This window comes from Mustela erminea, chromosome 9 (genome assembly GCF_009829155.1).
Source record: "Mustela erminea isolate mMusErm1 chromosome 9, mMusErm1.Pri, whole genome shotgun sequence".
In the NCBI taxonomy this organism is placed as follows: Eukaryota; Metazoa; Chordata; class Mammalia; order Carnivora; family Mustelidae; genus Mustela; species Mustela erminea.
In genome coordinates, this window is record NC_045622.1 from 38,189,554 (window position 1) to 38,313,595 (window position 124,042).

General features: G+C 39.3%; 1 protein-coding gene and 2 long non-coding RNA genes across 7 annotated transcripts; 2 read left to right on the plus strand and 1 right to left on the minus strand.

The window, feature by feature from the left end:
* Positions 1-8,941: 8,941 nt before the first annotated feature.
* DEUP1 (deuterosome assembly protein 1) lies at positions 8,942-90,065 on the minus strand. Of its 5 annotated transcripts, none has more exons than XM_032358768.1 (16): positions 89,932-90,065; positions 87,869-87,939; positions 70,009-70,180; positions 68,546-68,641; positions 61,122-61,256; positions 57,159-57,272; positions 54,918-55,160; positions 47,070-47,215; positions 43,764-43,869; positions 39,075-39,272; positions 37,011-37,097; positions 35,290-35,310; positions 28,673-28,696; positions 25,353-25,549; positions 18,477-18,591; positions 8,942-9,261 (listed from the first exon to the last, which is right to left on the minus strand). In XM_032358768.1, exons 2-16 carry the CDS (start codon positions 87,913-87,915, stop codon positions 9,085-9,087), a joined length of 1,878 nt encoding a protein of 625 aa, XP_032214659.1. In that variant the 5' UTR covers positions 87,916-87,939; positions 89,932-90,065; the 3' UTR covers positions 8,942-9,084. The 5 variants fall into 5 exon arrangements, with proteins under 5 accessions (XP_032214659.1, XP_032214658.1, XP_032214660.1 ...); XM_032358767.1 differs by lacking the exon at positions 89,932-90,065 and adding an exon at positions 89,104-89,237; XM_032358769.1 differs by lacking the exons at positions 35,290-35,310; positions 89,932-90,065 and adding an exon at positions 89,104-89,237.
* On the plus strand, positions 50,397-61,128 carry LOC116599088. The gene is made up of 3 exons (XR_004289238.1): positions 50,397-50,554; positions 52,791-52,931; positions 61,014-61,128. It is a non-coding gene; the product is annotated as an uncharacterized LOC116599088 (long non-coding RNA).
* Positions 89,326-91,408, plus strand: LOC116599087. The gene is made up of 3 exons (XR_004289237.1): positions 89,326-89,476; positions 90,589-90,739; positions 91,281-91,408. It is a non-coding gene; the product is annotated as an uncharacterized LOC116599087 (long non-coding RNA).
* Positions 91,409-124,042: the final 32,634 nt, after the last annotated feature.

The following is a 124,042-nucleotide window of genomic DNA, read 5'->3' on the forward strand; positions in this document are numbered from 1 at the left end:
GTACTTTTGTAGCCCTGCCCTTTCTTCCTCTTTCAAGATCCCAGTGAGACAATTGTTAGGTCCTTTGTTATAGTTTTACGTATTTCTGAGATTTTTTTTCTGTTGATTTTTTTCCATTCTATTTTCTTTCTGTTGTTCAAATTGGGTGATTCCCATTGTTTGTTGATTCTTTCCTCTGTCTCCTCCATTCTACTTTAAGGCCCATCTGCTGTGTTTTTATTTGATACTGTATTTCTCAGTTCTAAGACCTCCATTTGGTTTTACTTCCTATCTTCCATTTCTTTGCTGAAATTTCCTATATATTCATTTTTCTAAGCATGTTTCTAGTTGCTTCCTGAGTCATTTTATGATGGCTACTTTAAATCTTTGCCAGATCAGTCTAACATCTATGCATTCTTGCTGTTGTCCTCTACTGATTGTCTTTTCTCAAGTTGAGGTCTTTCTGATTCTTGATACAAGTGAGTTTTGATTGAAACTTAAATATTGGGGCACTACATTGTGAGAATCTGGATTTTATTTAAATGCTATGTTTTGGTAGGCCTGTTCTCACAACTTTGGAGCAGGGAATTGGGGTGTAGCCTCATTACTGCCAGATGGTAGTGAAAAGTCGAGGTGTTGACTCTGTTAATACAAAGGGAGAGGGCTTCCTCATCACTGCTGAGAAGGGTGGGAATTGTGGCTCCCCAGTAGTCTTTTGCTGATACTACTCTGGTTGGATGGGGCAAGGGAGCCTCACTACTGCCTCTTACATGGAGTCCAGTGACACTGTTGGGAGAGAGTGACCTCATCATCACTGAGCCATGGTAAGTATCCTGAATTTCCATGTCCTCCACTGATTATCACTTTACTGGAGAGGACTAGGGTTGCCTTGTTACTGCTTCATGGGGGCTCCCTATATAGTTTCCACTGAAACTGCTGAGGGGGAATGCCTCATCACCTCCTGACGGGGATGCGAGTTCTGCCACCCAACTTCTCCTTTACTCTGGTAGGGAGTTTGGGATAAGGCTGGAAATCTGGGCTCTCTGTCTACATTTGTTTGTGGGGGTGAGAGTGGGGCTACAGTTCTTTCTGGGGTGTTTGGCTGAATTGGAGTGATTGTTTATTTTATTTTATTTTATTTATTTATTTGAGAGAGATTGAGATTACAAGCAACGGGAGCAGTGGTGGGAAAGGGAGAAGCAGATTCCCTGCAGAGCAGGGAGCCTGATGCAGGGCCTCAATCCCAGCTGGGATCGTGACCTGAGCCGAACGAAGGTAGTTGCTTAACCGACTGAGTCAGCCAGGTGCCCCAAAGTGATTATTGTGTAAAAGTTTTCTGCCCTGCTAGGCTGCCCCTTTTCTTTTATTTAGAGAGAGCAGGCTTTGCTGGAGATTTTTTGTTTGTGTCCCTTGCCATTTCAAGATTGTTAGCTTTCTCAGCTCTAAGTTTGGGATATACGAGTGTATTAGTTTGCTAAGGGTCATATAGCAAAGTACTATAAACTGGTTGGCTTTAACAACAGACTCAAAATTTTGGGTACCTTATCCAGGTAGCATAATATCTTCAATGAAATAAATTCATATTTTCCAAAATGACTTTATTATGTTGGGCCATTAAATCCTCTATTTTTTTATTTTATTTTATTTTATTTATTTGACAGAGAGAGATCACAAGTAGGCAGAGAGACAGGCAGAGAGGCAGGCAGAGAGAGAGAGAGAGGAGGAAGCAGGCTCCCCGCTGAGCAGAGAGCCCGATGCGGAACTCGATCCCAGGACCCTGAGATCATGACCTGAGCCGAAGGCAGCGGCTTAACCCACTGAGCCACCCAGGCGCCCCAAATCCTCTATTTTCTTAAGTACTCATATTTTTAATATTAAAAATAGTGACATAACTACGTGTATATTTCCCAAGCTCTGAGATGTTCCTGACTCATGTTTGTTTTTTAAACCACCGTGTTGAGATAAGATTGACATACAAAGTGCTGTACATATTTAATGCCTATAATTTGATGAATTAGAAGATAAGTGTATGTCCATGAAACCACCATCACAACCTATATCATAAGCATATTTGTTTCCAAAAATTTTCTCCTATCTCATTTTTGTTATTTTCAGAGCTTCATGTGTGTGTATATGTATGCATGTGTGTGTATACGGCATACATGTACTTATATACACACACATACACACACACATATATGTAGCAAACTTTGTATGTAGCAAACTTTGAAACCAAAGAGCTGTTTTAGCTTGGTTAGTCACAATTTTATCCATCAAAATCATTTGGGAATTACCCATCAAATAATTTATCTCAGCCAAGAGATATGTTTGGATTGGAAATAGTTTCAGCTCAAACAGTACTGACTTTTGGGAAATTTTCCCCAAGCTGGTGAAAATGAAGAATTTCAAAGCTTGTAATATTCTTGTTTTTAGAACTAAAAAAAAACCCGAAAGAGATCATACCAAATGGGGAGAATGTTAACTCCATTCTTTTATAGTTTATCATTTTAAAGTATAAAATTCTCTGATGAAGACAGATCTATTGTGCATACCTCAAGTACAATATAGCGTAGTCTTAGTATTGGCCCTTTGGCCTCATCTTCTATAATAATTTTTTAGGCAGTTCACCGTATCTTTTAGGTAGTTCACCATAGAAGACCTATTTTTTAAAAGATTTATTTATTTATTTGAGAGAGAGAGAGAGAGAGAGGAAGCACGAGTCAGGGGGAGGGGTAAAGGGAAGGAGAGAATCCTCAAGCAGATTCTCCACCAACTGCGGAGCCCGAGGTGGGGCTCAATCTCAGGACCCGGAGACCATGACCTGAGCCAAAATCAAGAGTTGTCTGCTTAACCAACTGAGCCAGGCATCCCCATTACAAAAGACATATTGATGAAATAAATGAAAACTTATTTTCATTTGTGTGAAACACACAGAGTTTGAGTTGAAACTCTGTGTGTTTCATGCAGAGCCAGTAAGTTTTATCTCTGATAGGTTCTTCCATATCAATTCTATGTGAGTGAAGGGTCTTGTGACACAGCAGAGATCTTAGTGATCAGTTATCGACTGTCAGTGTCAAAATAAGTATGGTTTCCTCTAACCACTTAGGTCCTGGGGAATTTTATTTCCCCCCTCCTTGGCAGGCAAGGGAGGAAGAGATTCGGTTTAAATTGTCAATTTTATAGCATCTATCCTAGGGTGCCTCCCCAAGAGAGTTTCCCTATGAGTTTCATCCTGGGACTCCTAGGACAGCAATTCTCTTATGAAGATGGTAATTCTCACCACGTTGAGATTCAGTACAGATCAATTTGGAGAGAATTGTCATTTTAACCCCTATCAAAATCCCAGCAGTCCTGTTTTTGCAACATCAGGAACCTGACAAACTAGTCCTAAAACTTATGTGGAAATACAAAGGGCCCCAAAACAATAAAAACAAACTTGTAGGGGCACCTGCGTGGCTCCATCGGTTAAGCGTCTACCTTCAGCTCAGGTCATGATCTCAGGTCTCATGTCGGGCTCCCTGCTCAATGGGGAGCCTGTTTCTCCCTCTTCCTCTGCCCCCACTGCTCATGCTTTCTCTCTTTCTATCCCCCCCCCCCACGAATAAATAAATAATATCTTAAAAAAAAAGAATCCTGTGAGTTGGAGGATTTACACTTTTCAATATCAAAACTTAGTACAAAGCCACAAGAATTAAGACTATGTAGTACAGGCCTAAGGATAGACAATGGGTAGATTCCAAGGTAGACCAATGGAACAGAATTAAGAGTCCAGAGTATATATATTCTGTGTGTGTGTGTGTGTGTGTGTATTTATATTTATATTTACAGTTAACTAAGTTTTCAACAAAAGTACCAAGACAATTTGATGGGGGAAAGAATTTTTTCAACAAATGATTCCGGGACAATGGCAGCCATATTTGAAAAGCTGAATCTGGACTCCTACACCACACAATACAAAAACACTAACTCAAAATAGATCACAAACGTGATGTAAAACTTAAAATTATAAAACTTTCAGAAGAAAATATTTGTGATCTTGGGTTGGGCGAATATTTCTCAGATACAATGCCAAAAGCACAATCCATACAAGAAAAAAAATGAATTGTACTACGTCAAAATAAAAAACTTATGCACTTCAAAAGACACCATTAGGAAAATGAAAAGTAAGCCACAGACTCAGAGAAAATCTATGCAAATCTGATATCTCATAAAGGACTTAAATCCGAACTATATGAAGAATTCTTATCATTCAGTGAGAAGAGAAATAATTATAAGATGGACAAAAGATTTGAATAGACATGTCACGAAAAAATATGGTTAATAAGCCCACAAAAAGATGCTCAATGTGATTAGTCATTAGGGAAATGTAAATCAAAACTAGAATGCGCTTCACACACACTGAAACGACTATAATCAAAGAGAGAGGAACAAGTATGGGAGGGGATATGGAGACTTGGAAGGCATCTACATTGCTAGCAGAAATGTAAAATGGTACAGCTACTTATGAAAACAGTTTGACAGTTTCTCTTAGAAGTTAAAAATGAATATACCATGTGACTCAGAAATTCTCCTCCCAGCAATTGGCTCAATGGAAATGAAAACATATCCACACACAGACTGGTAGGTAGATGCTCATAACAGCTTTATTTAGAATAGCCCCAGACTGGAAACAATAAATGTCCATCAACGGGTGAAATGGATAAACAAAATATGGTTTATTTGTACAACCAAATAGCAGACAGCAAAACAAAAACAAAAACAAAAACAAAAAACTGATGCATGCTAAAATACAAACCACCAAAAATTACTAAATGAGAGAAGGCAGATGCAAACATCGACATATTATATGAATCCATTTGTAGGAAATGTTCAGGTAAATGTCAGAGACAGCAGGTCGGTGGCTGCCTGGGGTTGCGCATGAGGAGAGGGGGTGACCGCAGATGGGCACAGAGATCTTTTTGGGGTGAGGGAAATGATCTCAAATTTGGTTGTGGTAGTCATTGCCCAACTTTGTAGATTTAGTGAAGTATCATTGAATTATACCCTTGGAAGTGAGTGAAATTTATGGCACATAAATTATTTCTTAATAAAACTGTTAGTGATGAAATAGGTTTACCTTATATTATAGTGCCTAGCACATGGCCTTGCATAAATGATGGCTTGTTCTTTGAGGATATATTTTGTTTTCTGAGCTCAGACCTGTTGCCTTAGAGGACAAGGAGGGCAATAAGGACTAATAGCATTTCCCGAGTACTCTCTGTGTTCCAGACTCTTAACTGTTTTCTGTGTATTACCTCTTTCAACCCTCAACCATTTTTGGACACAGTATTATGACTAATCACAGATAAGGAAATGGAACCTTTCTGGAGGTCAAGGGGCCAAGGTATGGGGAGTCATTTGCCTCCAACAGATCTAAGCTATCCTAACCATCAAGAACCTTTAAGACCTAAGAATTTCTAGTCTGGTCATGGGGCTAGCTAACAGCTCTGGGCACCTCCTCCACTCTACATGTGGCCCTGCTGAAGACTTCCCTGTTTGAAACCTCGTGATTCTGGATTACCTGGCAGTGCTGCTCTGTGATGAGATTGTTGGCCGCCATGACACTAATGGCCCACCTGACTCTGACTCATGTTTATCCTTGTTATAGGACTAACTCCTCTTGACCCATGTTGGAGGATGGTGATGAGTGGCAGGTTCTGAACGCTGCCAGGGTGACTTCTGTGACTTGTGCCGATATTCTGACCTCACCTCTGCCCTGAGAGTTCCCTGGAGGTCACGAAAACCTTCCCTCAGGATTTGCCCTCAGCCAGGACTCAGTAGGCCCATAGTCCATTCACCGTCATCCCTGGGCCACGGGGCAACCTCATTAGAGGAGGGAAGAACCTTCTATCAGTTTAAATATTTTATCCTTTAGAGTTTAGCTCCTGGTAACACTCTAGGCTACAGAGTTGAAAGTGTCGGGCACAGTTTTAGTTGCTAACGGGGCTTTAAGTCCTTGGGCCCAAATCCCTCATACACTTTCTACCATATTGCTCAAGTCCTAGGATTCTCGGGGTTTCATTTGCTCCGACCATGAAGCACCGTGGCTAATGTTCTGTATCAGAGTCCTACTAGACATAGTTGAAACATAAAAATGTGTACTCAGACAGACAGTCCTGTGTGAGCTCAAGGAAGAGTGAAGGTCCCCCTCACACCCATCAGCTTTCAGACAAACTTATAGTCTGTGCACTCTTGTGCAGCTGACAATTTCATACGTCTTGTGTTTTGTCATTTCCATAAACTGCCTCAAATTTGCTCTACTCGTTTTCTTTGCTGAAGGTATCGCCCTCCCCCACTGCCATATTTGGATTCAATCGTCCCATCGATCACTACTTACCAAACACCTCCCATGACCAGGACCTGTGCTAGGAGAACAGGGGAGACAGGGGAGCCTAAGAGGACTCTTCTCTTCTAGGATCTTTTGGGCCCATTGGAGAGACAGGAGGCACATAGATGGAGAGAAAATTGATATTAGTGCAGATAGTGGAATGGGGAAGAGATAACCCCATACCACTGTTGAAATTCTGATTCTAGATTGCTTGGGCCAGGGTAACCGTGGGTGAGGCCTAGCAGGGACCTGGACAAACCCCCTGCCATGGAGGCCCCTCTAATGAAACAGCCTCTAGGATGCTTGGCTCTGGTGGCTCTCCCAGAGTGGGAGGAGACAGACAGACCCTGGCTGGGGCTGCCTCTCGGGAGGCTGGTAAGTGGGTGACTCCAAGCTCCACGAAGCCAGAGCAGCTGTCAACAGACAATCCAGACTTGTCTTGACTGACATTGAGGGTTACCTCTGATTATCCAGCAGCCCACCTTCCCTCCCCCAAATTTGCTGAATTCCCAGGCCGGTTAATATGCTCCTGAGTAACTGAGAAGTTAAAGTATATATTGAAGCCATTATGAGGCAAAAGTTAACTCAGGTCTCACTTCTTCCGTGAGCCAAATTCCAGTGTTAGATGGCCTCCGGGGTCTTTCCCCGGTTTTCTTTCCTTCTCCTCCTTCTGTCATGTTATAGCTAAATCATGGGCTAACATGGCTTTTGGAGAAGGGAGGAGGCTATAACTGGTATCCTTCGGTCCCTGGAGGGTGGGAGTGGCCAAGGAGGAGCCCGTGAGTGCCGGTGGGGGGGTGGGGGGGGTGGCCTTGCTCCTTCCCTTCTCTCAGCAGGCAAACAGAGCTGGCTTGCTTTTTATCTTGATTATATCTATGCTAGGCTTTAGCATTTGATTCCTTTTGAACAATGAATCCCGCTGTTAAGCAAAAAAATACTGAAAACTACTGTTTTAAGAAAGCCGGTATTAAGTGCAATGCTGAACTAGTGATTTAAAAGAAGTTTGCTTAGGGACTTGAAATAATAATCCAGAGGAGCAAATTCCCTATTAGTCCTGGATGTGCTCCAAGTTCATGCTCTCTTGACTCTGCGAAGTTCTATGAACACTGTAGCTAGATCTTTATTTCAGCACACAGTTTTTAATCATGTCTCCAGCCTGAGAAGAATGAAGTGGCATTCAGATTTAGGGGATTGTAAAGATACATGTATTTAAGCTTTTGCATTGTTTGCATTTGCATTACGGATACAAAGCTTTTAGAATTGTTTCTGGAATGCCCTTTTCCTAACACATACTTTTTTTCTTCCCATCTTCTAAAGATAATACTGAAAAATATTTTGCATCCAGGCTAGAAATTATTAAAAAGTTTTAAAGCGCCATAACTTCTGTTATTTTTCTCATATAGACTTTTTTGTGTACACTGAAGACTTTGTACCCCTCAGATGTTTTGTCATGAAACAGGGCTTCTGTGGGTAAGCCTTGCTCACCATCTGCTTGCTTACAAAAGGTGATAGCTGGGAAGTAGGAAGAGCTGGAGCCAATAATTAAAAGCCAGGCGTCTCTGACTCCCTTGATTACCCTGATTCTAGAAGTTTCTTAACAGCTGGATTCCCAGAAACAAGGATTCTAGCCTTGCTGACTTCACAGGCTTGTTTTGAGTTGGAATGGATATTGCTGTGTGAAGGCTTTCTTCAAATATCAAGAGCTGTACACTGTCCCATCTCCTAAAGGGAACGGGGCTCTGCATTTCTCGCATGACAATGATACTTAATCTAGACATCTTGACTTCATCTTTCAGTATGTTGAGATTTAGTCTTTTCGAAGAGAAAAAGAAAACCGTAAAAGCTGTAGGACTTACCTTGAGTGACTATAGAGGGATTTTTCATAATCTTTATATAAATGTCATTTTTAAAGAAAGAATGGATTGTCATGCTTACATGCTTGTAACTTGAATTTTATTGTCCACTACCATGCTATTACTGTTGTATACAGATTTGGCATTTATGTTTTCAGTCCACAGAATTTCGTATTCCTTTATTATATTAACAACAGAGGTATTACAGAGAAGAATGTCACAACAGTAATGTTTTATATCTTCTTGATCTTGTTCATGTCCATGAAGTAGTTAACATTAACAGGAAAGCTTTAATCTCTGGCTGGCACATATATGTTAAGTGTGTAAACAGCTTGTTCCATGTCTCACTGTGTTAAAACAGAGACATTACAAGGACGAACACGAAACCAGTAAAGCTGTACTGTTTTTTTTTCCTAAAAGAAATTTTAGGATGTTGACATAGCTCAAAATAATGTCTTTTCGTTCTTAAAAATCCTCGAGTTTCCAGACCTAGAACAAGTGAGTTGTGCTCGATGCATTGGTATTTGGAAGGCGGCATTCCCTTTCCCTCATTTTGTGTTACAGACGAAATGCATTTTCAGTATACACGATTCAAGTGGGGGAAAGCCCCATATTGAATTCCACAATATTCCTTAGACTGGGAAACAAATCTCTTTTGGAGTAGTCAACGTTTATTTTCTCATTACTCTGCAGCCAAACAATTTACTACGTAAATGTAGAAATACAAACAGCTTTGTCGAACAAAATATTTTCTAGCTGCCTAACAGAAATGATTTCTTAAGAAAACAGAACAAAATTTCTCAGTTTCATTATTCAGCTTTGTAAATATTTTGCCAGAGCTTTTTTTTCTTGGGGTGAGGGAAGCAAATAAAGGAGTTTAAAAGCTCATACGTGTCTATTTTGTTTTAGCTTGCTGTATTTATTAAGAGTAAATTCTGTATGTCTTTGCAGTTCATCAATATGCGTATTTAGAAGTTTCTCAAATTCTTTTGCTCGTTTCTCTTCCTCCAGAAGGAAGTGCTGTGCAGCCAGAGAGGCTGGGAAGACTATATCTGGGGGAGACTAAAGACAGAAAGAAATGTTAGATGAGGAAACACAAAGCCTTCTAAACCTTCCTGTTTCCAGATGCGCTTCATCCCTGGCACGGTCGAAGGGCAACTCTCAGGGAGATAATCCACGCTAAACTCTCCCTGCTTTTGTAATCCAGGGACTGCTCGGGAAATCCTGACGGAACGAAAACATCACAGCACCATTATATTCCAAAGCTCTAGAAACGAATATTACTGTGTCCAACTGCAAAAGCAGGGACAACACGGAACTTGCCTGAAACATACTTGACCAATTTGTCAAACCGAGGTTACTCACCTGAAAATAGGCAACTCCAAAAAGCTAAAATGAAGATTATAGTAGACTTGGGCAAGGAAAGCTTAATAGGAAAAAAAAAAAAAAAAAATAAGGACTGGAGGAAAAAGGGAGCTAACTGCTGTCTGGAGTTGGCCAGGTGGGGAGGGCCGGCAGCATGGTGCATGTTGCCGTACGAGAAGCTTCCTCGTGGGGAAGGCCCTAGTGCTGGAACGCAGCTCATTTGTCTGATTAGAGCTGACAAAGCCTCAGTCGTGAGCGCCCAGTTACACACTTTGTGGTAATACGGGAGTGTTCATTTGATTCTTTGTGACCTGTGAAGTCCTAATTTATACCAAATGACTTAGCAGATCCCACACTAGAGGAGTCTCTGATAGAAAAAAAATTGCCTTGTGTAGCCTCTGGTGAGTTTAGTAGGCAAGTTGCATTGAAGGCCCTTAAGATTCCGCAACAAGGCCAGAGAACTTTATACTATTTGTAAAACAGTTCCTGTAATGCTGCTGAGCCCTGGTTGAGGTAGAGCATCTAAGAAGTGGGTAGGATGACTGGATCAAGCTCTGTCCTTAGCCACTCAGTGGAAATTACAGATGGGTCCAATGGTGCGATCTGCCTTTCGCCAAGGTTAAGTTAGCTAGCTGTTGCTATTGAGTATCTCATCTGCTTGCAACAAAGACCAAAGCTGAGGAATTCCTAACAGGGCAGCATCTCTCAAGGACACCAACAAGCCTCTTGGCAATCAGTTCACACAGGGTCCCTTACACCTTGGAAAGGGCAATGTTTCATCCTTACCAGCACTGACATGTATTCTATGGGTTTGCCTTTCCTGCCCAAAGGGCCTTGGCCTTGACCACTACCTGAGAGCTCACAGACAGACCGATTTACTGATGTGGGATCCTGATTAATACTAAAGGAACCTAATTTGCAGCAGAGGAGTATGTCAGTGGGGCATGACGTTGGCATTCATTGGGCTTCCTGCATACAACCCCCTCTAGAGGATGCTAGCCTGATAGACTTCTTGAAGGCAGGGCTGGGGCATCAGCTGGGAAATTATACCCTGTGAGGATGGGGTACCCTTCTCCGGGATATGGTGTAGACAGTCAACCAATGGCTATTACACACTACTGTGTTTCCAACAGGTAGGACACAGGAATCTGGGAACAGAAGGGAAGATGGAGGAATGGCTCCACTCTCTGTCATTTCTGTTGACCCACTTGGAGAATTTGGACCTTCTGTCTTTGTATCTTGAGTATCGAGGTGGTTGGTCTCAGAGAGGAAAATGCCTCCAACAAGAGACCTATAAGACTCTCACTAAACTTAAAGCACTAGCCGCCACCTAGCCACCTTGGGCACCTCATTCCAACAAGATCAGAGGCTCAGAAAAGAGGTACTACCCCAGCAGAGGTACCTGGCCCTAATCACCACAGAGACTACTGCTACATGGGGCACCTGCGCGCTCAGTCCATTAAGTGTCTGCCTTCGGCTCAGGTCATAATCCCGGGGTCCTGGGATTGAGCCCCACATTGGGCTCCCTGCTCAGCGGGGAGTCTGCTTCTCCCTCTCCCTCTGCTGCTTCCCCTGCTTGTGGGTATGTGCTCTCTCTCTCTCTCTTTTTGTCAAATAAATAATGAAAATCTTAAATAAAAAAGACTATTGCTACATAACAGAGGTTGTAAGGAACATGTCTGATATTCAAATGAGCCACTGAGATTTCTTTTAATACCCTCGTGCCTACTTTTAACTGTAAGTAGCCACATCCTGGCAAGGGCATGGGCGTCTAGAATGGGTGAAGAGATGATGACTAGCAGTCAAGTCCTTGAGACCAGTTGCAGCATCAAGGCCTGTATTTTGTTGCACTAACCCTCCTCTTGAGCTTTCCCAGAAATTACGGCCAGCCAGAAGCTTGGAGAAGCTAGGCCGGAATGGAATGAACAACAGGAAGAGAATATGATCTGAGCAGTTCAAGAGGCAGATGGTAGCAGAAGCTGTTGGTGCCCTATGAGGATTCCCTTCAATGGGCTAGTACATCCATTCCCCAGCTGCTGTGGGTGTTGGTTCTCTGGAAACCTACCCTCAGCTGGGCTGGAGCCTCCTGCCTCATCCAAGAAGTTGCAGTAGCTCCTTCAGCCCATTCCCTCTCCTCCCAGAGGCAAGGACTGATGGACACAAGGCCCGGAACGCCTGACTTCCTATCACCAAGGGAACCTACTCTGTCATGCCATTCATGCTCCAAGCTCCTGGTGAGACCAGGCCAAGCTAACTTCTTGCTGAGACCTCACCCTTGTTTAGCTTTTCTCCCCTCCCTTAGACTGCTTCCCTGACTCTCCTTCTGTCGAGAATACTACCTTCAGTAAATCACTTTCATAAGAATCTCCATCTCAGATTCTAGGAAACCTGATCTCAGATGGATGACTTCCTAACTTCTGGCTTGAATGATGAGTGGGTGACATCAATGCCATTTACTGAGAAAAAATAAAACAGTAAAAGGGGCCCATTAGGGTTAAGGTCTTACTTATTTTCAATTCCCCAGGTTCTAGCACAGATTTGGGCACAGAGTATATTTTAAACAAAATTTTTAATTAATATATGAATGGAGTAAGTGCATTTGATTTTGAATAATGCTGAGTTAGAGGTGACTTGGGACTCAGACAGATTGTCATATAGAAGATGCAATAGGTCATCAGTCCAGATCTCAAAAGATAGGTCTGGATCAGAGATATTTCAAAGTTATAGATAATTAAAGCCCTGAGTCTGATTGAAATCATCCAAGACATGCAAATAAAAAAAGCAGTTCAAAAATGGGATCTTGGAGAGAACTTCATTTCAGGCCCCCATCCCATGTTCATGTTCTCGACCTTGTCAGCAATGATAACCGCATTATGTATTAACGGAGATTTTCAGCAACCCGTCTGCTATCCTTCCAGCTTAGTCTAGTATCCCCACTTTCTCACGTCACTCATCCCCTTCTAACTCTGCTTATATCCCAGATCCATCCTTACAACCATTCAGAAACTTGTCCCCCATCCTCCCCGCCCCCTACCCGTATCCTGTCTCTGTCCTAGGGACTGGGTAAAACCCAGGCCTAAATAAACAGCCTGATCCATGCCTGCATCTGAGGGGCAGGTCGATGGGCGGGTGGGGGTTATATCACTGCAGGGACTGATTCCACTTGGAAGTCCATGACCGCAAATGTCAGATGGTTAGTTAACACCGCCTGACTGTCCTACTGCCCTTCCCTGGGATATTCACTTTCTCACTCATTACCTGGTGCCTCCTTCTCAGGAGGGAGCTCCCTCATCTCTCCACGCCCTTTTGCACCTCTCGCCATATTTTAGGCCATACTCAGTTTCAGAGACTCTTACTTCTAGCTCTACTGTGGATTCTATTCCTTCGTATCTTGTCGATGGCTGTTTCTGCAAATAAGCCTTGTTGCTCATGGGTCCCACCTCCTTTGCCATCAGTTTTTCCTCCTCTCCTTCAAGGTTCCCATTGAACCACTAAGTGTTAGGGTCTGAGGCTTTGTCTTGGGACAGTTTCCCCATTTATACCCTGCAAAGTATTCTCATCCAGCCCTACAGATTTCAATGCCAGCCACATGCTGACTACTCCCATACTTTGTTTCCAGCTCTGATCTCTTGCTGGAATACCAGAGTCCCGTCTCCCAACACCTATCTGATATCCTCATCGCATGACTAATAAACATACTGAATGCAGGGCCCTGTCTAGAAATCATGGCCTTATCCTCTCACCCCGCTCCTCCCCCTTGTCTTTCATGTCTGCACGTGGCACTAGCATCCACCCGGTGCTCAGGATGCCATCCTAGGAGTCCTCTCAGAGTCCTCTCTTTCCCTCACCTCCCAGAGCCAACCCCCTGTCAGTCTGGTGTGTTCTCCACCCCATTTCCCAGATCCCAGATGTTTCTCTCTCTCCGCTGTAGCCAAGCCAGCACCATCATCTCTTGCCTTGACTACTGAAATAGCCTGAAAATTGTTCCCCCCATTCCTACATCTGCCCCTCTATAATTTATTATTTATTTGGCAATCAAAAGGGTCTTCTTAAAAGATATTTTAAAAACAAAACTCAAAGTCCTTCCCTTGGCCTATAGTCTCTACAGATCTTTTCTTCTGAACACTTCTCTGTCCCCATTTCATTCCATCCTCTCTCTCCTCCTAGGTCCAGACTAGCATCCACCTGCTCCTTGACTGGTTCTCAAACTTAACAAACTTGATCGTGCCTTACAGATCTGCAGCAGGGACTCCCTCTGCCTGCAGACCTCCTCCTCCAGATCTTTGGATCATTTGTTGTTGTTGTTGTTAATTTAGGTCTCAACTTAATTTAGGTCCCCTCAGTGTCCCCTCTGCATTTTCCAGGTCATGTAACTGAAAGTAATCTTTCACACTCCTGTTACTTCCTGTCACATCACTGGCTTCTCTTTTTGTCATACAATTTATCACTATTGGATTTTTTTTATATTCCTTGGTTTCCAGTCATTAATTGTCCCCACCCTTTTTTGAGGTAAAATGCACATCAAATAAAACCATTTTAAAATGAATCACTCAGTGGCCTTTACAATTTACACTCACAATGTTATGGAACAACCATCTCTTTCTGGTTCCAAAATAGTTTCATCCTCCTGACAGGAAACTCAACCCATTAAGCCACTGATCCCCATTCCCCACGCCCCTTGCTGCCCTTGGTAACCACCAATCTGCATCCTGTTTCTATGATTCACCTATTCTCAGCCCTTCATATAGGTGGAATCATAAAATATATGATCTTTTGGGGCCTATTGCTCTTGCTTAGCCTTGTGTTTTGGGGGTTCATCCAACACATTGTAGTATGTATCACTACTTCACTCCCTTTTATGGCTGAATAGTATTCCACTGTGTCTGGGACACTATTTGTTAATCCATTCATCCATTTTTTGGTGGGGGTGGGGTGGGGCATTCCTCTCTTTTGCCAGACTGTAGACCTGTCTGTCTCATCAAAGATGTGTTTAGAACAGAACCTGCCATACACTTGATGCTTATAATATATGTGTATTTTATGCCTGAATGATGAATATTAATATTTAAGGGAGATGTATAGGAGGCAGAAGCTTGGAAGTAGACTGGGAAAAAGGAATTCGAAAGACAGCAGGGAAATCAGTGAAGAATAGGGTCACAGAAGCCAGAGGACATGAGAGTTTCAAGAAAAAAAGATGAAGATGAGTTCTTAAAGGCATATTTAATTAGCAGCTAGAAGGTTCCTGATGGTCTTGGAAGGAACAGAATTGACATAGAAGTTAAAATGCAGAAGTGTGTGGGGGGGGGAGGAACCACTGGACCCAGAAGAGTGGACTGGGCTGTGTCTTTCAGGGAACATCACAGATTAAGTTCCCCATGCCCAGACTTAAAACAGTAGAGAATTTTCTTTCCTGGTGACTGTGGAGCTAGGAATTTCCTCAAAGGATTAACACGGAATTTTAGAGACAGAAGAAAGCCTAGGGCTTATTAAGTTAATAAAACAGATGATCTCATATGCTTTCTATGTGCCTACTAGTGCCACACACTATTTTAGGTGCAGGGGTTACAATGGTAAACAAAGAAAAAATCCCTACTTTCATGGAGCTTAAATTCTAAAGGAGGGAGGCAAACATACAAGCAGATGTAAAATGTCTTATGGTGAAGTGCTATGAACAAACAAAAACCAGGACAAGGGGTCAGGGAATAAAGAGGGAGGTGCTCTGGTTGGGTGGTTGCCCAGGCCCCTCGGATGAGGTGATAGTTGAGAAGAAACGAACGTTCCTACAATGCTAACAACTGCTGACATTAGAACATTTAGCAATTCATCATGTTTGCTTTCCCTGGGGTAATGCTTACTTTGGAGTCCTTAAAGATCCAAATTTTGTTGATACAGAATTTGCTAAATCCCCTTAGTGGTTCCCGTAGCTTAAATCAGGAAATTTATTTCAGTTACTTTGTCGATATGAGATTTTATTCTGTTCAAATAATTCTGGCATTTCAAGGCTTCAAGGGTTAATGGTTTTAAGTCTTCTCTTTCCACCAGAGCTTAAATCTTACTTCCAAAAGAAGGGGATAGATTCCAGAAAAGCAGAAAAATACTCATGGGATAGCCATCCAGTTTAAACATTTTCTGTTGTAGCCAATGTTTATAATTTGTATCCAATATGAGTATACCATGGAGAGGTGCTGAAAAATTACATAATATATTTTGAATACAAGTGAATGCAATTGGTAAGAGTAATACTAGTTACTTTCTGAGGTAAATACTTACTTTAAGAAACCCTGTGAATATTATGTTCAAGAAATTAAATAATAAGGCAGAAAATTTCAGCACAGAACTAGAAAATGTAAAAAAAGAATCAAACGAAAATTCAAGACTTGAAAAATAAAAGACTGAAATCAACCTACTGGAGACCATTTTCTTGAGACAGGGAGAGGTGGCTCTTTTATGTATAGAAACCAATGCAGAAAGTCAAGGAAAATGAAGAAACATAAGAATATGAAATTAAGAACATTTCCCCCTGTTTTATGAGGTCAGCATAATGCTGACAAGGACAGCAAAGGAATATTACAGGCTAATTTCTCTAGTGAACACAAAGCAAAAATTCTAAGCCAATATGAACAGACCAAATACAGTAATCAAGTGGAGTTTTTTATTCCAAAAATTCAAAGTTGGGTTAACAAGAAAAGATATACTAGCCAAGCAGAGGAGAAAAATTATATAGTTTATTTTATTTTTTTTTTCGGTCATTTCAAAAGCAGTAGTAAAAGCATTTGATAAAATTCCATATTAATTCGTGAACAAAGTTCACAATCTAGGAATAAAAGGGAATTTCCATAATCTTTTCAAAGGAATCTATAAAATACCTATAGAAATATCATACATAATGGTGGACTACTGAAAGCTTTCTCTTTTCAACTGCGAATGAGAGAAGGATACTGTCTGTACCACTGCTCCTACTCAACATTTACTGGAGGAGGCCTTAGTATAATAAAGCAAGAAAAAGAGAAAAAAGGTATAAAGATATGAAAGTAGAAAACAAACTGTCATTAGTTTGATTCTGGATACAGAAAATTCAATAGCATCTACAGGAATGGAAAACATGTGCAAATTCAATTGAATATTTTCATGGGAAAAGGGTTTGATAATACTACCTTGCACCATATGCAAAAATTGATTTCTGGTGTAAATGTAAATATGAAAGGTAAAGAGCCAAAGGTTCTAGAAGAAAATATTTTTATAACTTTGGGACAAGCCAAGCTTTAAATAGGATACCAAAAATGTTAACCACAGAAGTTTGAGTGTATTAAAATTAGAAACTTCTGGTTACCAAAAGATGTTATTAAGCGAAGAAACAAGAGTAGGAGAAGATATCTAAAATTTATATAACCAACAAAGGGCTTATATCCAGAATATAGAAGGAACTCCTACAAATCAATGAGAATAAAGGTGGTCCAACAGGAAGTTGGGAAAGGAAATTGAACAGACATTTTACAAAGGAGAATATAAAAATGGCCGGTAAATATATGAAAAGGAGCTCAGCTTCATTATTCACCAGATATATAACTAAAACCACAATAGGAAGTTACCACACACTGACCAGGAAAACTAAAATTAAAAAGACTAATAATACCAAGTGTTGGAAAGAATATATAACAGGAACACTCGTATACTACTTATTGGGGTATTAACTGGCTCAAACAATTAGGAAAACAGTTTTGCATTCCCTCCTAAAACTGACCTTACGAATATCCCCTGACCTAGCAATTTCACTCTTGGGAATATGCCCAATGGAAATGTGTACACATGTGTGCCAAAAACACATATGAGAATGTGTTTAGCGGTATTATTTGTAATATTCTCAAGCAGGATATAACTCAAATGCATGCCAACAGCAAAATGGATAAATCGTAGTCTTCTCCCATGTAGCATTTATGTACAATGGACTACTATAGCGAAACAAAAATAGATCAACTACAGCCATAGAAAACAATGTGGATGATGGACCTCAGAAGTAATGTTGAGTAAAAGAAGCCAGACATAAAGAACACATATAGTATGATACCATTTACATAAAATTTACAAATGGCCACAACTAATTTGTGACATTGAGAGTCAGGGTGGTGGTTACCTTAGCAGCAAATGGAAGGGGTGACTGGAAGGGAATGCGAGAGGTGCTTCCCGAGTGTCACCAACGTTCTGTTTGTTACTTGCATGCTAATTACACGGATGTTCCCTCTGTGATAACTCATCAAGCTGAACGATTCTGATTGTGAGTATTTCTGTATGTATGTCAGAGTCAATAAAAAGATTTTTTTTTTTTTTAAACAGGCATAAAAGGACTCTTGGGTGGCTCAAACGGTTAAGTGTGTGCCTCTGGGTCAGGTCATGATCCCAGGGTCCTGGGATCGAGTCCCACATCGGCTCCCACCTCAGCAGAGTCTGTTTCTCCCTCTTCCTCTACCTCTCCCCCTGCTTGTGCTCTCTTTCTCTCTCTCTCAAATGAATAAATAAAATATCTAAAAAAGAAAAAAATTTAAAAAGAAAAAAAATAAAACAGACATAAAAGATCATTTGTTGCTCTTTAAAATAGGCAGATCATTGAGGGCTCATGCAGTGTCAAAGGATGAGTCCTAAGCATTTGAATTTTTAAAAATTTGAATTTTTAAAATTTTAAAATTTTCACCAGTAATTCTGGCCTGCACTAGAGGGTAATAGCCAGAGACAGAAACACTTCATGGAGCATTATGGATCTCTTTTCCTTCTAAGGAAAGGCATGGCCAGATGACGCGCAGACCCACCTCGGAGTCCAATCCAGAGCAACTTTTTTTTTTTTTTTAAATGTGTACATCAGTATATACGTATCAGTGTAAGAGTAATCACTCCCTAAAGGAAAAAAATAAGCCACTCACCAGTGGGAACACTTCGTCGTCACTAACCAGGGGACTTGTCATTTCTTTGGTTTGAAATGGCAAAGGCGGCAGAGGAGGTGTCACACTTCTGTTCGGCTCACGATCTTGGCTAAGTCTAGAAGAGAAGGATGGTCCTCGTTTACTGCTACACCAAGGACACTGCTTATTCTCGCGGCTAAGGTAGTTTCTCTGATGTCTAAAGGTGGTGGCTGGGCGGGGGGAAGCACAAAAACTTTGGGCTTCTTATCTCGGTATCTCTTTGAAAATCATCTTCCTGATGAGTCATTTCTAATGATTAATAGTGAACCGGAAACTTGGTAATTGTTAAAAATATTCTTCTATTCTTATTGCCTGGATTGCATCCGTTTCTGTGTTTTACTTTTGGGTCTCTTTGCCATTTAATTCAATAACATGATACCCAATTTGGGAAGAATCTCAGAACAGCTCACACTGCTGCCCTTGATGATTCTAAATAATCCTCTTTTTGTATTCTCTATTTCACTTAACCTTGCTGGCTTTCTTAACAGAATTATGCTGCTTTTTTTTTAATGCTAAACTAAGTCCTTGTACAATAATTCTAATTTCTACAGGGCTTAATAATTTGCAACATTTTGCTGTGCCTGGGTGGCTCAGTCAGTTAGGTGCCTTCAGCTCAGGTCAGGATCCGGGGGTCCTGGGATCGAGTCCTGAGCTGGGCTCTCTGCCCAGCAAGAAGTCTGCTTCTCCCTCTGCCCTCCCTCCTGCTCATGCATTTTCTCTATTTCTCTCAATAAAATCATAAAAAAACATTTTTTCAATTTGTATCATCTCCTAAATTCTTCCACACTTAGTAGTTTTATGACCTTGACCTTGAGCAGGAAATTATGTCTTTCTGTGACTTTAATTTTTTCTTTGATAAAAAGTGGGTTGTTGGGAGAAATGAACTTCACAATTGGGATGAAAGGTACAGTACAGAATTGGTTGTTTGTACTAAAATAGAAGGTAGAAGGTAGAAGACTGAATAAAAAACCAGTGAGATTTTAAATTTTGGTATGCTGACTAAACAAAGGAAGAACAAAGCAAAAAACCGAACCAATTTCCCATAAAATTTTACATAAAGAGGTCCTAACAGTACAAGCTACTTGGGACCAAATAAATGTCTTTCTGAACATTAATTCATGAAATTGGGGTTGAAATTCAATCAAAATCATCAAAGCCCACGAGAACATAAGAATCCCTTCAACTTAAGATTATTTATTCATTTTTACTGATTATTCAAATTCTCCACAGGTATTGATTTACCATTTTCAAAGCCTTCATATTTTAATTTCCTGCAGTTGCAAAAAATTCACATTTCTGTTCTCTGTTCTTATCCAAAGACTATCTGTCTATACAGGCTTGTTTCCTATCATGTAAACATTCTCAAAGTGGTGCATACAAGTAACAATAAAAGTTAAGTGAGACATCTGTAAATTAGGACATAAAAACAAACACAACATGTTTTCCATTTTTACTGATCTTGAAATATATCCTTTTTAAAATCCATTCTTCCAAACCATAATTACCATGGAAACAGAACAGCAAATTAAACTGAAATAACGTGGTTTATGATGTGCATGTTAAGATGAAACAGCCCACAATTCGGATAGAATTATAACAATTGTAGGGTACATCTGCACAGAGTCTGCAGTGGAACCTTTTAACTGAGTGAGGGTAACATCTACACGTCAAAGCACAGTGGGAAAAGTAAGATAATTATAGAAGGGACTCAAGAAATATATATCTCTTCATAATCTCAATTATACAAAGATTTCAGGGAAAGTATTTGTCCTAAATATTCTATAGAAGTATCTCAATGACCCCTTTTGCTTTGGATGTATCGATACAGTTTTACAGTGTTAATTCCTGAAACTTACAGGTGAACATGCGTTTTACTGTAAGATCCATAAAATATAGAGATTGAAAGGAAAGTCTACATTATGGAGTAAAATCCTTTTGTTTTAAGTCGTCTTTATATCTGAAAAGTTCTTCTAAAATCAGCTATTCAAATACTTCATAAAACCGTCTTGCAAAAATGTTCAGTCTATCAGTTTAAAAGCTATCTTAAAAGTTATTTCTGAAGGCTTTTATTTCCTTCTCACAAGCTGGTCTTTTCAGTTTGCTTTTCCACAGGCCCTTGTCCCAGGCCTCTGCCTGCTTAGGCCAGAAGGGCAGGACCCAGTTGTTGGTGGGAGCAGAGCTCTGCCTCTGAGGCCATGGTGTCAGCTGTCCATAGTTTTCAGAGTTGTCCGACTGGACATCTGTTCCTGGTCCTCTGTTAGTTTTCCCTGGGCTACAGGATAATATTCTTAGCATGAACAGGTTCCCTTCACAAGTGCTAATTTGCCTGCTTCCAACCTTGCCTTCTAGCACTCCACGTGATGCTCCCGGTTCCACGAACTACTCATTATTTCCTGGCCCGCAACTGTTCAGCCTGCTATGTTTTGCTCCTTATTCAGTAACGCCTTGGTACAAAATTTTCTCAACTTACTTTTTTGGCTTCTGGATGACTATTCCTCCCTTGACAAGGGATTCTGTGAGAGTGGTTATGACAAACCCACCAACTTTGGTTTTCTTAATATTAGAATCTTTTTATTTCTTAACTAGATTTGAAGCAATTTTAATGATTAATATTTATGATCACTAAACTCTCTCCAGTGCATGATGTAACCTTTAAAACTTTACATTAACTTTTAAGTATGTATTGTATATAGAGATGAAGCCCCTTTTATTACAAAATTGACGTGTCATTAAAATTGGTCATGTTAATCACTCTGGATACGGCTATTCTAAATTAGCTTGTAAATTACCCTTAAACTTCAAAACTCTAACTTTTAAAAACTTTAAAAATATTCAATACCTCCTCACCAAATTAAATTATATCTTATTCATAATTTTTTAAAGTGCTGAATAACTTTCTTATCAGAAAGCAAATCTTTTGGAATATCCTAAAATGCTTTGCATTTTAAGTGGATGAGCATGAAGAACTTCTTATTCTAATAGGAATGAAAAAAAATTGAGTTACTTCTGAGTGGATAAAGGATTATTTAAAAATGTATTATGTGAAATACATCAATCAGAGAAAGAAAATTACCATATGATTTCGCTCATATGTGGAATTTTTTTTTTTTTTAAAGATTTTATTTATTTTATTTGACAGACAGAGATTACAAGTAGGCAGAGAGGCAGGCAGAGAGAGAGGAGGAAGCAGGCTCCCTGCCGAGCAGAGAGCCCGATGCGGGACTCGATCCCAGGACCCTGAGATCATGACCTGAGCCGAAGGCAGTGGCTTAACCCACTGAGCCACCCAGGCGCCCCCATATGTGGAATTTTTAAAAAAAGATTTTATTTATTTAGTTGACAGAGAGAGATCACAAGTAGGGACAGAGGCGGGCAGAGAGAGAGGGGGAAGCAAGCTCCCCACTGAGCAGAGAGCCTGATGCGGGGCTCGATCCCAGGACTTTGAGATCATGACCTGAGCTGAAGGCAGAGGCTTAACCCACTGAGCCACCCAGGCGCCCCACTCATGTGTGGAATTTAAGGAACAAAACAGAGGATCACAGGGAAATGGAAGGAAAAATAAAATAAGATGAAATCAGTGAGGAAGACAAACCATAGGAAACAGAACTGAGGGTTGCCGGAGGGGTGGGGGGCTGGAGTAACTGGGTGATGGGCATTGAAGAGGGCATGTGATGTGAGCACTGGGTGCTGTAGGCAACTGATGAATCCCTGAACTCTGCTTCTGAAACTAATAATACACTACATGTTAATTAATCCAATTTAAATAAAATAAAAAAATTAAAAAATGTATTATGCTAATCTTCCTCAGCTAAAAGGAAGCAGCAGCTAAAAATCAGACTTAAAAATTTTGTGGGGGACGTCTGGGTGACTCAATCGGTTAAGCATCTCCCTTTGGCTCAGGTCATCATCGCAGGGTCCTGGGATGGAGTCCTGCATCAGGCTCCTGCTCAGTGGGGAGTCTGCTGTTCCCTCTGCCTGCCGCTCCCCTTGCTTGTGCTCTCTCTCTCTGACAAATAAATCAATAAAGTCTTTAAAAATTTTTTTTGTGGAATACTTTCTTCATATACCTGTACCTAAAAGATTTCTCCTTTCTAAAATAGTTTAATGAGACCTCACCGCATTAGCCATTGCTATGTAAATATGACTCAGTATTTTCTGATGATTTTTATGTCTCATGAGTACATAGAGCTTTTGCTATTTGGCTTCACTGAGCTGTGCTGTGAGGGAAAGAAGGAACATTTCATTTTTCACTTGCTAAAATTAATAGACATGTACTTTACAGCTCTCTACTGCGGAGCCCGCTGTCCTTGCAACTCAACAACACTTTCCCCATAGTGGGTTCTACATGGTAATAATTTATTCAGAACATTTGAAATGCTGTTTCTTTTAAAAATCAGGTCACTGGAGAACACTGAAATCAGACAAGGCATTAAAACTAATTTAATGAAACTTTCAACAGATGAGACTGGCAGGACACAAGGGTCTGCAGCAGAAATAGTAGGTCCAAACTGCTTATTAAGATAATCTCCTGCTGAGCACTTTACCTCGTGTTGCTTTCTGTGTCCCCTACTGTCTTATTTTTGTTAGGCACTTCTAACACATTCTGTGCCGTCCAACAAAGCAGAAAGGGGGCAATCCAAACAATAAAATTACTTTTTTTTTTAAAGATTTTATTTATTTATTTGACAGAGAGAGATCACAAGTAGGCAGAGAGGCAGGCAGAGAGAGAGAGAGAGAGAGGGAAGCAGGCTCCCTGCTGAGCAGAGAGCCCGATGTGGGACTCGATCCCAGGACCCTGAGATCATGACCTGAGCCGAAGGCAGCGGCTTAACCCACTGAGCCACCCAGGTGCCCCAAAATTACTTCTTTAAAAATAACAAAAGACAAAGTAACTGTCTTTTAAATAACAACTCCTGGTACTGTCATCTAAGGCTTTCAGAGTTATTCCCAACAAGCAAGAACAGGAAACAGTGTTCTGCCCCTAATGGGGGCTCTATCCAGTCCAGTTCTGGCTAAGATCCACAGGAAGACCCTTTATCATATCTTTAGGGGTTTGCTTTTCTCTTGCCAAGGGGGAAAAATAAACAACGTATACATGGGTTTGTGATTTGACCCACGGAGAAAACTGCATAGTAGGATTAATTCCATATTAGAAAATATACTTCTGTGCCACAATCAAAATGAGACCCCTTTTGGACAGATTTTCAATTCTACTGGCCAGCACATGGGCACACCAGAGAACTGGCCCACAGCCATGTCTCAGTGGCCTGTTCCATTTATCTGCACCCCCTCCCCAGATCCCCAACCTCTGCCCTGGCCAGCATCCTGCCATCAATTTTTTTTTTTTTTTTTTTTTTTGGGTAGCAGCCAGTCTGTCCTCATTTCCTTCCTGAACTACTTGAAGAAAGGCTATTAATTTAGCACTTTCGAAAGGTGGCCATTTCTTGCATCTGATTAGGACCTATCCTCTAACTTGTACAGGGATGAGGTGATACCAGTAGGAGAGACATACACAACATCCACAAGAATGTTGAACAGACATATTTTTTGGTATGTCCCGTGAATTTATGCATTTATCTACCTGTAGAACTGGGCATGCTTTGTTACAAGGATGAGTCTGGATTCACCCCTCCTCCACCCCACCTATCTCTGAGGAAATGTCAGATTCAGCCATTTGACCATCAACACCAACTTTTTAGGCACTGTGTGTTGTTGAAGAAGTATTCATATTATTCTAAAGGCTAACTATTTTGTTAGTAATAATAATATCAATAAGAATGGCTAACATTTATGGAAATACTTGTTTTACATGGAACTATGTGTTCTTCTCCAATTCTCGCAAAGAAACTTATAATTATTATCCCTATTTATTGATTGGAAATTGAGGATAACAAAGTTTCCATAAATTTCCCAAGGTTGTAAATATTATGTTATATGAAAACAGTATGTGAGGTCTTCCTGCTAAGTACTATGAGTTCTTGAGCTCAAGTTGTATTGAAGTTGGGTCCTATCAATTCACCATTTTGTGGCACCACAAAATGCTAATAAATCTGGTATTAAATGAGTTTGGGGAGTGTTGCATACTACACCCCTTCTTGACCCTCACAATGTACACTAGCATGTTAATAACTCAGAGCTGTCCTGTGAGAAAAGAAGCTTGTTTATTTTGCGGAGAATTTTCCAAGTCTGGAGAAAGACAAAAAGGTCTCCAGAGACAGATTTGATTCCATAAATATTTTATTAAAGTTGAATAAATTAGTCTGATTTTATAGTTGACATATTTACTTAAATTCTGAACTAAGGCACTTTAAAAGGGATCCTGTGGCTAGCAGATATTAATTCCCCATATGCTTCTCTTCACTCAGGGGAAACCTCCTACCCATTGTCCAATTCTTTCCCTAGGAAGCAATCACTGGTTTGTTGCTACTGTTGGAGTGTCGGAATAAAGTGTATATTTTGAAGTGAGTCAGAAGTGACATAGTCCTATATTTCTACTTTGTTTGAACAATATATGTAACATATGAAAATCTAGTTTTTCTTTTGACATTAAAAATAAGATATCTGTTTGTATATTTTATTGCTGCTTCAGTATCTAAGAAGGGTCTGAAGAGACAAAAATTCACTGTAACACTACCCATTTCCCTGTTAGATTTTGAAAGCTATCAACAGCACAGAATTTCACATAAAACAACAGATCTATACTATGCAGTACCATTGCAAAATAAAATTTTTAACAACTGAAGAGCAAGTTTACAAAATTCTATTTTGAATTGTTTCAAAATTCATTTCTATTAAATGTGCATACATTTGTGTCCTTATATAAGAGAGCTATCATACCTATCTTCATGTTTTTCCATTTTTACTTGGTTTTGATAGGTGTACTGTCCCATTTCCTCATAGGTATTTTGGTTAGCCCATGCTGATTTGCCATTGACACGAAGTTTTGCAAGATCATTTCGGAGCCTTTCATTCTCGTGTTCCAGTTTGTTAATAGATGTATGCCTTGAATGTTCCCTGTTAGTGAAGTCCATAGTCTAAAGAATTAAAAAAAAATCACTGAAAAAGCTGTTCCTTATAAGTGATGCATATATTCTGTGCGTTTAAACACGTCTGTTGGAAGGGGTCTTCCATTGGAGTCCAAAGATACGGATCTACTCCTCTGTACTTCCTAAGGCCCTTCCCCCTCACCTCCTCACAACACAGGTACTCAGTGACGGCTGCCATTGAACACATGCCCAGGAAAGCAATGCATACTCTAGTGTCCATGTACGCATTAGCATTCTCTGTATCTAGAACAGATTAGCTGGATTTAAGAGTTTTCATGTCTATGGGGTATGCCTTCTGGTGTTAATAATGGAACAAGAATAAATATACATTTCAATTTTGAAAGACTTTTTCTGATGACAAGAACACATGTCATTAGAGAAAAATCACATATTGCTTCCCCACTCTTGGGTGATGCAACAAATTATATACAAAATCCATATAGACTAGAATCTGCTTCTGGACCATTTTAAAGCAAAGATCTAACAGCTGAGATGGTCCCAGTACCCTAGTTTTGAGGAGTGCAGCTTCATGATAGAGTTCTACTATCTGGTATAAGCACACCCCCAATTTTTAATGGGTCTTAAGAAGAGAATGAGACACATGTTTAAATCACAAGATGAGAGGTATAGAGCAAGAACAAAGATTTCCAATGTTTTTTGAATTAAATGCCGTAAGAAGTTCCTTAGGGAGAGTCTAAACTTTTCTTCTCGCAAGTTTTAAAAAACAGGATATATTCTCCCAAGAAAACTCATAAAAATGCTTTAAATGAGTCTACATAATATTTTCTAGTCCTGTGATTTAGGTATCTGTGAGTCGTGTAGTTGCTGATTCAACAATACTTCTAATGTTGTCAGAGGGCAATATTTAAGCACAAAAAGTGTAACATAGATAAAGTATCATTTTTGAAGCTCCGAACTCCTATGGTTAAAAGCCCATAAGACCATAGATGAAAATGGCTTAGAACTTTATTTTGAAGTTTCTAAATGTGAAGGCTTTGACATGGCAGACATGTCACGGGCTAGGTACTCCATAAAATCATTACAATTTCTTGGATGGAACCATGTGTTTTAAATTATTCATATACTACCGTATTAGTATCAGGATTGACAAGGAAGGGTAGAAATGTATACATATTAGGTATGAAAAATATTTAGCCATTTGTTGTATTTTTTCTTCAAAGGACAAGCCTGCTTACTATATTTTCTTTTTACTGCCTGATGTGTTACAGAAACTCATGAATTGTTAGAATGAAAGAAAATTCTCTGGAAGAGCAAATTCCCCTAAAATAATAGGGTTGTGTGTTTATACAGCTATTGACCAAGATGTCCTTTGGAAAGGAGGATCTTTGACGTATTTCTCTGCTTGGGAGGCCCATGCCCTTAAGTATACCTCTTCACATTTGCTCATTTGAGATACACCAATGCAGATAAAACAGTAATTTGTACTATGCTTTATAAGAGAAGGGATTTTTTATTCTAAAATGAGAGCAGATTTGTAATACATACAAAGGATGTGGTCTTATAAAATTTGCCCTTCATAAGGAAAATATTCATTTGAGCAGATATAGTCAAGAAAGGTCATGGAAAAGATTCAAAATTTCATTCTTAAAAAAATCTATTCATCAAAATATATAATTCTTGATGGTCTGCTTCTCAGTTATAACTTTAAGTTTTTTCTACAAACTTAGATTTCATCTGTGATTCCTTTTGGCCTAGTGTTGGTTTAAAGTAATTAAGAATGATAGTAATAATTTTTTAAAGGACTTGGTAATTTTCTAAATACACCATAATTAAATAAGTATTATGACATGACCTGAAAAAATTACACAGGTGATGTATTTACATGATATATATTTAAAAGCATATTCTCTTTTCCTTGACAACAACATTTTGGGGATCCCTCATTTCATGTTTCTTTTAAATTCTTTTCTAGTAATTTCAGGAAATAATCCTCCACTAGATGGTTATCATGTGAAAACAGACACTGATTAAATTCTACCTCTGTGATTCTGATGTTTTATTTTATAGGCCTGTTATTCTAAATTTTTACCCCCATATTCTAGAGGTTTTAACCTATTTCATTCTTTTTTTTTTTTTTAAAGATTTTATTTATTTATTTGACAAAGAGAGATCACAAGTAGGCAGAGAGGCAGGCAGAGAGAGAGAGGAGGAAGCAGTCTCCCCGCCGAGCAGAGAACCCAATATGGGACTCGATCCCAGGACCCTGAGATCATGACCTGAGCCGAAGGCAGCGGCTTAACCCACTGAGCCACCCAGGCGCCCCATAACCTATTGCATTCTTGAAATGGCAAAACCTCTTAATGTGTACGCGCTTTGACATGCTAGCACGAGGCCAGGTGAGTTACTGAAGTGTCTGAATAATAATATTTTATATGTACACTTTTTCTTTTTAAGTTCATGTATATTCAACAAAACTAGGCTAACAAAATATTTCTACAGAAGGACCAGCTTTAATCATGTTTTATGGTTAGTATATTAATTTTTAATATGTAAATGGATGGATTAGATACTTATGAGGATACTAATTTTTTAGGCTAATTTTATTTAGCAAACTTTATGGATAGTGAAGGACAAATCAGTTACAAATTACCATAAATTCCAAGTTCTGATAAAATCTGATTTTATGATACCTGTCTTAAATGAAGGAAAATTTACTAAATATACTTCTGGGTCTACAGAAATATGGAATCACAAAAAACTAGAATGATAAACTTGATTTTTCATTAACTACCCAGCAGGAGAATAAAGGTCAACGCCTCACACTTTTTTCTATGTAACTGTTCTTGCACAAATGCAAGGAAAAGATCTTTGCCAGAGCTACTTCTGCTCTATTTTAAGTATCTCATGAGACCTGAGGAGAACTGACATACCAGGTAGTTAGTCCCGTCAGTGGACTCTGCAGATGAGAAAAAGAGCTGTCATAGCCCCACGCATGCAGCAGGTAATAACTGAGAACAGGACTGACTCTTACCCCTACTGCAGGGGGAAGGCCTTTTTTAAACTTTCTTTTCCTAAGTGTGAATAAGCAGGGTGCTTCACAGTTAGTCAAGCAGATAATTGCAAAGTTCTAGTGATTTTGGAGGGACCTACCTTAATATCAGTAATTTCACTTGTCTAGAAAGGAAAAACAAACAATTACTGTTTGAATACTATCCAAATACCACATATTTTAGAAAACCTAAAAATAAGGATGTAAATATTTTGTTTCTTATTGCCTGAGGTAAAATTTCAGTGCCCATTCTTTAATTCCATGCTTATTTATCCATTCCAGTTATTTCAGAAAGAATTAACTATCTCATTATGGGATTTTAACACATAACAGGAGTTTTCTGTAATGTGAAACCTTTCAACTAATGATTGCTGGGTAAGTGACATAATAGATTGCAAACTCTTAAAGAACAAAGAATTATGTTTATTTTATTTTATTTTTTTATAATTCAATAGACACTCCAGATCTTTCTCTTTGGGGAGTGGCTTGACTATTTCAATTATCAAAGTCAATTTCAAATCTTCATATCCAAAAAAAGAGAGAGCAATTATAAAGTCATCTTTCTGTGTAAATTACAATCCTACATAAAGTGTATGTGATTAAGTACTATTTTAATAAGGCATCACACTGAGGGCAATTCATCAGTGGCATTCCATTTTATGATAGTCATTTAAATAATCTTTAAACAAATATGTACCATGTATACATATGTGCAGTATATATATGTGCTAAGTGCTACAGAGGTGACCAAGTATGAAAAGTGACCTTGTCTTCATGGAAAATACAATAAAACTGAGTAGATGAAATTAACATGCATTTAAAAAGTGACTCATATAAAGTATAATTACATATTAAATTATGTTGCACCGTGTATGAACTCAAATGTTTTCTGAATAAATGAATGGCAAGAACTATTGGACTAATATCATGTAGGAGGTGGGATAAAACAAGGCTCTGGCAATCTCTTTAATGATGTGAGCAAAAATTTCCATGCAAACTTATTCGTTGCCTCTTACACTACTGGTGAGAGCCACAAATTCACAAGTATTCATCGAGCCCTACCCTATACCAAACCCTATATGAGGAAGTATAAAATATAGTCCACTTCTTCCCTCAAGGAGTCTATGACTGATGGGACAAGACACACATACACCACACAATTAAAATATAAAAGGAGACAATTCAAAACTTGATGTTAAATTGTTATAACTGCTAAATAAAGTCCAAGAAAGAAGAAGTAATTGGAGTCTAGAGTAATTAAGATGATTTCATGGAGGAGATACAATTTAATCTAGGTCCGAAGGGACTGACAGGATTTAGTAAAGTAGAACTACATCTTTGCTTTGGTAAAGTAAAGGAAAGCATTCAGGTGGAGGGTATATAATGGATTCATTCATTCATTCTCTCACTCATTCACTCATTGCTTTGTTCATTCACTCTAACGAAATATTTTCTCGTTGCCTCCTGCATTCAGGCACTGAACTAGGTGCTTGGGTACAACAGTGAATGAACTAGGACCATAACTGCCCTCAATGAGCCTACTGGTAAGGAGATGGCAGCTGACAAGAAATAGGCAATTTTACCATTGTGCTATGATAGATGTTAAGTAAAAGATGTTATGATACTTTCAAAGATGGACACTTAACAGAGCAAAGGAAAATCAAAGAAGATTTTGTATAACATGTAAAATTTTGTTGAGTCACCTGACACATTAATAGGGCATGGCTATGTGAAGTAGGAAAAGGGAATTCTTCGCTAGAAGGAAAGCATGTGTAAAGGTCTGGAAGCAAGAAAGAGCATGAGAAAGGACCATCACATAAGCAGATGAGGCTAAGACAGGCCTAGCTCTAGCAGAGGATTTGTGTAGGTCACTAAATGAGAACAAAGTGGGAGAGCCAGATTAAGGAAGCCACAGAATATGAAGAGTTCTGACTTCCTACTGGGAACTGAGCACATGTTCTTGAAAGGGAAGGTTATGTTAGAAAAGCACATCCGGTATGAGGAATGGAGAGCTTGGAAGTCATTGGGTGATGCAGAGGAAGTAACTTGGAGTGGTTGCTGGATCTATACTGTAAGAGAAAGCATATCACCAGAGGAGCAAGAGCCGACAGCAACACCTGTGGAATGAGAAGGGGTAGGAACAGTAGGGTGAAGAGCCAGTGAACAAAATGGAAGAAAGAGAGAAAATCACAGAATATAATAACAATTAGTATCATGCATTTGGAGTTATTCAAACCAACTTACCACCTATGTGGTAAGTGCTCGATCCCAGGACCCTGAGATCATGACCTGAGAAGAAGGCAGAGGCTTTAACCCACCGAGCCACCCAGGTGCCTCCCAAGAACAAATATTATTCTAAACAGTAGCACTCTAAAACAATTTCATGTGAAATCAGAAAAACTTAAAGAAAAAGTTAAAGATTTCACTCCTTTTTCTATGAAATGAGATCGTCATACTTTCAGCATATACTTGTTATAAGGCTACAGGCACTGATATGGGTAAAGCATCCCGCAAATTATAAGGCATGTATGTGACAAGCACCCAACGAATGAGTAGCAGCTCCTTGTTATCACACAGTTCTCCCAGGTTCCCTGACTCTTTCTCATTTCTGCCCTTTGCACATTCTGTTCTCTCACCAGGACTTTTTCCCACCAATCCATCTGACTGACTGCTCCCCAGATGCCCTTTAGTGCTCCCAAAACAGGGTTAGGTAATCCCTGTCAGGGTCCCTGAATTCTGAGCTTTCCCATCACTCTCTAGTTCAATTATCCAGATAACTGTCTATATCTGGTAATATATGGTTTCCTACTAATATTAAGTTTCATGAATTCAAGGATCTTTTCTGACTTATTCACAATACTCCCATACCACCAGATACAGACTAGGCATTTAATAAATATTTACAGAAAGAAAGAAAGAATGAATGAATGAATGAATGAACGACATTCTGTGGTGATTGAGGCATATGATAGATAGAGAACAAAATAGAGGGACCAGAAATAAACCCACATGGTATGGTCAAGTAATCTTTAGTAAAAGCACTAAGAACACACAGTGGGGAAAGTATAGTCTCTTCAATAAATGTTGGGAAGACTAGATATTCACAAGCAAAAGAATGATACTGACCTCTATATTCTATCACTCACAAAAAAAATTAACTTGAAATGGAATGAAGATATAAATATCAGACTTGAAGTTAAAACTAGAAGAAAGCAGAGGGGCAAAAGATACCTGATGTTGGTTCTGGCAATGATTTGTTGTATATGACACCAAAAACACAGGCAACAAAAGCAAAGAGACAAGTGGGACTACTTCAAACTAAAAAACTTCTTGCACAACAAGGAAACAATCAAGAGAGTGAAAAGGCAACCTATGGGACAGGAGAAAATATTTTTTTTTAGAAATTATTTTGAAAGTATTGAGAATATTGTCACATAGAATCCAGGAATATGTCAAAATTGTTAGAATAGGATTGTTTGGGGTTGAAGGGTTGAATTTTGTCCCTCCACACACACACAAAAAAAAAAAAAAAAAAAAAGCATGTTGAAGTCCTAATTCCTAGTACCTCAGGATGTGGCCTTATTTGGGAAAAGGATCTTTACATAGCAATTAAGTGAAAGCGAGGTCACTAGGGTGGGCCCTAATGTAATATGACAGGTAGTCTACAAAAAGGGAAAATTTGGACAGAGATGGACACGCATGGAGGGAAGATGATATGGAGAAACAGACAAAGGCTGTGTGAAGGGAAATACAAGGAAGATGCCTTGTGAGGACAGAGGACAGAATGGTGTATCTATAAGCCAAGGATTGCCAAAGCTCACTGGAAAATCACTAGAAGCTATCGAGAAGTGAGGAAGAACCATCCTCTACAGGTTTTAGAAGGAGTGTGGCCCTGTTAGCACCTTGATTTGGGGCTTCTATTTCCAGGACTGTATGACAAGAAGTTTCTATTGTTCTAAGTTATCTGATTTGTGGTACTTTGTTATGGTAGCCCTAGCAAATGAACACAATGACCAAGGTTTATTCTAAAAATTCAAAGATGGTCATATCAGGAAATCAGTCAGTCTATTATATACAACAACAAACCAACAGACAAAATCCAGATGATGTCATAAATGCTGAAAAGGTGTTTGGTAAAAGCCAGGAGCAAATTTTAAAAACTCTGAGTAAAACTAGGAATAAAAAGAGTTAAGACCATAACCTAAGAACAAATATTATTCTTTTTTTTAATTATTATTTTATTTGACAGACAGAGATCACAAGTAGGCAGAGGGGTAGGTGGGGGGGTAGGCTCCCTGCTGAGCAGAGAGTCCGATGCGGGACTCGATCCCAGGACCCAGGACCTGAGCAGAAGGCAGAGGCTTTAACCCACCAAGCCACCCAGGTGCCTTCCAAGAACAAATATTATTCTCAACAGTAGCATTCTAAAACAATTTCATGTGAAATCAGAAATTAGTTTGTCAGCAATCACTATCATTATTTCATATTCTCTTGGTTTTAGCAAATGCAGTATGACAAAAAAATAACTGATATGAACAGTAAAGAAAAAGAGTTGAAATTACTATTTTTGTTAAAATGATTGTATATCTCAAAAAAACCCTAGAAAACTTCCCACTAGAATTAAAAGACAATTTGACTTTTTTGCTACATTAGCAATAAGTTCTTAAAGGAAAAAAGAAAAATATTCCACTTAGAAGAGTGGCAAGAATTATATAACACCTGAGCATAAATTTTAAAAGGAAGGCAAAGAACCTATACAAAGAAAATTGTAAGCTCTTATTGAAGAGCATAAACTGAGATATGAAGAAATGGAAACCCATGTCATATTCTTGAATGAGAAAACTTACTGTCATATAAATGTCAATTCTTTTTTTTAAGATTTTATTTATTTGTCAGAGAGAGAGAGAGACAGACAGACAGACAGTGAGCACAAGCAGGGGAAGCAGTAGGCAAAGGGAGAAGCAGGCTTCCCACTGAGTAAGGAGCCTGATGCAGGACCCTGGGATCATGAACTGAGCCAAAGGCAACCACTTAACTGAATGAGCCACCCAGGTGTCCCAAAAGTGTTAATTCTTTCAAAGTTATATGTATATTTATTTTTATTCCAAATAAAACCCAACAGGAAATTATCTAGAGAAACTGGATAAATTGAACTTAACTTTCCTATAAAAATTTAAATTGGGTTCTTGTTTTATATCATATGCAAAATTATAATCCATATGAATTAAAGACTTAGATGAAAAATGTAAAAGTCATTGAAGATACTCTAAAAAACAGTGTATACTGTCTAGAAGTTGGAAAAACCTTGTTATTCCAGGATGGATATGCAGAAGGTATAAACAAAAAGATACATGTGTCTGACGGATAAAAGTTTTTTTTTTAAAGATTTTATTTATTTATTTGACAGAGAGAGAGGAGAGAGAGAGCGCAAGCAGGGCGAATGGCAGGCAGAGGCAAAGGGAGAGACAGGTACCCCACTGAGCAGGTAGCCTGACATGAGGCTCGATCCCAGGACCCTGAGATCATGGGCTGAAGGCAGCTGAAGGCTGAAGGCAGATGCTTAAACAACTGAGCCACACTGATGCCCCGACAAATAAAAGTTTAAAACTTTTCATATGGTAAAAAGATATAAATAAATTATATACAATAAATTTAGGAAAACACTATTATAAACTGACAAGAAAAAGACATTCCAACAGAAAAATGAGCAAAAAATATAATTCATAGTACACTGCCAATTAATATACAAAAATATACTCCCTATATCCAGGGTAAGAGAAATTAAAGTACTACTGAGAAATCACTTTACATCCATCAGACTGACAAAAATTTAAAAGAGCAGTAACACCTCTCACTGCTGAGGAGGAAAGAAAAAGGTGTGTGCACACAGAGATGGGAGAAATAGGATTTGACAAAAAATGTTTTAAAATTAAAACATACAGGGCACCTGGGTGGTGCAGTCGGTTCAGCAGCCAATTCTTGATTTTGGCTCAGGCATGATCTCAGGGTCGTGGAATCAAGGCTCACAATGGGCTCCACACTCAGCATGGAGTCTGCTTCAGATTCTCTCTCCCTCTGCCCCTCCTGCCTACCGGCTTTCTCTTTTTCCTCTAAAAAATGCATATGCTTTCTTTCAACAATTCCATTCTTTTTTTTTTGTAAGAAAAGGAGAGAGAGGGTTGGGAGAACAAAGGGAAAAGGAAAGAGAGAATCTTAAGTAGGCTCCGTGCCCAGTGCAGAGCCCAGGGCTCTATCTCAGGACCCTGAGATCAGGACGTGAGCTGAAATCACGTTGAATGTGTAACTGACTCATCCAGGCGCCCCCAGTAATTCCAGTCTTAGGAAGCTCTTCCAAGATATATATATGAGGATGTTTTACATAGTATTGTTTATTTGTGCAAAAATCCATTAAGAGTTGAATTAATTTCAAATGGATTGATTCTGAAAAATGGTTGAATAAATTTTGATATATTCACATCATGGGATATTACTAAGCCATTATGCAAAATGAAATAGATCTAAACCAGTTGATGCATAAGGATTTGCAAAGCATATTGCTGAGCAAACAAAAACAAGACAGAAAAGTGTGCAAAATGTAATCCAACTTTTAAAAAAAGTTAAAACCCCCAATTAGGTATATGATTACATACCTATATGTACACACACACACACACATACACGAATTCATAGACAGAAAAAAGTACAAAATGATACATACCAAATGGTTCACCTGTGTTACCTGATGGATGGGCGTATGAGGCGGGTGAAGAAACAGAGCAAAGGAGAAGGGGAGAAGCGAGAACAAAGAGACTGCATGAAAATCACTAGCGTGTAAGTTGTAGTTCAATTTATTAAAAATTATATGTATACTTCATGAGTATATATTAATTAAGAAATGAGGGGAAAATGATGCTTTCTTCCTGTCTTATAGAGATGTCCGTAACATACAGTTAAAAGCAGTTTAGAATAATGTACTTATTACACACTTATTTCTGGAGAGGGACACTCAGCTCATCCCTTCTATATGTGTGCAGGAGCAAGAGAAAGTTATAGAATGCTACACACTGGTTTGCTAGCACTGTTTCTCACTGCAGTTGGACCTGGGACTGGGGATAGCAGCAGGATAATCAGCTTCTTCTTTACATATCTTTATGTGCTTTCTTTCTTGGGGGAAAAAAAAATCAACGAAGAAAGCCAAATGCCTATACAAGTCAGTACGAAGCAGGCTCAGTGTGGGTTGTGATGACGCAGAATTCACACTGAAAAGCATTTAGTTTGAAATAAAAAGAAAAGTAACACAAAAAACATTTTGTGAGAGGGGGGAAAAAAGATACTCATGGGGGCAGGACCTAATTTAAATTTTTGTGTGTCAAGCGTTTAGAAATAAGATTCCAAAATGTCACGCGGATTTTATGGAACAGATAGGGAAACATATATACTTTCCTTTTTATTCATCTGTCCTCCAATCACAGAATCTGTCACCAGGGCCAAAGAAGGCAGAATGCTTGCAGAATGCTTCTAACTCTCTGATGCTAAACGCTTACCATCATGGGAAGGAGTACCTACTCTCACAGGAGTACAGTATCAGGGAGAAGTCCTGCTCTACCTTCCTCCTGTCATAGCCAAGGAAACCGAACCAGCCGGCCACGCTCATCTTTGATCCTTTCCATTCTCTCAATGACAGGAAAATTATTTCAGGATGTTCTCAGAGCAAATACATGCTAAACAAGTAATGGTGGTATTTCCTTAGTTCGCTAAGTGCAAGTTCTCCTATTTACATCTAAAAACAAACCGTCAACAGATATAATAAACAAAAATGAAAGGCACGGAGCCTGTTTAGGCAGCCCTTTGTTAATTGATAGAGCGACTGCTTCAAACCACAAGGTCAGTCCTCGGTCATTCATTTGTTTATCTTTCCTTTTACTGAATCAACATTCAATGAGCACTTACTATACCCCTGACATTGCGAGGTGCTGGTGTGACAAACATGAATAAAACATGGTCCCTGCTTACCATTCAGTTGGGAACAGACAGGCTACCAAACGAGTGAGACGAAAATACAGATCAAGTGTGGATGGACCAGTTCACTCTGACTGGGTTTTCAGGGGCAGCTTCATCAAGGCTAAGGCTGACACATGAGTGAGGCCATGTTGGATGGAGGATTTTAGAGATAATGGCACGAGCAAAAGCAAGCGAAGAGCATGTTGGAGGAAAGGATCAGAATTTAGCCCAATCCAAAAAAAGAACACAGGAGAAAACTTGAAATTCAAATGTTCTAGCCTGAGGATAAAAGTAAGTTCAATCCAAGTGCCAGATAATTTGCGGCCCAACCCCTGTGTGCCTGACACATAGGAGGTGCTCAGTAAATAAGGCTGGGTAAATCCTGACCAACTGTGTAATCTCTTGGTTCGATTCACTGAATGATTTCAGCGTTATTACCATGTACCGTCCAGGATCTAAATCTCCCATCATTCCTTTCAGGTGTGTGTTTTCCGTTCGGACAGCTTTATATCTCATATCTGAGACCTGAAAACAGATCGATAGGTAAAAGTGAATGTAAAATATATAATAGGAGCTCCACAATTGTATTAAAATTAATTTTATTAACCTAAATGTTTTCCGAGTGTAGTGAAGACAAACACTGATTAGGCATGATCATCCCAAATCAGTATTTGCATTTCGTTTTCTTTTTTGGCAGCCTTCACTTAACCCTCCTTTCCTGATCAGTGCTAAATTAAAAACATATACCGACAATAATGACTCATTTACTTTTTTCTTTCCAATTCCAAAATTCCATTTCTCACTTCTATTTTCTACTGTATGCAAATTAGCACCAGAAAAATCACAACTTAAAAACACACTCCAATAATGCTGCCCATGGAATTCTTCACTACGTAATTAAGTTTTACAATATGCAAACATGATTTTTATGTTTAATTTTGTTCTTTCTAATATTTCTGCCAAACTACTCTTTTTTTGGGGGGGTGACTACTTCATTTTGTCTAATTTATTTCTTCTTCCCTGATTTCTTCTACTTGACAGCACTTAGACATAGTATCTGCTCTTTTATTCAATAGGTTTCATTTCTATATAAAACACTCCCCTTTAAATAATTTACTTTCGTAGATTACAAAATATGTTCTCCGTAAAAAAAAAACTAAGAACATAGAAAAGTATAAAGAATAAAATGAGAATCACCCATAATCCAGCTGCCAGATCACTGCTAACAGTTTTCAATATCTTTTCCTGTACAGGTACAACCAATGCTATTATCCCATCTATGCTATGTTCCTGTGTACTGTACAAATTAATCACAGTTTAAGATTTATCATTGGATAAGAGCCAACTCTCGTTTTTATAATACACAGGATTTAAATAGCCATCTTATTGGTGAAGTGACCCTCAAATGCCTAGAAAGTTACTGAATGGTATTTTCAAACCCTCTCGATTTGGGGTTAAAAAACAACAACAGATAAACCCTAGCTTTAACTAACAAGTCACCAATTTGATGATGAGTATGGGATTGAGGGCATTTCGAAAGAAACAGAAGGAAGGGAGGGAGGGTAGAATTTGAAGTTATTTGCAGTATTTTAACAGTAGAATGGTATAATTGCTGATTTTTTTTTTAACATGAACCATGCTGTGCATTGAGTCAATGTTCAGTAAATATGGACTAATTTTCATGTTTCAACATCCTTTTTTAAAATCCCAAGATATGAGGTACCTGGGTAGCTCAGTCAGTTAAGTGTCTGCCTTCAGCTCAGGTCATGATCCTGGAGTCCTGGGATCAAGCCCCACATTGGGCTTTCTGCTCAGCGGGGAGCCTGCTTCTCCCTCTGCCCCTTACCCTGCTTTCATGCTCTAATAAAGAAAATCTTAAAAAAAAACAAAACCCCAAAATAAATACATAAAATGGGGGTGAGAAGTATCCACAAAAACCTGAAATAGAGACTTTTTTTTTTTTAAGATTTTATTTATTTATTTGAGAGAGAGACAGTGAAAGAGAACATGAGAGGGGAGAAAATCAGAGGGAGAAGCAGACTCTCCAAGGAGCAGGGAGCCCGATGTGGGACTCGATCCCAGGACCCTGGGATCATGACCTGAGCCAAAGGCAGTCGCTTAACCAACTGAGCCATCCAGGCGCCCGACTTTTTTTTTTTTTTTTAAAGACAAAAGTATTAATGGAACTACAGGACACAGATTCAGGAAGAAATCTTTGACTGGAGCGTTCTGTGGGAGGTGATCAAAATATGTGTCATAAGGAAATGTTAGGATGAGATTCAGTGCAATTATCTTCTGTCGTCACTTTAGCCCTGGATCTGTTTTGATGACACTTTGCGATATTTTGCAAAGGTTTCAGGGGGCTCCACCAAGCATTTCCATGATGCTAGTCTCAGACACAATACCGAGAAACACAGTGTTTTGTTGGTCCTCGAGGAAAACCAGGGTCTCCACTGGGCAAGACAGTGACCCAGATGAGGGCTGTCCTGCCCGCTTGCGTACCTGTTGTTTTGCTAACATTTTTTCTTTGATTTCTAACTCCATTTTTAACTGTCTTTCCAGAAGGGCAGCTTTCTTCATGATAGTTGCTATAGTGATCTCCTTCTGATGAAGCTCCTCGGTTAGGTCAGAGATTTCGTTCCTCATTCTTTCCTGCTCAGAGCCGTGGTCCTCTTCCTCCTGATAGAGTTGCCTTCTTATCTGCAGTAGAGACATTGTGGCAAATATTAACACGTCTTTTCCTTTATCAAGCAACTTAAGGCTTTTGTTAGCCATGTTCAGCCTTTCCGTCCTGTCTTAAACCTTTGGCAAGCCCCACTTTACCCTCCTTTTCCGATCAATGCTGAATTAAAGAGATACTTACAATAAATGACTCATTTACTTTTTTTCCTTTCAAGTTCAAAATTCTGTTGTTCACTTCTAGTTTCTATTGTATGCAAGTCATCACTTACTACCAATGCTACTTTGATAGGAAGTCAAAGAAAATAAAATATTATCAAGCACTTACCTCCAAGCATAACTGAGGTCTAATTAGAATACAAAACCTGCACATAATTATTGTATACAATTTGGTGAGTTTGGACATACACTCATGTTACTATCATCACAATCAATACAATAATCATACCCATTACCTCTGGAAGTTTCCCCGTGTTCCTTTTTTGCTTTAGACCCTCTTAAAAATTTAAGTGCATAATTCATTGCTGTCAACTATAGATACTGTTCTAGAACTTAACTTTATACCCATCAAATGACCACTGAGGAATGCTTGGTAGAAGAGACTTGGACCCACTATGCAGAGGCAGATGGATCAACCATGTTTTTAGGGAGAAAAAATTGGCTTAGAATGATTAAGTGACTTGTTCAAGGTCCCAAAGCTATTAACCAACAGAGCTGGGACTAGAACCTAGGACTCTGAGCTTTAAATTCAGTGCCTTTTTGACTAAATTATGTGTACCTTGTATGTCTAAACACTATGTTTTTCAGAATCACATTATATTAAATTTCAAACTTAATGTGTCTATGAAAATGCATCACCTCCTCCCCTTAAGCAGGTGGAGTCTCGTTCTCAACCATAGGCCTTCCCTGTCAGCAACCTCCGGACCACCCGGGGCTCCTCCCCACCCTTGTCCTACCACATGCAGACAGGCAGCAAGTTCTGTCCCTCACACTTCACCTCTAAACTGCTCCTCCGCTCTCCATCTCTACTACTACTGTCTTGGTCCAGCCTCTTACCACCTTTCTAGAAATCATTCACTGTCTCTCATTCTTGAGATTTGGAGATAAAGTACATAGTCGCCAATTTCATGAAAATCATAGTCCCTTGTGGGAAAAAATCAATAGTTACAACACAGAGTAGCAATCCACATCAGCAGTATGCAGTAGAGGGATGCTTAACCCAGGCTGGGGATATCAGGATGGGCTTCCTGGAAGAGGGGACATCAGACAAATACTGAAGGATGAATGGAAGCCAGATGGGAGGCAGGGATGGAGAAGTGCCCCAGGCAAAGAGTGCAGGGAAGACAGGCAGGGGTCGGGGTTTGTGGAGAAACGCATGCCCAGTGAAGCAAAAGGAGCCTGGGGTGGCGATGACTCGATGTGCTGTGAGAAATAAGGCTGGAGAGCTTAATGGAGCCCATCCACAAAGATTTATATGAATTTCTCCAGGGCACTTAATTCTAAAATTGATTTTTTTTTCATTTCATCTTTAAAGGTTTTAGGATCTATCTGTAAAAGAATAAGGGCACTCTCTTTCTCTCTCTCTCTCTCTCTCTCTCTCTTTAAACATAGCCAGAATATCAATATCTTAAAAATATTAGCAATTCCTCAATATCATCAAATATCCAGGAAGTATTCAAATTTAAAAATGTGTCAGGACTGTAATGAATGTTTTTTGCTTATTCGAATTGTGATCTAAATATGAGGACTGGCTCATATCTTTATAAAGCCCCTTGTTTTGTGTTTGTGTGTGTTCTAGTCTATATACATCATTTCATTTAATTCCTGCAACAGTTCTCTAGTTTATGGAATGAAAAGTTAAGTACGTAACCTTTCTAAGTCATATTCCTGCTGACAGGAAGTCTGATTCTAAGACCTTACCCCCCGTGCTATGTAACCTCTGGGAGGTTACATTACCACGGTGCTATGTAACCCCTGGGAGCCGAACCCTGAAAGGTTGTTCACACAGTGGAAAAGCTAGCATGGGATGACCTAATGTGGAAAGGATGCAAGTCCAGAAGGAAAACCTGATCTGTCCTCAGCTCTATACCACCAACCCCTCATGTGGGATTCTATGTTTATTATTAACAATCTTAGAATTTCAGAGTTGGGGGTGTGCATTGGAGGCTCAGTCAGTTAAGCATCTGACTCTTGATTTTGCTCAGGTCATGATCTCAGGGTCGTGAGATTGAGCCTCATGTTGGGCTCTGCACTGGGTGTGAAGCCTGCTTAAATTCTCTCCCTCCCTCTACCTCTACCCCTTAAAAGAAAAAAAGAAAAAGAATTTCAGATTTGGATATGACCTTAGGAATCTCACAGTCCAAGCCCAACCCCATCACTGAACAGATGGAGAGGGAAAAAAAGACTCCCAAGGAAGGGAATGAACTGGGCCTAAGTTATCCAGCTCCTAAGAGCAGGAGAGAAGAGTACAGATATCCTCACCCTGAGGACAGTGTGAAACATCTCCTTTCATTTCCAATCTTCTCTCTCCAATTTTTTTTTTCTTTACAATTTATTTGATGAAACCACAGGGTTCTTTGTGTGGTTTGTCCCAGTTTGGATTTTGCTAATGGCATCCCTGTTGTGTAGTTAACATGTTTTCTCAAAATGGAACTTTCAGAATACAAAAAAAAAAAAAAATGAATATACTATTAGGAAAAAGGAGTAAACTGTTTTTATTATTTTCAGAGCATTCAGATATTAAAACAACATGCTCTGCTGCAAAGCTTCCCTCTAAATGAGATTAATTTACCAAGCTCTAAATGACTTTTGGCTTTATTAAAAATGTCAATTTTATCACGAAGTACATGACAAAAATAGTTCTACACTGAAAAAAGAGAAAGAAAGCAAGCACTTGCAGGATTCATAATACGTGGCTCTTGTTGCTTTTATTACAAGAGAATGAAAATGCTCTCCACAAACACTTCCTGGGAGCTCTAGCTATTTATACACAATTCATTTGTTACCTTTCTTGCATGGCAGTGCATTATCTAGAGGTCTCCAAGAGCCTATGAAGATAATTTGTGCCTTGCCTTCTCTCCTTCCATACTGAAACTGTGCAATGTCAGTAGATTCCTATTATTCAAAGTGTTACTGAGTCTATGGGTTAAGAATAGTGTAACTCTACTTTAGGTGGCTTTAATCAACCTTTGTATCATAATGCCTTCGCTGGGGATACCAGCAAAGATGTAGTTTTTTAAAGTTATATGTTTAAATAGCAGTGAAATCAGTTTCATAGGATTATGTGAAAAATAAAAGGAAAATGATCTTTAGTTTATAACACCTCTTCTACACTTAATAGCTACGTGATGGTCAACTCTGTGGGAGACAGAATTTGTCTTTTGCATCACTGTAGTTCCTACAGAAACAAGCAGAATAGCCATAGTCCTACTCAATGCTCAATAAATGTATTTTGAATTTATACAAATGGCAACTGAATTTATGAGCCTACACAATTATGGGAGACCTTCACGTTAATATTAATTCACTTGTTTTCCAAATATTTATTTTCACTTTTGTATGTCAGGTGCTGTCCTGGGCTAGATGATGATTTGAATCCATGCCCAGGTTTTCCCTACTTTTAACAATTGTTTAGATCATATAACATTGACTATTTAGGTGTGGTTCAAACCTAAAGACTAAAGACATGGGTAGTAGCCATGATAAGCTCATGGAAAGGAAGCCCCTACTGGATTCTGTTAGAGGGCGAAGAGAATATACTTTTTGTAGAGAGCTGAGAACCACAAGGTCTTCGACGACAGAGCTCAGGCCTTAATCATCCCTGTATTGCTTGTTATTGGCAGATTACTTGGCATGGCTTAGGTGCTCAGTGACAAACGTGGGTGTAACCAATAACAATGGCAGCCTCCACTCACTCAGCATCTCCTCTGAGCTAGGCAGGCCCTGTTCCAAGCACTTTACATGCATTTTTAAAATGGATTTTAACTTAAGGGGAGGGTATGGGCTCTGGAGTCAGATTGCCTGGATCTGAATCTGACCTCTGCTGCCAATGGCTGTGTAATATTGGGGCAAATTACCCAACTTCTCTGTGCCTTAGTGTCCTCAAATGTACAAAAAGATGATGTTATACTACTTTATAAACTGTTGTGAGGAATCAATGAGCTGAGATTTGCTAGGCCCTCAGAGCCCCTCCTGGTGCATGGGGACTGCTATTTAAGTAGCAGAATTATTAGTAGCCCCTTTAAGCCTCATCACAGTTGTAGCAGGCAGGTACTACACATTCCATCTTCATCCTAGAAATGGGCAACTTGCCCAGGCAACTTCCCCGAGCTTATGTACCTACTCGATGGTTGGAGGCCTGAGTCTGGGCTCTCATACTTCTTGCAATAAGCTACTTGTCATGGAGCCCAGTGTCACAGGGAATGAGAAGGAAGGTCCCCCCCACCCCCGGCCCATTTTGTGTTCAAGGACTTCAGATCAGCCTGGAAGAATGAAACCCATTTTTTCCCATACCTTGTTCAATTCTTTTTCATGATTTGGTTGATCTAGGTTCACTGAAAACAGCTCTTTCCTCTTCCTTTCTGATTCTTTAGTAGAAGGTGAATAAGATGATTCAAGTCTACAAATTGAACAATGCGAATAAAAATTAAACTTAACTTGGTAAACTGTCATAGTTATATTGTCAATTTAGACTGTTGTAGGTTGTAGAGATAGATTATTAGTTTATTGGAAAAATTTCTAGTTCCAGATTGCAAATTCTAATACATTCAGATCCCATAAGTATTTATATATTTAACTGAGTGCAAATGGTTTGAGTGAAAAAAAAAGGTAGCAATTAATATGGAATTTCAATTATGCCTTGAAAATTGACAGAATACTGAGTTTGCATTTGTAGATAAGATTTTTATATAAGGAGACTATTTCCTATAATAAAATAGCTTGGGAGCCCCTTTAAAAAAAGGAAACACATCTAACTAGCTTGTACATCATGGAAAGGAACTATGCCAAGAGAAGTCTGAGGGGAGCAGCTACTCCATAAAAGTGACCCAAAATAACTAAATCTGACTGTCTACCCAGAGAAAGCACAGATACATCTGTTCTTTGGCTGCTTAATTTATAAAAGGAATTGCCAGCGCATAGGGATACCAGAGGGGAAACGCAGAAACTAGTATAAAAAGTATAATTTCTATAGGAGGTTTGGAGAAGTACAACTGGGTTCACTTCTAAATAAGGGAAGTTGGTAAATGAAAAAAAATCATTGAAACAGAAAATAAAAATAGCCAGACAAGGACAGTAGCATGCTTTCTATTGTTTGACTAATCTCTTCAAGTCTGGTGTTTTGAGGAATGTACCCACCTGTAAGGGAGTACAAGTTCAGATTTCCAAAGAACTTTTTAAAAGGCTCCATATATCACAAACTTAAACCACACAAACAGAATCTGAGCAATGACAGAGAAATACCTGATGTAAATACTGAAAAGAAAGAGATATTTTAAAAGGTATAGGTTTGTAGTGATATCCCTGAGGTACTTGTATCTAGACTGTATTGCCTTTCTTCTGATTATCAAATATATGTGTTAACTGTAGAACACAGAGGATATCAGAGTATATGCTGCTATTATATCATCAGGGAAAAAGAATTATTGGCATTTTTGTGTATATTATCATCTTTCTTCTATGCATGTGGTTATAAATGTATAAATGTTTCCCATACAATTAGAAAGTTCTGCACACATTATTTTTCAGTCCCCTTTTGTTTCCTACTCAGTAATATATTGTGAGCATTTTATCCAATATTCTCTTCCAACATTATTTCAGAATCAGTCTTAAATTTTTCTTATTTGCTATTATTTGAAAGGGGTGAAAAATGACATTTCCTATTTTTCAATTCTTCCAAAGCAATTTCAAGGAATGGAATGCTGAATGAATTGGGGGGGGGGAAAACACCCTCATGATGGTCTTGTAAATTTCACTGAGCAACTGGAACAAACACTGAAGGTCAATGTGGACAAGTTCACAAGAAGAAAACAGTAATCATGCTAATATAAAATGCTAATAATCATAGTATGTGAAGGAATTATCATTTGTTAGGTAATGGAATTATTTTTAATAATTCTCAGAACATATCACACCACAGTGCTTCTGTAGCTAAAGAAAAAGGAAAATCTAACAAAATCATAGCATTATTGAGAAAGGTTCTGAGAATGAGTAAAAAGCATTACTATGCTACTTGTATAAAACTACTGTGTGTCTATACCCAGGAGGCTGGGCTGCCTCGTGTTTATACCACTGGAAAGAAAAATAGAGTCCAAAGGAAAGAAACCAAAACAATAGAAAGGCTATTTGTTCTTCATATAAGGTTTCTATAGGAAACCTTTCTTCATATAAGAACAAACCAAAAGCATGAGAAACTTTCAATGGGAAAGATGAAGGTTAAGAAGACTAGGCCCAAAGTCTGAAATACAATGGAAGCTGTGAAAAGATAAGTATCTATCTTTCCATCACATCTCAGAATAATACTAGAACTGAGGAATACCCTCCAAACAACAAAGCTGAAGTTTGGAGACCAAAATAAATACCACTTAAAGCAGAGAATGGCATTAGGCATAACAAAAGAATTGTATTGGCCAAATATGTGAGTAACTGCAAGATTTTAGATGATATCATACCTTGAAGGAAAGCGGACGAGGTCTGGAGTTCAGCACTGGCCTTGTGGGACAGCACCACAGAAAGTACCTACAGTGGTCTTCCATAAAACCACAGCTACACAGGGCGTGAAAGGTTTGCTCTTCTGGGAAATTTCTTACGTATTTAGGCATATACATCCTTTGTACAAAGACATTTCTCATCAACTCACCACCCTGGAACAGTGCCTTGTACGCTATATTTTCCCAGTAGATTTATTAATGATCAGTGATGAAATCTGTAGCTTGCATATACAGTATTCTCTAGCGCTGACTGGCTAATAGGCATTCTACTGTCTTTGGTGAGATACACAATAGGTCATTTTTTAGGAAGTTAATTTGACATTTGTTGTAAGTGTAGAGCTCAAAAAAAATTCAAGCAAGTCCCGCAACTTTAAACAAAGAATCATTGCCTTTAAAATCAGGTAATCATCTTTCAGCAAAATATCCCTTACCATTTGATTATCAGTTTTTAAAATCTTATCATTAGCCTTCAGATCTGAGAAGGATTCAAGTTCCAGTGAGAATTAGAACATTAGTGAGTGGTTCGAACAGTCAGACTTTCTACTCACAAGTATAAATATTTCATTATCCTTAGCAGTCCCATTTCCTTTGTGGTTCAGGAATATACAATATCTGTCTGATTTTAAAAGAGGAAAAAAATCTGCTCTAACAAAACCCCCTTAATGGAACTGACAAAGTAGTGAGTATGGAGACCAAAAGAAATACATTTACAAGTGAAAAAGTTAGTAACAGGTTTATAGGCAATCAAAATAAAAACATTTGAAAATATGGAATAAATCTTATTTATCAATATATGCAATTAAATATCAGCTTAATACTACTTTCTTTACAGTATCCTGAAAAATAAAAGTTCTAAGAAAATGTCCAAATCACTGTGCTACATAAGTATCCATAAATAAGAATATGATATAATTTTCTAGCTAAGTAAATATATTCATTTTGAAGATGAAATAATCATGGATTTAATTTTTAATACCAAATATTATTCAATAATTAACAGCATGTTAATACAAAACAAAGACAATTCTCATTTTAAATCTCAAACTCTTAAGATATTCAAACACTGTGTCTTGAACTGCTTCTCTCAGCCTGCTGAGTATAAAGAATATACCTTTTTTTACTTTCTTGAATATTTTGGCACTCTCCTATTTTTAATAATTCTCTGTGCAGCTGCAATCGTTCCATTTCTATGATTCTCAAGAGATCATCACGTGACTGTAACTCACTTTTCACCTCTGAGAGTCCTGCTTCCATGGCCTATATAAAAACATCAAAGAGGTCCAGTGCTCACATTTGGATATCATGATTATAATATATTTAAAATATTTAACATCTAGGAACCAGCCTAATTCCAAATTAAGTGGTATTCAGTCCTTGGTTGGCTCTGTCTTACAGAATTCCATTCATTCATTCATTTACTCAACGAATATTTGCTGAGTCCTTATTATGTGCTCAACCCTGATGATACAGACATAGACTCTGTTCTCAGCGAGCTTACAGTCTAGGGATAAGGAGTAATCATTAATCATACAAATCTGATCACACTATATGGGGGTTTGCGAGATTCATAAAGGTATGAATAAAATATTAATGTGTAAAATTTGGATTAATGCCAATAATTCCTAATTTAAAGACAATAGCCAAGAAGAATCTAATTTCAAAGCTGGCGAACACAGTGAGTTATAAACCGTGGTCTGTGGGTCCACTACTGTCCAACAATCCAGTGAATCCAGTGTTTTATTTTGTTGATAAGAGGTTTGAGCAAGATTAAAAGCTGCTGGGAAGGGTCCAGGTAGGAGAGAGGAGGAAAAATTGTAATGGTGTCGGTTCCTGGGAAGGTGGGCGGAGTGAGTTCCAAAGTCCAAGTGGAGGAATCGCCTAAAACAAAAAATGAAGGAAGGAAGGAAGATGGAATGTAGAATGGAAGTTTGTGCCTCTGAATATGGAGAGATAAGACAGTGGCTTTCTGTTGGCTTCTATTTTTCTTGTGAAACAGAAATATTTCACTAGAAGGAGAAGGGGAGGTGGGGGTATCAGAGGAATTTTTAAAAAGATTTTATTTATTTATTTGAGAGAGAGAGAGAGAGAGAGCATGAGCAGGGGAAGGGGTGGAGGGGGAGGGGAGAAGCAGACTCCCCTCTGAGCAGGGAGCATGATGTGGGGCTTGATCCCAGGACCCTGGGATCATAACCCGAGCTGAAGGCAGATGCTTAACTGACTGAGTCACCCAGGTGTGCCCATGGGATTGATGTTTAAGAGTGGAGAAGGTCTGACATGGCCAGCAATCAGGATGGGAGAATCTGTTGACTGGAGCAGCAGAAGAGGCTTCCTGGCAGTGCTGAGTACTCATTTGAGATTCGTGGCCATGACCTGTTGAGTGATCTTCTCCAGCAGTACTTGGCTGTTCTCTGGGAGAAAGGTTATGGCAGAGTACTTTCAAATCATCAGGTTCCATCTACTCACATATACAGGGAAACTAATATTTATTAAGCACACCTGACCCAGGTCATCAGCTCCATTGCCACTTTAGTAGATGAGGAAATCAAAGGTCAGAGTTGGTCCACATTCACAAAGCTCAAAAATGGCAGATTTTAGAAAAGAAAAATCCAGGTCTTTTGTCTACTAGTCCAGTTGGAACATCCAAAATGCAAAAATAATTTGTTTCATGAAAAATTAATGAAACAGACTGTTGGTTAAAAACAGTCTGTTTCATTAATGAAACAGCTTATTGGTTAAAACAGGGTGGGGTGTTATGAAGGTGGGAGGTTCCCCTGCTAATAAAGGCTGTAGAAAATATCTTTAAAAAATAATTGGTTCAATAACAAATTTATCTGAATATAATCCACATACCATAAAATTCACCCATTGAAAGCATATAATTCAGCGGACCTTAGTATGTTCACAAAGTTCTGCAGGTATCACCACTAATTCCAGAACATTTTCATCACAACCAAAATAAACCCCATATCCATTAGTACTCATTTCCCATTTTCCCTCCCCCTTGTCCCTGGCAGCCACGAACATACGTTCTGTCTCTATGGAATTGCCTATTCTGGACATTTCACACAAATGGACTCCTATAATATGTGGCCTTTGCAACTGGCTTCTTTCACTCAGCATAATGCTTTCAAGGCGCATCCAAGTTATAGCAGGTATTGGGATTTTATTCCTTTTTGGTGAGGGATAATATTTAATTATATGAATATGCCACATTTTGTTTATTAGTTTGTCAGTTGCTGGACATCTGATGTTTCTTCTTTTTGGCCATAATACTGCTATAAAATTTCATGTACAAGCTTTGGGCATGTTTCCTTATTCATTAATTCTTATCCCCAAATTCAGAGAGCCTAGAAATATAATTATGCAGACAGTATAGGACATATGAGTTCCCAAAGAAACTTTTTTTTAACCAAAGCCTTAGATTTATATTATTTTCCGGGAGACCTAGAGACCTGCGTTTGTGGAAAGACCTCATTGCAATACATTAGCCCCACAAGTTCCCCGCTGACTTGGAAATAAGAGTAAAAATATATTCCAACAGGTGATCTAATAAACTTGTTTGGATAAAGATGTGTTTGAATAAAGACCCTGTTTCAAACATTGAGGATTTTTCAGATGAGGCTGAAATTTCAAAATAAATAAAAGAAATGTGAAACAATAGATTCACAAGTAGAAAAACAAATTGATTTGATGTATATGTCATCCATTACTTTGGCTAATTGAAGAAGGCACCATCTGGGCTCCCTGACTTGCAGATTTGCCACCGCTTGAAGCTACACGTGGGCAAGAAGCTTCACTTGGGGAAAGGAGAGGATAAAAAGGCTTTAACTCCAGGCCATTGAAATGCAGAGTCACCATGGGCTAGAGTTAATTAAAATTCAGTAAAATGTGATAATAATAGTTTATTTGTTTACTGTTATTGGAAAAGAATACCTATAAGACTGATATTTGGGAAAAATAAGCTTATTTGTGATCTAGCTACCCAGGTAAGAGAATTTATCAAAATTGAAACTTTTCATAATATAAATCAATAATAATGATTTGACACGTTTTTCTAGCATGGATGAATATGCAAAATACTTTAATTATAATAGACAGAATTATGTAAATTGACTATAAAAGTACAAGAAAAGAAGCTTTGCTGATACAGATAAATTGAGAGTTGTTTTTTGACTTAATGCAATATCCCTTTGAATTCAATGTCAATAATACTGAGATGACACAGAATTAGTGAATTTGTTTAACTTAGATGTAGCTTTAAAATTGGCATGATTTTGCATAAAATCCAAATTAATTATTTGTCACTGTGGATGCAAATATTTAAAAAAAAAGGACTCTTTGGTACTTGGTTCAGTGACCAGAATACTATCAAGATTGTTTGGAACAAATTAGATATGTAAATCTACTTTTTTTTTTTCTTAAGTAAACGTGACCCCTGATGTGGGGCTGGAACTCACAACCTCAAGATCGAGAGTGGCATCCTCTACCGAATGAGCCAGCCAGGAGCCCCTGTAAATCTACTTTTTGAACTGTAAATTTTATGACATCTAAACACAGATCAAGTATTTCCAGTGACTACTTGGCTTTCAAATTGAGGTATGTTGTAAGTGTAACTACACACCAGATTTTGAGGACTTAGTATGAAAAGAAATGTAAAATATCTCATTATCTCATTAATAACTTTTTACGTTGATTATATGTTGAAATGATAATATTTTAACCACTGAGCCACCCAGGCACCCTGAAATGCTAATGCTTTAGATATATGTTGGTTTGAATAAAATATATCACTATTATGTATTAATTTCATCCATGTCTTATGACTTTTTTTTAATGTGATTACTAGAAAAATGTAAAATGATAGTTGTGACTTGTATTGTATTTCTGTGGGACAATGTGGCTCTAGTGCCTTAAGGATCCATTAACAAGCCAACAGAAAAGGTCAGTTTTGGGGGGGCATAGGTATTAGAAAAACGCAACAATTTCTTTTTGTCATTAACTTCTAATGGGAAATGCCACATATTTTAAAAATGTGAGCATAGTATAGCGTAGTAAATAAATATGTGCAATGGCATTAATATGTATGCAGACACATTTCAAAGTTGTGGAAAGACAAGTGAGATGTGATTCATGTGAAAATCCAGATGCAGCTGGCATTAAAGTGTGTTGTAAACTAAAGAGAATTGTATATACTATAAGTGACAGTAATTCAAATTGAAATGGTTGTCTTTCTAAATTCATGTGTGAGATGTGGAACACTGTCACATGACAGGTTTGCAAAAAGAGAAGAGAAACTTCTTTCTAAATATATGTACTGGTTAAGTGATTATTTACCTCTAATTATTCCCATTTGGTAAAATATGAATTTTGTAAAACAAGTTTAAGGCCCATCTATTTAGTTAGAAATTTGCCTAATGGTTTGAGAGCAGTGCTTTTTAAACCTTCACACCAGCTACCAAATAGTAAATAATTGATAACTTCTTATTTCATATTTGCTTTAAAGCAAGAGAATGAAACATAGGTCAAATTTAGAAATAAAACAAGGAAAAGGGCAAATAAAAGCATTATTTTCAGCATTTGTCTTCTAAAGACATCAAAAACAATTAGTGTTTTCTTGGGCATAGAAATCTGATCTGTTAGCTACCTTCAAGTTTTTGAACCAAATTACTTCTCAAAGATCTTTTTCACTTAAAGCTTTAACATACTTTCATATGTTAAGCATACTCCAGAATAATTTGGTTTTTTAATACATGTGATTCTTTTGTGAAATACAAAATGGAGATTCTTGGTTTAAATTTAATAATATCCCTAGACCTAAGGATAACTAAATTATTTTTGTTTAGTGAACAAAAATCTGTAAAAATAACTTTGGCAAATTGTCTCATAGAAATTGGCATAGAAATAAAGATAAGTAAGGGTCATATTAAAATGTATCATTAACTATGAAAAAGATCATAAAATAGAGTAGAAAATTCCTCATGAAGAATATGAGAAAAAGAAATATTTCAAAATTTAAATCAAGTTTTCTCAACCTCGGCACTATCTATACTTTGTTCTGGATAATTCTTTGTTGTGGGGGTTGTCTTGTGCATTATTGGATGTAGTGTATCAGGCCTCTACACACTAGATGCCAATAGCATCCCTCTACCCCATTATGACAACCACAGATATATCCAAGCATCACCAGGTGTCACTTGGGAAGCAAAATCACTCCACTAGAGAATCACCAATTTAAAGGAAAGTCATAATGTTTAGGGACAACTAATACTGTTACTTTATAACCTTTGGTATAAATATCAATATGAATTATTTCATAATTGATTGACTTCTATGAGTGGCTGGGCTTTTATTTTGCTAGTATATATTCAGGAACATTGGTAAATCATTATGTATGTTAATATACATATATATCAGGAAAAGTGAAAGTGGATAACATGGCCTTTCCTTAGGCCAGACGAGCTATGGAGCCTTCTCAGGAGTGCATGTATGTAAGTCCTGAGAAGTCTGTAGAGCTCTCGGGCAGAAGGATGAGACATACCCTGCTGAACTTGGGTCAGGAGAGTTGATTTATTCCCAAAGGACACATCTCCCAAAGGACAGGGAGGCCTTGACCATTAGGTGGTCTGAGGTCTCTACTTCCTGCTACACGTTCAGATTCTCTGGTTGCACCTTCTCCCTTCTTGTCAATAGGAGTGTCAGTGTGAGAAGTGTTCATATAAGTCATTCACTTGGAGAGAGGGAAGAGATTATAGTCTGAACTGAGAATGTGAATTTATTAATGTTTCTCAATGTATACTCTTCCTCTATCTGCAACATTCTTTCTTTTAACCAGATTCCTCAACTCCCTTCCTGGAAAAATATAACAGATGAAATTCTGAGAAGGAGAAAGGTGGTGCTGGTCAAGGAAAGCATTATAGAGAAGGTCAGTCATGCCACCAAGGAAGGAGAACAGAGGCTGTTTCTAGAATACAGGGTAAGAGCAGCCATTTCTATTTTCCAGGTGAGCCCAAGAACTGAAGGCTGAACCTCAGCGTATAACAGAGAATGTTCTTGGATGCTATAATAGGTCCAGACAAAATTTTTTGGGGGGAGATTAAGAGAAACTGATGTTAGTGGAGAAGTTGAACCTCACGGAAGCATACAAGCAGACTCCATAACTGGGCTCACTCATGAAATACGTTAGGGAAAACTAAAGAGAATAGAACAGAAAATAGATTTCTGGGGACCAGAACCAAAAAGACCTCAAAAAGGGACAAAGAAGACTGACTCTTCAGTCTGTGCTGGAGGACCTAAAACCCAGGGGAGAATATTTGGGAACGACCCACAAATATATTCTCCTAACTTACTGACTGTGATCCCGGTGCAGACTCTAGCAGTACAAAGACAGCTGCAGAATGTCTTGAAATAAAAGACAGAGGCCTGACCAATTGCCCAGGGAGATTGAGAAGGGAGCCCCTGAGAGAAAATGCCCTCAGAAGTAGAGGTCCTGCAAACCCCTCAGTCAGGACTGGTGGGCTGATAGGCAACTGAACACCAGAAGTCACCTGACAGCCTCTCGAGTAGAAGAGGAAGGGCTAGTCTGATTTATGGTATAGCAAAGCTGGAGAAAACACCGTTGGTACCACCCCCATTTCTAAACAATTTGTGGCTTGTTCAGGGCTTAGGATCTGTGGTTTGCTCACTTTGTTTGTTTACATCTATATGATGATTTGTATTAGAATCACACCCCTGCCCCCCCCCCCCCCCCGCCCCACACAAAGCTGGATTTAGGGATGGAGGAGATGTCCTTCTCTTAGAAATACCATGGAGGAGGAGAAGCCGGGAGCCTCGTGTTCAGCCCCCCTACAGATATGGAGAAAGAGGAAATGGAGGAGTAGATGCCGGTAGAGAAAGAAAGAAAAGAACGAATCCCATATATAATGTGTCAGGATGGGGAAATGAGGAGTTGGCCCAAGACTAAAAAATGACCTCGGGAATTTAAGTGGTAGAAGATCCTGAGTAATATCTTAGAGAAGTGGAGGTCTGCTCAGATAGTGACCTCCAGAGTTTATATCTCAGCGTGAGGAAGGGATGGAGTGGAACTAAGAATGGGCCAGCAGACATGCTCGAGCTGGTAGAAAGAGGCCAAATGCTTGTAGGGGGGAGATAAGACCAAAACGGGAGATAAAACTATAGAATCTGTCAACTAACTGGGATATCCATGAATAAGAAATATATATTGAGTAAAGAAATTGGTAATGACCAATTTTGATGAATGCTGTATTACTTTCTTAGTGACGCAGAAGTAGACGAGAGAGAGAGAGAGAGAGAGAGAAGGAGGAGAGGAAGGAAGGAAGAACAAAAGAACAGAGAGAGGAAGAAAGGGAAGGAGGGGGAGGGAGGAAGAGACAGAAAGATTGCTGGGTTAAGAAGAAAATTCATGCTTAGAAAAACCAGCAATCACATCTGCCAGGATAGAAATTTCTTAAGAACAAACAACTCCCCCCACCCCAAACTCCAGACTATTTGGTAAATGATTATGGTAAAGTGAACAGTGATAAATCCCAGGGAGTGACCTCCATGCCTCTCATTGAGGTAATTAGATTGTTGACCTCTTACTGGTCTCCTGGATCTTCAACCCAGGATTTCTGCAAGTCAGGGAGGCACAGGGTCAGAGAGAATCTGGGGACACAGGGCAGCGTGTGGCCAGAGGGCCATGGTGTTAGGCACGGGGTCTGTGAGTGAGCGCTTTTCTGTCCTGGTAACGCCATCGTTCTGTACTACTGGAGCACTCATGTTCACTCTAGTGGGGAAAAGCATCTATGGGATTAGAGAATTTACCTATCAAGTGAGAATTACTAAGAAGAACTAGGAACAGAATTTACACATGGCATAGAAAATTAGCTTTCTAATCTATATACCAGTTCAGTCACGATTTCTACAACTCATGGGCAGTATCAGTTGTAAAATAAAGAATCACCTGGCACTGTCTTTGGTACATCTTCAGTTCTTGTAAGAGCTTCTGATTTTCATCTTGTAACTTATTCCTGCTTAATGCTATTTCACTCACAGCTGACTTTAGTTTTTCAATAATGAACTCATCTCTTTCACTGGTTTCGCAACTATGATCCGGGTCACACATCAACCGAGGATCTTCTGAGCTGCTGTCTTCTGAGCACTGCTTTTTACCGCTGAGTTGAGTTTGGTAACTTTGTGCCTGTTTCTGAAAAAGATTAATTAAGACTGTGTTAATGAAAGGGAGAACATCGTATTTAAGCTTCCATAAATAACATTCAAGAATGGGAGAAAAGGCTTGGGAAAAACATCTTTCAGTATGTTTGTAGTGGAGTTTCTCTTTGTAATTCGTTTTTTTTTTTTTTTTTCTAAAACCTCCATTTCAGATGATGTAAAGAGAAAACATAGTTGTAGAACCTCAGAGCAAAGACACAGAGTAGGAATGGGGGTTTGGAGTAGGGAAGTCTTAATAAGAAACAATGTACAGAAGAGGAAAATTGTGGCTACAATCACACAATAGTTGAAAAGGTCAATAGGATGGAAAATAACCAAAATGAACAAAATTAAACAAAGACACTTGGATTGTAGGAAAGACTTGTCAACATGTATAACAAGGGTCAACAATTCTTAATGTACAAAAACTTCTTACATACATAAGAAAAAGAGAAACAACACAAAAGAAAAACTGGCAAAATTTATAAACAGGAAATCACAGAAAAGGAAATGGAAAAGTCTAAGAAGGAAAGGAAGAGATGCTCAACCTTACAAGTAGTCAGAGAAATGCAAAACAAATCAAGCCATTCTGCTATCAGTCCAAGTTGGTAAAAATAAAAAGACTGATAACATTCCATATTGGTGAATATATGAGTACCCCCACAAAATGTCCATGAATGAAAATTACTATAATCTTTTGGGAAGTAATATGCTGGTATTTATCTTAAAAATTTGAATATACATAATGCCCTGTGGCTCAAGAATTATTTCTAGGATTTTTAATCTAACAAAAGAGAAATATTAGCATTTAAAGATGTATGTACAAGGATATTTGTTAGAGTATTATAATAGCAAAAAACCTAAAAACAACCTGAATGCTCATCAATAAGGAAATGATTGAAAGAATTATGGTATAGCTACTATATACTATGATACATATGGTAATAGAAACCAAATTCTATTAAATATTATTCAGAATTAATTAATGACTTGAAAGAGTATCCATGAGGAAGGATAATTATTAAGTAAAACAACAAAATTTTAAAAAGGAAAAAATATACAACTCCCCCCAAATACATACTTTACATGTTTGTACAAACAAAGAAAAAGTACAGAAAGAAAAACACCTATTATTTGTATTAAATCAATAAGAATAGAGAAGATGAAGTTATAGGTTTTACATTGTATTATTTTGTATTGTTGAATTCAGAGACCATATATAACTTAAGTAATTCAAGGAATGTAAAGAATGAAAAATAAGAAAACAAACCAAAATCAAACAAAAACCACAGTTTCTCACTGGCTTCAATAAAAATTCCAAATTCCTTGGCCAGGACTTTAAAGCTTATTATAATCTGTATTCAACTCACCAGGCTTACCAACTCCTACCCTTCCTCGCCTTCCCCAGGGACTCGCAGCCAACTGGCCCATTCTCAATACCCATAATTTTCCTTTTGCTCTCTTGCTTCAGTCATTTTACTCCCATTACTTCCACCACCCAAAATATCTTCTCAAAATACAACCATTCTTCAAGGTCCAGCCCAGTCCTACTCCTGTTGGAGGACAGTTGCTCACTATCTCAGCCCAAGATTTTCCCTTACTCCTCTGAACTCTAAAAGGGTTTCCTATTCACTTGCCATTAATTATCTGTAAATATATACATGTGTTGTCTCTACACCTAAGCTGTAAGGTTCTCGAGGTCAGGAACCAAGCAATCTCAGACTTTTTAAGCAACTTGCCCATAGGCATGCAAAAACATACGTTTTTAAATTATATAATCAAACGGTCACTTTTAAAAGTACCATCCTTTGAGACATGTAGACTAAATTCACCATTACAAATTTTCATGCACTTGCGACTTTACCCAGTGTTAGATCTACTCTGGTTATTTTCTCTTAGTTGGCATTTTTATCTGTAATAAGATTGGTTACAAAGATGGCAATAGTCAACCTCTAATTTTTTCTAAGTTAGAGGGTAGTATTAGGTAATGTACCTGAAATTGATTACACTTCTCAGATAATAATTTTTGTTGAGCATCTAAAGAAACCAGATGAGTCTGATAGAGTATCTCTTGCTTGTCCCATTCTCTTGACTTTGCTCTAAATTCCTTTTTAAAAAGTGGGGGACAAACATAAATTGAAGAAAATTATTCACTTAAAAGCACAATGAGTAAGGTTTCTTTCATTTGTACATCTTCATTCTAAACAACTATATCCATTCTTTCCTCATTTGGAAAACAAAATAAAGTCACTCATCTTGAGTTTATTACTAGATATAGCTTCTGATTCTTATCACCAAACCTGTATTCTTAATTTTATTTGTTTGTTTTTATGGGATGAGGCTTGGACTGATTTAGTGACTTTGTCCCCTTGTGGATTTCAAGGCTACTGTCCAAGGTAAAGCCAAAATCAGCTAATTCTGGGGGAACAGAACAGCTATTTCAGGTCTAACTTAGGATACCAGCAGAGCTTCCCTGGGGAAGAAGTGGGGTAATGAGTTTGATGCAACATACTTGGTTCTACAAGTTTTTGTTCAAAGTAGAGTATTTGCAGAACATGGATGTTCACAACTTAACACAAGGAAGGGATATGGCTTTGGGAATCAATCAGTCAAGGAAGGCTATAAATTAGGAGGCTCTTACAGTAATTAAAGATGACCTGAAATTGAGTGGTAGTCATAAGGTTGGAAAACTATAGATATGCCCCCCTTTAAATATATAATACCCTATGATAAATGGACCATGTTTATTAAGACAAATGGGAACAGTTCATATAAAGTTATTGACTTTGATTCTGACATTTCACAATTTAAAATTAGGTACACAAAAACAGGGTCTTCAATAATAGCGACAAATTTACAAAACTAGGCTCCTTTATAAAATAGCTGATATTTCAAATTAGTATAATGCAGATTTTAAAAATTCCTGTTTACTTTTAATTTTGGAAGGAATTTTTGGAGTTAGAAGTCAAAATATGGACAAGGTTGACTTATACGGTTCATATCTTTCAGATAATACTAGTATTTAGCAACACACACCTGACAATCTCAATCTTGAAAATAAATATTTCCCAGCATGCTTTAAGAGAAGGCAAATTCTCTTTATGAATTCTACAACAGGTAGAAATGAGGTCAAGAATGAGGCCAAGTAGGCTAGAAATTTGGGTCACAGAAATATCAGCAGGTGCTCATAACAGTCCTGGTTTCTCGATGTTACAGATGTATTGGTTTCAAAACTGGTTTCAAGCCCACAAACATATCCATAAGTTATGGGACCATAAAGAGACCTAGGGAGATTTATTAGGATTTTTTTTAGGGGCTGGAGTTATCCCTACTAGGTTTCAGAGAGTCTGTAGACTTGCCTAAACCTCCAGAGTAAATTCCCCACGGCTGGAAAAACTTTTCTGGTTCTTCAAGGTTGAGAGTGGGTCAGGGTCATTAAGATTAATTTCTAGGGGAAGTCCATTATATTATATGTTTTTTTAATCCCTTTACTAAATACTGGAAGACAAACTCACATTTCCTTAGTGATGGTATATGCCAAGGGCTCTACAAACCTCTACCTGTAAGATGGCTTTCACTTTTTAGTATGAATATTTCATACTTACATAAAAGTAGAGATTTAAAAAAAACTCCCATGTACCCTTCACCCAGTTTGACCACCATCAACCTAACCACCTCCATCCCCCCTCTCTCTCCACCCTTTCTTTGTTGGACTGTTTTAAGACAACTTCCAGACCTCATGTATCCTCACCTCTAAATGCTTCAGTGCGCATCTAAATATATACAAATGTGTATTTTCTTCTCATGTAGCCACAATGTCACCTATAAGGTATTTTAACCCCAATTATTGGTGAAAAAATGAAATCTCTGGGAGGCTAACAACTTGCCTACAGGTCACAAGGCAAATAAACGAGTCAGTCAGGAAGTGTTCTAAATTATAAACTGTCATGTTCTTCCACATCAACATGCTATTTCCCATTTCTCTGTTACTAGACCAGTGAATAAACATGGAAAAACATGCTTAGATGCAGACTAAAACTGGAATAGCCCATCTCTTACACATTAATTTTTCATATGGCCCTAAGTAAAAGGTGTTTCCATAATTATACAGATTAAACCACCTATACAGTGTGCTTAAAAATTTTTATATAAGTAGAAACCCATCAAGTCATATATATATATTATATATAATATATATGTATATATACACATATGATATATATACACACATATATGTGTACATGTGTATATATGTGTATATATACATACATATATATTTTTTAGAGAGAGTGCATGAGCAGAGGAGGGAGTGGCAGAGGGAGAGATACTCTCAAGCAGCCTCCACCCCCAGCACGGAGCCTGACATGAGGCTCGATCTCATGACCCTGACATCATGACATAAGCCGAAATCAAGAGTCAGATGCTTAATCGACTCAACCACCCAGGTGCTCCAGCTCATATTTTGCTACTAATTTCATCTATAAATTCATGAAATCTATTCTATGTAAATATTTCATTCCCTAAATGCAAAAGTGTTCACACAAAGTACTTAATATTAATTTCAGACTTTTTTTTGTCTGAATAATTTGTATGGCTGTGGTTGTCCCATAAAACCCCATGAGAAATCAATCAAAAGCTAATCAGTGACTTGATCTCAGCATTTTCAGTGAAAGCACATCTTTGGGCACCTTCTGAGATAAGGTATTTCTGAAGCCAGTCTGGTCATACCACCATAAGAGCCAGGTAGTTGGTTACACGTGGCACATGGTACATTTTCCTATAGAGTCAATTTTACTTAGCAGTAGTAATTTTGTATTTTTTTTTAAAAAACCTGTATTATTCAGTAGAATGTAAAATTTATAGGAATTTAAGAGCTAAAACCCAAGTTTTTCAGTAAAGTTCTTGCAACAGGTTAATTTTAGGGTTGTGGTCCTAGATTTTTCTTTCTTCTTTTAAAGATATTTTGGAGGGAAAGTTTAAGAAGGACTGTCAATTGAAGAGTAAAATGATGAAAATCAAACAGGGCAACGGCAGTTAGCTAGGAGGGAGTTAAGAGGCAGGAGACCAGGGAAAAGGGCAAACCTGGGCTGGATATGGGGGGTAAAAGAAAAGATCAATTCCTAGGTATGCACCTGGGTGACTGTGAGAGGCCAACTATGATGTATCAGGCAAGTAGAAGGAAGGGAAATCACCAGCTGGGGATGGTAAGGGGGATGCTGGGTTTTAGGGCTTGAGAGCAAAAGAAGAAATGGAATAGGCTATCTTGAGGTCAATTAATGAACAATAATGGAAGGCCTAGGAGCTGGTCTCAGGTTAAACAACAGGAATTTAGAGTAGAATCTACCTGCTGTTACATGACCTCTAGCAGGAATGCTCAAGAGCTCCGAAAAATAATGGGTTTGCTTTTTCCAAGGTTGGGAAGTTAGGAGATAAAAATAAATGAGTCCATGAATAGTAAGACAGAGATCTCCGAAGCTCTGGGTAATATGTGGTTGCTATCTTGGAGTGGCACTACCTCTTTAAGAAAAAAACCCTGAAACTCCAAGCCCTCTTCCAAAAACTGTTGGGAGGCTTCATTGGGATTTAAGTACCCAATAGTTAAATAGCCATTAAAAGATTTATTAGATATTCAATTTAACTGACCCCAGGGATGTCCTTCAATTTCACTCAACATCTGCAGTTTCTTTGAACTCTATTTTTTTTTTTTTTGGCTCTCCAAAAATGCTGATCTGTATAAAAGATGCATAAATCAAAGTGATGTTTTAATTCGCTAAGTGCCTAAAGGGAAGGTGCTCTAAGAAAATACATTGAATGAGCAGCTGATTTGTAATGGTGTTTGTTACCACAGCTGTACGTGCCATGGAGCACAGCGGAGACCGGAGACCGCCAGCCTGTAGCAGCGGCAGGAATCGATCCTGACAGTGCAGGAAAGAAACTAACAAAGTACATGGCTCACCTCTAATTTCTGGTTCAAGTTGCTCAGTTCAAAGGGTGTTTCATCTTTGAGGTGCGGTAACTCCTTTCGCCGAACTTTACTTTGTTTCAGCTGGTGTAGTCTCAGTTTCTCAAAGCTATTTGTCAGTTTGGAAAACTGGAAGTAAGAAAGAATGCCAACGTCTCACTGTGACTGGCTTTTATTTTTTTTTAATAGTTTTTTTTTTTTTAAGATTTTATTTATTTATTTGACAGACATAGATCACAAGTAGGCAGAGAGGCAGGCAGAGAGAGAGGAAGAAGCAGACTCCCTGCGGAGCAGAGAGCTTGACGCGGGGCTCAATCCCAAGACCCTGGAATCATGACCTGAGCCGAAGACAGAGGCTTTAACCCATTGAGCCACCCAGGCACCCCAGTGACTCGCTTTTCTGACTTGAATTCACAAGAGTTCTTTTCTTGGGCACATCTTTGATGATTTAAGTCATGATTGGAAAATGCAGTAATGCTTAAATCTTCTGATTTGTGAAGACAGGACCAGTTATTAAAACTAAATTATTGGAGCTGAACACCATTCGGTTTTCATGTGAATTTGGGACTTCATCAACTGCAGTTAAATGAGTCACTCATTTAACAAAACATAAATGTTTTGTTTAGCTTTGTTTTAACCATATGTAGCAAAGCTTACAAGTTTTAAAAACCAAGTTTTTTCTTTTATTTAGTGCCATCTTGTGTTGACAATTTTAATTTCAGTAACCCCTTCTATAAAATAACAAGTATGTATATTTTATTCAAGAAACTGAAAACTGAATTTAAAAGCTACAAATAGCATAAACTACTTATTCATGTTGATAGAAGTTTAAATAAATTTAAGTATCAAATTGATATAATTTTTTTCTTAGCAATAATTCTTTTAACTTAGACTGTACTATTTTTTCTGGTTTTTTTTTTGGGTATACCTTCAATAATAGATTAGAAGCAGCATGATCCATCAACATCTGTGGAGAAATTTCTAGATAACTATTTATAAAAGTTTTTTGGTTTTATTTTGAACTTTGTAATAATTATAATTACAGTATAATTATACGGTATAATATTAAGCCAGGAAATGACATTGGTACAATAGATGTGTATAGTTTTATGCTATCTTATCACCTGTGTAGATTTGTGTGACCACAACCACAATCAAGATACAGAACCATTCCAACAGCACAGAGACCTCCCTGCCTTTGTAGTGATACTCAGACCTCTCATCTTCCCACCCCTAACCCCTGGCAACCACTAATTTATTTCTATATCTATAATTTTGTCATTTGAGAATGTTATAAAATGGAATCAAATAGCATATGACATTTTGAGATTGGGTTTTTTTAGTCCCCATAATGCCCAGAAGATGCATGCTTGCATCAATAGTTCATTCCTTTTTATTATTCAGTCTTATTCCATGGTATGGAGGGAACTGCATTTGCTTGACCATTCATTTTGGTTATTTCCAATTTTGGCTCCCACAAATAAAGTTATGAACGGTCGCATCTACTTCTTCTGATATTAATATAGTCACTTGTTTTCTTCTTCTCATATTATTTTTAAAATTGAAATATAATTCACCTGCCATAAAAATCACCATTTAAAAATAAAATTAACTGGTTTTTAGTATATTCCATAGTTGTGCAACGATCAGATTACCTGATTTCAGAATATTTTCATTACCACAAAAAGAAACCCTAGAATGTTAGAATGGTTATACATTTCCTCCTACCCCCAGTCCCTAGAAACTATTAATCTGCTTTCTCTCTCTAGGGATTTGCCTATTCGGATCAGTTCATTTTAGTGGGATCATCATTATATGATCTTTTGTGTCTGGCTTCTTTCACTTTACGCTTTCAAGGTTCATCTGTGTTGTAGCATGGATCAATACCGAATAGTATGCCATTGCATGGATATGCCATATTTGGTTTCACTGTTCATCAATCGATGGACTTAGGATTCTTTCTAGTTTTTGCATATTACAAATAAAGCTGCTATGAGCACTTGTGTACAAGTTTCTGTGTGGTACATATATTTATTTCTCTTGGATACATAAGTAGGAGTGGAATTGCTGGATCATAGGGAAACTCTGAGTTTAACTTTTTAAGGCACTGCCGAACTACTTTCCAAGTGGCTGCACCATTTCCCAGTATTACTGAGAACATACAGGGTTCTAATTTCTCCATATCCTCACTGACATTTGCTATTGTCCATCTTTTTGATTATAGCCATTCTGGCCAGGGTGAATGAGTATCTCATAATTTGATATGCATTTCCTCAATGACTCATGATGTTGAGTATTTTTTCGTATGCTTATTGGATACTTGTATAGCTTCTCTGAAAAAATGTCTATTCATATCTTTGCCCATTTTAAAGTTAGGTCATTTACTTTTTATTATTGACTAGTATGAGTTGTTTTTTTTTTTCTGGACACTAGTCCTTTATCAGATATTTCATTTGTAAATATTTTCTCCCACTTTGTGAGTTGTCTCTTCATTTTCTTGATGGTGTCCTTTGAAGCACAGAGGTGGTTTGATTTTAATGAAGTTAAATTCATTTGATTTTTCTTGTGCTTTTGGTGCCAAATCTAAGAAACCATTGCCTAATCCAAAGTCATGAAGATCTACTCTGTGTTTTTTCTAAGAGCTTTATAGATTAAGTTTTTACAGTTAGGTCTTTAATCCATTTTGAGTTCATTTTTGTTTATGGTTTAGGTTTAACTTAGTTCTTTTACATGTGGATATTCAGTTGTGCCTTTATGTTTGTTGAAAAGACTCTTCTTTCTCCACAGAATTATCGTAGCACCGCTTCTGCTCTGATTAGTATTTGCATGGTATTTTTTTCTACCTTTTTATTTCAAATTACCTATATAGTTATGTCTGAAGTGAGTTTCTGGAACAGAACATACTGTGAGGCCATATTTTCTTAATTTACTCTGTCAATCTCCATCTTTTAACTGATGTATTTAGACATTTCCCATTTAATGTAATTATTGATATATTAGAGCTTAAGCCTTACTCTTGTTGTTCTTTTTTGTTTTCCAGTTTTTGGTTTCTCTATTTTAGCTTTTCTGTTTTCTTCAGGGTTATTTGAGCACTATTTATAATTCTTTCTTGGTTTATCTATAGGGTATTTGAATATTATCTATTTGAAAAGCTTTCTCAATTGGTGATCTAGGTATTACATTATATATACATAAGTCATTACAGTCTACTGGTGTCAACATCTTACCAGTTCAAGTGAAATGCAGAGGTTTTACTTTTTTTTATGTCTCTCTTTGCCCTGACCCATTTGTAACATAATTGTCTTAAGTATTCCTTCAACATACATTAAGAACTGCGTTAGACATGGTTATAATTTTTGCTTTATCTGTCGAACAATTTAGAAAACTCAAAGAGAAGGAAAGTATTGCTTTATCCATTTTTTAAAATGCTTTCCATTGTTTTTTATTCCTTCCTGATATCTCAAGATTCTTTCTTTGTCATTTCCTTCCTGCTAAAGGAACTTTCTTTAGCCATTCTTTGAAGGTAGGTTTATTAGTGACAAATTCTCTTAGTTATCCTTCATTTGAGAAGGACTTGGTTTTCCCTTCATTCCTAAGGATATTTTTTCTAGGCGTAGAATTCTGGGTTGACATTTATGTTCTTTCAGCAAATGAAAAATGTCCCACATTCTCTGGCCTCCATGGTTTCTGCTGAGAAATCTGTTATCTGAATTGATTCTTCAGGTAGGTAAGGTGTTATTTCTCTCTTCTGCTTCCAAGATTTTTTTCTTTGTCTGTTGGTTTTGAGAACTTTGTCTACAATATGTCTCGGTCTTGGTTTCTCTGTATTTATCTTGTTTGACTTTCTTTTTTTTTTTTTTATTTTTTATTTTTTATTTTTTATTTATTTATTTTTTACGTTTTTTTTTTTTTTCTTGTCTTGTTTGACTTTCACTCAGATTCTTGAATCTGTAGGTTTATATCTTTTACCAAGTTTTGACACTTTCACCTGTACTTCTTTGAATACTTTCTCATTCCCACTCTCCTCTCCCTTCTGGGACTCTATGACACAAATTTCCAATCTTTTGTTATAGTCCTGCATGTCCTTTAGCTTCATTTTCTTTTAGTCTGTTTTTTCTCTGTTGTTCAGATTGGTTAACTTCCATCCCGTTATCTTTAAGCTCACTAATTATTTCCTCCGTCCTCTTCATCCTACTTTTGAGTACATCCACTGAATTCTTTTAGTTTGGTTATTTCATTTTCCAGAGGTAAAATTTCTAACTGGCTGTTTATTATAGTTTTGTTTCTTGGTTATAACTTTCATTTGTTTCAGGTGTGTTTGTAATTGCTCGCTGAAGCATTTTTATAACAGCTGCTTTAAAATCCTTGTTAGATAATTCTAACATCTGTATTCACTCAGTGTTGCCATCTCTTGGTTGTCTTTTCTCATTCAAGTTTAGATCTTCCTGGTTCCTGGTGTGATGGGTTGTTTTTTTAACTGAAACTTGGACATTTTGGGTATTGTGCTATGAGACACTAGATTTTCTTTAGGAATTGTGTTTCAGCCATCCTTTTCTGACAGCACTCTGGCAAGGAAAGGGAGACGCTGCCTCATCATTGCCAGGGGGCAGTGGGAGTTCAGCTCTTGGCCTCAGTCGGTAACCCGAGGGAGATATTCCTTATCCCTGCTGGGTGGAAATGGGAGTTCAGGATCCCCACTAGTCTTCAATGATACCACCTTGACTGGAGGGGCCTAGGTGCCTTATTATTGCCTCTCACCTGTCCTTCAGTGAAAGTGTAGTGAGGGCAAGTGGACTCTTTACCACTGAGAGGTGGTAAACATCCTGATTCCTCATTAGGCTTCCCTTGATACCATTCAGAGAGGAGGTGGATTGCCTCCTCACCACCAAATGGGCATACTAGTCCAGGCTCTCCACATGGCCTCCATTAACACCATGGGTTGGGGAGGGCCTTGCCAATGCTTACTGGTCACGAGATTCCTGGCTCTCCACTCCAGTCTTCTCTCACACCACCCAGGCTCCGGAGCCTGGACTACCTCATTATAAGCTGATGAGAAAGAGGCTGTCTACACAGTCTGTGCTGAGCTGGGGGTGGGTTTGGGGCTGAAGTCTTTTTCTGTGGTGTTGGCTGGAGTAGAACAGTTATTATCTAAAAGTGTATAATCTTGCTAAGTAGTCTTTTTCTGGGTCTTTTGGCTGCAGAAAGTAGGCATTCCTTGGGATTGTTTTTGTTTGTGCCTCGGTTGTCAACTTCTCCATTCCCCAGCATGGGATATAAGAGGCAAAGAGAAATCCCAGGGAACTCACTACTATGTCACTCCTTGGATACCAAGGTTTTAGTTGGCCTGTCTCCCTCTACTTCTCAGAGTCTTCTCATTTTATAAATAATGTCCAGGTTTTCTAGTTTTAATTAGCAGGATCTAAATGCATCTACTCCATCTTACCAGAAGTGAAAATCTCAAATATATATATATATATATATATATATATATATATATATATATATATAAAATTTAATCATAGTTTCATAATGGATAGAAGGAAAAGAAAATATTCTCTTTTTAAAAAGAAGCAGTTTCTATGAGAAAGTTTTGATAGAGTTGAGTTATTCAAAGAAGAGTATGGTAAAGTATATTCTTAAAATATTTTAGGAAAATGAAATTGTAGATAAACCAGGAATTTCAAAGAAGGAATCAGTAGAGTGAGCTAGCAGCAACCAAAGCATGTTTGCTACAAGATAGCATTTTCTAGTTAGAAGAATGACATATTATGAGCTATTATGCAAACCAGTTCTCTCTTTTTCCCTCTTTCCTTCTCTGCTGCTCTCCTCTTTAACGCTTTTCTTTCTTTTAACATGAGAAGAAAAGAAGAGCAGAAAACTGTAGTGGAAGCAGATGGCTGCTCTTTCAAGAACAATGTAGTTTTTCCAAAATGTATCCTATGAAACACCTGTTTACAGTGTTTACACTGTAATAGTGTACTACAGTATAAGCCGGTTTTAGCTTAAAAAATACAGTTCCATGATCAAATATGTTTTGAAAAATGCTGGATTAAAAAGGTTAAATGGATTTGTTTGAAACAGGAATTTGCACAGCCTGTCATATGCTAGCATGCACTGTGAATGTCCAGGAGCCACCAGGAAGTAAACAGCATTTCCTAAAACTTTCAATATTAGCATTCCACAGAACACAATTTTGTGAAATTGCCATAAGGCAATAATTTGTTGGTTAGCCAGCAGCCAAGTAATAAAACGAAGCTGCAAAGCAACTAATGACAGGGATTCATGTATTACATGACCACTCAGCACCTGTAAACAAGCCTTACAACTTTTTAACAATAGACATGAAAAGAAACCCAGAGATTAAAGATCTGGTAAGCAGTAACTGAACTAATGAAATGTAATTCTGAGATGGTATATCACTTGTATCTCCATTTCTTTATTTTCTTTAAAACTTATTCCAGATCGTGTTTATACTGAACAAATACAGTGATTTAATATATATGTTGGTATTTCAGAGCTTTATGATTACAGGAAAAACAAGGTTGATTGAGTTAAGTGTTAAATGCTTAGTCTTAGAAAAACCATTTAGTTTTGTAATTCAAGCTACCATCTAGTGGCAGCTCTATGAATTGCAGGAAAAATGTGTAAATTTACTAGCTGGCCAGTCTTTTAAGATTATGCTGAACGGTATCAAATGTTTCATATCCAATCTTAATAGCTGATGACTTCCCTAAGAAGGTACTTAAGAAATAATTAACTACTTCAAGCTCACTTAATTGTATTATCACTTGTGAAATCTTTGCACTTCATAAATTTCATGATCAAACTGTTTTTTCCCATTGATTCATTTATTAAGTTAAGCAAGGACAAGAGCAGCTACTAGATCTGAGATGCACAGATAATGATTGCCCTATGCAATATTTGTGGTAAGGGAGAGAAGATTTTTGGCTTGCTAGCACAGTGAGGAAGTAGAGGAATAAATAACAAAGAAATCAGTATCCCTATTCAGAAGACCTATATCCCTACCAGTATCGAAGTACCAAAGACCAGTTTTTTTCTCTTCAATTATCTATTTCATAATAGCAAAGTAATTTTTGTTGTTCACATTGCTAGCTATTATCATGTAATTAATCAATAAGTCATCTGATGAATAGAAAGGTAATAGTCTTGCACTATGCTAACAGTTAAAGGGATAAAGAGCTGACAGTCTTAATAAAAGAAACAATCTAATAAAACAATGAAAGACAAACATATAACCCTTCATTAAATATAAAAACTTCACTTGTATTAAAAATAGACCATTTTAATAAAATCAATACAACTTATAAATACATAAATTTGATATAATTTTATATGTGAAAACATGTATCAAAATGTGTTAAATCATCAAAGGAGATTAAATTACATTGTTTCCTTACTTGAGCTTTTAGGGTTTGCAGTTGTCCTTCATAATTTTGCGTCATTGCTAAGTTACATTTTTCCAGACTGTCCAGCTTCTGCCTAAGTAAGCCCACCTGCAGCAAGAACAAAACTTAATTTTGATTTTTTTCTAAATTTTTCCTGCTGAAAGCAGAAAATGTGCAAAGGAGGAGCATGCTTTAAGTAAAACTGCTGTCCTCAAACAAGAATAAATATTTGCACTGCAGTTCTTAAAATAGCTATTAATAATGAAAGTCACAAAACCCCACATTGCTGGTGCTATTCCACTGGATACACATAAGAACGGGGCGGTATGGATGTCTGACAAAAGATCTGTGTCACCATCACATCTGACATTAAGGTTTAGAATTTACTTTGCATTATTTTTTCAGGAGGCCATGTCACCATCACTCAGGCAGAGCCTCTGCGGATGCAGTTCTGTTTTTATTTTGGGCACCACTGTCTTCAGTGGGCGCTTTGCTCCAGGGGCAAAACGGAGTGTGGGCTGCATTTTTAGAAGAACATTTCAAAAAGAGAAGAATGATGTCTCAGAGGAGTTCCCAGGGGTTTGGCTTGCAGAATTGGCTGAAAATGCAAGGGAAGCACCTGTGTACACATCTGGGTCATCACAGATATGGGAGCAAGAAAATAGTCTCTTGCATATTCCGGGCCTGATGACCTGCCTCCACCCTGAAGGGAAGCCAAATGCCAGTAACTAAATAACTCAGTTAACTATGTCAAGAGATAAGTTCTACTGGGAGGCCAACAAAGGTAGAGAGATGGCTGAAGAACAAGTTGGCTGATGATGGTTTTGTATAAGATTAAAGTAAATACTTCTCTTAGGCCTCACCCAGAAGAAAAATTCACAGACACAAAAGTCTGCATTAGGTCAAGTTCGTGATTTTCTGGAACTCGTCTGGAAGCCCGAGAGTACTCGTACGTTCCACGTGCTGTAAGCAACCTTGTGGAGGCTGGGGGCACTCCTCTTAAGAGGGTGCCCACATATATCCACACACCCCCTTCACCTAACTTTTTTCTTCCCTGTCCCACAATCATGTGTTGACATTTCACTTCTTTCTGGAAATGTTCTCCTAGTAGATTTGAAGAGATGCTTGACTTAGCCATTTCCAAAGACAGAGTTTGGACAACTAGCTTGTTTCTACAGTTGCAAAAGCACTGACATCTTTACTTGCAAAAAATATTTATTTCACATATATACATTGAATATCTATTTACTTTTATAGATGGCATTTTGTTTTTCTGCATCAGCAAATTTTTATGGGTTGAGGTTCCAATTGTCACTTATTTGATGGAACACATTTAGCACACTACGACAGAATTCCAAGCAGTAAAGGCTACCACTAATGCCTGATAAAAAGTATGCATAATGAAAAAAATACGCTGAAGAGAATAAATACTATTTATAACTGCCTGAGGAATTAACAATACATATATTCAGTACCTCTTGGCCTTTCTGATCCAAGCATGTTTGTGCATTTGCCAACTCTTGATCCCGAAGATCTAATCGTGTCTCCAAAGCCCGCATTTTCCTTTCCCAATCCAATTTTTTGTTGCTTACCATGATGTCAATTTGCTCCATTAATTCCTGAAGTTCGGCCTCACAAGGAGAAGCTCTGGCAATGGTTGAAAAGTGAAACACATTTTAAAAGAGGGAAATGTGAGGACAAGAAGAATTATTCCACTGCTCTGAATAGTCCTCTGATCATTGTTTCCTCAATTACTTAAATAGGAAGAAGTCTGGAAGCCAGAGGTTAAATTTTAAACTAAAACTGAAAGCTAATTTCAGAGTAAACAATGAATATACATTAATTTTTTTAAAATGACATCTCCTAAATTATAGTTGCTGTCCTAATATAATGCAATAATTGATAAAGACACTGCTTCTGTTCTCTTCTTAGTATACGTGGTAGCACCTGGGTCTCCCAGAGCCAAAAATTTTGACTTGGACAAGGAAGTCCTAAAATGAAAACACATGTGCAGATTATGTTATATCAGAAATAAGGTGACAATAAATGAAGTTAGCTAAAAAAAATTAAATAAAATAACAATTTTAGAGTGGACTGATTCTATGGAAAATTTGAATTATGAAAAAGGTCCAATGCTCTTCTATGTAAATGTACGAACATGTACCTATGTCTGTCATAGCTTGACTAAGTTTGGTGGCAGGCAACGTGGGACTCCAACCATGCCTATCAGGGATAGAAGAGCAACCCCAGGCTAGGAAGGGCCCGATTCAAGGGTACTAATTGGGTGACAGTACTCCTTCTCCAGGAGGGGATTGTAATGTGATCTGACTGGTGTCCTTTTGGAAGGAATCTGATCAGGCAGGTGTGGGCAGAATAATGTAAGTCTTTAGATAATGGGGATACTGTGAGTCGGGTAAGGGGCAATATCTTGGTTCTCAGAGGGTCTATTTATAATTGAAACAAAACCCTTGTAATAGCTAGATTTATAGAGGTGCTAATTGTGAGGACAGATTGCTGTTGCTCCCAGGGCAGGGTTCTCCTTCAAAGAAGCTGACGTATTCCACAGGGGCCTGGAATAAGTCCAGTTATTCAGACTGGATATGCAGGCAGATGTTGAAGCCTCAGATTTCAGCCTACGGAACACACACACATCCAGGATTAGAAAGCGAGTTATTTCAGTATCCATTCAATGGTGGTGACGGGGCTTCTAATATATTTGTGTGGCTGGAAGGAAGGCAGGAAGAAAAGGCAGGCGAGAAATATCTCCTCCATTTAGTTTCACCAAATCAGAATTTTAGAGGTAATTAAAAATCATTTAGCATATTCTGAAAAATGTCAGGCCCAGCGAGGTCAAGGTCACACAGTAATTAGTGGGAGACCCAGGTCAAGATCGTAGGCAGCTGCTTCCCATCTTCAGCTCCTTTCGGTGTACCACATAGCAAAAGACACAATGTTTTGGATAAGAACTCACTTGAAAGATACAGCGTAGATTAGCTCCACTGCATAAGGTTAGGAAGAGCTATGAGAACCCAAAGAACTCAGAATTTCCAGGATCAATTTCTAAAATGCCCAGGCAACCTGAACAAAGGGTGTCCCTTTGATAGGCTTATTCACCAGTGGACTCAGCAGTTTTGACATCAGACAGCTTCTAAGTACAAAGTGCCATTCTGAAGTCTTGTAGGATTTCTGGACTAAGGCCCAAAGGCTCTCCATTTTCACTTAAAACCTAAAAAAAATCTGAGGGAAAGGAAGTACTAATTCCTCTATAAATAAGCTTACTGAATTTTAATTGGAGTTATGACATGGGGAAAACCAGCAGAACAAAAAGAATCATTTTCCCACCATTTTCTTTTCATAACAATGTGTATCACCTTTGCCATAAATATATTGTTTTTCTGCTATTGTAAGCTCTGAAAGGGCCATTTTATTACCATCTCACTGGAGCTCAGCACAGTGCTCCAGCACATAGCAGATACTCAATAAATGTTTGAAAAACGAACAAATGAGTCCTTTTCATCATTATTTGCTCAGCATGTAGGAACGCACCATGCCAATGGAATTAAAATATAGGCCAAAAGTAGAGAGCACATAAAGGAAGCCACTCAGTCAATATTGTTAAATAAAGGAGCGTATGGTTTCTTTCCTAGGACTATGCCATGCAAAAATCAGGATATTATACTCAGATTAGAAGGACTTTTACAAGTCACCTTGTCCAACTACCCACCCAGTGTTTGCACGTCTTTCACAATGTTTCGTATGAGAATCATCTATGATGCCCCGCTGATCAGATTCAGCAGGTCTAGAACAGAGGTCATTCTGCATCGCTAGCAAAGATATCAGGTGATCCTGGTGAATGCCAAGGCTTGTGATTTGTTTCACAGTATCACTGCCGAAAGGTCAACCAGCCTAGGTCTGAATTTCTCCTTTACCAGGTAACCGCTATCTGAGATTGTAGCCAGATAGCAATGAGTTTTAAGAAGTTCTTTCTTATTTTGAAGAGCTCTTTCATCCCCTGGTTCTAATTTGATAAATTAGGACCATGCAGAACAAGTGCCTTTTCAACACAGTAGACCTTTGAGTACTTGAATACAGTTATTAATATGTCAAATACATTATCTGTACCTCCAGATTCTTCCAGGTTTTCTCAGCATTTAGTAGTACTGAACATTCATACAGACAATGGCCAGAACACTTACCCACAACTTCTATAGCAATAGTCCTAGAATGGTCAGGACTCGGTCAATGACTGATGGCTTCCTTAATTTTTGCCCCCACTTCCAACTCAGGACCAACTGGAGAAAGTCAAATACAGTCCCCAAACTAATCATATAGAACACCCCCCTTCTACTAATCCTGCCTCCATCTTACCTGTAACAACCTCCATCCAAAGAAAGCATGCCCAAAGCCTTCTCTTTTGTTTACTGTAAAGCTTTCCCACTGGCCTTCAAGTCTCTGCCAAATGTAAGTGATGTTTGCTGACTCCCTTGCAATAGCAAGCTTTGAATAAATAGGCTTCTTTTGTTCTCATTTGGGTGGTCTTTGTTTATGTCCACAAGTATCTTTATTTCCTCCAATTGCCCGTGGAAATTTCTTTTTTCTCCACCCCTCACTACCTACTATACTGCCTGGAAAATACTAGACGCTTAACATACCATTTGTTGAATGAATGAAAAAGTGAATGACTACATTAAGATTTTCAGACCCTTTATAATCCTGGTGGCTCTCTACTGAACAAGAGTTCCTGTGTTGATTTCTTCCTTGAAAGGTACCATTCAGAACTTTAACAGAACACCCCAGGTGTTGTCTAACCAGTTTAGGTAGGGGTTCTCACATCCTGTTTTTGGTGCTATGCATTTTTATTCAAGCAGATAAAGATCACCTTAGCTTTGAATCTGGGAAGGGGAAAGGCAAAGCAGTGATATAATACCATTTCAAGGTGAGTTTATTCATGTCCGAACACCTTTTTCACATATGCTACAAACAAAGCCACTATCTTGTGCTTGTTTCATCCTGGGGGGTGGGGGGCTGTTCTAAGGGCAGAGCTTTATATTTATCCTTATTACATTTCATTGTGATAGTTTCAGCCTCTCAACGTGTGTTGTCATCACTGGTTCGTTAATGAAGCAAACATCCATTCAGGGACTGCTGCCCGCTGTGTGAGGAACTGGGAAGACAGAGACACATGACCTGTGCATAGAGACACCTGCAAGGCAGGGACAATACGAGACTGATGAATACGTGCAGCTCTTCGGGGACTAGAAAGCAAAGGAACTGAAGACAATCTTGGACAAGATGGGTTACCACAGAAGCCTTCCTCAAGGAGCTTATTATGTTTTGGGATCCTGTTTGTCAGAAAATATATTCACTATACCTCTCAGTTTTGTGTCATCTGCAGATCTGATAAGCAAAGCATTAGTTGTTTCATATATAAATACATTTTTTTTCCTACAAGTGACTGTAAAATATCACACCAGACAAGACGGAGGACAGGGTTCTCTGGCATTCCACTACCAAGCTCGTCAGAGTGACAGGGATCAGGTGATTATTTCTTTTCTTATAATAAGTTTCTAATTCACTTATTTAAATTTATAATCTTTTCTCTTTTTTCCCCCTATAAAAATGTCATGAAAAGCCCTGTAAAATAATATGGCAAAGCCCAAGTAAGATTCTATCTGTAAGCTCCCTGATGCACCGGTATATCAGCCCCGTGAGCCCGGCTGATCTAGTATGTGTTTGTGCTGAGTCCTGTGGTCACTGCTTCCTCCTTTGGATGCTCACAAGCCACCCATAATCCCTTCCAGAATCTTCCCGAAGACTTAGTCAAACTCAGATTTACATCCAGCTCAGCTTTCTGTCAAATTTAATATTCCTTTTTGAAATTCAATTGACTAATCTACTAGTGTATCTTCCCTTCTTCCGTTTTTCAGGGATAATTAAGAGCAAGTTGGTCTCCACAGAATCAGTATTTGCTCCTAAATCTAATGAACTTCAAAATGAAATACAAAAGGCTTAGTTTAGCCTTCTCCACAGAGCTGGGCACTAACACTATTCATAGTTTCATTTCTTCCCATAGTCAAATGCTGACTAACACTACGCTAATTACTTTCCTGTTCTTCCTCTTACAGATCCTCACAACATTCCATAAAGTAGGTCTTATTTTTCCAATTTTAGAAAAGTTGGTGGAGGCATTAAAAAAGAAAAAAGTCCTCTGAGTCTTCCAGCTTTAAGAAGTAGGTGGATTGTGGCTGATACACTACTGTAGACATACAAAACTTGGCCCTGACTACTGGGTTTATCCCCAGGGGGTAATTGTGCAGTCAGGAGAGAGGTCTCAAACCAGAAGGAAGGGGACACACTGAGATTTGCAGGGTGATGTACTAGTCTGAGGGGACTAGAGTCAAAATATGTGAGGAGAGCAAAATACAAAGCTGATGGTTTAAAATGGTGGTAGGTGGCCAGAGTGTAGGGGGGACAGGAGAATGGAAACTAGAGAGTCATTCAGAGTAAAAAGAGCTAGAGTAAGATACATGGACATGTAGGTTACTCCAAAGTCCTTTCACGTATGGGCTTACGTGCTGGTCCTTACAAAGGCAGACCTTCATCAGACAGACGGCTATGGTGACCATGTTATCTATTATCCAAACCAGGACAATTTTGAAAGTGGAAGAGGCACTCATGACAATTATGCCAGGACAAAGGTATAAAACAGTGATTGTTCTGGGCCAAGGGGGATGTAGGGACAACCTGCCTACCCATCATCAATCTGGAAAATAGAAATGGAAAAAGAGGTCTGTAAAAACAAAGTGAGTTCATTTGGGGACGTAAGAGATGTCAGAATAGAAATGGATCTTGGGTTTGAGAGAGAGAAGAGGGGGTTTGAAAAACAAACATGGAAATCATTGTGGAGGAAGCGAAGGGATTGAAAAAGGAAAGCATAAGCTGAAGAGAAAGAGAAGACTATGTTCCGCAACATGGAAGAGTCTAAGGGAACAAGTCTCCAAAAGGTTGATGGGTAATATAAACCATCATATCAGGTCTTAATTTTTCAAGATATTTTAATGAAACTCTTCTAAAATGAAGCAGTTATATTACTTAGTTATATTATTATTATATTATATATTATATCTATTATATATTATATCTATTATTATATATTACTTAGTTATATTACTATATATTTAGTCATACCAATATAATTTAACTTTTCTGTGGTGGCTCATAGACCCTGTTCTGTATATCAAATACTATACCACCCCAGAAACTTAAATAGAACCAAATGGGAGAGATTCCAGATGCCCCAGAACCCACTTTCATAGACATATCTGTGATGTCAGCCTGCTCTATAGTTGACTGTTCCCCCAAGACAGTAAAGTGAAAGGCTTACTACTTTATGACTCCTCCATCACAATTTCACAGTTGCCTTCCTTCAAAATTGGCTACCAAATTATAGCTAAAAATAGCTTTTCTCTAGCACTTTTCTCATTGTCCAAAAAATGCTATTTACTGTCATCACTAATGTGTGCTGACTTAACAGCTTTACAACGCCTATCTTTACTGCATATTTAAGATGGTGGCTTATTCTTAGTCTATTCTTCTCACTCATCTGTAATAAGCTTAATGTTGGAATGTGGAGCGGTAGAAATCCCTACATTCCCCAAAAGCATGCTTACATGTACTTATCAAGGCTTTATTCTAGAGCCTTCATCAAAATCATCAAAGAGAGACATTTACAGAAATAAAATGCAATGTGATAGCTTTCAAGTCCCTGTCAGTGTTTTATCAGAATTCTAGATACAGGGGCTCGGTGGGTTAAGTCTCTGCCTTTGGCTCAGGTCATGATCTCAGAGTCCTGGGATCGAGCCCCGCATTGGGCTCTCTCCTCAGCAGGGAGCCTGCTTCCTCCTCTCTCTCTGCCTGCCTCTCTGCCTACTTGTGATCTTTCTCTGTCAAATAAATAAATAAAATCCTTAAAAAAAAAGGAATTCTAGATATATACAAATTTAATATCTAACAGCTTTTATGTTCTAAAAAGAATGGAAGATCTTGTAAATACCTGTATTACAGTTAGACTTTTTCTAAAAACTTTTTCTATAATGACTACTCCTCTTCTGAGTAACATCTTGGCTCACACACTGAACGATAGAAGAGGATAGTTGAAATATTAGCAAACACCAACCCTCTTTCTGCAGGTGATTTTTATAATTACTTAAAAATACAAATAACCAAACTATCCCCATAAACTTATATATCTGACATATTTCATATTAATATGGAGAACTATGATATGATTAATAATAAACTATATATAGGTTAGTTTGGATTCTATAAGCCAATCTCTGGGACAATTAAAACTCCCTCTTGCTAAAAGGTCTATCTGATGAAAGACTGCGGTGGTAGTACAAAGGAGGGTAGCCACTTAACCCCTTTTTTATTTAAAACTAGAGCCAGCTAGTTCACTGGATCCTAACAGCAAAGAATTAGCTAAGCATTGATAAAATCTGTTTTTCCAATATTAGGAAAATAAAAAAGATGCTGGTTCCTGAATGTTGGAAATGAACCGTCCAATGCCTGCTTATTCTTATAACTTCCAAATCTCTCTCTGCAGCCAGAGCTCTGAGCTCCAGACTTCAATATCCAACTACCATTCAACATCAACATTCCCACAAGACGTCTATAGGCATCTCAAACTTCTCATATTCAAAACAGCACTTGAACCCCCACACCGCAGACCTGCTCCCACTCCAGTCCACTCAGTCTCTTTAATTGGCATTGCAGCTATAGCAGCTCAAGATCCAAAACCTCATGACCTGAGATTCGTGTTTCCTCAACCCCCAGAATAACAGGTCTATTGGCATTGCCTCCAATATATACCCTAAATTCTGATCACTTCTCACCCTGTCCAGTGGTAAGAACTTGGTCTGAGTCATCCTTATCACTTGTCTGATTCCACTCTTATCTCCCACTTGGATAGGTGCCTGCACCCAACATCCACCCTTCCTTTCTTCCATAACAGACCTCCAGTGTTACTCAGAGTGGAAATGTGTCCAGCTAAAAGTACAACTACATTGGCCAGTCTCTCCTGGAGCTAGGCATGGCCATGCAACAAAATCTGGCCTGTGAGAGGTAATAGCCATGAAGCTATTTAGAAGAGAGCTAGAGTGGTGGTCCTTGTGCCTATGCATCGCTCATACATTCCACTTGGGGGCACTCAGCCTGATTTCCAGGGTACAGAACCGGCATTTCTTTGCCAGAATCCCTCTTCTTGCCCCTGGGGTCCTCTGTGCCACGTGTGTGATAGGCCAGAGGTAACAGGAAATTGAAGCCCTCCCAGAAGCAATCCTCAACCAGTGAATGTCAGTTAGTGGTATGTAAATACTCACTTTCTCCCTGGATGGGATATCTCTAAGGGCTGTGCTCTAGACTGCGCTCTAGACTGGGTTCCAGAATCTCCCCAGTAGGTTTTGTTTCCATCACTCTCAGTGATAGCTGGTTTCATAACTTGCCCTTTCTTATTTCACTTCCCTGTCCATATAGGTGGTAGGCCGAAACACGATCCCCAAAGATATCACATCTGAAAGTCTGCAATAAGTAAATAAATGCTACTTTATTTAGAAGAAAGGTCTTGGCATAAGTTGATGATCTTGAGTTGGGAGATTATCCTAGATCATCTGCTTGTGCCCTAAGAAAGATGCAGGGGAAGATGGGACACACACAGGAGAAGAGATATGGAGATGAACCAGAGAGGGGCGTGAAGATGCTGGCTTGAAAGGTCAGAGAGATGCGGCCAGGAGCCAAGGAATGCTGACAGAAGCCGCCAGGAGCCAAGGAATGCTGACAGAAGCCACCAGAAACCAGAAGAGGCAAGGAATGGATTCTTCCCCAGAGCATCTGTAGAGAATGTAGCCCTCCAGATGCCTTGATGTTGACCCAGGGATACTGACTTTGGACTTCTGGACTACAGAACTGTGAGTGAATCCATTTTGGTTGTTTTACACCACGTTTGTCATATAGCAGTCAGAGGAAACTAATACACCACATTTTTCATCTCCCAAAGAAACCACATGCATCCAAATCCTTGTTTCTTGGGGCTTTGGCTTCTGGAAGAAGCCAAAATAAAATGCTGGTGTGTGCTCTTCTGTTTTTACCCTATTGCCCTTGCTCTACTCCCACTCTGGAAGGAGATGTAACGGTTGAGGCAGGTAGCCATCTTGTGGTCATAAGGGGACCACAAACAAAAAAGCCCCACCCTGAGGGTGGGGAAGCAGAAAGCTACACAGAGACTTGTATACATAGCTAATTATTTGGTATCTTCAGCTGGATGTGTAACAGGCATCTCAAACCAAGCTTGCGTTTTCTCTAGTCTTCCTTGTTTTAATAAATGACAGTCTTATCCTTCCAGAAGGTGGGTAAAGAGTCTTGCATCATCCTTTGCCCATCTATCTCTTGCACACCACATATCCAATCCACGATCTCTAAATATTGTCAGCACTTGGCTCAGTGGTTTAAGCCACTGCCTTCAGCTCGGGTCATGGTCTCGGGGTCCTGGGATCGAGTCCCACATCGGGCTCTCTGCTCAGCAGGGAGCCTGCTTCCTCCTCTCTCTCTCTGCCTACTTGTGATCTCTCTCTCTGTCAAATAAATAAATAAAAATCTTTAAAAATCTTTTAAAAAATGTACCCATTTGTTTCTATTACTACTTTACCAACCTGATCCCAATCATTGTCATCTCCCACCCGAATTACTACAATGGCTTTGCTTGTCTATCGGTCCTGCTCTTGCCCTGCTGTGGTCTCTTCTCCGCAGAGTAACCGGAGTAAGCGTTTTAAAACGCTAAGTCAGAGAATGTCACTGCTTTGCTCCATGCCCTCCGGTGACTTCCCATTTTAAACGGCCCCTGTGCCTAACCCGTGGTGTAGGTTACTGCAATTAACCTCACTTAAAAATTGTGCTGGAAAAAGTTTATGCAAATGTTTTCCTTCATGGTGGTGTTTTGAATCTTTGCCTAAACTCAGTAGCAGCTAAGTTGTCTCTCAAAGGAGTCTTTCCCTTCCTTTGTTTCCTCCCTGCTCTCTCCCTCCCTTCCCCCAACCCCCACTCCCTCCCTTCCCAGTTTCTTCCTCCCTTTCAAAATCACTCAGTGAATTCCTATAAGCACTAAGTACCATCTAACATTTCAGGATCTACCTTCAAAGTAAAATACCAGGATTTTACCCTAGGTCTATTTCACTTTGTTTCTTCTTCAGAAAAACCGGGAAGTACAATTTACCAGATTTGATTACTCTGGAAAGGAATATGTGTGGCTGGGAATAAAGAGTAGAAGGAGAATAATGGGGCCATTCAGAAGACAAGAGAATTAATCATATTTTAAAAAAGAATTTTCAATGTGAAAAAGAATAAATCACAACAATTTAGGAGTGCCTGGGTGGCTCAGTCAGTTTAGCGGCTATATTCAGCTCAATTATAATCTCAGGGTTCTGAGGTGGAGCCCCACATTGAGCTCCCTGCTCAGCCGGGAGCCTGCTTCTCCCTACTCCTCTACACTCCCCCTGCTTGTGCTCTCTTTCCCTCAAAAAAATAGATAAAATCTTTAAAAAAGAATATTTTACTGCAATGTATTAAACTGTTAATATATTAATTACACTAGAATGTTTTACAAATTATAATTAAAATTGTATTAAACTAAGCAACTGGGAAAGTAAAGTTGTGATTATGAATTAACACATCTCAGAGGGAAAGAACACATAAAAGGTTAAGAAAGATGCACACACAGAGTACTGCTTTAAAGATCTTTCTGAATTAGATGTGAGAAGTTTATGCTTTATTATCCATCTGCCTTGGCTCTTTGAAAATATGACTTTCATGGCAGATAAAAAAAAATTGGCAGATCATGCAGCAGATTTTTAGGAAGGATTTGATAAGATTCTATGAACGAGATCAATGACTAAGATGTAAGTCACAGAATCAAAAATAGAGTAAATGATTTAGTAGAGAAAAATGAGACTTTTGGTTGAAGACAGATGAACATAAATATTTTTCCTTCCCAAATCCTACTAAAATAAGGCAAAGGGATATGTTTAACCTACAAGGGTAAAGATAGTGGTAGCCGGCAGTAGACAAAGCCAAGACGCAACCCAGTGAAGTAGAAGGTAAGTGCTGGCAGCCCAATTTACACCCTCTAAGCCGGAGAGTTTAGAAGAGTGTTCTCTAGAATCTGATCAGCCTGAGACAGAGACTGAACAAGATGGGGCTGATGACATGCCTTGATGCTCCCTGTCAATGAGCAGCTTCTGTATACATTGGAGTTTCCTGTCAGCTTTGACTCTGCCATCTTACACAGGGGTGAGCAGCCGGCAATTACAGACGTTTGAGGAAAGCAGTTCACGCAACTAGGTCAAATGCAAACAGAAAGACATTTTTGGAAGGAAATCATGAAGAAGAAAACTTAAAAATTATAGTTAAGTTTCTAGAATTCTTAACTCCAGGAGAAAACAAAACATTCTATAAGAAAGGAAGAGTCGCCACAGCATGCAATATGTCTCAGAGGTGAGGAGCATTTATAAAGGCATAACGAGGCAAACGGAATGTTGATGAAATCAGAATTAGGGTGTATTGGGTGGATGGAAGAATAAGAAGTATGGCTGTGTGTGTGTGTGTGTGTGTGTGTGTGTGTGTGACTGTATGTGTGTGACTGTGTGTATTTATGTGTGGGACTGTGTGTATGTGTGTGACTGTATGTTTGTGACTGCGTATCTGTATATGTGTGACGGGGCTGTGTGTATGTACGTGTGTGGGAGTATATGTATGTGTATGACTGTATGAATGTGTATGTATGGGACTGTGTATGTGTACGTGTGGGACTGTGTGTGTGGGACTCCGTGTATGTGCATGTGTGTGGCTGTGTATGTGTATGTGTGGGACTGTGCATATGTGTATGTGTGTTTGTATGACTGTGTATGTGTATGTGTGGGACTGTGTGTATGTGCATGAGTGTGACAATGTATGTGTACGTGTGGGACTGTATGTTTGCGTTTATGTGGGACTATGTGTATGTGTATATGTGTGTGTGTGAGACTCTATATATGGTGGGGATGAAGTGGTGGAGGCAGGAAAAGTAACCAAAATGGGCATCAATAGATAATGCCTAAAACTGAAAAATCAAAAAGTAGCAAAATAATCGTGTTATATAGAGATACAGAGATAAATACCAAAATAATCTGCCAGAAGAATTTCCTCTGGGGAATGGAAAAATGGGGAGGCAACAGGAGACTGTTGTTTTTTGATAACAGTGATAAGAAACCAAATGACTTTTTAAACTATATATATGTGTAACTCAACAAAGAAAGATATGGATAAATGTTCTGTTTCAGTTAGAAAAGATATTTTAAAGAAGTAAGCTACTATAGGGGAATCCACTTACACAAGGGAAAAAAACATTTCTTAAAAGCAACACTCTGGAATTCATACATTTTGGAACTCTATATATGCATTTCGTTGAGCTGAGGATTACTTAATGCATTTTATCTGATCAAATTCCTTTTTAGAAATGTCCTTTAGGGGTGCCTGGATGGCTCAGTCAGTTAACCCTCTGACTTTGGCTCAGGTCCTGGCATGGTTGCTGGTACTAAAGATCTCAGGAGAGGCAGTAAAAACATGAAGTCAGTGCTGAAATAAAAGTGAGAAAACTCAAGAAATTCCTCCAGGACAACAATGGAAATTACAAGAGAAAAGAAAAAGATCAGATCCTTCTAGGAGATGAGACTGACAGAAGAGTGGAATCATTAACCAAAGAAATAGAAGAAAATGTCACTGAGTTGAGGAGATCTGAATCTTCTGTGTAAGAGTTCACCAAATGCTGTGAAGGATTACTGCAAAAGAATCCGTACCTAGAAAGTTTTCCTGATAAATTGTAAGTTGGAAGGATAGAAAGAAATCCTATAAACTTTCACACACACATACAGAGAGAAAGAGAGAGAGAGAGAGAGAGAGAGAGAGAAAGGAAGGAGGGAAGAACAAACCTGAAAGAGAGCCCGGCATTACCTCAGGCTCCCTGCTCAGTGGGGTGTCTGCTTCTCCTCCTCCCTTTGCCCCTCCCCCTGTTTGGGCTCTCTGTCTCTCTAAAATAAATAAATAAAAGCTTTATTTATTTAAATAATAGGATGTAAAAATCCTTAAAAATAGGATGTAAAACTTCTAAGAGAAAATGAGGAAAAAGAAGATTAGATCAGACTAGTAAGTTTGGGGAAATCAAAATGGGTCAAATATTAGCATAAGTAAGTAAATGAATAAGTAAATAAATCCTCTTTTTAATGGCAAAGACTCTCCAAATGAGGTATATTTTTAAATCTAATCATATGTTCTTTACAAGAAACACAATATGATATTAAAAATTTCAAAACAAGAGTGTGAGATGATAGAAAATACGGACTGGTCTCTGTCCTGATTCCTGGCACAGTGCTGCTAAAATCCTTGCCATTTCCTTAGTGATAATAGCACCAGGAGCATCTTTTGCTCTAACATCTGGTCTTTGACCTGGGTTCCTGGCTCAGGGCTCCTGAAACTTTTGTAATTTCCCAGGTGATAGGAGTGTCTTTTATTCTAATGAGGCAATCCTGGGTGGTCTCCTGGCTGAGGGCTGGTCACTGCAAAGACCAAGCCATTACTGGAAGCTTGGAATTTTCAGCCCCACCTTCCATTCTCTTGAGAAGGGAGAAAGGCTGCAAATGGAATTAATGGTCCATTAGGCCTATCCGATGGAGTGGCCATAGAAATCCCCAAAGCAACAGGGTTCGGAGAGCTTCTGGGTCAAGTAAGACAGGAAGTGCTGGGAGGCTGGCCCGCCTGGCAAGAGCCTGGAAGCCAAGCACGACTTCCCACACATCTTGCCTCTTTTCCATCTGGTGGTTCATCTGTAGCGTTTCTCCTTCATCCTGGTAAACATGTTTCCCCACCTTCTGTGAACCGCTCTGGCAAATTAGGCGGGGGGCACTGGAATGTCCTATCTACAATGACCCGAAGCACAGGCAGCAACCTGGGCTTGCTCCTGGCATCTAAAGTGGCAGCAGGAGCAGTCTTGTGGGGCTGAGCCCTTCCCCTGTGTGGCCCCGCGCCATCTCCAGGTAGGCAGTGTCAGAATTGTGTTAAATTGTAGGACACCTGGGGTGGGGGAACACAGACAATGGCTCGGTGGGGGAAACCTCCACACATTTGATGACCAGAAGTGTCAGAAGTGAAGTGTTCTCTGTGAAGATAAAGGCACACAGGGAAGAAAGACATAGGAGAGAAGAACTGGTTTCTCCCTACAGAGAAAGGAAAAGACTGAGTTTCTTCCATTACAAAAGGGGATGATGAAGGACATGACAGACTAAAGTAAACGAAAGAGAGGGAGGTGGCAAGATGAATATCAGGCGAAGCAGAATTTCAACAACAAAAAAACACATGAACCTATACTTGTGAGTTCCTTCATAAAACTACATCGTGTAATGCATCAAGATACAACATCCATGAACCTCAATGCATTAAGCAACAGAACACTGAAATCTGTTTCAGATTTCATTCGTAGAATAAAATGGTAGACAAAACACCAGACAAAAACTGTTTCAAATCTAAGAATTGGATAAAACTACAATATGGTAAAGAGCTTTCTTAAAATTTGACAGATCAAATAGACAAAATGTAAGGTAACGATGGATTTGAAAAACATGATTTAAACATAGTAAAAGGTCTGATGACCTGTGTGAAAATTTTTTAACATTTTTATGTAAGCATTACAGAATATACATGAGTTTTCAAATGTCCAAAGGACATTTCTAACAGCTGATCATACAATAGATTATAAGAACACGCTAAACAAAACCGGAATATTGGATGGGCCACAGTGGCAGTAGTGAGATTAGAAAGTAATAGTAATAAAAATATAATTACCCCCCCACCCTTGGAAGTTACATGTCTTAAATATTTCAAATTAGTCACCGAGGAAATCCAAGTTGAAATACCAGACTATTTAGGAAATGAGAGTGGAAACACCAATAGTATGGCCCACAGCAGAGCTGTACTCAGGAGAAACTTGAGTTTTGATGCTTTTATTACTTAAAGAAATCATAAAATTCAGAAATCATAAGAATAACTGAACCAGGTTTTTCAACTCAAAAATCAGGAGAAAAAGATAAGTAAGAGAAATCATATAAGGACAAGCTAGTCAGAGTAGAAATTAAGAAGGAAACAGATACAAAGCAAAATCTAGACATAGTGCTCTTTAACAGGCCCAATATGAATAGACCTTTCGTTCATTCTGCAGTAATTTATGTTCTGAGCACACACTCTAAAAGCAAACGGAAAGGACAAACTCAGATATGGATGTTTTGATTAGAAGGAGTGTAGGTTGATTAATACAACAGAAATGTAAACACCTATAATCGGGGGAATCATGGATTTAAAATTAAAATCAAACCCTGTGCTAACCCAAGTGTCAGAAAATAATGATTCACCCAACAAGTGTTCTGTGCAGAAGCTCTCTCCTTATGCCTTCACACTTTCTGTTCCTACTGTCTACAGAGCTCTCTTTGCCCAATACAAGCTCTGCTCCAATAGCTTGTATTGGAACCTTGTTTGATCATCCCATTCAATCTCCCAACCTTAGCCTGCTTTGCTTTTCTTCATATGACCATGTGAAACATTTCATATCTCCCACTAACCCTTGGACGAGTGGCCTTGTTTTGTTCACTGCTCTCTTCCTTGTGCTGAGACCAGTCAATGGCTTATAGTAGACTCTAGATATCTGTTAGATGAAGTCGTGCCACAAAATATTACTGTGTATGTAGGTGACATGCTTTGCTCTTTTACATGCCCCTGATGAGGTTTTATTGTCTTTATGATCTAGATTTTTACATATTATCTCAATAGCATGAAGGACAGAAGCAAAGCCAACCTGGCTCCCCATGCTTTGTAGACCATGGTAGACAACGTCTGGTCCCATGCATGCTGGGATGAGTAGGGTAGTTCCTCATGGAAACCTCTAGTGATTCTCATTCACTTCTGGCTTGCAGTTACATTGTACCCAGACAAGCTCTATGACTCTCGACTAATTCTAAGTTCTTTAAGGTCTGTTTCTTATTGATCTTTGTATAAACCAAGAGACTTAATGTTGTGCTTGCCATGCATTCAATATTATACACATTCCCCCTGAAAGAAAGAATGAAGACAAACAGCAGTCCCCATGGCCTCAGATCTGCAGGAGTGAAGAGGTATCTGGTACCAACCGAAGGTTTAAGACCTTCAGTCTGCCTCTTAGCCCTCAGTGCCATCATCACATCAGGGACCTAACACCTGTTCAGTCCCGGATTCTAACCTGGCTCTTCTGCACATAGTAGGCAGGCTGCTCCCACATCTCACTGCCACCCATTTCCAGTGTAGCAAAGCCTGCAGGGATTAGAGCCACATGTATCTGAATTCAAATCCTGCTTTTCCATCAACCAGTTGTACATTCGGAGCAATTTGCTACTTTCTTTCTCTTTCTTTCTACCTTTCTGAGCTCAGAAATATAGCAAAGGCTGCTAACTGCCAATATTCATTCTTCTTTCGTCACCTAGACTTTAGCTGGCCATCGAGCTACTCAGTTAGAGAACACATGTCCCAATCTTTTCCTGCAGCTAGCTAGCTGTAGCTCTGGGATGAAGTTCTGGCCCACAAGAAATGGCTAGAAGTGAGGCCTGCTATTTCCAGGACACATTCCAAAAAGGACCCAAATCTCCTCTCCTCTTGCCCTTGCCCTTTCCCTCTGGCAGGAGCACAGGGGTGGAAGCTGAAGCCATCGCTTCGGGTCCAGACATAAAAATCATGCAGGGAGGATGGCAGAGCTGCCCTCCCAGTCCTGTGCTACTTATCCCAAAACTTGTCCATGAAACAGAAATAAACTTCAATCTTATTTAAACCACTGTATTTTGGGGGTCTCTTTATTATAAGACCTTAGACTCGAGTCTAACAAGCACATTTGATTTTCTTAGTTATACAATGAGAACAGTACCCAGCCAGGCTGTTGCAAGATGTGTGCAGCAAGATCTAGAAAACTGACCATTGTTCTTAGCCAGACCTGTGCAGCTTTCCTTTAGCCTGATGTCAAAGTCATGGTCTGAGCAGAACAACTGAAAGGAGTTATTATTGGAGTGGTTTGATGAGTGCAAGTCAGACACAGTCAAGATTAGGCACTAGAGCACCACTCCTACCCACTGTCCCTCCCATGTTCACCCCTCACCTGCCCCCGCTTCCCAGTCCCCAGCTTTGGGGTTAGCCAGTGGCCCACTGACTAATGAAACAACAGAAAAAGAAACCTTTGTGGTCCTGGTGGCATGGGAGGGGTGGGGACAAGATATCTGTGAAAGGGAATTTAATTTTTTACAGTGGGGAACGCTGTACAAATTTTATTCCTTATCTCTTCATGAAAACTTTGATAAAATATCCAGTTCTTATTGTTGTGTGGGAAGCCAAATCTTTTTTTTTTTTTTTTAAGATTTTATTTATTTATTTATTTATTTGACAGAGAGATATCACGAGTGGTCAGAGAGGCAGGCAGAGAGAGAGGGGGAAGCAGGCTCCCTGCTGAGGACAGAGTACAATGTGGGGCTTGATCCCAGGACCCTGGGATCATGACCTGAGCTGAAGGCAGAGGCTTAACCCACTGAGCCACCCAGGTATCCCCAAATCTTTTTATTTTTAATTTTATTAAGTTTTAAAATTTTAATTCCAGGATAGTTAACATATTGTTATATTAGTGTCAGGTATACAATAGAGTGATTCAGCAGTTCTATACATCACCCAGCACTCTTCATGATAAAGACACTTTCATCCTTTTCACCTATTTCACCCATCCCACCACCCACTTGCCTTCTGGTGACCATCAGTTTGTTCTCTGTAGTTTGGAGTCTATACTGGCCAAATCTGTTATGAGGTTATGTTTACAGACTGAGCTCAGCCTTAAGGGCAAGTGTGGAGGGAAACCTGGGATACTCAGTGCAGCAAGAAAGGAACGAACTGGGTGGGACATGCTGGGAACCCAAGAGCCCGCACATTGGCCTTTGTGGGCAGCCATCATCGTAAAACACCAGAAAAACTCACTAAAAGTTGGAAAATGGTGATTTTCGAGTACAGACCCATAGTCAAAATTGGAGAGATTCACACCATAGGTTCTTGATTAGAATCACTTGAATTTTTCTCCATCTACCTCACCAATACTAATCGGTACATCCTACTATTAATATTCCAATTTCAAAATTCATTATCTGAGAGTTTAGGAGATAGTTAGAGACTTACTTATTAAACAGAAAATTTTCAATCAACACTTACCCCATCGCATTATGGGTTTGGTTCTCCATGTCAAGAAACTGTTGCATCTGGTTTGTGTCTTGATTTTTAATCTGTTAGGGGAAAAATGATCTAGATTACTAAAATGCTTACTTTATCAACCTATGAAACAGGAAAATTCTACTACTGGCAAACCATGGTGTGTGCTTCTCCAAGGGTAGTAGCTCTTGATTCTACAAAATGTAGAAATTTGGGCCTTTTTAAAAATCCCTCCCCTGTATTTATGACATCGGCTTAGTCATAAGTTGAAATAGGTGGTATTGGCTGAAATGAGCGTTCATTGGCTATTTTCTGAAGAACAGCTTGGCGCCAGGTACCTTGCAAAGTGCTCATCACAAGAGATGAGTAAAACAGAATTCCTGTTGTAGAGGAGTTATAGCTAAATGTTCTCAAACTTTCCTTTCTTGTCCCTTAAAAGTTTGCCTTTTATTTGAGTAAATTCTCTCTTTGGCCCTTTCTGGGCTTTGTTAGAATGAATATATCACGAGATTTAGGACAAATGGATTAAGAGTTGCCTAAAAATATAAATCTTACAATTCCTCAGTGGCTTTGTGGGCACCTGCTTATCTGGATGTTAGTACTTGCCTAAATTATAAAAAAGAAAAGAAAAGAAAGATAAAAAAGTTTTCCCAAGAAACAAAGTTTTAATTACAACAACAACATATGAGGATAAGTGGACAAAGTACTGAAAAGAACTTCAGCTGCTCTGAATCACTGAATTGAAGCCAATTAAATAGCATTCAAGATGGTAGAACGAAGAGGAAGGCTTCCCAGCTCACATCATTTCCAAATTAAAGGAATTTAAAGAGAGGCTCTGAGACTCTATGTGGAGCGGAGAGGTGCGTAGCAGGGATGGGGAGGGAAAACTTGACAGAACAGACAGATGAGTAAACTGATTTTGCAGGTTCTTCCAATCACTCACTTTAACGTCAGGGAAACTGAGGCACAGACAAGCTAGTTGACTTGCCCAAGGCCACAAAGCTAGAACCTACACCTGCTGACTCGGGGAGACCGGTCTCTGGGTTCTGCGCTCTGCGCTCCCCTCGGGACATCCCAGGCTCTCCCCGCCAGCGCGCGCCCCCGCCCCCCGAACTGCGCACGGTTCACGTCCAGCCCCCCAGCGCAGCAGCCGGCCTGTAGGGGTCCCCGGGCCTGGCCGAGGAGCGAGGTCGAGGGCGGAGGGTCGAAACCGGGTCCCCGGGACCAGGGCGGGTTACCTGCGCCGCGCCGCGCTCTCCCGAGAGGTCTGAGGCCCCGGGAGCAGGAACGCCGGGGTCAACCCCAGCCCGGCCCGCCCCCAGGGGCCCCGCCGCCCGCCGCCGCGCTCCCGCCACCCGGGCCCGCCCGCCGCGCGGCCTCCGAGGCCGTTAAGGCCTCTGCCTCCCGGCCACCCTGCGGCCCGCCGCGCCGCCACTGGTTGCCATGGCGACGCGGCCGAACTCGCGGCCGCCGCGGCCGCCTCAGGGAAGGGGAGCGGGGGGATGGGCTCTGCAGCCGCCGCGGAGCACCCTTGCTGGGTGGCATCGGGGTCCTCGCCCTCCCCCGGTTACCCGTGCGGTCTCTGCCCCCTGGACAGTCTTCCCCGAGACCGTATCCTGGGTCCTTTCCTCTTCGTGGCTCTCCCTAGCCCAGGGTCGGGCACCCAACAGGGCTGGAGAAATATTTGTTCAGTGAAGGAAGCAAAAGTGGGGGGAAGGATCTGAATCCACGTTTCTTTTCTTTTCTTTTTTCTTTTCTTTTCTTTTTTTTTTTTTAAGATCCCATTTTAAAGTAACCTCTGTACCCAAGGTGGGGCTCGAACTCACAACCCGAGATCAGAGCGTCTCATGCTCTACTGACTGAATGAGCCAGCCGTTCTCCCCAGCATCCAACTTTCTTAAATGCCCCTGGGCCTCCTCGCTCTCACTTGGGTAAAGAGAACTACCTTTCTCTGGGCCAAGGTCAAGGTGTCCTTCCCCTCGGAAGAACAGGGCGGGGAGGGAGGGGGTTCGGTTAAAGCTGCATTGCTCCGCCCACAGCGGCTCAGCCAACAGCCGCAACCCTACCTGTCTTTCCCATACAGCGCCCAGGTCCTTTGGATCCTCACAACTTTGCCAGTTAGGCGGAGCAGACAGGATTGCCTCCCTTTTTTAGGGAGAAGGAAATAGCTCCTAAGTAGGTTAGGAGGGAACCGAGTGACTGATTCCAGATTCTTTTCTTTTTTCACTAAATTCCAAGAATAATTGATGATAGAATCTCTGTGTCATAGTTCTGATTTCAAAGAACAGGAAAGAATATATGCATATATACATGTATACATACATGCGATTTTTTCTATTGATACCTTGGGTGATATTTTTAAGCACTTGAATTTGTAATTGGAAAATATTTTTGCACCAATTTTAGGAACATCATTCTTGCTCGGAAATCTGGTTGATTAACATCTAATTCTTAAAATCTTTTCTTTGCACTCCACTTTCATGACAGTAACATTAATTTGCTCCTTAAAATGACTGTCAATTTACCATTGACCCCAATCCCTCCATCCAGGTTCCATTTGAATTTCAAAAAACCGTCTGCTGTTTCTTGACAAATTGAGTTTCCTAGATGAATTGTGTAAAGTAATTTAGGTCATTAGTTCTAATAAGTGTTTCATAGCTCTCATTATGATTGAATGAAGAGAGTGATCATTTCATCTTAACTTGAAACTTTCCATTATTCAGGAAACCTTAAGTCATATTCTTTATTCTTGTCTAAACTTAATGGGTCAATGTATTTATTCTGACCCGAAGAAGGGAAAATGGAAGCAGGAACAAAATTTCATGGAGTTTCAGAATGTCCAGTATCACTCACGCTGTGTAGCGCTTTACCACTGTAAGTACTTTCATGCTCATTATTTCTTTAGATGCTCAGAAGTACCATGTGACATGTGTAACAGGGGTTATTCCAGCTCCTTTTGGCAGATTAGGAACCTGAACCTCGGAATAGTGAATTTGTCCAAGATGATACATCTAGCTCAAATGCAGCTAAGATAACGATCCTAATCATTTTACTCTAAATGCCGTGCTCCTCAAACTCTGCCCAAACGTTAAGATTGAGTAGTTTTCTTGAGCAGACAGAGTTTTGCATAGGTAACTGTAGATGTGTTTAAAGCCACATTTTTGCAAAACAGAATGGGTGTGGGCAGGGCTTGCAAAGCGTAAGTGTGTGATAGAGTTTAAGAAGATTTAAATATAGGATGGAACCACTCCCCTCAATTTAATAGGAGTAGAGGCTTTCATATGGGGATGAAAGTTAAGGCCTGATATGAAAGACCTACCTTCCCACCACCTCACCACCCCTCACCGCTCAAATAAATACTAACTGCAAAGACTGGAACTTACCCTGAAGCGGACCTATTATTTTACCTTTTCAGATGAGATTGTTTTGAAATGGATGAGGAAAGCAGGAAGTCTCCGAGTCTAAAGGAGGAGACGAGTGTGACCAGGCTGCTGGTGAGAGATGGCAAGAGAGCTCAGTCCTGTAAGAGAATTGGAGGACACAGCAAGGACAGAATAAAACATAAAATATAACCAGAAACGGTCAAAAGAGAGTATAGGAGACATGTATGATTGAGGAATGAGAATGATCCGTGGAGGAGAAGCTGGAGGACCAATGATATAAAATAAATAATAATTGTACCCATGGACTGAACCTTAAAAATGGAAAAACAAAGTAGTTTTCACAGCATAACTTGTAATGCTAGCACAGAAAAGGAACATGCACTTAAGCATAAGTAAGCTTATATAAATTAACGTCTGTCTTTTTTACAAGGGACATACTTATTTTTATATCTCCAAGAGAAGATTCAGAAATTGTATAGACATTACAATAAAAAGTTTATCTTATCCATAGAAAATATTTTAGAAGAAATTTTAACATAATAACGATCAAATACTCATAGAATAGAAGAAACCATAGAGGGGATGTGGTTCAACCTTTTCATTTTATATGAAAAAACTCAGATCTGAAGAGTTAAAATGATTTGACTACCTTCATTGCTAGTTAATAAGAAACATAGAGATTTTAGAGTGCTTTTTTTTATTATATTATGCTGCTTCTATAAATGGAAGCAAGTTGAGGAATTTTCTGGAGATACTTCAATACATATTCAGTACATATTCTAGTTGGGAATATAACTATTCAGGAAAAGGAAATTTAGTTTTTACAAACAAGATCACCATAGGGACAGTACTGTCCAATAGAAATATAATGCAAACCACTTATGTAATCTTAAATATTCTAGTAGTCAAATTAAAAAAATAAAAAGAAGTAGGTGAAGTTAATTTTAACAATATACTTATTTAACTTAAGTTATCCAAAATATTATTTCAATACATAGTCAATATAAAAAAAATTATTAAGATACTGTGCATTTTTTTTCCATACTAAGTTTTCAAAATCTCCTGTGTAGTTTATACTTACAGCACAATCAGTTCATAGAGCCATATTCAAGTGCTCAATAACCACATGTGACTGGTGGCTACCATACTGGATAGACCAGCCCCAGAATACAGGTGCCTGGCCAATGTACTAAAGCCCTTTGTTAAGTGTGAAGGGTCATGCAATGACAGAGATTCTAAATTATTTGGATGTGATTTGAGAGGGACTAAGAAAGTCTCCTCCACCATCTCTAGGTTGGAAGAAGAGAAATGCATCCCTGGGACCCTTAGATGGGCAGGGAGAGGTCTTTCACTGCATTATGATTCACAGTCCTATCAATTCTCCTAGTAACAGCGGCTTTTCCAAAGAGAATTCAGAGGAAATGGGAGGGCCTTACCTCTTAGTTTTAGGGGGCCTTACCCCCTGACCGGGGGCTTAGGTGCCAAAGGAGTGTGTCCTCCTGATGGGAATTATAGCATCAGGACTCATTGTAGGTTCAGAAAACAAAACCAAAGTCTTTGGAAAATGGCAATCATAATTTTTTCCCTCATTTTGCCCTCTTATAGACCCTTAGTGTTTTAGCACTATGGTTTTAAAAAGTCATCCTCTCTTGAGCATTAAGGGGAATGAAGGGTTCTGTATCAACTTGAGCTAAAGTTTCATGGATGGAATAACTTATTTCCTGGAATCAGGCACAGGAGGGGCAATGCTGAAGTGAAAAGTTTCCAGTGGGGAAAATGAATTTGGATCCCCCTCTGGGGAGTCAACTCTTCCTAGAAGTTCATCTCTGTTAAAGCTTTTCAAGTACTAAGCTAATAAAATAGTGAGAAATTATTGGGTCAAAGTCTAGGAAAAGGCAAGAAATAACCTAGAGAAGTGGGCCCAGCCTCAATGCTACTTTTGCCTGGAAGGCGTTTGATGCTTTGGGAGGAATAACTACAAAACTGAGTGGCAGTTGTGTTGGTCTTACCAGGCAAACAGAACAAAAGACAAAGCCTGGGCTCACTCTAAGTAAGGAGTTCGGCCTTTAAATTGGAACCCGACAGGGCTTTGCCTTCAAGAATATGGTAAGATGGAAATAATTAAGCACCCTTAGTGACTTGCGACCCAGCTTTGGATTGCCTGGGTAATTTAGGACAGCCTCAATGTCAGAGCAAGGCTGAGGCAGTATTGAACTGGTGATTAAGACAGCAGAAGGAAGGAAGCAGACATTTTCTTTGGTGAAGATTCAAATCATTCAAGGCCTCAGATTACTCCAAAGAATAATTTCTCAAATACAGTTACCAAAACACACTCAAAGATAATCTGGGGCCAGGAAACAAGATACCCTCAGGGAAAACCAGTATAAACTACGGACCACAGAAACCAAACCATGGAAACCTTAGATACTGGGATCAGAAAACAATTGTAAAACTCTATGGTTAAAGACATAAAAGACAAGATTGGAAAAGTCTTTAGGGAGACTAAATATAAAAAGTGACTTAGTGGGACATCTGGGTGGCTCAGTCAGTTGAGCATCTGACTCTTGGTTTCTGTTTAGGTCATGGTCTCAGGGTTGTGGGATCAAGCCCCATGTCTGGCTGTATTCTCAACACAGTCTGCTTCAGATTCTCTCTCCCTCTCCCTCACTCACTCTCTCTGTCTCTCTCTCTCAAATAAAAAATAAATAAACCAATACTTTAAAAAAACTGACTTAGCATATTTGAAAAGGAACCAAATAGAAATTCTAGAACTAAGAAAAATTACTAACAACCAAAATTAAGAACACGATTGATGTATGTAATACTAGTTTGATACAGGTACAGAGTGAATTTGTGAACTAGAGCATAGATCAGAAGAAAGCTTGCAGATGGTAGAGAGAAGACAGAACAATGAAAAATATTTTAAGATGAAGGTTTATAACTTTAGTATTTTTTGATATAGTTATTTGTTGTTATGAAAATAAAATAGATAATATATATGAACATGCCTAGTATATGTCCTGGTCTGTATTGGGTACCCAAGAAGTATTTGTTTAATTTGAAATAAAAAATTTTAATTTGCATAACTTGCAAATCATCTTTGTCACTCTTTATAATTCCCATTTCTGTGTCAAATGTTCAAGCTTCTCTTTTAATTTTTTTTTTTAAAGATTTTACTTATTTGATCAAGATATCAAGAGAGGAAACATAAACAAGGGGAGGCAAAGGGAGAGGCAGGCTCCCCGCTGAACACGGAGCTGAACATGGGGATTGATCCTAGGACCCCGGGGTCACGACCCGAGCTGAACGCAGACACTCAATGACTGAGATACCCAGGAACCCCCAAACTTCCGTTTTAGCTTTTTAAACATATTACTCACAGTTATTTTTTATTTTGTGTCTTATGATTCCAATTTCAAAATTTTCAGTATTTATTACTACTAGTTCTTACTATGTTGTCTTATTTTTGTGTGTATATTTTATGATTTTTGACTATGAGATAATTTGGGCAGAAGAATTGATTTCTGAGACATCTTTGGAGCTACACTGGGGTTAAATGCTTCCAAAGAGGATTTGCATTTGCTTTTGGAGTTGCCTTGGGGCCTACCTAACAGTTTCAGATTTATAGAAAAACTGTAAAGATGATACAGAAAGTTTCCAGATATGCCAATCAGGTAGATCTTATTAACAACATCTTACATGAGTATGGTCCTTTTGTTATAATTAATAAACTAATACTGGTATATTACTATTAAATAAAGTCCATACTTTACTCGTATTTCCTTGGTTGTTACCTGATGTCTTTTTTTTCCATCTCAGGGCCCCATCCAGGGTAAGACCTTACATTTAGTTACCGTGTCTCTTTGGGTATCTCTTGGCTTTGACAGTTGCTAAGAGTTTCCTTGTTTTCGATCATCTTGACAGTTTTAGGAAGTGCTAGTTAGGGATTTTTGTGGAATGTCCCTCAAATGGAATTTGTCTAATGTTTTTCTCCTGATTAGACTAGGGTTATGGGTTTTGGGGAGGAAGATCACAGAAATAAACTGCCATTTTTAGCACATCATATCAAGGATACCTTCTACCAACCTGATTTATGTTGGCATTGATCTTGGTCACTGGTTGGGAGGGTGTTTGTCATTTCTCTGCACTATAAAGTTACTCCCCCAACCCTTTCCATACTATACTCTTGTGAAGAAAGTCACCATGTGTGGCCCACACGTAAGGAATATGCTCCATTGCCTTCTTAAGGGTAGAGTAATTTCTTTTTAATTTAAACAAGGTTCTTTTAAAAGATTTCTTTATTTTTTAAAAGATTTTATTAATTTATTTGAGAGAGAGAGAGAGGGAGAGCACAAGCAGGGGGAGGGACAGAGGGAGAAGCAGAGGAGGGAGCCTGGCATGGGGTTTGATCCTAGGATCCTGAGGTCATGACCTGAGCTGAAGGCAGATGCTTAACTGACAGAGCCACTCAGATGTCCCAAGATATATTTATTTGAGAGAGAGAGAGAGACAGACAGCTGGAGCAGGGCTGTGGGGAAGGGCAGAGGGAGAGAGAGAATCCTTAAATAGACTCCCCGCTGAGTGGGGAGCCCAACATGGGGCTCACAATTATGACCTGAGCCAAAGGCAGATGTCTAACCAACTGAGCTACCCAAGTTCTCCAAAATGCCAGGAGATTTTTAGCAGATGTTGTGCTTGATGGATTTAAGTATTCATCTTGAATTTTGTACAGAAACTCATTATCATCATAGACAAATAAGCCAACCACTGTAGTAGTAGAAATGGAAAGAAAGAAAGGGAAAGAAAGAGAGAGAGAGAAAGAAAAAGAATTATAATAAAAGAAGTGACAAGAAATCCTTGCAAATGACTGTTAAAAAAATCGTCCAGGTAATTCTGGTATTCTATTTTCCTCTCACAAAACATTTCTTTTCTATTCCTTTTAATATTCCCTTTCCTGAAGCTGTTCAAACCTCATTAAATGGTCATGTTGTCGCGGTAGCCTTATCTCCAAACGTGAATTAACTATATGTTGACTTGAAGAAACATTTTTTTCTTCTATGGTGTTATGCCAATATTGCCAGTGAAGAGATTTGCAGCACTTTGAGAACTCTCAAGTAATAAAATTCTATTAGTCATAGTGCTGTAAAGCTTCAAACTATATCTTCATGTTCATGTTCAGAAACCTAAATGGCTTTTTTTTTTTTTTCAACCGTAGCAATTTCACTGGAGTAATACAGTTCTATAGTGGTGACTTATATCCTTTAATTAAGGTATTTGTCAGAATTAGGTATACCAGGATATAAGTAGTACAGAATTTCTGTATACCATAAAATATACTCTGGGTTTGTTTTCACTTAAGTTCAGGAATGCAGGTCCAGGCCTCTAAGAGACTGAGTATTTCCTCTGAGACTAAGAATGCAGATAGTTTTCATTGGAAGACCCAGCTTCATTACCTAGAATAGATATTGGGAAGGTTTGTGAGTTTGTTTCCAGGCCCCAGAGGGAAAAAGAGCTGTTATCCATTAGTAGTATCTCCCAGAGACCAAGGGTCTGTGTTGTGCATTTCACTCTCCAAAAGATTTTTCTCATTGTTTCTGTTTTCTTTCCTTTTGTTTCAATTTTAATTTTTATCAAACTTATACATATGCATAGTTAGAAACTCAAATATTCGTGGTTAAAGAGCCCGTTAGGAAGACGAAGGCTTATAATAAAAAATAGTCGTCTCCTGATGCAGCCTCAGGAGCTCCTCATGTCCACCCCCAAGACGACCTTTTGAAGTTCCTGGGTTCTTCTTCTTTGCCCCAGCAGTTCTCAGGGTTGTTAGTTGCAAAAGCAGACCAATTCAGACAATTGGGTAGCTCACAGGGGTGCTTAGTTTCTAGGAACAGAGGTTAAAGCCATGTGACACACTGCCCTAAAAAAAGAAAGTTCTACCACCGCTTCACCACTGGTACCAATGTGTTCGGAAACTCGACTTGTGGCCATGTTCTGAAGCTCAGTGATTCTGCCACTCCCTTACTGGCCAAATGTTCTCCCAAGGGGCCCCTTCCTCGAGGTGCCCCCTTCTAAGGCAGACTCTCAAGGGAGCGAGTCTGGCAGTGGAGTCCAGGTCCCAAGTGACTATGCCAGCCGCCGAGGACACTGGAACAGAATTGGGGGGTTATTTTAGGGGCATATATGGCAGTAAATTTCCCAAATATAATAAGATGTTGTACAAAAGGAGCTGGACAGACTGAAAAGAAATGACAAATATCTATTGCAGCTTTTTTTTTTAAGATTTTATTTATTTATATGACAGATAGAGATCACAACTAGGCAGAGAGGCAGGCAGAGAGAGGAGGAAGCAGACCCCCTGCTGAGCAGAGAGCCCGATGCACCTGATGAGGGGCTCGATCCCAGGACCCTAGGATCATGACCTGAGCCGAAGGCAGAGGCTTTAACCCACTGAGCCACCCAGGCACCCCTCACAGCTTTTTAATGGATGAGTTTATTTTACTATTTTTAAATTTTGTATTTTACATACTACCTAGGCTGGTCCCCACTATTGAAGACAATCATAACTCCCCCCAAACACAGATTTCTCTGCATCCACCCATCTGTATAACCATATATTTTTTCATAGATCAGTATTTGAGTTTATATTATTCTATACATGTAAAATTATTTTTATCGGAGCCAATATCTTATTATATTCTTTTCTTGTATGTTTCCCTTAAAATTAACAGTTATCACTTTTTTCATTTCATAGTTTCCTGACAAGTTTTTTTTTAAAGACTTTATTTATTTATTTGACAGAGATTATAAGTAGGCAGAGAGGTAGGCAGAGAGAGAGGAAACAGGTTCCTTGACGAGCAGAGAGCCCGATATGGGGCTCGATCCCAGGACCCTGGTATCATGACCTGAGCCGAAGGCAGAGGCTTTAACCCACTGAGCCACCCAGGCACTCCTGATAGTTTTCTATATACCTGTAATTAAATTTTATTCTAAATTTTATTCCAGATTGTACTTTCTGGTGTCATATTTTAAAATTTCTAGGTGATCTGTTTTGTTGTGTTTCTGTTTTTTAAAAAAATATTTAATTTATTTATTTGCAAGAGAAAGATCATGAGCAGGGTTAGGGACAGAGGGAGAAGCAGACTCCCCACTGAGCAGAGAGCCCAACGCAAGGGCTCGATCCCAGGACCCTGGGATCATGACCTGAGCTGAGGCAGATGCTTAACAGACTGAGCCACCCAGGTGCCTCTAGGTGGTCTGTTTTGTTTTCTAAATGTTCTTTTTTCATAATGTGTGTGTGTGTGTGTGTGTGTGTGTGTGTGTGTGTATGTCATGGATGTAATGCTTTTTCTTATTTTCCTGAAGATAATTATTGTCTGTTTCTCTTCTGCTTCTTGTCAGTTTCATCTCTGTTATCTTTCCTATTAGTTTTGGTCTCCCTGATCTTAAAAGTTGCCTTCAAATCTCTCATCATTCTTATTTTGGCTCATATTTAAGAAAGAAGCCCTATGTTGTGAGACAGGGTAGGGCTTATTAAATACCGGACTTCACTGAAGGGTAATTGGGCAGAACACAACCATTTCACCAGGGGACTCCCAAGTGTCAACATTTTATTTCTTCCCCCATTTTTCTCTTTGGCTGATCACTTTCCTCTGAGAGAATTCCTTTAATATCCTGCCCTTAAACATGGCTGCCAGCATCTAAGAGCTGAGCCATGGAAGTTGTTTAGAATAGAGGCTTTCATTCAGTGGCCCCGTGTTTAGTTGGTAGCACTATTTTTACGCTGAGTGCACTAAGTCTAGAGACCTCTGGTTTGCCATCTTCAGAGAGTAAACCTCCGATTTTCTGTCAGCTTCATGAAGAGGCAGTTACCTGGCTGGGGAGAGGACCTAGGTAATGATCTATATCCTCTGTGGACTTTCAACCAACCCTGTTGTTTTCTTCTCTACTTAGTCTCCCATATTCTGAAGTACTTGGTAAAGTCAGTTTCTTTTTCTTTTTAAATCCTTGGCATGGGTTGATATGCTTCTAGGTTTAGTCCTGGTGGGCTTGGGTTTCAGCTTCCTGTGGAGTTAGTCACCATTTATCCATAGTTAATATTGTGAGAGTTACCCAGAACAGTTATCCAGCTAAAATTATACCACTGTCTTCTTTCCTACTCTCTCCCTCTGCTCTCTCTCCTCCTTCTCTCCCTCCATCTCTATCTGTATCTCCCTCTCCTCCCTTCTTCTCTCTCACTGTGTGTGTGTGTGTGTGTGTGTTGGTAACCCCTTCCTGTCACTGTAGTAGAGTCTTAGGAGGGATGAATAGGTAAAGCATGTTTCAGTCTTCCATATTTCTGTGTTAATTAGAAATCCCTTGTTACATATTATTTCTTACAATCTTGTCAACATTTACTGTTTAGTACCACAAGTAGAATTGAAATAATATTTTTCACAATTGACATGTCTGCTTTTATCAGTTTCTAACAAATCAAATCTTCAGTAGGAACAAACTGGTTTTCTTCCTGGAGATTTGATCATTATGCTGAGACTTGGCTAGGATATCATCTCTGTTCTCTTTCAATCTCAGTTCAATATTTATAACTAACTATTAAATCTCTCTCAATTCTATACCTTGCTACTTTCTAATTACATAAGCAACACAGGTTTCTTTTAGCACATTTGGAAAACACAGAAGAACACAAAGCAGTAAAAACAAAACAAAACAAAACAAAAAAAACAACCACCTCATTACTCTTTTTTCAAAGTAATATGTAAAATTCACTCTACCAGATCTCTGTAAGCACTATCAACATTTTGGTCTGTAGGCTTCTAGATAGTTCTGTGTTTATACATACATATGCAAGGTTAGATTTGTTTCTCCCAAAATACAGGATCATGCTATACATATTATTATAAAGTTTGCTCTGGAGGGCACCTGGGTGGCTCAGTGGGTTAAGCCTCTGCCTTTGGCTCAGATCGTGATCTCAGGGTGCTGAGATCGAGCCCCGCATCACCTTAGGCTCTCTGCTCATCGGGGAGCCTGCTTCCCCCTCTCTCTCTGCCTGCCTCTCTACCTACTTATGATCTCTCTCTATCTTTAAAAAAAAAAAAAAAAAAACCACTACAAAAAACAAACAAACATACAAACAAAAAAACTTAAAAAGAAAAAGCTTGCTCTGTTCTTTTTTACTTAATGGTATATCAATAACATTTTTCCAAGTTAGTATTTTTTTTTTACATACTTCATTAATTTTAATGGGTATTGAGGTAGTTTTAAGACAGATTCCTAAATAAAATAACTCCACTTGTTCTTGATCGTCCTCTCCAAGATTTGGAGCATAATTCCCCTCTGAGTGTGGGCTTAGTGACTCACTTCTAATGAACAGAATATGGCAGAAGTGACAATGTGTGTCATTTGAGAATAGATCATAAAAGATATTGCAGCTTCTCCTTTGCTCCCTCTCTCCCAGACCACTCATTCAAGGAGAAACAAGTTCTATGTTACCAAGACACTCAAGCATCCCTAAAGAAAGGCCCACATGGCAAGAAGCGAGGGGCCCCTACCAACAGTCAGTGAGGAACTGTGACCCTCGGCCAATATACATTTCTGTGAATCATCTTGGTAGTGGGTCTGCCAGCCTGTGTCAAGCCTTCAGGCCCACAGGTTACTAAAAATAATTATAATTACAGAAATACCACTGTATTAGACTGAAGGAGACAGAGATAGGATAGTACACAGTGAAATGAGGCATTTGGAATCCAAAATTTTACTGAGAAAGCTATACAGCTCCAATACAGGCTACCTTTCAAGGAAAAGGAAGGATAAATCAAAAGAGGTAATCAAGCAGCCGGAATGTGGAGCCAAGGGCCACAGAGAATCATTCCTAGGCGGGAGTAAGACTGAATTAAAATCAAGAAACTTCTAACTTGTAACTTAGAACAGTGATTGCTTTGGGCCTCCCATTTTCCCTCTTTTTAGTCAGGAATGTCTAGAGTGGTTATCCTTGGCCTGTCCCATATATGTATGCTGGGTGCGTATGTTATCTTATCTTTTTAGTTCATAGGGCTTGAGATCAAAGGGACTGCACTTAAGGAATGACACCGAGAAGCTTCAGCCATTCCTTGATCCAACTAACATGGCATGTTTCTGAACTTTAAGCTGATACTGTAAAGTTTTGAGACTTGTGGGTAGACGGGGGTAGGCTTAGAAAGGGATGAGTATATTTTCTCTGTGAAAGTAATTTTAATAATTTATGGCCAGAAGACAAGTTGGGGTAGTTTTAAAATATGTCCAAGAATCAGTCAACACTTCCCTCCAAAAAGTGGAGACAAAATCAGTTTTCCTTGAGCTTAGACTGGACTTGATGACTTGGAATACTGTAGAATGGATAGAATAGTAATGCTGTAGAGTATTGTAGAAATGATAGTGTGTGACTTCTAAGGCAAGGCCACAGAAAGCATGGCAGCTCTTTCTTGCTCTCTCTTAGATCACTCGTTCTGGAATAAGCCAGCAGCCATGTCACGAGAATGCAAAAACAGTTCTAGGGAGAGAGTCGTGTGGTTGGTGTGGAGAGGGATTGAGGCCCCCTTGACCAACTGACATGTGAGTGAGCCTTCTTAGAAGCAGAACCTCCTGTCTCAGTCAAGCCTTCAAAGACTGCACTCCTGGCAAACATCTTGACTAACGAAGGACCCTGAGTTAGAACCGCCTAGCAAAGCCACAGCCAAATTCACTACCTTCAGAAACTGGGAGATAATAAAGAACTCTTGTTTTGAACTGCTAATCTTGAGGAAAACTTATCACCCAGAAATACGTAACAGAAGTGTGTTGTTCTCCCCGATTCCTTTTTTGCAATTATAAACAATGTTGCACCAAACCTCCTTGCATATATATCTTACCTCCTTGCATATATATATTATTTCTATAGGATGAATTCTTTTTTTCCCCCCAAGATTTTATTTATTTATTTGAGAGAGAGGAGGAGAGGAGAGGAGCAGAGAGAGAGGGAGAAGCAGGCTCCCTGCTGGGCAGGGAGTCTGATGTGGTACTTGATCCCAGGACCCTAAGATCAGGACCCAAATCGAAGGCAGACACATAATTAACTGAGCCACCCAGATGCCCCTCTATAGGATGAATTCTTTCCTTTTCTTTTCTTTTAAGATTTTATTTATTTATTTGACAGAGAGAGACACAGCAAGAGAGGGAACACAAACAGGGGAGTGGGAGAGGTAGAAGCAAGCTCCCTGCCTAACAGGGAACCTGATGTGGGGCTCGATCCCAGGACCCTGGGATGAAGGCAGACGCTCAGTGACTGAGCCACCAAGGTGTCCCTGTAGGATGAATTCTTAAAACTGGTCTGGCTGTGCACATTTTAAACTTAGATATTGTCAAATTTCCTCCCCTAAATAATTTTAACAATTTACACTCATCTGGTTGGATGAGAGTGTCTCTATATCTTTGCCAATTTACATGCTATTAGTCTTCCTAATTTTTCTGAATCCTACGAGAGAAAGTATCTGATATTTTTATTAATCTATATTTCTTAACATTGGCTTAGGATGAGGTTTTTTTTTGGTATATTTACAATTCAGATGAAGACTTCCTTGCATCCACCTATTCCTTGATACTTCCTCTTCCCCAGTGCCTGTCATGTGACATAAGTGGGCAGTTTCTGAATGGATGGGTGATGGAATCATTTAAATTCAGATATGCAGAAAGTCTTCATTGAACTCCATGGGATGGACTTTTAATTGGGGGAAAAAATACCTTAGCAACCAATTATTCTAACCAGCTTTTCCTTTTCCCTTTATCACTATTTGATTATCATTCAGGTATTCTCTGACTAAGCTCTTTATTATATAATTTGCTCAGGCCAATCTGTTTCCAGAAGTAGCCATATACTTTCCTCTCTGTTTTAAACATAGCAAAATAGCTACATGACAAATATACAAATAATAATACTGGTAAAACAACAATAACTAATTACAACCATTATTAGGCGCCTACTATGTGCCAAGTGTATCTATACATAACTGATCTAATTTAATCTTTTCTGCAGCCCTATAGGCATTATTATTTCCCGCTATAGAAATGAGGAAACTAATATCCAATGAAGATAAATAAGTTAGTAACAATCGTAGCTATTAAGCGGTAGAGCTGAGATTCAAATTCTTGTCTGTATGAATTCAAAGCTCACATTCTTTCTACAAAGCTCAGCTGACTTTCTTGGAAATAGACATTTATATAGTTGTGTCCCTATATCGTATGTTCAAAGAAAAAGGAGGTTTCAAGGAAAGAAAACAACGGCACAATTTTAAATAATGAACACTGAAATTGTGTTTTTCTTGCCTGAAGGGTAACTGCTCACTGCTGTCGATTCCTTTCTCAGAAAAATGAACTTTTTTCCCCCTTCATGGTTTGCAGACTTAATTCAGCCATCAATGGTTAAGTGACTTATGCCCAGTTAAAGTGAGGAAATGCAATTGAAACACTTAACTATGAAAAGAGAAAAAAAGAAAGTGTGGTTTTTTTTTTCACCGCTGATCATCATTCTCTACCATCTAAGGATTTATGTCAAGCTGAGAAAATTTCCCCAGTCTGTTCAGAAATAAGACCGCGTAATGAATTTCAACACAACACCGCTGATAATGAGATTGATGCCTTCTTACAAAGCAATTTACAAGACTTCCGAGATAATTTGGGTTTCTGGATGTGGAGGTAACCACAGACTGAAGGCGAGTATGCCGGTCAGGTGCATTCCAAAATGTCCCACCAGAATAATGTGAATTTAGTTTTTAGAGAAGATAGCTCCCCTAAATTGCCGAAAGTTGCTTCTAACAAGCCTTGTTTGGAATCACAACACTGTAGAAGGCAACCATGTGGGCAGGAAATAGCTCTGTTTGCAAGAGCACCATGAACTAGATCTCGTGCTACACATTTCTTGGCTTCTTTTTCTGGACGCATCTGAGAGTTTTCATAATTTTAGTCTGTGAAAAGGAGAAGAGAAAAATGTTTGGGTCTTCTTCCCCAGCTGGAAACGGCCAACTCACGTTCCCTCAATGCTGAACTCAGAAGCCTCCCTAGAATCACATTTTATTAAAGGCGTAACGACTCATCTTCAGCTGCAGCAGTGACAAGGCTAGAGTGCTTTATACTGGGAACAAAAGGAGGCAATAATGGCGGCAACATGATGAGTAGTCTTGCCACACAGACCTAAGCAACGAGGGTTCTGGGAGTCATTTTTCTTCACTTTGTGTGTTGTTGCACGTGGTCGTTGAAGTGTGACACTAAAATGGATAAAACACTGGTATCTCTCTAAAACAGGCCCGCACCGTGATGACAGAATGTTTATTCATTAATGTTTGTTTGAAGTACTTTTTCATGTATCTCTAACTCAATTTTATTCAGCCAAGTGTGCGGTAACCATTGTTTATAGGATAACCAGAAAACATGACACGCAGAGAGACACAGAAAGTCATTCTTAATTCATAGAAGTCATTTCAATAAAATTAAATAACAACACAGTAACAATAATTGAATTTCCTAATATGAATTTCTGTGTTTTAAATAATTTTTAAAGCCATATTGTCTTGTTTTATAAATGGCTGTATTGTGGTCTTTAATTTGTATAGTGGGAATTCATGTTTAGTCTAATACAGATATGAATGGTTATATATATAAATAGTACAGATATTTATATATACACGAGTTAGTATAGACGTAAATATTTCCTGGCTTGTCAACTAGGAGGGCTTAGAATAAATGACACTCAAGTAGAAATGAACATACCTACTGCTCATATCTTGGTTTCTAATTGCCCTTTAAAAAAAAAAAACATAGATCCTTGGAGAAATATCGGATTCTAGGACTGAAGAAGGAAATATACACATACAAGATGAGCCTGGAACATCTTAAAATACAAAACCAAACTCAACTAATATGAAGGTATGTCAAAGGAATACAGAAATCAGCTGAAAGAACATCCAATGCCAAAATTAGAGTACTTTGAGAAACAAAATAAATGAAGTAGCTTTGGATTATAGTTCAGAATATACAATAAATACCTATGAGTCCATATGGATATAAATAAATGGGAGAGAGGAGACAGATCTTCTGGGCAGAAAAATTTCAAATAATTTCTATAAATACTCTATCCTTGGGGCACCTGGGTGGCTCAGTCGGTTGAACATCCAAGTCTTGGTTTCAGGTCAGGTCATGATCTCAGGGTCTTGGGATCCAGCCCCATGTCAGGCTCCCTGCTCAGTGAGGAGCCCACCTCTCTCTCTCCCTCTCCTCCTCTCCCTGCTTCTGGTCTCTCTCTCTCTCTAATAAATAACAAATACAAATTTAAAATTTAAATCAATCCATCTATCTATCTTTGGTACTTTTCAATGGCAACCTTTATATTTCTTGGAATTTGACTGTATTTGCTTCATCTTCATACTAATCACATGACTAGTATGCCAGGGCAAACATTCACTGCTTGAATTTTCTGGCCCACCGAGTTTCAGAGAAGGTTGTATTTCAGGTCTCACAGAGGAAGAGCTAACAGTGCATGGTAAATGAGATAAGGCACAATTTGAATAATGGTAAAATGTTAGAAAAAGCACCAGAAAACCTAGTCCCAGTTTCTGCTAAACCAGTAGAATGACTTTGGGCAAGCCACTTAACCTCTGAATCTGTTTCTCTCATCTGTGAAATGAGATGATTGGGTTTAATGATCTCTAGGATGATTCCCTGCACCCAAATCCCTTAATATCTACATGGCATGTTTTACATCTTTAGGATTCCTATGGATGAGCGATTAAACATAGAAAGTATGTGGGTAGAGTAGCCTGTATTGTGTTAGGGAAACCAAAACGGCATGACCAATATTAAAAATAATGCTAAGACTGATTTATTTCACTTAGTGTAATACACTATAGGTCCATCCATGTGGTCTCAAGTGACACACTCATCCTTTTTATGGCTTGAAATATTACACACACACACACACACACACACACACACACAACCATGTTTTCTATCCCTTCATCTATTGATGGATGCTTAGGTTACATACATAATATTTCATACATATACATATACACACACCACATTTTCTTTATCCATTCATTTATTGATGGATGCTTTGTTTCTTCCATATCTTAACTAAATAATGCTACAATAAACAACAATAAGCAGGGGTGCATATATCTTTTCATATTAGTGGTTTTTATTTGGGTAAATACCCAATAATGGAATTGTTGGTATATGGTAGTTCTATTTTTAATTTTTTGATTAACCTCCATACTGTTTTCCACAGTGGCTGCACCAATTTGAATTCCCACCAGTAATGCACGAGGTTCTTTTTCTCCACATCCTCACCAACACTTGTTATTTCTTGTCATTTTGATTTTAGCTATTCTAACTGATGTATGACTATGGTTTTGAATCACTAAATTGTACACCTGAAACTAATGTAACACTGTGTGTCAGCTATACTCATATTTAAAAAAATACTAAATTAAATGCAAACAGGAAAGAAAAGAATAGCATCAAGACACGTATAATGTATATACATGGGAATCCATCTTGGTAGTTTAAGGTTGCTATGATTATGTTTAGTCAGGAAAAGGTATTAAGAAGCCGAGCATCATTAAGAAAATAGTTCTCCGGAGACTACTTATTTAAAGAATAAATCTTCCCCCCAAAGAAAAACAATAAAATCCCTAAGGGTACAAAGTTTGTTTGTTTATGAACAATTATATGTTATTGTTTTAAAAAAATTTTTAAAATTTATTTGACAGACAGAGATCACAAGTAGGCAGAGAGGCAGGCAGAGAGAGTGGGGCGGTCGGGGGGGAGCAGGCTCCCCACTGAGCAGAGAGCCAGATGCGGGGCTCAATCCCAGGACCCTGAGATCATGACCCGAGCCGAAGACAGAGGCTTTATTTAACCCACTGAGCCACCCAGGAGCCCCTGTATTTTTTTTTTTTTTTTAATGAACCATTATAAAAAGGAATAGTGTACTCTGGTAAGGAGACTGACTTTGGTTGGGTTGCATGTGGATGACAATTCCGGTCACAGCCTTAGCCCTGTCTCACAAATTTAGACGAATTAATTATTTTTTCTTTATTTTTGGTCATGTTAAATTTTGAAGGCTTACTGTTTACTTTTTAGGACTATATAAAGGAACATAATTCAGCAAAATGGTTTGGGAACAAGGCTTTAGAATCAGAGCTGGATTTGAATCCCAGCTTCATGATTTACCTCCTGTGTGTCCTTGGGAAAATGAAACACTCTTTCTGAGCTCAGTTTTCTTTTCTGTAAGGAGAGAACATATCAGTAGTAGAAATCTTTCCTTTTTTTTTTTTTTTTCCTGTAGGGACGCTCACTCCATGTGGTTTGTTCAGGTAGGGGCTGAACCCACTCTGTCCTATTCACATGGTTGGGTATGACCCAAACCTGGTAAACCACATTACCTTTCTCCCTAATTTCTATCAACTTCAGAGATAAGCAGATGACCTCACACAGCCAGTCAGACAATTGTCTGAGATTTAACTCCCAGAGCTATAAGGAAGATGCTCCCTTGCTGTCTGGGTTGCTAAGGGGGACGGTACAAGTTTGGGTCTGTTGATGTCCACCATGATTGCTATAGGAAGAGAGACTTCCAGAGACTTGTGGGGATCAGGATGGGATCTCGATAGAGACTGGGATGGAAATGAGGATAGAGTTAGAGGTGGGGCGGGGCATAGAGTTAGAGATATGGACAAGGATGGACTTAGAGGTAGGGACAGGGACAAGGAACAAGGAGAGGCAGCAAGGGACAAGTACAGTCAGATGTAGGGAGGGATATGTCCAGCATTTAACCGTGTAGTTCAACCCCTAGATCCAGCTGAACCCATACCCTCAGATCTTCTGGTTACATGAGCCAGTAAATTCCTTTCACTTAAACTAGATTGAACATGATACTCACCTCATAAGGTTATGGCAAAAATTTAATTTAAAAAAAAAAATACATAAAGCACTTAGCACAATACTTAGCCTGGCCAAGCTGCTGCTATGAGGTGCTGAAAACACAGTGGCCATTATTAGAACTGATTAAACCTCAATTGTTCTTATTTTTACTTTATGCCACTTTTAGCCCCAAAAAGATTCAAAATGAAGAAGGTAAAAACAAAAACATTAAAATAGGAGACTAGGGGTGCCTGGGTGGCTCAGTGGGTTAAAGCCTCTGCCTTCGGCTCAGGTCATGATCCCCGGGTCCTGGGATCAAGCCCTGCATTGGGCTCTCTGCTCAGCAGGGAGCCTGCTTCCTCCTCTCTCTCTGCCTGCTTGTGATCTCTGTCTGTCAAATAAATAAATAAAATCTGAAAAAAGATAGGAGACTAGAAAATTCTAGTATTATTGAAGCTCTTTGTCACAGAGGCAACTAAGGAGTTGAAGCTGTTATTTAAAGCGGGGACAGTGCTTCCTAATGGAAGGAGTCCCCGGCAGCATCACCCATTCATTCCTTTTACTTTCAGCTTCATACTTTGAGTGACTATATTGAGCTTGATAAAAGATGTACAAGGAAGAAGTAACTGAGTCCTTACTCTCCTGCAGCTTATAGTTTAACATGGACACAGGCATGCAAGGGAGTTTAGTACCATTAGTTAGCCCAATGCAGGGGCATTTAGGAGAAAGGGCGCATTTGTTTGCTCTTGTTGGGGAAATCTCGGAAGATCTCAAAGAGGGGTTGAGTATTTGAGCTGAGACTTGAATTTCTCCAGTTTTTGAGCATGGGGAGAACATTCTAGACTGAGAGAACAAACCCTGACTGGGAATGTGAGGACGCAGAGCAGTATTGCTGAGCCAGGCAGTTTGGAGATGAGGAGGAACTGCAGACTTGAGGCTGGACAGAAGGGCCGCCATCAGATCTCGGGGGCCTCACGTGATTAGCCAAGGGTAGACAGGCAAGCACAGGCACCCCAGGAGCACCACAGCAACGTGGATGGCAGAGTGGAGAGTTGGGACAGACGGGCTCAAGGGCAGGTGTGGAAAAAAGTGGCCAGAGCAATTTCATCAGTTGGGATTCAGTTTGTCTGAGCACACGAGAGCAGAAAAAACAATGCCTTGAAGAAGATCGAGATTTATTTCTCCCTTACATAAAAATACTCTGAAGATGGGCAGCCTGGGACTGGTGAGGTCCCCTGGGAGTCAGAGCACAAGTGTCCGTCCAGGTCACCATGTGGAGCTCACTTGATATTTGAACAAGATGGCGGTGGGGCTCAAGCCGCTGAGTTGGAGTTCCAGGCAGCAGGTGGATGGAAGGGGTCCCAGGAGTGTTCTTTTATGTCTTAATGTATAAAGTGAGGTCATTTGGGGGCACCTGGGTAGCTTAGTCGGTTAAGCGTTGGCCTTCTGCGCAGGTCATGATTTCTGGGTCCTGGGACTGAGTCCCTCCTCGGGCTCCTTGCTCAGTGGAGAATCTGCTTCTCCCTCTCCCTCTGTTTGTCCCCCAGCTCGTGCTCTCACTCGCTCTCTCTCAAATAAAAAAAAAAAAAATTAAAAAAAAATAAAATGAGTTTATTTGTTCAGAACTAGCTGTGTGGAAGATTGGAAAATGTGTATTTTGGTGGGCAGCAAGGAGATAAAATGAATATCAGGAAGAAATTAGCAGTCCCTGACACAGTACTGGAGGGATGAAACAGCATGGAGGGGAGGAGGCTGACAACAAACCTGTACATCATTGGTCAAGGGGAGGAAGCAGGAACAACTCCACTGTATAGGCAACAGCAATCACAAAGATAAGACCACGTTCATGCATCCAATTGTGTATTTCCAGAAGTGCATAAAGATCTGTGCACCTATATACATGTGTACCTGCACACACATAAGCTTATGCACACACGCTACACAACAGCTCATAAATATTGTACCACAGTTCTAATTAGTTGGGTCCCAGCGATCAATAATAAATAGGAAAGAGCCCTGTCAATTCTAAACCTCAGATGATCCAGCTTTCCCTTTAATGATAATAAAACCAGAAACATCCTTATAAATATTTTTAAACACAAACTCCTGTGCTATGCTCCTTATGAAAGTTTTCAAGCTCCCAGGGGAACTCTGAATATTCCATGATGCCAAAGGACTTTTTGGACACTTGAGAATTTTTCAGAGCTAGGATTTAAATGTTTGAGGGGAGAGTCAAACGAAGTATAGCCTTGCAATTACTGCTTTTAGACACTGTGTATATCTGTCAGTCAGAGACTGGTTTTCAGATGCCCAGGAGGACAGGTCATTAAAATAAATACTCTGGAGGGTTTCGGCATCAACAGAGAAGGAACTCGTGCAATCTACAACACTGTTTATATTTCCATCTGTTGCAGGAGCCACTGATGATACATGTGGGGTTATCCAGGCACTGTTTCAAAATGATGTGAGTCGTAGGGGCTGTTAATCACCTGCAGACTCACTATGCAAGGAGGACACATGCCAGGTGCCGTAGAGCAGGTGCAGTCCCCAATTTACCAGGATCGTGTCACAATTCATTTCCATTATGGCAGTCTGGTGTTCAAAATCTGCTTGAAACTAGACAAACATATGCTGGATGGCTGCTAGGTAAGCATGTTTCTCAGGGTAATATATTACACCTAGCAGGTTGCTGGGTAAATTAATGTATTCCTGATCTGCAAGAATCATTTGGAATTGTCTCTGGACGTCTACGTCAAAACCTTAAAGCGTTAGTGACTAGACGAGGTCGAAACTCACCGGCTTGCCAGACCCACGACAGAGCATTCCGCAGTTGATGCTAATATGTTGTAAAGTATGTGCTAATGAATTACAAATAGTGTCACACACTCTGTGCACATTGTCATATTAATTCAAGATTTCAGAATTTCAAAATGCATTTTCAATATGATTCAAGTGTATAAATATTAAGGAGGCATTAACCTTTATCAAAACGATTTTTCCTGTGTTTAAAAGATCAAAATTTCACATAACAGGGCACACAATTTGACTTTGCTGCGAAGTGGTGGATGAGAAGAACAGGATCTGCCCCAAAATTATTCATGTAAAAACTGTGAAAAAACTGAGAAACCTTTCATTTACACTTCTGTGGGAACGGCAGGAGTGGGGCTGGGAGCTGGGAGAGGAGGAATGTGGCAAGTAGGGAGAAAAGAGTAAATTGAAGGATGTCAGTTCTTTAATTAACATGCTGCTTGTCATCTTTGAGCACAGAGAATAACAAAACCCTGCAGGCACCGAAGAAAATGAGCCTTGGAGAGATTTCTCATCCTAGACAACCTACAGGGTTTGTGTCAATTTGGAGTCATTGATGCAAACATTTTGTTCAAATACTTCATTTGTTTTCTAGCCGCATGGTATCAACAAGAATGTTTTCAAGGTCAAATGAATATTTTGATAAGTCAGACTGTGGGATTCCAGAACTGGCCTCCTTGAGGCTGATCAGGGACCTTGGCAAAGCAAATTGGAGCTTAAACTCGAGTCCTCAGACCAGTGATATCTTACGCAGCTGTCAATCCCCTTCAAAAGGAAAAAAAATTAAAAAAAGAAGAAAGAAAAAAGAAAAAGAGAAGAAGAAAAGAATAAAAAAGCACTTCCTTGCAGGATTTGCGGCTGGAATCAATCAGTTCCATCCTCAGGGAAGACCAGACTGAAGAAAGTAAAACAGCAAAACTACTTATTTTGGTCTTACCTTGTCAGAATCTTCAATTTGTATAACCAACTGAACCACCCAGGCGCCCCTTAGAATCTTCCATTCGGAAGCAAAGGTCGGGACAGCTTTATGACCGCTGTGTCATCATTCCTCATACCTTGGGGACAGCAATCACATTGAACTTGGTGACTGCCATGTCCCCATTTTCTGATCCAGTGCCTGGCATTAGTAAGTTTACAATAAATTTTTATTGAGCAAAAACTAGACATCAAGAGTCACACAATTAAAACTACCTCTTTAAATGAACGTAGAAAACATCCGAGGGACGATTAAACGGTAATCCAAATCTTATATTTTATTTTGACCCATGTCCCAGAAACTTCTTAAGGGACTTGTGAATTTCTAAACAGCTAAGCTGTCATTTTTTAAAGCATCTCTGTTTGTGTTTCTGAGCTTATATGCAGACAAATCACTGAGGTTTTCAGCAACTCTGGACTAGAGAAAATGAGTCCAAATTGTAGGGGCTTCCAATTTCAAAACAAAGAGGATGTACTCTCTTGCTGAATAATATGAATTATGGGACATTTTAAATTGTGATTACATGAACACTTTATTTATTTATTTATTTGACAGAGAGAGAGATCACAAGTAGGCAGAGAGGCAGGCGGCGGGGGGCAGGGGGGAAGCAGGCTCCCCGCTGAGCAAGAGAGCCTGATGTGGGACTCATTCCCAGAACCCCGAGATCATGATCTGAGCCGAAGGCTGAGGCCCAACCCACTGAGCCACCTAGGCACCCTACATAAACACTTCTAATGGTGCACCACCTCATGGAAGAATAATAAATACATTTTACCCAATATTCCATCTCCTCCATTTGGGAAGAAGTCCCTTCATGAAATTAACCTACACGGCAACCGTTAGGGGACACCATTAGCATGATCATAGAACTTTGGGGGTGGGAGGTAGGATCTGTTTTCCATCCTACCGGGCAACAATTACTGGGTGGTTTGGGCATCTTGAGTTGAATGCTGAATGGAGTTCCCGTGGATTTATTTGGGAAAGAAATGGGAGAGTGAGTGATGGTTTCACTTCTAAATAAAAACACAGTGGGACATCAAGGCTGCCTTTATTCTCCCCATTCCTAAGTAATACCATCACCAATCAAATCGGTTTCATTCTTTCTTAGTTTATAATTCCAAAGTAGGATATGTCAAGTCATTTGCCGAAGCACCTCCTAAATTGTAAATGTTTAATACTTAATTCAATTTGTAAATGGTTGCTTTGGCAGTGACTGCTAGTTATTGCCCAAAATGTTATATAAATGAGCCAAAGATGGTTTGTGGGTATTGACCGGTAGGTTGCTTATTACTTCCCTGCAGGCTGAGATCTATTAGTTCAAAAGCCTACTGGCACCGCACTCAAGAATTTTATACAGCCAATTATTTAAAAAATAGCCCAAACAAGCAGGTTTTTTAACCATTTAGAGCCTCACTGCTTTGCATAGCTGGGTGAAACCTGAGCCCATGTCTGGTGGCCATGGCAAGGTAGAACCTTCTGGTTGGAAGCCGCTATGGCCCTTCAGGGATTCCCTCAGCCAGAGACATATCACCTAGCCATGTAAGCCCCCTCCCCTGGGAGACCCCTTGCCCACCTTTCCCCCTGAATGGTCACCTTTACACCAGAAACTTTGGACATTCTCAGGCAATGAGGGACCTCGCTTCTCATGAAACCCTATCCAAGTACCATCCATGCGAGGACACAGCAAGAAGACAACTGCTTATGAACCAGACACCAAGTACTGTGAGAAATTGATGTTTGTGCTTTAAGCCACCCACGGACGGCATTTTGGGATAGCAGCCTGAACAGACAACGACAACAGTCATCATAGAAAACAGATCACAGCCATGGCTCAGAGAAGCAGGCGCATGAGGGATATCTGGGGAATCGCAAGCAATCCAGTTGATTGAAATCATGTGGTACCTGCTGAGGAAGATTGAGAGAAAGTTTGAAAAGTGTGTGCAGGTCATATTTATATGGCCCTTGAACACCAGACCCCTGAAAGCTATTGATTTGGGTTGACAGTGGGGGGGGGGTCCCAGGAGGGTCTTGAGTGAGACAGGGATGCTATGGGAGCTGTGTGCCTGTAAGATTTATCTGGAAATAGCGTGAAGCCTAGACTGAAGAGGAGAAAGACAAGAGATTAAGAAGATACCACTTCAGGGGCTTTGCAGTAATCCAGCAAGATAATGAAAGTCTGAGCCCAAGCGGTGGAAGGGGAAGAAGCCAAAGACATTCAGAGGTTATTGATCATTTCTCTAACCATAATACAGATGATGCCATCCTAAGTATCTCATTCCTGTCTATTTTTATCATCGATGCTATAGGTAGCTAGCAGCGAAGTGGCATTGCTTATGTGATTGTGTTTCTTCACATTGAACACATTAAAATACTCACAAAGAGATCCTGAGCCTCCCAGAAATAAACACAGAGTGCATAAGTAATTTACCAGGCTGAGAGAATTAAATACTTTAATAGAATAAAAACAAAGCAGTTAACTAAAGGGCCTTGTTGGCTGGAAACAGCCACTTCCCCTAAAGACATTTATTTAATTAAAAATGAAGTTTGTGGGACTTCAGCAGTGGTTCAGTCTGTTAAAACGTGGCTCTGTCAGTTGAAAAGTGCAGAAGCAATTCGGCTCAGGTCATGATCCCTAAGTCCTGGGATCTAGCCTGGCATTGGGCTCCCTGCTCAGTAGGAAGCCTGCTTTTCTCTCTGCCCTTTCCCCCTGCTCATGTTCTCTCACTCTCTCTCTCTCTGTATGAGAAATAAATAAAATCTTAAAAAAAAAAAAGAAGTTCATAAATTTGTGTGTTGATTTGGTATCTTTCTATAACATAGCTCTGTATTATTTGGGGGGAAAATATCTATTAGCCTCATAAGGCAATACAACTTAAGTTAAAAATTTCATTGGAAAGGAAATAATCAAGCATAGTGGACTTTTTCAAAGGGTGAGAAGCAAGTGAATGAATGTTAATTGCCCAGGTGCTGTTAACAGAGCCCAGGCAACTGGAACATTAAAACAACAGTCACAAAGGAGAATGGTTTCAAAATTTACTTTAGAAGGCTTTGCCTGTATTCTCAGTGGGGTATCTGCCCCTCTGGCATCCCTTTACATTTTCCCCTTCCCCTCAAATAGAGAGGAGCCTGTTGGGTTTGGAAAATGACTCCCACCCCTGGTTCTAGTGAAGAAACAGGTGATGATGCTATGCTCATTAATGTTCTCCATCACTCCATATTTCCATTGGTTTCCATTAGTAAATGTCTTCCACAACCAAATGCTTTCCGCTACCAAATATTTCCACAGTGAATCGTTCACGCTGGAAAACCTGACCCAGGGAATGCATAGATCACAGCCTTTCGTTTGCTGATAACAGAAACCCGGAGTCAAATGTAGACCTTTATCTCACCTTACAAGAAGTTTAAAGGGGGGCGCCTGGGTGGCTCAGTGGGTTAAAGAGTCTGCCTTCAGCTCAGGTCATGGTCTCAGGATCCTGGGATCCAGCCCCGCATCAGGCTCTCTGCTCAGTGGGGAGTCTGCTTCCCTCTTCCCCCGCACCCCCCCCCCCCCCCCGCCGCCTGTCTCTCTGCCTCCTTGTGATCTCTGTCAAATAAATAAGTAAAATCTTTAAAAAAAAAAAAAAAAAAAAAAAGAAGTTTAAAGGGGCAGCACTCCAAACCATGCCAGCGTCAAGGCTCCAGGTCTCAGCTTTGCCTCCTCCATGGCTCAGTATTGCTCTTGGGCTGTTTTTCTCATGACCATGAGAACCTGCATAGACCAGGAGAATATAGACTGCATAGAACAGTCATAGACCAGGAGAATATTTTCCTAGTTAGTCTAGGGCTGCTTGGAATCTACACGAGGAGCTAAAGATGGGATGGATAGCCCAAAAAGAGCAATGCTTTCTGAGGAAGGCGGAAGCTAGAGGTGGGGAGACGTAATGCTAAAGGTGACGTAACCTAAAGGAGACATAACGCTAAATGCAAAAAGGTGTTAAAATGCTTGTCTCCCCGGAGGTGACAACGTGATCGGTGAGTTGTGAGACAGGTGACACCGCAAAATGTTCAGAGTAGGTGGCAGAGACTTCCCACTACTGATTAGGTGAGTCACTCCTGGGCTTAAAATGGCACGGGGCAGAGACTGAGAGAGGGTATGGTGTGAAGGGCTTGAAAGAAGATGCTGGTGTGCTTTGTATCTCAAGCCTCATCCTAAGAGGGCGCAGTGTCTACTCTTAACACAAGCTGAGCAAGAGGGGCTGTAAGGGAATCCCTCTGGGAGCTCACTGTCCCTTCCTGCCCCACCCCCCACCACAACCCAGTTAGAGAATCAGCATGGGTGTGGCTTGGCTCCTCTCCTGGAGGGCTACAGGCTGGAGCGGGCTCACCCACTGTGCTGGTGACGGAGGAGGGAGGGTGGCCGCCCTGCCACACACGGCTTCTGTGTATCCGGTTTCTGGAAGAGGAATGTGTGAATGTTTCCTGTGGCAGGGGTGTGTGCCATATGTGTGAACTCCAGGGTCAGTAGGAGAACTGTTCTAGATCTTGTCCGTTAGCCACGCTGCAGGAACAATGAGACCTCACCAGAAATGAGGCTGGGGGGCTCATGCATTCCCTCGGGCTCGACTGGAGAGCAAGGATGTGCAGGAATCACCGGACCTGGCCCCGATTAGAACAACCGCAGGGGAAGGACAACCATGATAGCAGGGTCTCTAAAGAATCCTGGAAAGTGAGTCAACTTGACACACCGGCCAAACCCAGAAAGTATTAGGTCATCTGACAGCAGTACCTGTAAAAACTTCCTTTTCCACTTTTCTTTCCAACCTCTCTGCTCTCCGCTCCCATAGGGGCCGTACCCCGGAAAGCAAGCTTGGTAAAGAAGAACAGGGAAAGAAAGAAGGGTGATACCCTCAAACACCCTGCATGTGGCCAGCCTCTAGCAGTCCCTACCTAGTTTCAGGGCGGGAGGGGAGAAAGTTGTCAATTTAAATCAAGTTTAGAGCCAAAGGGAGATAGCGTACCATGCCTTTCAATAGCCAGGAAGGTAATACCCAGACTCTGAGATCTCTGTGACAACTGCCTCAAAAAACCAAAACAAACCAAACACAGGTACCAATTGCTTTGACCATCATGCTTGTAAAAAGCAGTAGCAGAATTGTGGATCCTTGTGCATCATGTTCATGGCCTCCCAAACCCGGCGTGGGGCTATCGGCCAACAGAGTCTAGATTGAGTCTGGGTATACAGTCAGAGCTTCTGGGCTTCAGCAGGGCGCAAACGCACTCCTTCGAGGGGTGGGCATGGAATTGGGCGAGCCAGCCTGCATGCCCACCACAGGGCCGACACCACAAACCCGGCAGTTTATATCCTGAGTAGATTCGCTCCCTGAATGTGTTTACTTAAGAGGCTGGATTAATGAGAAATCAATTCATAGCCTCACCATACACTAGAAATCGAGCTACTCTGTTACCCAGAAGTGAGACCTCTCTGTTTGCCGTTCAGAGACCACCTTTTCCCCAGGCCACCACCCCCCTTCCCTGAACAATGAAGCTTCTCCCCAGAGGTCTTACCAAAGCCTATTTTACCCAAACTTTGGGGATCTCTCTCAAGTGCTACCTTCCCTAAGAGACTTCCCTTAGCTTTCTGTCGAGTTCCCTCCTATCTGTGATTTCTAGCACTTCCTGTCCCGAATACCATTTTTATGTGGCATTTATAAGCTTTGGATTCATTTGCTAATTTCTTCCTTCCTTCAGTCAACAAATGTTCAAGGAGCCCATCCAAGGAGCTTTGCCAGGTGCTAGGTGGTAAATAAGACAGTCACCCCTGTCTTCTTAATGTTTACAGACTAGGGAAGAGGAGACAGACACTCAACAAAGAGACATGGAAATAAAAGAACGGTGAACGAAAATATAAAAATTAAGATGTGTTGAGACGGAAAATCCAGAATCTATCTTCAGTGCTGTGGTGAGAGAAGGTGTCTCTGAGGAAGTGAAATCTAAAACAGGTAGTCTGAGTAGGGGTTAGCCAAGTGAACAGTTAGGAGGGGACACATTCCAGGCAGAAGGAATCGTTATGTCCTGAGTTCTGAGGCAGGCAAGAGATCAAAGCATTTCGGGAATTGAGGGGATCGTATGATTGGGACATTGTGGGCGGGGACCAGGGGGCAGGAGTGCGATAGGTTAGAATTTATATGGGCAGATTGCATGGGGCCTTCCAGGTTGGATTAAACACTTCGGATTTAAGGTTAAGGATACTGGAACATTTTGGAAGGATTTATGGCAGAGCAGTCCTAAGACCCAATTAATGTTTTAAAAGAACGCCCTATTCCTCGATGTTAAATGGATTGTAGAAGAGCGAGGTTAGAAGAAAAGAAATTAGATAGGGAGCAGTTATAAAAGCCCAGACAAGAAGTCATTGTGGTTGGCCCACTAATGGTGGTTTCAGGGGAGATGGAAAGAATGGTTTATAATTGAGATCATAAGCTTTGTGTCTTGTGCATGCAAGGCATCCTGCTCAATAAAAACCTATAGCTGTGCTCAGTAAGTAAATATAATGAATCAATATGGTAATTAGTTAATTAATTACATGCTGTTTCAATCTTTTTAAAAGAGGAGCGGATCTATATTGTTAACTGGATCAAACAATTCACAATGGCTGAGAAAGCAATTATATAGACACATGGTTTATCCGGATTGTTTGCTAAGAAGACAGACTGGTTGCAAGTCTGGCCATGTAAAAACGAAATAATACAGCCCACATGGTTACCCAGAGTTATGTTTAGTCACTATCCTAGTCCAAATGAAAAATCAATTTGGGTTTAATTCAGTAGATAGAGCTTTAAATGCACAACATAGAGCACTACAATACACAGCAGTGGTTCTTAGATATTTTTAAATTTCATACGCCAGTATCTGTTTTTTTTTCTGAAATTGGGGGAATGGCTTAATATTGGTCCTTTTTAGATTGTCTAGAGGAGTATTAAAACAAACCACCACTCTCACAGTTAAGGTTCTTGGCTACAAACAGCAGAGACAGATTCTGGCAGCTTTAAGGAAGAAAGAATTTATGATGAGGATTTTAGGTGGCTCGCAGAATTGCCAGGAGGGCTGGAGGCCCAGGGCCAAGCTCACAAGGACACTGCCCAGATCTCTGATGCGATGAAGACACCACTGCCATTGCCTTCAAGCAGGAGACGACACAGCTGACCAGCTATGGCTGTGTCAATGCCTCCGTTAGATGACTCCGCAGACACCTGGCCCCCAGAACCGACAACAGCTATTGCTGCTGCCACCATTCATCCCCCGAGTGGATTCTGGGCAGTTCTTGCTTCTTCAGAACGCTGGTCTCAAACTCAGAGTCTGGGGCCATTTTAGCATTAGTGGAGCGTTGCTCCTGGACTCGCGTCCTCGCTGCTACAAGGTCGGTGGGGGAGCGAGTTTCTAGGTGTGGAGGGCGGCTGTGCTTCCCAAAATGATTTACAAAGGGCACACTTTCTCAGATGTCAGAACAGAGTGGAGATATTGGGATCCTAAAAAAGAGTGGCAACTACTATTTATTACGAGGGGTTCATAATAAATAGTTCATGAGAGAAAAAAAATTTAGCACAAAACTATAAAAAGGGGCAAGTTGCAGTATATAGGACAGCTTATTAACGGAATATGGTTTTGTTTTGTTTTTTTAAGTAGAAAACTCACGGTATTGTCCTCACTGTTTTCTTTCCTAGATTCACGGTGAAACTGCTGCCTCTGGGCAGCTTGAGCCACAGAACTGTGCTGGGAGCCCACATATGCAGCGGACGTGGCCTTGGGAGTAGCAGACTTGGTCTTTGCATGTCAGCTCTACCACTCCCTTAGCCATTGCACAATCTCACGTACGTTAAACCTGAGATTTAAGGTTATCTTTTGGAATGTGGGGGCAAGAATTCCTAACTCAGAGTTGTTGGGTGAATTCAATGAGATAAGGTATGTAAATGTTGGGCAGGAAGCCTAGAACACAGAACAAGCTGGGGGAGGTGCTCCCCTTCTGTTCTTAGACGTGGTCCAGGAATGGCATCTGTATCTTGCCCTAGAACATTGACTGTTAGCCCTTTGCAGGCATGAACTGAGCTTGTACTGTTTTTTTTTGTTTTTTTAAGATTTTATTTATTTTATTTGAGTGAAAGAGCATAAGAGGCAGGGAGGGGCAGAGGGAGAGGGTGAAGCAGACTCCCTGCCTAGCAGGGAGTACCATGTGGGGGAGTCCACTGGGGAGCTCGGATCATGACCTGAGCCGAAGGCAGACGCTTAACCGACTGAGCCACCTGGACACCCCTGAGCTCATGCTGTTTACTGTTCAATCTCTAGCATCTAGCACTATGCCTACCTACTTCAAAAGTACGTAACTACTCAGTGGCTGCTTGCCGAAGAAACAAGTAGCTCTTACTTAAATTACTAATTATATGATGTAATAATGGAAAGCACATGGCATCATTGTTGGCAAAGAATAGTTATTTACTCAAAGTAAATAAATGTGAGTTGCCAACTTCCGTTTCTAGTAACAGTCAACGAAGTTGTTTGAGTCAACCCTCCTCCTAGAATTTTTTTTTAATATGGTAAAATACATATAAAATTTACCATCTTACCCATTTTTAAGTATACCGTTCAATGGTATTAAGTACTTTCACACTGTTGTGCAATCATCACCGCAATCCATTTCCAGAACTCTCATTTTTTTTAATTTTAAGATTTTATTTTTTAGAGCAATTTTAGGTTTACAATAAAATTGGAGGAAAGGTACAGCAATTTCTCATAACCCCCCTGTCTGCACACATGCATAGCCTTTCCCATCATTTGTATTACTAACCAGAATGGTACATTTTTTATTAAGGATGAACCTACATTGATACATTATAATTATCCAAAGTTCATAGTTTACCCTAGGACTCATTCTTGTGTGTATTTTCTATGGGTTTGGACAAATGTATAAGGACATATTACATCATTATATCATACACAGTATTTTCACTATCCTAAAAATCCTCTTTTCTCTGCCCATTTATCACTTCACTTCCCTACCCCTGGTAACCACTGATCCTTTTACTGTCTCCATAATTTTGTCTTTTCCAGAATATCACGAATTTGAAATCATACAGTATATACCCTTCCCAAATTGGCTTCTTTCACTAAGAAATGTGCATTTATGGTTCCTCTTGTCTTTTGATGGCTTTATAGCTCATTTCTTTTTAGTACTGAATAATATCCCAATGTCTGGAGGTATCACAGTTTAACCATTCACCTGCTGAAGGACATTCCAAATCTGGCCATTACAAATAAAGCTCCTAGAAGCATCCATTGCAGGTTTTTGTGTGGACATGTTTTCAGTTCCTTTGGGTAAATACCAAGGAACATGATTGCTGGATTGTACATTTAGTTTCATAAGAAGCCTCCAAACAATCTTCCAAAGTGCCACGGCCTTCCCACCAGCAGGGAATGGGAGTTCCCGTTGCTCCACACCCTTGTCAGGCTTTGGTGTTGTCAGTGATTTGGATTTCAGCCATTCTAATACATGGTGTAGTGGTATCTTATTGTTTAAATTTGCATTTCCCAGATGATATATATGGAGCATCTCTTCACATGCCTATTTACCATTTGTATATCGTCTTTGGTGCAGTGTGTCTTGAAGCGTTTTGGCCCATTATTAAGTCAGGTTGTTTGTTTTCTTCTTGCTGAGTTTTAAGTGTTCTTTATTTTGTATAACAGTCTTATATAAAAATTTTTTTGCAAATGTTTTCTCCCTGCTATGGCTTATCTTGTAATTCTCTTGATATTGTCTTTAAAAGAGCAGAATTAAGTCTAACTTATCAACTATTTCTTTCATGGATCATATCTTTGGTGTTGTATCTAAAACCTCATCACTATATCTAAAGTCACCCAGGTTTCTTCTTATATTATCTTTTAGGAGTTTTATAGTTTTTCACTTCCTGTTTATGTCTATCTATGATCCATCTTGAGTTAATTTTTGTCTCTCTCTTGGTCGCTTTCTGGGTTCTCCTTTTTTTTTTTTGTTTGCATGTGGATGTTCAGTTGCTCTAGCTCCATTTATTGAAGAGGCTCTCTTGGCTCTATTGTATTGCTTGTGCTCCTTGGTCAAAGATCAGCTGATCTTAGTACTAATAAGAAGGCTAGCAAATAAATTTATGGGAATCTATTTCTGACCTCTCTATTTTATTCCTTTGATCTGTTTATATATTCTCTCACTAATACTACTCTGTATTGGTTACGACAGATTTATAGTAAATCTTGAAGTCAGGTAGTGTTAAGTCCATCAACTTTGTTCTTCTCTTTCAACATTGTGTTGACTATTCTGGGCCTTTTGCCTTTTCATATAAACCTTAGAGTCAGTTTGTTAAAACCCATAAACTAATTTGCTGGAATTTTTATTGACCTTGCATTGAATCTATAGATCAAGTTGGGAAGAGCTGGAATCATGACAGCATTAAGTTTTCCTATCCATGGGGTGCCCAGAGGGCTCAGTCGCTTAAACATCTACCTTCTGCTGGGGTTATGATCCTGGGGTCCTGGGATCAAGTCCCACATTGTGTTCCCTACTCAGCAGGGAGTCTGCTTTTCCCTCTCACCCCCTCTTGTGCTCGCTCTCTCTCTTTCAAATAAATAAATCTTTTTAAAAAAGTCTTCCTATCCATGAACATAAAATATCTTTTCATTATTTAGTTTTTCTGTGATATTTTTTCCACCAGAGTTTTGTAGTTTTCCTCACATAGATCTTATATATATTGTTAGTTTTATACCGAAGTATTTCATTTTGGGGGGTGTTAGTGCTTAAATGGTATGGTGTTTTGAATTTCAAATCCACTTGCTCAGTGTTGGCATATAGGAAAGCAGTTGATTCTTGTGGATTAACCTGGTATCCTGCAAACTTGTTATAAGCACTTTTTAAATTGCAGTAGGGTTTTTTTGGTGTTGTTGTTTGTTTTATTTTATTTTTTTGGTCAGTCCTTTTGTGTGTTCCATCTAGATGATCATGTCATCTGCAAACAGAGACAGTTTGATGTCTTCCTTATCTATCTATATACCTTTTCTTGCTTTCTTCTTTTATAAAAGGACTTCCATATAATGTTGAAAAGGAGTGATGAGAGGGGATATCCTTGGCTTGTACATTCTTAGTGGGAAGGCTTCAGGTTTTTTTATCATTAAGCATGATGTTAGTTGTAGCTATTTTTGTGGATGGTCTTAATCAAATTGAGAAAGTTCGCCTCCATTTCTAGTTTACCGAGAGTTTTTATCATGAAAGAGTATCGGGTTTTCTGGATCCTTTTCATCTGGCAAAACTGAAATTCCATATTGTACAACAACCCCCCATTCTCTCTCTTCCACTCATCCCCGAGCTCCTGGCAACAATTCTACCTTCTGTCTCTAGGAATCTGACTAGTCTGGGTACCTTATATGAGTGGAATTGTATAGTATTAACCCTTTTTTGACTGGCTTATTTCATTTAACAAAATGTCTTCAAGATTCATCTATGTTATAGCATATGTCTGAATTTCTTTCCTCTTAAGGCAGAATAATATTACATTGTGTGGAATAAACATTTTGTTTATTAATTTGCCAGAAAACATTTGGGTTACTTCTACCTTTTGGCTATTATAAACAGTAGTGCTATAAGCATGAAGACATAATCTCTTTAAGATCCTGTTCTCAATCCTTTTGGATATATACCCAGAAGTAAAATCGCTGGATCATATGGTAATTCTATTTTTAATTTTTTGAGGAATGACCAACCATACTGTTTTCTGGAATAGCTGTACCATTTTATGTTTCTACCAATACTGTCCAAGAATTTCAACTTCTGCACAACCTTACCAACTTGTTATTTTCTATTTTTTTGATAGGAGACATCCTACCAAGCCAAAAATAGCCAAATTATGGAAGCAGCCCAAGTGTCTATCAATGGATGAATGGATAAAGAAGAGGTGGTATATATATATATACATATATATGTATATATATATATATATATCAGTTATAAAAAACAATGAAATCTTGCCATTTTCAATGACATGGGTAGAGTTAGAGAGTATTTTATTAAGCAAAATAAGTCAAAGACAAATACCATGTGATTTC

Excerpts from the sequence above, each read along its gene's own strand:
- DEUP1 (XM_032358768.1), bottom strand. The coding sequence starts at position 87,915 with ATGCAACAGTTTCTTGACATGGAGAACCAAACCCATAATGCGATGGG. Across the intron at positions 57,273-61,121 it reads ACTTGAACCAGAAATTAGAG|GAATTTAGAGCAAAGTCAAG; the intron begins GTGAGCCATGTA and ends CTTTTTAAAAAG. Across the intron at positions 43,870-47,069 it reads ATTCAAGAAAGTAAAAAAAG|ACTTGAATCATCTTATTCAC; the intron begins GTATATTCTTTA and ends TTCAATTTGTAG.